The sequence below is a fragment of the Aplidium turbinatum genome, chromosome 18 (genome assembly GCF_918807975.1).
Source record: "Aplidium turbinatum chromosome 18, kaAplTurb1.1, whole genome shotgun sequence".
Classification (NCBI taxonomy): Eukaryota; Metazoa; Chordata; class Ascidiacea; order Aplousobranchia; family Polyclinidae; genus Aplidium; species Aplidium turbinatum.
In genome coordinates this window covers 14,862,563-15,006,741 of record NC_137489.1, presented here as the reverse complement: position 1 = coordinate 15,006,741, position 144,179 = coordinate 14,862,563, and the positions used below count along the sequence as shown (strand labels likewise).

Sequence of the window (144,179 nt, the reverse complement as noted above, 5' to 3'; positions counted from 1 at the left end):
TCTTCGTGAAAAAGCCGACCAGACCTCTCAATACCAAAAGGCTTTATCTGTTCAGGTTTGTCATTAGGATGCATACTGAACGCACTGTGCTTGATTTGTATTTTTAGCTTCAACTAAAACGTTGCTTAAATGTCTATCTGACAGCCTCATGCTTTAAGTGCTGAAAAATTAGCAATCGGAAAGTTTCTGAAAATTTTAAAAATTTTGGTTGGTAGATTGGAAGGTTGCTGGGGAAATTTTAGTCTAAAAGGTAAAAAGGATCAATATGTGGTTTTTTCGATTTAATCTTGACGCCCTTAAAGAAGCAAGTTATTAGAATAGTCAAGTTGAGTCAAACGGCCAGCAGACTCTGTAAAATCATCATTTGCTGCTTCTAAACCTGCGAGAATACACCAGTATTGTGACCTTGTGAGGAAATATGTTCCATCACAGATTGTGGTTACGGCTTTGTTACGTCCATGTGAAAGAAGAATGATCTGATAGTTTTTTTGCTGTAGCCTACAAGAGTTTCGTATCTACATTTCGGGCTCTTTATTTTTTGACTAGTTGAATTTACTGGAAAGAATCAGCACAGTGTGTATATATAACTAACCAGTGGCGTAACGTGACTCGTTTGATTGGGGGGTCTCCAGAAGTACAAATATTTAACTTGACATGAAAATTTAGCCACAGACAATTTTTGGTTTATAACATTCCAAATTCACCCATTATCGAATAAACTTAGCCATTTTCACTTTTCTAATTTTAATAAACATACAGTATTTGCAATAATAGCCTACTGGGCTATATCTAACTTTGCAACAATAATAAGATACGCATTACGCACATCATGAAAAAAGTCATAACAGACAAAAATAAAGACATGTGCGAAATTCCGCCAGGATTTCTTGATTTTCGTGAATTCGACAAATTGGTTTTGAAACGTGAATTGTTTTGAAGTTAGGCTACAGTTCCTGCTGTACAATAGATGGAGTTTTGAGCATGCTGCTCGCCAGTAGGTTTATCTAGGCTATGTCATAAACCTTGGAAAAAAACACTTTTTAAATTTATGGCGCAAGCTACACAGAACTTTGTAATGGTGAGGAGAGCTTTTACCACCTTTGTAACCACCACTTTTAACCACCTTTTACTCCGTAGCAGAAACAAATCTGCGCCTATGAAAGGTTAAAAAATGTAGGCTTGTAACTGTACTTATGATCAGAGCTGCCAGATTGTTCTGTGAATCTCACCAAAGTTACTTTTTGTTTAAGATATTTGTAAACTTTTTTGGTTTGGTGAGCAATGTATGAGCTGAGAATGCAATTCACTGTCAACAAATATATTATCGCACGCAGTATTTGGTTGGTCTTTCCTGCCGGGCAGTCTACAAAAAGAATTTTCTTGCCTTTTAGGATAAAATTCATATCATATTGTTAACCAACATAGTGAAATAATTTTTTCGACTATTACAAATTAAGCGTCAGTCATAGAGTCATTTGAACTAGCATCGTCATTGAAAACAAATCAACCGCAAACAAATCAACAAACAATCACGGAATACTGATTTAGGCCGCACTGAGCTGTACAAATTTACGATAAGTAAAGTTTGCTGAAAACAAAGTTTGATTGCTTTTGCTGAAACTATAAATAAAAGCTACAAAAAAAATTATAAACTATAATTATAATATAAATTATAATTATAAAAAAATTATAATTTATGATTATAAACTATAAATTAAGCAAAATCTAATCTCAATGAAAAGCCAAGTTTGTCACTAAATTAAAGCCAGTGTACCCAATATGGGCTACGTGAAAACTGCAGTCTACTAAAAATTAGATTAGCCCATGGATAGCCACTAGTGAAAAATAGACCATGTTAGCCTATTCAAGTCGGTGGTTTGCCTGCGTCTATGTTAGCCTAATTTTGCTTCATGCAGCCCAATTATGCTTAAAGTAGGCACAAAAGTAAGAAATTTTGATATCAGCTAGACATTTTTTGCTTAAATTCCGCCCCAGAAAACTTTTTGGTTACAGGTAATTGCTGTTACCATCAGAACAGAAATGTATGTCTTTCTTAACCTTAATGTAGGCAAAATGATTATCTTTAATAATTCACTGGTCAACAGCAAATTTTAATCGAGCTCGTGATTGATTGATTCTAGAAGCATTTTGTGCGCTGATTTCAAAAATGTCTTTACTTTTTTCCTAGCACATCATGTTTTCTAGATATTCCAATTTTAAAATTTTGAAGACATGCCACATTTACAGGCAAGTAAAGCAGTTTTTTTATTCGCAAATTAAGTGTGACGTCATAATAAAACAATGATATAAACAATAAAACAATGATACGTCATAATCAAGCAAAGGGACAAAATAACTTATCCAAACTTGGAATCTGCTCGCCGGCCGGTTCCTCATGATGAAACCATGTCGCCACCTTTACCTCCACATGGAGGCCTAGATTCCATTGAAAATGATGGTGATGACGTCGCTTTATTAAGCGAACTCTCATCAACAAGTTCTGAGTATCAAGAAGAAGAAGAAGGCAGGCCACAGTTATTTTCCCAGGAGCACCTCAATGATTTGATTAGAGACCTTGGCCTTTCAAAGCAAAAGTCAGAAATCCTTGCGTCAAGATTAAAAGAGCGAAATCTGGTTGAGGAAGGTGTTGCAGTGAGCCATTACAGAAAACGAAACAAAGACCTCGCTGCTTTGTTTAAAGTTGATGGCCCTTGTGCTTTTGTCATGATATTGAAGAACTTTTTCACAAATTGGGAGAAGTTCACAATCCTCATGAGTGGCGAGTTTTCATTGATTTCTCGAAAAGAAGCCTGAAAGCTGTTCTTTTACATAACGGAAATGAAAAGCCATCCATTCCCATAGCACACTCGGTGCACCTAAAGGAATCTTATGAAAACATCGAAATTCTTCTCAATGCTATTAATTACAGGGATTATGAGTGGAGTATTTGTGGAGACCTGAAAATGATTGGAATCTTAATGGGGATGCAAGGGGGATTTACAAAGTACTGTTGTTTCTTGTGTCTGTGGGATAGTCGCGCTACTACTGAGCACTACCAGAAAAAGGATTGGCCAACAAGAAGCTCCTACAATCCTGGATGAGAAAGTGTCCAAAATGTCCCGCTAGTTAATCCTGACAAAATTCTTTTGCCGCCATTACATATCAAACTCGGCTTGATGAAGAATTTTGTGAAAGCAATGGGCAAATTAAATTCAAACGGTTTTCTGTACCTCTGTAAGAAATTTCCAAAACTAAGTCATGCATAGCTTAAAGAAGGAATATTTGTTGGTCCACAGATTCGAGAAGTTTTAAAAGATACTGACTTTGAAAAATCACTCACTTCATCAGAATGTCGAGCATGGCAATCCTTTAAATGGTTATGCTTTGACTTTTTGGGAAATTTCAAGGCTGCTTCCTTCAGAAAAGGTCTTGAAAGGTTGCTCTCAACTTACAATGACATGGGCTGCCGCATGTCCCTCAAGATTCATTTTCTTCATTCCCACCTGGACTTTTTCCCTGAGAACCTTGGTGCAGTAAGTGATGAACAAGGTGAAAGGTTTCACCAAGATATCCAAAGCATGAAAGGATGATGGGTGATTACTGCTGGATGCTGCATCGCGATGATCCAACATGTACACCTATGCCCACCGATTTTAATGCAGCAATGTCTAAGTGTCATTGCAACATTTTAAACACTATCTTTGGTATCATGCTGAACGCTTTTCTTGTGTTTTTGTAATATAATACAGGGAGCTTAAAAACCTGACACTTCAGTATTGTGCTAGCTCAAGTATTTAGTACCTCAGACAAGGTTTAAGAGGCATTTTTTGCACTCTAGTGTCTAGTATGCATACATATGCAACTAAATAGTGTTGAATCTGTGAAAGCAATGCACAAATCTGAAACACTCTGCTCTCTGAAGCTAATCTAAATTTGAAAATTGTAGCGACAAAATCGGTATTTGAACGCAATATTGACGTTTCTGGTCAAAAATTTTCAGACCAATAACTTTAAAACCTGATGTGCTAGAGCGAAACTAGCGCCAGATTTGAAATCAGCAGCAAATTGTGGTCTAAGAAAAGTTACTCCCATTCTCGATTAAAAATTTTTTTCAAATTTTGTTAACCTGTGTTTTGCGCTGATGAGTGATAAAGAAGAACGTAAGGAAGTCGTCCTGGTAATAAAACGATTAAAAAGTGCAGATATCCTCTTTATTGGATGGGGTTTACCCTTTACCACGAAGATAAAGATTTTAGCAATGCAGAAACGCATAAAAATGCTTTTTTTCCTTAAAATAAGTTAAATCTGCACGTAACAAAACAGCAAATCCTTGCTTAGCTCACAACTAAAAGATGAAAAACGATTAATTCAAAACTCTAATATGACCATTGTGGTGGTCAGAAATAAAAACAAACTGAACTGACCGAAGACGATAATGATGTCATAAATGCGTTTGTTAATACTTGGTAACAATGTTTTAAAAAACACCAACTTCATTAATGACGTATTCGTGGATTATACTGCTAGTTTTGTTTTGCATTCTTGTTTTCGATGCAGAAAAGTATCAAGCGCATGAATTGCGCAATTTTAAATGATTGGTGACCCCCATACACCCTCCCCCCATACACCTGATACTTCATAATTCAGAAGAATTCAAACTAACCTTACGAAAACAATTTTTTTCAAAACATAGTAAAGAAACATTGTAACGTCAAAATGACTGGAGAGGCACTTGTCCCCCGTGCCCCTTAGACGCTACGCCACTGGAACTATCATAGCGTCAAGGTGTAGATTAGAAAAGACTTACAAGAAAGTAGCAGTTGAATACTTCTTGTACACCAGTGTAGACCTAGCAGAGCGTAGAGGTGTAGGTTAGATAAGACTTTCAGAAAAGCAGCAGTTGAATGCTTCTCATATATAACTGTCAGATCCAAGCGAGAAGAAAAAAGGAGCCAGACATCCATTGTGAAAGTCAAAAAAGGTGCAACGCACCTCAGAAGAAACTAAACCTAAAGCCGTTTGACATTAAAGAAAGCTTGAGACCACTTGGTTCCCGCTGTTTTAAGGTTTGGAGACTTCTTAAAACTTCTGTAAATAGTCAAATTTCTCATTTTATACCAAAAAACATAGAAGCAATTGAACTTTTCCTAGTTTTTATTTAATTACCGTGTATTACATGAAATTACAAGTTACCCTTACCCTATATTTTGAAGATCAGTTTGATTCATTAACTGCAACAGGTGCATGATTGGTAATAACGCCTTGTATTGGTAAGTCATGTCCATTGTACAAGTGCACACTATCTTAACACTGCTGTGAATTTACGGAACTTATATACCTGATTGATTTTACAAGACTGTGATTAACACGTAACAGTTATTGTAAATGGAGGGCAGTAGCGTTGACACGGAGTTCAGGGGATATGTTTAGACCCGGGCCCGAAAATATTTTAGGGGCTGAACCTAGGATCTTTTCGGCTTTTCAGATTATCTGCTCAACGGCGCTGATGGAAAGACATAAGATTTTGTGTTTTAGCAGTTGCTATCCAGTCTGTTTAGATGAGGCAACTTCCAGTGTTGTTGCTATTCTTTAAAAATAATTTTAATCGGGTATACATGCGTTGTTTTTATGTAGTTGCGACGTAGACCCCTTCCTCTGCCGAAGGCCGAACCTGACTCTGAGGAACCCATATTTGGGCGTCATGACGTCACAAACGAAAAACTTTTGGAGCAAAGAGAGCGGAACAAGGAACTGTTCAAGTGAGTGGATGTTCATCTGTTCCAAGCGCGATAGCGTAAAAATAATAATAATAATCAAGAAAAAAATACGAGAATAACCATACCTCAATGTTTATTTGAAATTAGATGTTTTGTTTATGCATCTAGAACAGCACTTTTCAACCTTTTTGTCATCGCAAAACCCCTGATTTACTTGTCACCGAACTTCCACTAACAAAAATTTAGATTAAAACAATAACATTCTTGTTAATAGCATAACAATGAACAAGTGACGCAACAACTATCTATGTTTCTTTATCGGCTACTGACTGCACTCAACTTCTTGTTTAACTACCTGGCCAACTTGGAGTGTGAATGTGTCATGACGATCTGAAACTTCAGAATGACGCATCAATATACAGAAACAAGAAGTCAACTCTCCTAAAAGACGGGGAACCCTTTAAACTCATAGAACACCTGTTGAAGAGCATTGATCTAAGATGATTACGACTCCATGCAATTGAAAAGCTTCCTTTAACCGTGGCGATCAGCAATGTTTAAATTGCAATGTTTTCTTACCCAGTCAGCAAATCAGTCCTTTTTAGCATTGATTGAAATCAATGCTAAAAAGGCTGATTGCTGGCTGGGTAGTAAAAAGCACCCCTCAATGATTCTCCGCGACAATGGCAGTGTGGTAATAAAAAAACGTTTCGTGTAGGAACCAGCTAGACGCGGTATCGGAGAAAAAGAAGAAGATTATCTTGCAGCAGCTCACAAGGCAGAAGGATGAAAGCGTGATGTTGCAACGGACGAAAAACGAGTATGACATCAAAGTTATGACTTTTTGTTTCATTCTTCCAAGTCTCAAAAGCAGGGCTATAGAGTCGGGCGTAAAATATACGACGCCTACTCCTGGGTTTACAGTATAACTGGCCGACTCCGGCTTCAGTGTTGCCAGATTTGTGAGGGTTGTCAATCTTTTTTAGTTTTGGATTATTTAAAAAGAATAGTCAGTAATTTTATGAAACATAGCGCATTAAAGTTGTGGTGTTGCAAGTAACTGAGTTTTGACTAAAGTAAACAAAGCATATAAGAAATATGTAATATTGGTCTTATTGTAAACAAAAATGTCATCGTTCATCATTTTGTATCAAGGCAGAGTCGGCCTTTTTAACGACTCCGAACACTTCAAAATCTCTCGACTCCACAGCCTTGCTCAAAAAACGCTTTATACTGTATGTTGTCCAATGTCACACATGGAATTGGAAGAGGAATGTGTTGTGAAAAGCCATAGCTGAGAGGGACCTGTTATTGTTTTCAGGTTGATAGCTGATTGCATTGGTTCCCACAAACGTGCTCACGATATGCGGTGTGATTTGGAAAAGAATTGGCGAGAACACCATCAGAAGAAGATTGACACAGAAATGGGAGAAAAGGCGCGCACAAGAACTCCTGGAATGCTATTGCTTGAGCAAACTGAAAAATATAGGTAAGTGTTAACATCAAATGAAAGTTGTATTATTTGGTTTTAAGATTACTGATTTGTTTGTGTTGGAATTAGCTGGGGTGCTGATGGTTTCTGGTTTACCTTCTCCATTTCTACTCCACCGTTTTAAAGCAGCGATTCCGTTGCACAGGTTGCACAACAATTAACATGTTTAGTTGTTGAATACCGTTTCTGTTTTTCCAGAGTAGCCTATTACTTATGCTAGATTGCTGATTAATTGCAAATATGAACTGCCATCATAACAGTATGTTGTAGATATTTTCTCTTGTTATTCAATGGATTTTGCCTGTGTCCATTCCGTTGGTTCACCAAGTTTACTTGGAACTTTGCTAGTGCTTCAGTAGTAATAGGCTATAATAATGATACTTTGCTATCGTGGCGTCTGTTGCAAGGTCCCATTTTTGAACTAGTAGGTCTATAGCCGAATTTGGCTATAGGCTACAGTGTCAGTAGTAACTTCGGCTATAACTTAGCCTAGTGACATTTCTGTATTGTGACATCTTTTCGAAGGACCCTTCAAGTTTCAGTATAGGCGAAATGTAGGCTACTGATTTCAAATCAGATAGGTTTGTAGATGATCACCTTCCATTGAAACCACGGGGTGGGCTAAAGAATCTGCCACCTTCGCCTAAGCAAATAAAAAAAATAGGCAGTAAGTCACGCCCGCCACCCCGATAGCGCAGCTGCTTAATCGCCCGAATTTGTGCACAAATAAACAAGATCAACTCACTATTTGGCTCTCGGGGTGTGCGCTTAAGCAACGGATTACTGAAATTGCTCTCCATTCAGCGGCTACTCTTGGATGGAATAATTTACAGACAACAACATGTCGACCATCGGAAACTTTACTCTGTCACTCTCGATAACTGGGCCTGCGATAGTGGTTCAAAGCCTCTACTGCAATAATAATAATCATGCTTTTATTTGAAAGCAAGTATGAACCAGCGCCGTGTGATCTTGAGCCGGGTGCGTAACCACTGAGCTAACGGGGCGGACAGGAATAACGGGGCGAATAGGAAAAGCCTTTCAGAACTTTTCTCAGTCTGAGAATAGATTCAAAACTAATCATTAACATAGTGCACTGACTAACTTACAACTTGTTGTTTCCAGGAGGTGTGGCCAGTGTCAACGCAAAAACTTAAATTGTGGCGAGTCAAATATTTGGAGCGAGTCGCGATACATTCCAGGCTCTCGTCTGATTATCTAATCACAGTCGTACTTTTTGTTTTTGTGCACTTTTATTTGGCTTTTACCAGTCCGCTGAAAAATCAAAATCCTACCAATAGATTTCAAACTCAAAGCTTTTGTGATCAAGAATTTTAACGATAGCATTCAGCACAATTACGGGCCTATACTTTTGAAATTTAATCATACAAAAATTACTTACCTTGGCTTATCAACACTAAAAGTTTTTTATCTTATATATTTTGCCTTACGGGGCAAGAGTTATTTATAGCCAATCACGATACACAAAGAGTTTGTCTTTCAAACAAATTACCTGAAAACAAAAATGTCTTAACTTATAACCTATTTACTTTAGCCTACCGTACCAATACTTTGGCTGAGATTTTGATTGTCCAGCTGACCTGCATTGGCTTAAATGTATTTTTGTCATCCAGTGTTATGTTATATTATTATGTATTTTGCCTTTAAGTGAAATTAGACGTTTTTTCAACACTGTCTCGCCTTCTGATCACTTCGTCACGTTCTTTTTACGTTTCAATGCGTCAGTTGTTAGTTTGAAAAATATCGTTTTGATGATTTTAATTCACATAACAGTTTATTTTTTTATATTTTCAAGACCAAACGTTTTTCCTATTAGGTATTTTTTTGCAAAACAATAGAGTTTTGAATTTAGGCTACTTAGCATATTAAGTAGCCTGCGGTAGTAGCCGTGTAGCCCACTTAACCCTATCTCAATCACAATAAGAAATTGATGTTATTGGCTTATAGTTTTACAGCCGAAGCCAATCTACATTTCCCCAACGCTCAGTCTAGCCTACGTAGCTCACGTGAGATTTTCTATCAATTTGTTCTTTATGGTGCTGTTCCCAAATGCACACTAGCTATGCGTTCTGCAAAGAGATTGTTTGCTTAATCGAAAAGAAAAACCATCCAAATTGTTCTGCGCCTTTTGTAGGTTAGGCTAGTTATATAGCCTAGGCCTGCTTTTTTATTTTTGCCATGAGAAACTTGCAGTCTACGGTAGGTTGTATGCTTGTCAAATCTTGGATAGCCTTGGCTAACACGAAATAAGCATGTGGTATGTTTATAATTTGGTGTCATGCCTTAGATCTACCATTAAATCCGACTAACTTACAGACCAGAAGCATGCAGCTCTGGTGTAGACTTTAGAGCAAGGGTCTCAAACTCAAATTGCTCTGAGGGCCCAATCAACACTTGTAAATCGGCTCGAGGGCCGCACCACACAATAAGAAGTCAATTGTCTCTCCGTTAGCTCAGTGGTTACGCGCTCCACTTAAGATCAAGCGGCGCTGGTTCGGCTCTCGGGGCGTGCACTTGAGCAACACATTTCAGAACTGCTCTCCATTCAGCGGCACCTAATGGATGGAATAATTCCCGACAACAACACTTCAACAATCGGAAAACTTCACTCTGCCAATCTCGGCAACCGGGCCTGCGTCAAAAGCCTTTACAAGTTTGCGAAACTATACCAGGAATAACCAATCAAGGCTTTGTCAGTCCGAAAATAAAGATTCAAAACCAACCAATAAACAAAATAACAGGGTGAAAACGCAATAAAAAAGATACTGTACAGTAGTAAGAACACACCAAAAACGTTAGATCGCAAGAAAAATTAGTAAGAACAAAGAAATGGAAAACACAGCACCAACGTAAAAAAAAGAAAAACAAAAAACACGTAGCCTAAACGAAACGACGAACTTGGAGAGCTAAAATCTTGCGATCAACATTCAAAATTACGGAAAAAACTAAACTGTTGAAGAATTGACTTCAGCAATAGTCCAGTCGCTGAACTTAAAAAAGTGGTCAAACCCGGAAAAAAATAATACCAAGCTGAAACTTTGCCAGGTGGTTCTATTGGTGATGTGGAGTCACCAAAAAAAAAGCCCCATGAATCCCCCTTGGGAATAGTGAGTTTTGGCCATTTCTCCGTAATGGCCACAGCTCCCATAGGCCAAAATTCGAAATCGTCTAAAATTGATGTTTTATACCTCATTCGAAAGATAATTTTATGCTGAATCACTTTTACAAAAGAACTGTGGTCCAAAAGTGCCCACTTTTAATGTTATGATTCATTGAAGTGTCATAAGGTAAGACTTAAATTTCTAACGAAAACGCAATGACATGATAGTGTGCGCCACTTAAGGGTTTTGGGTTTGAGCCACAGTTCCATTGTGCACTATTCAATGCTGATGCTTTCCGTAGGGGAAGGAGGGGCAAGAAGTCACAAAATTTACTAATTGAACCATCTACACGCCCTGGGTGGGAATTTCATAAACATTTACAAACTAAGGTTTACTGTCGCACTTCGAGTACTTGAAGTACATATAATATTCCACATAACTATATTCTTTATCAAAAATTTTCGACATTTTGAATGAGCACTGAGGTGAGACTTTTTCCCCCGCCTCCGGGTTAGTTGTCACAAACCTTGGGGTAAATTGTCACATGCAGTTTGTAACGCGTAAAGTTTATTTAGGATGCAGTACAATGGAATTAATAAGATAGTACAGATAGGCTACATTAAAAAGCCAATTATACATAGTATTCACTTTACAAGTATGGTATTTGTTGTTACTTTGAAAATTGGCTTTTGTGTGGAGTCCAAAACTACTGCACATTGTACTCAGATAATTGAGAGCAGTGAAAGCTAAACAAGTTTGCTCCTCGTTTTGTTTGTCCACAAAGTGGAATTGGAAGCTTGAAGACAACATCCTCTAGTGGATTTTCAGGAAAATGAAACTGCATGTTTCCAAATTTATCAAGGCATTTTTTCCGCATGAATTTTGATCTAATCTGATCTTCGGTGAATTCTAAACCTTTTCCAACGTAATATTGTGTGGCTCGATCACTTTCGAATTTCACAACAATGTGGTCGTCCATATCTATGTTATCAAGACTAAGTGGTGTCTGGACACAACTTTCATCATCTGAGTCTTCATCGGTGGTATCATCGCACAAGGTTGTTTCATCTAAGCTTTCATTGTTCTCACTTGATGATTCTGGTGCTGGAGTCTTGGTCTTCTTTTGAAATTTTATCACTCTTTTATAGGCTGTTTTCTTCCCTTTTCTTTTGCTGTTCTTTTCTTCTGCCATCCTTTTTATAACAGATGAGTCTGTGTATATCTCAGATTTTCTCTTCTTCCTCTTCCTGGAGCTCTTCTTCCTTGTTTTGAGGTGCCCAAATGGTCGTAGAGTTTGTGGAGGAATTAAGATTTGAGTAGATGAGGCGGAGCCTGAAGAAGGCACATGTGTGTCTTCAAACAAGGCTTGACTTGTGGTCTAGATTGGAATATAACGACTTAATGTTTTGTAGTTAACATCATTGTTGCTAGCGGATTTTTTCTGATGCTCAGGCCACCATTCACAACTGCTTCTGCAGCAGCCTCCATCGCGTCTTTCGAATACCGTCCACGTTCAGTTTTCCTATGGTAGTTCCGCATCTGCAAAAATATAAGCTACCGGTACTGGTTTTATATGAGAAAGAAACAAGAATTATTAGTAATACAGTAGGTTTAGCTTATTTATGACAGAATTTACAGAAATACACTCTGGTTGAAACAAGATGGTTAATGAAGTATTAGTATTGAACCTCGGGGTAAGTTGTCACACAATGTGACAACTTACCTCAAAGCATCTTTAGTTTTTAAGTTCCAAATTTTGGTCAACATGCTTCAGCATTTTATACGATAAGTTCATCCATATATTACTGACGTTAGTCACTACTAACAGAAACAAAAAGATTCCGCATATATTCAGAAACGTTTAAGTTGTATCAAAATACCTACCTTGGGCAATTCGTCTTCGCAAGAAGCAGAAAATCACTACAGGTTGTTGTCTAGATTTTGTTCACTTCTGTTGCTTAAACCAACATGGCCGATCTCAACGTGTAACCAGGGAAGTAGTACTCGCTTTTTATGACGCCAGAAAGAAGTTTATTACACTGGGTGCGCTAAACTCAGGCTTGTGACAACTTACCCGTGTGACTTTTAGCCCCTCTCTCCCCTACTACTGTAGATATAAAGTCAAATGAACAGCACATAGATATGGGCGACTCCAGACGCAAGCACGACTATGATGAACAACGCAATCCGTTTACTTTTGCTGATCTACACTCCTTGGCATCCGGCTGGGTTTCTATATCTGGAGAAGATTTGGTTAAGTGTGAGAGATCAGAGGAGATAGGAGCAATCATTCAAAAAACATTGGATGGTCAAAATTTAGCAACTGCAACTATTCAACGCAAAACCTGTATTAAACCACTTGAGTTGCTTGGAAATTTTGTAAAGATAGACAAGGAACACGTAAATGTCAATCCAATCATTCTTTTTACAAGACTGACCGCTATTGCAGAACGTGAAGACGATGTTGAGAAGTACTTTTCATTCGAAATGACACCATATCCTCCTTCACTGTTCAAGGATGGACTCATGAGAAAAGCTGATAAAGCTGCTTTGAGAACAGCACTAATGAATGATACAGAAGCTGTTGGTAAGGACCAGATTGATAAAAATTTATTGTATGTTGTTGATGGAGGTGCCCTACTTCACAGAGTGAGATGGTTGAAAGACTCAACATTCGCTGAATTGGCTCAACTCTACGCCTATGTAGGCTATCTTATGTTAGAAGACACTATGGTTCTGCTCATGTTATCTTTGATGGATATAAATACGCTTCTACAAAGTCAAATCAGCATATGCGACGAACTGCTAGTAAACAGTGTCCAAATGTTGAAGTGGCGTCCATCAATTCTGTACCAGCTACACAGGATCGTTTGCTTTCGAATGAACACAACAAAGCTTAATTTATTGATCTGATTTCTGAGAGTTTAAAGAAAGATGGACAGCAAGTAACTAACTGTGATGGTGATGCTGACACTGAAATTGTGGAAACAGCAATCAATCTTTCTGCAAGCAGACGAAATCCTATTGTTGTTGTAGCCGACGACACAGACATCATTGTTATGTTAGTTCATCATTGGAGGGAAGATATTTTCAAGATGTTGTATTTTTCCAAGAAAGGGCTCAGAAGGGATGGAGCATGAAAACTGTTTCACCACCACTGGAGACAATCAGAGAACATCTTCTGTTTATTCATGCATGGTCCGGCTGTGATACCGTTTCGGCTCCATTTGGAAAAGGAAAAGTAAGCTTTCTCAAGCTTGGAAAAAAAATCTGATGAACTGAAAGACTTATCCATAAAAATGAGCGATGTTTGGACAGACCAAGCTAAAATGGCAATGTTAGCAGAACCAATCTTTGTAGCAATGTACGGTGGAAAAAAAACTGAAACCTTAACGAAACTCAGGTTAGTTTTAAAAGTATTGGCTAAGTCGGTTATTGTACAGTGTGTATTTCGCACGGTTATAGGGAAATTGTTCGTAAGCAATTGTTCGTAAGCAATTGTTCGTAAAACAATTGTTCGTAAACTGTTTTTCGTAAAATGAAATCCGTAAAACAATTCTTCGTAAAGCATTTCTTCGTATAGGCTACATCAAATTTTAACTGCATGCACGAAAAAATGCTTTAAGAAGAATTGTTTTACGAAGAATTAATTTTACGAACAATTGTTTTACGAACAATTGCTTACGAACAATTGCTTTACGAACAATTGCTTACGAACAACTTGTCGGACACCATTTCTCACTGAAGATCACTTTATATTACTCTAGTACAGAAAATTAATGAACCACATAACAAATCGGCATTTTAGCACGAATCTGAAAGGCATTGCATGTGTGAATAAGAGTGTAACATTTTAACTAAATTAACGCAGAAGAGAGGCAATTTAAGATAATTTCCTTGATCTTTTAAACATCCCTGTAATAAGTTATTATTTCATATACCTTCCATTATTAATTTTACTTTAGACATAGAAAGTATATGGAGATGGCAACCCAGGGTGTGTTGGAACTAGAAAAAATGCCACCAACAAGCAGAGCAGCTTATTACCATGCTTTTCGTGCACATTATCAAGTAACCACATGGAAATTGTTAAGCAATAGGGAAATAGAGTCAAAGAAAGAGGACTGGGGCTGGAAACTTGAAGACAACAATTATTCTCCAATAATGACGGACAAAAAAGTTGCTTCAGAGTGTGTCCTGCAGGTTATAAGATGCAAATGCCAATCAACTAAGAATCAATGTGGTACAAAGAGATGCTCATGTAAGAAGTATGGCCTCAGTTGTGTAACAGCATGCAGTGGTTGTCGTGGTGAAGGATGTGAAAATAAAGAGGTGAAACAGTTCTTCAGTTCAATGTTTTCTAATTTCTTGGACAATCAAGCTTTTAGTTAATTATGATGAAAATAAGAATAAAACGCCATAATTCATTACAACAAAAGCAAGTCATGTGACCATCATTTTAGTTGCGTGGAGTGACTTTAACTATTTATATGTCAGGTGACATGCAGTCAGATAAGATATTTCATATCTTAAGATTAAGGTTATTAATTTTAGATACTCGAAGTTTATGAATCAAGTGATGATGATAACGACGATGACGATGGACGGAATATCTTTGATCTATTCTAATATAAAATATGGAAATGCCAGTACTTGGACAATGGACATTGGTTACAAGATTTAAAAAAATTTATGAACTGAAATTTGTTATAAAAGATCCTTTACTATTTAGGTCGGTGTTTTTTTTGTAGTGTCCCAAAATGTAAAATCTTGCATTTCACATTTTTTGACATAATTTCTACAATTTTTGTATTTACCGGTCAACATTTGTTCAGTGTGGTGTATTTTATTGTCAAAAATATGTCAATATTGGTATGGGCGTAATTCAGCATAAAATATTCCAAAAATTATATTCAGCAACTTTTGAATTTCTACACTATATACTATATAGGCTACAATTGGTTTTAATTTTCCACTTTTATGGAGACTTGTTGTTTATCTATTGAGTATTCTAAAATCAGTTTGAAGAGTAACTTCGGATGGGAAATTGTACACTTTTTCGTAAGCTCTGGTTTAACAATGGAGTAGCCTAATTCATTGCTTGTCACTCCTCCTTGTCACACCAGGCTAAAGCCTAATGGTGGATTCTGCCTTTTAGTCCGCATTTAATGGCGAATAACTTCAAATGTGTGTATTTTTTGACTGTAGTTCTTTTGTGAAAGTGATTCAGTATGAAATTATCTTTCAAATGAAGTATAAAACATCAATTTTAGACGATTTCGAGTCTTTGGCCTATGGGGGCTGCGGCCATTATGGAAAAATGGCCAAAACTCACTATTCCCAAGGGGGATCCATGGGGCTTTTTTTTTGGTGACTCCACATGACCAATCGAACCTCCTGACAAAGTTTCAGCTTGGTATTATTTTTTTCTGGGTCAAATCATTCAGCGACTGGACTACAAGTACCAAAGTTACAATTGCAATTATGACACAATGAGTGAATAAGCAATGCGATTGAGATGTAACAATACGAGTTTCCCGTACGCATGGCGCTACAGTAGTGTTAAAAAGTCGTCTGAAGTTTGATGGGTATTTTCAGGTTTTTTGAGCATTTTATCTTCCTATATAGAAAAATATGTAGGCTACTGTGATTATGAATTATTTCAAAGTTTAAAAGTGTATCGCGGGCCGCACCAAAAGTCCTCGAGGGCCGCATGCGGCCCGCGGGCCGCGTGTTTGAGACCCTTGCTTTAGAGCATTGCTCGGCACCCATTTTTGCACTGCAGATGAGTGGCAATTGCCATCATTGTTTTGGAACTTTGGAACGAAACATTGCATTGACAAGTTGTGGCATGGACAAAACCTACATTGAAGGAGAGAAGCTGCAGTTCTTTTATTGGTGTAAATTACCTGACAGGAGTTCATAAGCGTAAAAATCTCGGTGATGGGTGGTAGAGACCTATTTTTAGAGATCATTTGTAACTTAGCAGAAAACCACCAGACTTTCGAATTTTGGGTTTTTCATATTTCCTGGCTTGTTTTTACAAAGTAACCTGACAACGCTGAGAACAAGCAGTGCTACTAGTGTTCAGTTGAGGAGCGATTTTCGTGGCGTCAGCACACGGAATTAAGCCACTTTAACATAAAGAAGCTCTGCCAGACCCCAATGACACCACCAACCAATCAGAACATGTTATAAGAGGCTGCCGTCCAATTGCGACCCTTCTAGCACTCAGCCAGAGATTTAATCCTTGTTTTGAGGTTTATTTGGTAGGTAGGCCTACAGAAGAAAAAGGAGTAGCCTAATGGTAGGGGTGGTAATCGAACCCACCTCATGTAATGACTACTTTCTAGCCCTAAGCCAACCAGCTGACAGAAAATCTTGATTTTCTTTGTCATCTTCTTTTCGCCTTTTTTCAAGTCACGGAAAACCGCTTATGATTGGTTCGAGGTTTCAGATCCAGTGGCAGAATTTTTTCTTGTTCCACCATCTAAGTTATTGTTGCAAACTTTGAGGTTTTCTCACAAGTTTAAGGTTTTTTTGAGTTCGCGATTTTTTTTTCGGATTTACAAGTTGTTTGTTTTTACACCTCTTTGATAACGAAAAATTGTAGGCTACTGACAAGCCATGGAGTTGAAAAAACCTACCTGTACCCTGATAGCGAAGACATGCAGTTCTTTCATATGTGTAAGCCTATATTAGGGGAAGGTCGGGTTAGTTGAATCACTTTTGGCATTTTTGCAATTTTGTTTATACGAGTTGCTTTTATTTCTTCATTCACAGTGCTCTACCTTCTGGATATATTAAACAATATTTGTAGGAAGTACAAGCCTTATCGAACGACGACAACCGGGTCCACATGTGTTTAAAAACTAGGTAGTCAAATGGCTCAACTAACACCACGGAAAGGGTTAGTTGAGCCACAGACTGGGGTAGCCTACGGTAAGCTACATGAATTTAGCTTGATTTATTGACGACATTTTAATATTGATTGCTTTTATATTTGACATTCTTATGAAAAGTGTTCCGCTTTGTTTGACGCTAGGACTCTTTCCTGTTGGACCATTCCTAATTCAAACCTTGCTAAGATATTGCCTCCTCAAGTAATTTTCCACAGGATTTTCGGATAATTGTGAAGTTCACAATAAACCTTTTGTCACAGCCAGTTATGAAATGCAAGAAATTTGCTGATATTCAATAGCTTGATTGACAATTTACTATTAGCGTGCGGTTTCATTTTGTGTTTGTCGGCGGCGCTAAAATTCCATTCTGTACCCAAGCAGTGTGATAAAAGAGTGATAAACAAAAACATGTTTTTCTTCAAAATAACATCAAACGTTGTTATATAAATAAATAAAATGTAATTTCATTGTAATAAAATGTAAAAAAAATTGTTAATAATAATGTTTATTTGCATCAGACAAAGCTGTCCATATCCAAAACAATGTAATAATACACAAACTGCAAATGCACGAATAACGAACAACAACAACAAAATAACAATGAAAAACAACGAAATAATACACAAACTACTAATGCACAAAATCTCACTAAATAGGCTATCTACTATAAATATATGTACATTTTATTAGTTTTAATAGAAACAGCAACAGGTAACCTAAATATTCATTTGGTCTTTTTTAACTAATAATTTCCTTGTTTTGGCCTTTTTTTGTATAATTTTGGCTTTTTAAGACTTTTTCATAGTGTGGCAACTCTTCTCTGACAATCGCAAAAGGATTGCAAAAAGCTCTAAAATCCAGTACAGTGCTTCCACTTTGAAGGATTTTATCCCAAAATCGGGATTTTTCAACGCTTCGTAGGATAAAAAAAGGAAATGAAGATAGGAAGGATTTTTAACAATTTTACAAGGAAATTTTGTCTTAAAAAGGGAATTGTTGTTTTTAGTAATTTTAAAGAAAATTTTATTAATATTCCCTTTCAAAAATTCTAACAACGATTGGAATAACGATGATCAGCTAGTTTCTGTCGTCACTGGACATCCGGAACCCCTTTACTCTCTTTCCCATCCTCGCCTTTCTGTCGCTTGATTTCTTTTCTCGCCATTTTGGGAATTGGACGTGATTGCAGTATGCAGTGAGAGAGTTAGTTCTCAATTCTTTGAGTTAAAATTAGGTTATCCGTTGATTTACAGTTGAAGTTGAGTAGCAATGACAAAGTTCACTGAGGTTCGACGTACAGTTAGGTATGATAAGCTTAGGCTAGTGATATCCTTCCGGTTTAGAAAAAGTTAGTTTTTGCCTATGCTAACTGATTATGGTGTCATAATAAAAGAGGCTATGTAGTATGTATACAACATGTATAGTGTACACAGTCAGTATCATGAATAGGCCTAGTACCCTGGAGTTTTTTGTCAGTCTCAGATGATTGTGAAGACGTTACTGACAAGGAGAAAAAAGAGATAACCTAGCCAATAGTGTTAACTCAGCGGCTTAGCGCATCTAGGATAACTAAACTAAACACAAAAATAAATTAATTGTTAATGGATGGATATTTTGTTGAAACTGGACATTTACCACCTGTACAGTACATTTTCGCTGTTAGGGATAGGTTAGGGGTCCGGGTAGGAAAGATGAGAGTGGTAATTGGTAAATGATGTCCAGGACTCCAGGTGGTAAATGTCCCAGAACCGACTAACTGACAAGCAGTTTTTGGCTGGACAGTGAAAAAAAGAAGTAAATCATGTTATTGTAAAATATGGGCTGCTTTGTGCAGCCTACTGTTCTAATAAAACAACGTTGCTTCGACATACCGGTGCTACTGAATAAAATCGAGATTAAAATAGCTTTAACTGAGATTATAATAATAATAATAACAATATTTATATAGCGCCACATCCACAGTCAAACTATGCTCCTGGGCGCTGTACATGACAATGGTGATAATTAATACGGTAATTTCAGTCATAATGTTCATTGAAGTAGAACGTTTTCAAGCGAGTTTTGAATTCATTTAAATTTTCTGCTTCTTTCACACAAATAGGCAAACAGTTCCAGCAACTGGCAGCAACAACTGGGAAGGTACGATTTCCATATTGTGTCTTATATGAAGGATTGCACAAGAGCAATTGATGTTGAGAACGCAAAGTTCTGGCAGATTTATAATGAACAAGCAAAGTGTCCAGATAATTCGGAGCAAAACCATGGAAAACTTTATAAATTAATAGACATATTTTGAAGCGAATACGATACAATACTGGAAGCCAATGCAGGGATTTTAGTATAGGAGTGATATGCTCACGTTCAGGGATGCGATTTTTTCTTTCTTGTCGAACGACCAAAAATTCTGCGTTTGTTTGTCGAATAGTGGTATGACGTCACAAGAGTCAGATTATTATAAGCGTTTGGCCGCGAATTACTGCGTGATAGAGAATTGATAGGCGCATTTTACTAAGCATGCTTTTGCTTACCACTATTAAATTAAACATGTTCCAAATTGAGAATGCTTTCGACGTTAGGCTACTAATTACGCTATTAGCCGGAAGTTTACCTGAAGGATAAGTTCCAAACTGACGTGGCAATGCTTCTCTCGATAGCTCCTTCGAACAGATCCCGCACTTCACTCGCTGTTTACTGAACCTTAACCGCTTCTCTTTAAGACCGACCGAAGCTTTTGCCATCCGTGTTGTCGGAATATTCTTTCGTTTTTTAGTCATTATAGGATACTGACTATCCTATCTGTAAAGTTGGGCAAAGCTATGCTGTTCTTACAACTTGCCTATTATCTTGCCTTGTCTACTCCCAGTGACTACCTACTATTCTTCTAGAAGCGAACTCTTATATATGGCGACCTTTCTGATCTGTGTTTCTGATTCTGAACATCTGGTCGGAAACTAGGCTATTTTCTTGATGTAAAAAACTTGCGTAATAAGTAGGCTTTATTGTGTTCTTTTATTGTGTGCTTCTGCAATTATTTTCTTCTGTATCAATCACCTGCTTTAAGTTATATAACGGCAAGGAAATCTTAAATTTGTTTTCGTCATCATGCACTGGCTACATAAATCCATCATTGTTAAATCTTTCAAAGGATGGCATCTCGCCTGGTGCGAGACAAATTTTTTGCAGATGTCCAGACTTCCCAGCCAGCAAACTTGTTTATACATGTCATGCATTGTGATTCGCAGACGTTGAATCAATGTAAAAACGAAGGGTTTTGCTAGCTGGGTTGTGTGCTTTTGTGAATGCGCAAAATCGCCCATTACGTAATCAGAGAAGCTCTTTTAGTGAAGTCGAGTTGCAACCGTGTTTATCTGTCTACTATTCTTTATTCACATTGCAAAACATTTCTGCAATCTTGGAACAACAAGTGCATAAGTCAGACATAAATACAAACTTGCAAACACGTTGACAACTAAAAGTAGCCTACTTCGGTTATTTTATCTATAAAAGAAACCCGTTGTGTCGAATAACACGAAACGTGTGTGGCAAAATGTTTGATGGCAGGCGTTAGAACTTCAATCAAAGCATTTTCCCGCAGTGTTCAAAATGTTCTGGAAGAGAACTTCTTTCCATAAAAATAGCGGCTTTTTTCATCTGTATTTCTGAACATCTGGTCGGAAACTAGGCTGTTTTCTACATGTGAAAAACTTTCATAGCAAGTATCCAACAGTCATTTTACCAGAGCAATAAAGTTAATTGGCTCAAACGGCGAAATACAAACTGGCATAGACGTTGACAACTCAACGTAGCCTAGGTTATTTCATCTATAAAAGAAACCCGTTGTGTCGAATAGCACGAAACGTGTGTTGCAAAATGTTTGATGGCAGGCGTTGGAACTTCGATCAAAGCATTCTACGCAGTGTTCAAAATGGCGGCGCTGACGCCTTGGGAGTTTCTCGTGTGAAGAGTCGCTTTTAGACCTTGCTTTGAAGTACCTGGCGCAAGAAAGTTTACGTAAGTCAGCACTTTTATGATTGCACCACGTGATGCCCCCCCCCCCCCGATTGTTCCTCGACCTGACAACGTTTAGTCCTCTCTCAGTTTTTTTTCCTTTGTTTTTTCCTTTCTTTTCGTTTTTTTTTCCGTAAGGCACGGCGTTTGTCGAATAGTGATAGCGCGTGTCGAGTGACCTCGTCACCGAAAAAGGCAAAAATCGCAGCCCTGCTCACGTTGACGTGTTAAAGTAATTAGCCGAGCAGCAGCATTCTGAACTCTTTGAAGACGCAAAATAGTACAATATGGAATGTTATTTAACAATGAATTTGAATAATCAAGCCTGGACGTCACAAGTGCATGAGTTAAAGTTTTACAAGCATCAACATTAATAAACTGTCTGATGGAACCAATATTTCTAAGATGAAAAAAGCAAGATTTAACAGTGGAACTTACAAAGTTTTCTAAACACAAATGTTGATTTAATGTTACACCAAGCAATTTAATTGAGTTAGAAGAAGAAAGATTGATATTACTCAGGGTAAGGGTCATGTCATTAAACTTTGAAATACAACGTTTGGAGAAAATACAATAAACTCACATTTTTCTTGATTCAGTTTCAACATATTATAAGACATCCAATTTGAGATATCAATCATACATTTTTGGAATTTTGACTTAATACAACACAATGAATCTTCATCAGTAACACGCAAATACAATTGTATATCATCAGCATATGAGTGGTATGAAAGCCCATGTCGCTTTATGGTGTCAAACAGAGGTTTTATGTAGAGGCAAAAAAGGACAGGGCCGAGAACAGAACCCTGAGCAACTCCAGAAGAAAGGAATGTTGCAGAAGACATTGAGTTTTCAATTGCTACAGATTGAGTTCGATCATAAAGATAAGAAGAGAACCAGTCAAGTGCCATTCCTGTAATGCCAAAATCTGATTTGAGACGATTTAGAAGAATTTTGTGATCAATGGTATCAAAAGCAGCTGAAAGATCAAGAGAAAGTAGAACAACGCTGTGATTACAGTCAAGTACGATAGCAATATCATTATGGATTTTTAGTAAAGCTGTTTCTGTGGAGTGATGTTGACGATAAGCAGATTGATTGATATCAAATAAATTTTGCACGTTTAAGAAATCATTTAACTGTCTGCCAACTACTTTTTTCAATATTTTTGACACAAAAGATAGATTGGACACAGGGCGATAGTTCTTGAACTCTTCTTTGTCTAGACTAGGCTTTTTTAAGTGTGGACGAACAATGGCATGTTTAAGTTTTGGGGGAACAAGACCACTTGTCAAGGATTTGTTTACGATAGAGGTCAGAAAAGATGATGAATGCTTTTTGAGGAGCCATGAGGGTACTGGATCTAGTTCACAAAATGCAGATGATAATGCAGTTAAAATGTTAAGAATTTCAGTCTTGTCTGTTTCAAGAAAACTAGAAAATGAAAAATCAATGTGAATATGGTTACAAGGATCTGCTGACTGAGTTCCTCCAGTTATATGGTGAAGACATGGAAGAGTATTCCTAATTAAACTAAGGTTAAATGATTCAGCAATTTCTTGAGCAGACTTTTCAGTTGGATGAACACTTCTGTTATCTTTGCCCATCAATGTTTTAGAAAATTTGAAGAATTGTTTTGCAGTTTTGCTTTCACTGATTTGCTTAAGATAGTAATTTTTCTTGGCCTTAAGTACTAACATGTTCACATATTTGCATTGTTTTTTGTAAATATCTCGATGAATAGATAATTTAGTTTTTCTCCATTTGTGTTCAAGCTTTTTTCGAATTTGTTTTTCTTTCTTGAGTTCCATAGTAAACCAGAGAGAATTTGTTCTGAGTGTGAGCAATTGGGCGCAGATGGGAGCATGATCATTAGAAATAGATTTAAGAGTTGAATTATACAATTTTACAAGTTCTTCACAAGAACAGTTCAATTTTAAAGATTGAAAAGCAAGACAGACATCAGAAGCAAAATCTTTATCAATAATGTTCTTCCATTTGCGAAATTTTACTTCCTTTTTGGGACGAGGTGGTTTGTATAGATTTGTTTTTAATATTAATGCAAAATGGTCAGAAGAGAAAATACCCTGAACATTGGTCAGACATGGATCAATGACTAGTGGTTTATCAACAACAATGTTTGTATGACATCGCACTAACATGAAGTGACCTTTTGCATGAGTTGGATCATTGATCAATTGTTTCAAACCAAATGTAGATGAAATATTGTTAAATTGCACAACATCCACTGAACCAATATTATCAAGATGCAAATTTATATCTCCAGTAACAATAATTTCATTATTACATGAAGACAATTGTTCCAAATAGTTAAACCACTCATTAAAAAATATGCTTGTTTTAAATCCATTCTTTATGGAGGGAGGAGGTCGATAAATTACACAAATTAATACTGGAATATTACCATGCTTTGAAATACATTCCATATGTTCAAACTGAGAAAACTGATAGCTAGCAAAAATTTTACTCTTGTCAAGTTTGGCAGAGACATTGTATAAGAAACCTACACCACCACCACGCTTTCCTTGAGATCTGGGAACATGCAAAATGTCATAACCTTTAGCAGTGATGTTACTTAACACATGACCATCAATTGAACTTCCTAACCAAGTTTCAGTCAGGGCACACACATCAATTTTGGAGTCAAAAATAAAGTCAGTTAAGGAAAGTGATTTATTATTGATTGATCTTATATTTAAACATGCAATAATTAAGGGGGAGTGAAATTTACTAGAAGTGGGAAAACGTTGGACTGGAATTAGATTAGTTAAGTTCAAGTTACTTTGTTTTCGATGAAAAGTTATAGGCCTACCAGATGACTTTGTACATACAACTGAAATTGGTCTTCTGAAACACTTTTCTGCTTTCTTTCTTTCTCCTGGTTGGCTTAATCCTGTTGATTTTCAATTTTAATAACTCATTCCAAGCTGTTTTCTCTAAACTGTACCGGTACTTTCCACTTGACAGATTTTTTACTTGTAACAAACTGCATCCTGAATAAGTGTACTGCTGCTTTCTTGATGTTAATTTTCCAAGCTCAAGGTCTGCTGCAGCCATAAGATAGCGCAAAAACAGAAACCAAAAGTTAAGTCCAAGAAATCCATAGGATTTTTCAGAGCAGCTTCATAAACTTAAAAATTTTAAACCACACTACATTATATTATTTAATTCCTTAAACCTTATTCAAATAGAGTGTTAAGAATTATAAAAATAGAAATTCAAATAGAAATATAATAACTTCAAAGTTGAATTTGCACCTTTTTTAACCTAAATAATGTCAAAAATAACCTCGCCTATGAAGGAAATTTTGAAAGATTTCCGACTGAGAAAAAAAGGATTTTTCAGGACAAAAAAGGAAATTGAAGAGGATTTATCAATTGTCAGAAGTGGAAGCACTGCTAAAATCAGTACTGGTAAATCACACAGGCACAGTGTTGGTGATATATCGGTGAAAGACTGTTTGTGAATTTGCAAATTATAGACATGTAAAACCAAGGACTTGTTAATGTCATTTTTTTTGTGAGATATATGATATTGACTGGTATACCGAAGGCAATAACATTTCTGCTAGTACCGTATGCGATATTGTAAAGTTTACTAAGCACTGGACTAGACAATCGTGTGTTAAAAACTTTAAACAGTGGTTTTAAATTCCAGTTTATGATATAGCTTTTGCATATCTGTGGCTTTCAATAGTTTGTAACAGTTGTGTTTGAACAATTGCCATTATTCTGTTGTTTGATATCTCCACAATATGTCCAGCAAGTCTGAAAAGGGTGAGTATGCTGGAAAGGTTATGAAATGTAGTATATACTAGTAGTTTACTATTAATTTTAGTTGAAATTATTATCAGGCCTCGAAATTCGTTTTTGTTGACGGCGGACAAACGTGTCTGGTCTGAACAGCTATCTCGGCGGACAAATTAAGTCTCACGGCGGACATACCAGTTTTAGCGTCGTTCGTCATGCTTAATCACTTTATCTTGATAATTCTTCGCCATTTGAGAACTATAGCTACGGTTTAGAAAGCTTTTTAAAATTTCAGCAAAGTCACTGACTCTGAAAAGCTTTCATTAGACCAACGACGTGCGCTTGAAGAGCCGAAGCGCCGTGTAGCTGCTAATACGCCGCATAACTGATTAACTTCCACCGAACGAGGTCGTATGGCTTCTTGCGTCACAATGCTCTGGGCACGAGTCGGAAAACTTCTACACTAAAGCTACTATTAAACTTAACTCAACAAATTTTGTTGGATCTTGCTGTAATAGCCTACTCGTATTTTAATCTAATTTTGTAACCAACCTTGCCTTATCAATATTACTCGGAGATCAAATCCAGACATTGTAACGTAAGACTTGAATTAAGTTGCGTGTGATTATTGTAAAAGTACCGGTAACTCCCATCGGTTCTTAGCGAAGAATTCACCTTTGTTACGTTGATTCAATGTCACCAATCGTTGAAGCAACGTAAAAATCGAAACTTTTCCTGCTTGAATGGAAGCTAAGGGATACAGTATTCACATTTTCTAGATACGCGCTAGCATCCGCGGGAAATAATATATTCCCAAGTTGCAACAATTGTTCGTGCTATGCAATGACGATTTGTATCTCTATTTCTCGGCGGACAAATATGACCGATCTAGATGGTACTTCCCGCGGACATCACATGCTGTGACGGCGGACATGACCGCCGTGAATTTCGAGGCCTGTATTATCATATATCCACTAGGCTATCCAGTGGAAACTGTATACATACCTTGCCATAAATCAAAACATATTCAAATTTTTAGTAGCCTATATACATATTTTAGATTTGTGACCTGTTATTTTAACAGAAGTGGCTGCATTTACGGCACCGTAAATACAACCGTTCCATGCCTTTTTTTAATCTTTATGTTGCTTTTACTGCGCATGTGCGCTGTTGCTGGAAAAAAGTGAGTATATAACTTCTAAATTCAACTGTTTTTGCCAAGTGAATCAAAGGCACGTGCGATCTTTGTCTGGCTCGTACTCGCAAGGATATAATCAAGTGGGGTAGAAAAAAAAATTTTCAGAAAGGTTTTAGCTTATCAAGTACGGTATGACCACTAAAGTTGGTCACAATATACAGACCATGTATGTCTATCATCCCCCAAAGAAATTTTTTAAATCCATTAACTGGTTTGAAAATTATGCACAAAATACCTGAATTTTTTTTTACCCTAGCTTTGGGGTAAAAAAATTTTTCATGGGGTAAAAAAACACCTCAGGCCTCGAAATTCCGGCGGTCATGGCGGACATGACCTCCGGAATGACCTTGAATGTCTGCCGAAGCCGACTCATTGGTCGGTCATAAATGACCGCCGCAAAATTCTTGACAAAAATAGAGCTAATGCAGCAAAAATATATTTTAAATTTGAATTGTTACAATTGTTTGTTTAACGCGAACAAATACGGAGCTGAAACAATTAATAGTACAGGCAATTGCTTTAAAGATCACATTAGAGTAGCGTTGTTAACGAGCTGATGGCAAAAGTAGCCATTTTTACATCATTTCAACGCCTTGCAATGTTGCCTTGAAATAAAGTTGTCTGAAATTTCCGGCAGGATGTGTATTCTAATTTTAACAATTAGGATTATTGCGTTACATTGATCGTTTGTTAAAAAGAAACGTCACAGAGAAGCAAGTCTCAGCTGGGTTCCGCACGTGCACAGGCGAATGTGGCGACCTTATTCACGCTGATACTGATAGAAATTTAACACTAACACCATTGAGGGCTAACACTATTGGTCCTGAGCTGGAGATTTACGACCCCGCGCCAGCAGTAATCGCTTGGCACAACGATTTTATAACGCGAAAACCACGGAATAAGTGATCGTAGTTGCTTTTGTAATAAGGAAATTTGGATTGTTGTTTTCAATTGTGTTTATTGCGTCATTACACGACTGTCATTAACGCACTGATTTATTTGCAAGCAATCTGCTCCAGTATACTTCAGGGTCGGTTAATTAAGCCATCAACCATTGCAGAGTTATTCTGTTGTAGAAAATCTTCTACAAACACGACTACACAATACTGTAGTGTAATTTTGTGCAAAATCTACGTATGCAAAAAATATGTCCGGTTGAGATATTAAATGTCCGCTGAAAGGGCCAGTCCGGTAGGACATGCTTGACCGCCGGAAAAAAGTACAAATTTCGAGGCCTGCACCTGTTAGTATAGCAGCTTCTTCTTCTTTATTGTTATAATATTGATTTCATATGTTTTGCTATTGATTTCATATGTAGTGTAAATGATTCTCCATCAGAGGAAAGAAGTTTTGTGTAACTCATACATCAAAGACTGTGACTGTGAGAGTTGCTGAACCCATAGTCGAAACCGACCGGATGGGTCATAATGATAATGTAAACGATTTTGCCCACAATTTTGTATGCAATTTCTATTAAAATACACATTGTGAAATCGCAAAGTCTCATTTCTGTAATAAAAACAGCAGCAAGACAAAAAATTGTGTCTAGTATACTTATGCAGTATGCACGCCATCCTGAATTTTATATGCAGCTTTAGTTTGAACATGCGAGTGGGCAATTAAATTTCGCGGATCGTGAATCCTAAAAAATCAACCAGCAGTTTGTAAATAAACATACAACTAAAAAACACCAGACAGGAAATAAAACAACAGTTTGTGTATGTATGATTGTATGTATTGTGCACTATTGATCAATGGATCACTCTGTACTCTCAATCTGCGCTATTGATTGACTAACCCCCAACACTAACCTTAACCTCGGACCCCCAATTCCAACGAACATCAATTGATTGTGCATAACACATGCATACATTGGCACTGATGCATCCAGACGTTTGTGTTTGTATTTTTTGGTGATTTACTGCTTGGCAGTTGACATAACACCAATACAAAGCCAAAACATTCCATGAAATGCACTGTTTTTTTTTTACCCCAAATCAACAAATTTTATTGGGGTAAAAAAAAGCACCTCAATAATAATTTACACAAACATTTAGAGGCCCCAGTCTTTGTTGCATCTAGTAGCCTTACAACATAGTACTCACAATATAACATTAAAACATTCATACTACCTATCACTAAAATTTAACAAAAACGTTTAATAAACTCCTCCGAACCTTTTTTTGCACCCTTTGCTGGCCATATTTACTCCATTTAACATATCTCTTCTTTTTCAAATCCAATCTTTTTCCTCTACCCTTCAAAGTAATCACCAGAGACCACTTAAACAGACACTAAAAAATTTGAGTGAATATCTACTCATTTTAGATGTGAGATGGTGAGTGTTTTTTTTACCCCAATAACCCCACTATTTTTTTTTACCCCACTTGACTATTTGAGTTCGATTCCACCGAAAGGTCATCTTTTTTTTTTAACTCAATTCTAACCCGAAGTGACTCAATTGTAAGGCTACGCATTTTTGTGGCCGTTCAGTTTAGTTTGTTGTTAGTTCTGACCATCACAACAAAAAAACAGTATATGACAAACATAACAGAGGTATAGAAAAAGGTAGAAGCGACAAAACGCGGAGGTTATAGCGTGCATGATAGCAAAGCAGGACAATCAGTTTGAAATATGGCACGGTCGTAACCGTGGCGTCGTCGTAACACCTTAACAATTATTTTTAAATTTAAAACAAAGAGAAAAAAAAGGCTAGTGAGTTTTTTTTCTTTAACAATTAAAATGAGTAAAAAAAAAGATTCTAAACTTACCGTGCAACCGTGCCATATTTTAAACTGATTGTCCTGCTTTGCTATCATACACGCTATAACGTCCGTGTTTTGTCGCTTCTACCTTTTTCTATACCTCTGTTATGTTTGTCATATACTGTTTTTTCGTTGTGATGGTCAGAACTAAAAACAAATTAAACTGAACTGCCACAATAATACGTAGCCTAACGATTGAGTCACTTCGGGTTAGAATTAAGTTCAAAAAAAAAATTGCTTTTCGGTGGGATCGAACTCATATCCTTGCGAGTACGAGCCAGACAAAGATCGCGCGCGCCTCTGATTCACTTGGCAAAAACAGTTGAATTTAAAAGTTATATACGCACTTTTTTTCCAGCAACAGCGCGCATGCATAGTAAAAGCAACGTAAAGATTTAAAAGAAGGCATGGAACGGCTGTATTTACGGCGCCGTAAATGCAGCCACTTTCTATTTTAACAGGTTGCCACTGAATTTGTCCTTGCAAAAAAAAAGTTAATTGAAATATTTTCTTTAATAGTGTCAATATTTTTAATTCATTTACTACAGTAAATAGTTTGAATGATCAGCACCCAACAGTGTGTCCATGAAATGAATACCAGGTTTACAGCCATAGGCTATTGTATGTGTCATCCTTTCTTGTCAGTTTGTTTTTGCTCTGGCCTAACCAAAGCATAGGTGGCACAAAGCTTGTGTTTTGAAAGTTAATAATTTTTCAGTTTTCAACCAGCAAATATTGAAGTAGCGTAGTCACACTCATTTTTGTTCTAGAGATAAGTTTGCAATCACTCTTTATGAATCTTACTGAAATACTTTTATATGCTGATTAAACATTGAAAGGATACATACCATGAACGTTTTCTGTGTACCACTAGCCTCTAATATTATGTCAATGGTTGCATGGCATTTCATATCGCGTTATTTAGCACATTTTTATGGTAGACAGTTTTTTACGCGCTAGGCTCTGCCTCAACTCTTTCCTCTGTCAAAAGATCATCCAATCCAAAAGATGGTGAGGAGCCTGTAAAGAAAAAAATTACTCTCTCTTTTGGAAAAAATAATTTATCGAAAAAAACTGAAACTGTAAAGACGTCTTCCACAGGACAACTGTCAATTAAGTTGGCTTCGGTAAGATAATCAAGAATTTTTCTACCGGTACTGATTTTATTATTATGCATTTCATTTTATTACAGAAGCGAAGTTGATGATTAGAAGATATATAATTTTTTTGCTTGACAATGGATGCTTTTTGTGTTTGTTTTTTTTTAAGACCAAAGTTTAAAGTAAATTCTTGTATGATCAGCCATTATTTCTACTTTGTTATAATTGTTTGGATTATTCTCTTGTTCAAATTAGCATTTGAAGAGCTTAGTTCTAAAAGTACCTAAGTCACATTTTGCGAAAATCGAGTTGACTGTTGCTAAGATATGCTTGCAGTCGCGTAAGTCCACCCGAGCAAAGTTGCAACAAAAAAGCAACCTGGCGCACGGGCACTCAGTCACTTTTTCTAGCGCCAAGTTTGCTCGGGTGGACTTACGCGACTGCAAGCGTTTTTTAGCAATAGTCAACTTGATTTTCGCAAATGTGACTTAGGAATTTTTAGAACTAAGCTCTTCATTTGTTTCACTCTTCATTTTTCCTTCTTCGAAGCATTGTGTTTTTATTAAGGATAATAGAAGTTGGAGATTGTTTACTCAAAATGAAGGTAGACAACTGGAGGGTCATAGTGATTGTTATAACAAAAAGTAGTACAATCGTTGTAGCGTAAAATCTACCACCCTATGCCACCTAAGCAGGTGCGGCTTACATGATCTAAGTGAAGCAGCCTGCACTGGTACTGAGAGGTAGATCTCATACTACAATTACAGTGTAGTAAACCTTGCGCTATATTAGCGCTTAAAATTTTAAGCAAGGTCTAGCTCTAGCAATTTGTTGGCTGAGAATGTATTTTTGAAACAAAAGAAAATTTGTTGCACTTCTGACTATTTTTTACTTTCACGATAACCCTACAAATGTCCACATCACAAGAAAAGTTAAAGAATCATGTTGTCCCGATATTTTAGTGTTCCTATTTTTATCCAAGGCTCCTTATATTATCACCATGCAGTGCTGTAGAATGGTTTCACATGGTGTGTTACTACTTTTTAAGTTTTTATGCAACGCAAAATTTGTTTCAGAAACCAGAAAAGACGAAAGAAATCAAAGTAGTTGCCCCATCAAAAAAAGCAGCTGCTCTATTCAATGAAAGTAGCGATGTAAGTTTATGTGCAACAACCATTATTTGTTCTTTCAATTTCATAGAACTGACACAATTTCATACTGGCAACAATTTCAAACTGATACAATTTCATAGAACTGACACTCACCGAATAGAAGTAATTTTAGATCTTAAGTGAATTGCGCTTTGTTGTGCATAAAGAAGAATTAATATACTTGTTTTTAGTAAAAAACATAATTCAGTATAAAATTCCAATGAATAAATTTTTAAAAATATCATAAAAATTATCTGTTCTATACTTTTGTTGAGATCTTTACAGCATCTGTTGTGGAGAAAGTCCACAGACTTAACTAAGTTTCATGAAACTAGCTATCAATTTACAATGAATTTCCACATGATATGAAATTGCCTTAAACAGTTATAAAAATGCAACGATAACTATCTTTCCGTTGTGAGAACACACAGTGAAATTGCAGGAAATACACTATTCAATGTAGTACTGTAATACAGTAGCAGATGCAACACTACAGTATTTAGCAAAAGACTATGCAATGCTGCTCCGTCATTGACGGATTGACATTGTCTGACACAGTCGCATGCTTTTTATCATGGTCAAGCCTGCTTTCGATGAATGCAAAATAGCAGAACCATCAAACAATGTGATTTATTCAAAGTGCGTTTTTAAAACCCAAATTACTCCTGTACTGGTGTACTGCTACAGGGCATAACAGCTCACTTTTTCTCCGATATCTGTGAAATAATCTTTTAGCTCATGAATTATGCTTCTTCTGAGAAGAGATTTTCTTCTGTGAGATGACTTAATCATCCTTTGTTTCTTCCTTCAAGGCTATTAAATCATATATCAGTGACCTCTCAAGTACGTGAAGCTCCACACAAAGTAAAAATGATATGATTTTTACTCTTTTATTATTATTTTTTGAATTATACCTTTTAATTAGCGGGAAAATTATGTTTCACTAAAGTCCGAAATTAAATCAATTCTTACTGGGCTTATTAAAACTTAAAAACCATCATCTCATCCGAAACTTCAAGACAACTCTAGTCTCTACTTCCATTTCACTGCGTCGAAGGGATCCGCAAGATTGAAACATTGACCACTGTCCGCAGTTAGAAATGTTTTTTTGGACATTATCTTTAAAGAAATAAAAAAGAGTCAAAGTCATGTAATTTTTACTTTGTGTGGAGCTACAAGTACTTGAGAGATTACTGAATACTGATTTGCTTTTTTTTATTTACTTGTTGATTTATGGATACCAGTTTGTATCCTCTGTAGATCCTTCTCTTAAATCATAGGCCAATCCTATAGATGTCTGCTGGTACATCCCTTCATTTTCTATGGATGTTCTACCAGTTTGGCTTTTTAAATTTTGGATTATAGAAATCCACAAGTTACATTGTCATTGTTACAACCTTTTACTGTTATATGTCTTGTGCTTTTTTCTGGTTTATACCTTGTTGATCTTACACGTGCGTCGTGCGTACAGATCATGAGAGGCCGTGTCAATGAGGTTCCACTATCCAATATCTAGCCTTTTTAAGAGCTCCATATTGCGTGTCTTATTGTGTGTTTGTTGTTATCGGAATTGTTTGAGTTACTGATACCTTTCCGTTTTGCTCATTTGCTTTTTTTAGCTCTACATTTCAAATCTGTACAGCTGTGCATGTGAAATGAAGACATGGCGATAATTTAAGTCATTTTAAAAAAGTGAAACACAGTTTAAAATCTTTTTTTTTTACTTATGATTCGTGGAAGTTTTTTGAAATGTCTCCACAGTCCACACCTTGTCTGCGCTTCACCTAAACAAACAAGCCAACTTGTGCTTGTGAAATATTAATCGATCTGGGTATTTCTAATTGTTACAGAGTGAACCTGAGGAAATGCCAATGGAAGCGCGCATGCGAATGAAAAATATAGGAAGGTGATGATAAATAACTTGATTTTTACTGGTTGAAAGTAGATGTAGGCATTAATTTTTTGCTTTTACTATCTCTTGAAATTTGAATTTATACCCATTTCTTTGCATTTTTTAAGGTATGGAATCAAAACGTTTTGTACAAAATCGAAATAAAAGAATTATCGGTCTTAGCTGGTTTTAACTTGATTTGTTTGTTCAGAGATACTCCTACATCAGCTGGCCCGAACTCGTTCAACAAAGGAAAACTAGGGTTTGTTGACAACCAAAAGTCCTGGGAATTACAACAACAGAGTTTGCTTGGGAGGATTGATAGCAAAAAACCACAAGCTAAGGAATAAAACTTTTCTGCTCAATTACCGTACAAAGGACACTTATTGTTAAAGCATGGAAGTAACAGAACTGAAAGCTGTTTGCGGGGTTTTGGAAGCGTTGTCAAAACCCGAAGCCGACAATACGACTCGTTTTGAGGCCCTCAGACTGTATGAATCTTATAAATGTAACAAAAGATGTGCCGAGATTGGCTTTTACTTACTTAACACTCTTTCTTTACCTCCTAACGTACGACACTATGGATTGTTACTGATCAAGCACAGGGTTCGTTCGCACTGGTCAATTATGACCAATAAGGAACGATCTTCTGTCAAGTCTCAACTTTTGGCTACAATATCGTCTTGTTCTATTGACGAACATTTTTACATCAAAACAACACTTGCGAGCATTTTAAATGAACTTGTCAAACACGTTTGGCCTCAGGATTGGCCCAGCATGCTTGATGAGGTGACTAGCCATTACTGTGGTGAAGAAACATTAGGAACCACGGAGATAATGGTTTCCATGCTTCAAACCTTAGCCGAAGATGTTGTATTGTTTGATAGCATTGAAAACAAGTCAAGAGGAAGAGACTTGAGAAAGACTCTGTTATTGTTCTCACCGGATATTGTCAAGTTTTTGTTGAAAGTCTTGAGAGCACAAGCTGCTTTGGCTAATGTTGACCGCTCCGTTGGTCATGTGCGCTTTGTAGAACGTGCTGTCACAGCTGTGGAAGCCTATGCGGGTTGGATGAAACCACAATTCCTTTTTCTGGATAAGGGGGTGCTAGAAACACTGTTTTTCCTATGTGAATCGGAAATGTGCCAAGTAGCCGCGGCTGAGTGTTTGTTGATCATTGTCTCCCGGAAAGGAGGAGCTTATGAACGGAAGATGTTGCTTCAGCTTACCGATGATCTTTTTGTTGAAAGACTAGCTTCCGCTGTCAGACTCGCTTCAGGATTGGAGAGGTTCAACCAAGAAAGGCTTGTCCTCTTGCGTACTCTTGGAAATGTAGTTTCAGCTTTAAACTCTCTTCTTATCAGCATTTGGGATGATAAATCTTTTCAGGAATCCACAAACGAACTGAAAAGCAGAAAGCGTTTTCTAGAGCTCCTATTCTATCTAACTACTCACGAGAGTAAGTGTGTTTCGTATACGGTTTCCCATTGCTGGACCCGATTATTGCAACATAAACACATTCGCAATGACTATACATTGCGTCAAACTTTGCCTCTTCTTGTAGATTTTGCTGCTCAAAGCATCTGCAAGGACTTAGTGAAGAAAAACGTTTATTCCAGATTTGAAGAAAGAGATATAAATGACGATGAAGAATTGGGGTTATTATTGAAGAATTTCAGGGGAAACATGGTAGAATTACTGCGCTATTGTACATTAACTTTACCTATAGAGTCATTGAAAAAATGTTACCAATACACAGAAATTCAACTATACAGTAAATATGACAGCGAAGACGAAAAAAATGTACGATACGAAGGAGTGCTAAGTTTCTTAGAGACAGTTTTGGGATCTGTCGTTCTTGCTGCTGAAAATCACAGCCAAACTCATTTACTGCCCATCGAACACAGTGAAGTGATATTGAAGGCTTTTATATCTCATGAAACAGATCATCCAGTCACACTCTACACTTGCTTGTCATGTGCAACAGCCCTGTGCAAAGTGATTGTTTTCTCAAGTAATCCCACATATTACTTTAAGTTGCTTATTGACCATATTTTTGTCTTGCTGGACTTGACAACAGATTCAACAGATTCTAACAAACAATTTCAACCTTCGTTTCGCAAACTTCGAACTCATCTACGTGTGACTCTTGTGCACCTAGCCAAGTCGTTTTCAAACATACTTGTTCATCTTGCTGAATACTTCAATATCCTCGTTCAAGAAAGGCTTAACGAAGTTCCATGTAAATTGTCATCAATTGAAAGGGTCGCGTTGTTCGATGCTTTGCTTTCGATTTGCATGGAGTGGGATGATGTATCTCGGCAGAGTCTATTAATATCAGATATAATGAAGACAACTCTTCCCATCATTCAGTCTCCAGAGTTTCTGAACTGTTTAAACAGCGCAAAAGATTTTGCCAATGCAATCGGGATGGGAATAGTTCCTCTTAACGAAGCAAGCGCCAGACTACTTCCTAGTACAAAGCTAAGATATGATATATCTTACTACATCAGTATCACATTGATAGTCGTTCATCGATCACAGACTCGCAAGAACGGAAAAGAAGCACACTCATCTGTGGTGAATCCATGCATCGCACATTTAAACGGGGCTTTTGGTCATGTTGCTAACTTGATTCGCGCCTTAACAGCTATGTGGGCTCCCGAAGCTAAAGAATTTATACATCCCGAAAACCTTCGCGCTTTGGGCTTGAAAGATGATATGAAAATTGAATTACTCTCTCACTTGAAGGTGAGCTCGATGACGGAAAAGCATAAGACTGGGGAAAAGCCGTACATTTACTGGGAAAACCTTCAAACGTTTCTCGTTCGTAAATTAGATTGTTGCTATCAAATCCTTGGCTTGATTGCCGCCGTTTCGGGTCCACCGTTTTACCACACTGAGCGTTTAGAACAAGTAGTAGCTCTTAAAGTGCTTAGCAATATCGAGTTTTTATCTCCTTTGCGGTTGAAAGCCTTGGCGCGACAATTTATCACCCCATTTTTCAAATTTTGCCCTGAAGAACTTGTCACTAATGTGTGCAGTCCATTGCTTCAAAGATATTGTCAGTGTGTGATGGACAAACTTCAGCCAGCTTGGAAGGCCTACGACCAGAACGCTCCTAGTCGATTGCAAAGTGGTGCCGTAGGCAATGATGACGAGAAAGAAGAACAAGAAGTTGTGGAAGAGCAACTTCTTTTATCACTGACCCGGGAGTACTTTGATCTTCTAATATCACTCTGTATCGTAAAGCGTTCTTTTAAAAATTCACAAAATTGCGTTTCCGGCGACACAATGGACAGTACCTCCATGAAATCGTTTGATAATCATCGTCACGTTGCTGACTTATCGCCCCTGGGTATCGCTATTGCTGATAGCCCGTCGTGTGAAAACGTTTTAGTGAGTGCTTTGATATGTTTAGCCTGGCATGATCAAACGTCATGTTGCAAGGCGACACAGCTTCTATTTCCTCTTTTGCATCGGCTAACTCAATACCGATGTGCACTATTTAATGGAGAAATTGCCCGATTTGTTCTTAAAGCCATTATGTACGGGTTGAAAAGGCATGGTGATAATTCGGTTTATGAAGCTAGGCTGACATCTCTTGCCGTAAAGATGATTGTCGCACTGAAGCCTCAACAAGAGCAAACTATAGCATCAATCATTCAGTCTATATTGCAGAAAATTAATATGGAAGAAGTAAAACTTTTTCTGACTGAGTTTGACACATCCAATTACAAACAGAAAAGACTTTCCTTCAAGAAGCTTGTGAATGAAGGCATTGACCTCCGCGTTGTTCAACACTTTGAAGTTATTTCAAAAACGGAAGTTTTTGCGCCACTGTTTCCACGACGCAGGCACAGAATGCAGACTGAAGAAACCTGTGTGGGGAATACTTAAGTTTAAAGATGAAGAATTGCAGATTTTTTCCACACATTAGTTCTACACTTTCCATACAAAGAGCAGCAGCTGTTGTAGCGGTTTTCAAACTTTGTTTATCTACGGCACACCATAGAATTTTATAATTGGCGCATTGCTTCTCTACGTCATTGTTTTTTGAAATATATCCTTGGCTTTCACTAACGTTTTGGTCGAAGCTGTTACGTTGAACCCTTTTGGTTGAACAAATTATACATGATGATAAACGGTTGTTTAATCAGTGTCTGCCAGTAAAATCATATACTTTCACTGCAATGTGAGCGTGATAACAAGATGGAAACTCCTGTCTACTTGAATTCACATTGCAAATAATTGTCGCTATATTTATATACAGTATCTACTGTCGACTAACTGAAGTAACTGGCTTTAGAATTTTTTGAACGTATCTCTTTTTTGCAAACATCTGTATCTCTTTTTTGCAACAAGATTAACGCAGTTGATTGTTTGCAATTCATAGTGGCCTACTGTAACATAAAGCAAATGCTCCCTTAACAAATTTGACACTTTGCAGCCTTGCTGCGCTGCGACTGCAACATTTAAGTGATTAGACTTTCGCGGCACTCTTGCAACCTCATTGCGACACACGGTTTGGAAAGCTCTGAACCATTGCGTTGGCTTGGCATTTACTTTACGAAAATTATTTTTGTTTTGAAACTTGTCAAAGCGCAATTGCATAATTCCCACTGTTTGGTTGGGGAATTATATGTAGTCCTGCCTAGTGCCTACTGTGTTTGGCAACCAGTTCTGTTAATAAATTGAGTTGATTTAACAGGTTTAGTGGTAAACTACCACCTATAAATTTCTACTTCTACGACCAACCAAGTTCCACTGCTACCTCATACAAACTAAAGACGTGCTGATGCCTAATGTAGCAGAATTTATCATCTTAAGGAAACTGGCTGAAAGTGAAAAAAGACGAACTTACCGTTTATGCAAACGGGTAGAAATTACACCATAAATCTACATAACCACTTCAAATTTAAAGATTAATTATTTTCTCTTGGCTCATCCAATCGAATTGGTTTGTGTCAAAGATCTCCCTTTCTGTGAGTAATCTCTTGAACCGAAAATGACGTCAGATTAAATATAATTACGACATGAATTTAATCTCAAACCCAATACAAAGCTAATTGAGATAATCACGTATTAATTGAGACTTTGTTTACGCCATTTCAAAACCTTGATAGATGTTATCGGTGACCGGTTCTGTCGCAAAATTTTTTGTGCCGTATCTAGTCTGTATGTAAAATTTCAACGGAAAACGTTAAATATTAATTTTTTTATATTAGGGAACGTTCAAATATTACGTAACGCTTTTTTTCCCAATTTTTGACCCCCCCCTCCCCCATGTAACGCTTTTTCAGTACGAATTCAGCACAAAAAACTACCATTCCGTACTCGAAAGCGTTACGTAACGTTTTGCTTGAACCCCCCCCCCCAATTTGACGCTAACGTAACGCTTTGCATAACCCCCTCCCCCTCGAAGGCGTTACGTAATATTTGAACGTTCCCTTACAGCAATAACAGACTGGAAGTGATATCACGAGGGTTATGTAAGATATATGTATTTTCTCAAACTTGGCTCTGCCTTTTGCGTACCCTAATGGCCTAATATTTTGAATATGGTCGCGGAAAAAGTTTAGTCACCTCTCATCTGACGTTGAGTTGTAAGTGCTCTGACCAGCACAGCAGTGATTGGGCTACATGTGCACGTCATTTTCTTAGATTACGTCGTATTTTTAATTATCAGAACTTGTGAGTTAAAAAATGGCACTTTCATCTCATAGCTGACACTTGACTGTTCCATTCAAGTTTTCTTCCGCAAAACGCCATAGAAGTCTTGTCATTGAACTTGGTGAGAAAAACAGTTGGGGTAAAGGAAAGCTCATTAGGATGTTGCAATGCCCATCAGACATTCTGGTGTTGCAGCACACTGAGTATAGTTTGCCTCGATAGCCTAGTTAGAACTTGACTCTGTCCACGAAAAAACCGACGGTCAAGCAGCTCTGGTTCGGATATCAGGTCATGCGCTTGAGCAACGTATTTTTTGGGCCCGGTACCAATGGGATCTTTGGGTCCCAAATCAAGACACTTCTAAGAAAAACATAGGCTACTATGGGGTAATGTGGGTCTGTTAGTAGTATGGACCGCCATTGATTGGCGTACTTGAAATGGCTTGTGGTCATGGTTTCTAAACAACTTGACGACAAAGAAATAAATGCAAAATTTGATGGATCTTTTCTACTTGAATGCATTAGCGTAGCGATTGGGTTTTTATGAGGGTAAACAAAGTACCGGTACAGTGTTAGCCAGGGATATCTAGAGAAGGGGATATGAACGCTCACAGCGATTGCCTTATTCTCATGACACTACCAGGGTGGTAGTTTGTAGGCTAGTGCTTTAAACATGTGGTTCTTTTTAAAATCGTAGAAAGTTGTGTAGTGCAGCTAGTACAATGAGCTACAGAAGACAGTTAGCAAATGTTACGTAGAGTATGTTTAAAGAATACTTGTTTACAAGACAGTTGAAAAGTTACCAGTAAGCTGTTTTTAATAACAAAACCTTTGCAGGAGGCTAGATGAAAAGCAAGTATATGGGTAGTTGAATTAACAAGCAACCACGAGCATGCTGTGAATACCCAGGCCTGATGTTAATAGCGCAATGCAAGTTATCATAACAAGATTTAGTAAACTACTATCAGCCGGAAGCGGGGGGGCGAATGCCCCCCCTGCCCTCAATATTTCTCTGGATGGGGGGGCAATGGTGCCCTTTTAAGGCCATGTCAGCTACTACATATTTTGCAATATAAAAATTTCTGTTATTCGCTTTTAGTCTAATTACAATCTTTCATTTTTGCCTCAAAATAATATTCACGACACAAAATTCCGAATCATAGTAGGCTAGGTTACATAGGCCTACCATATTTTCATAGCCCAAAAAGAGGACACGTTTCGCCAGCAAGTAAAATTTTACGTTTGGACAATCTTTTACATCTTTTGGATAATTTTAAACTTATGCAGCAAAAGTTACAGCAAAAAAAACAAGATAAATTTATATGCCAGATTTGGTCTATGAATCTTTTGCAGCCCCCTTATATAGCCTGATTTGTTAGCCTACATTCTGCAACACGTTTCCAGATTTTTCCAACTTTTGGTTACTGTCTGAGTAATTGTAATTGCTGACTGAGTAGAATTTTAAAAATCATATTTTAACATCTTTTGCTCTCTTTCCCAAGTGACACAAGGAGTTTCAACATCACAAAGGTTGGAAAAACGAAGACAATTTGACCTATAAGATTTCACTCAGACTGGTAAAAGGGCTTGCATACAAAGACTTTTTAACAGCCTGCTTGAACGCTTTTTAATATTGTTTTTCTCATGTTTGACTGCTTTCTCAAGGCAACAAAAAGCTTTCATATTATTACAAGTCAGCTGATTTTTAGAAAATTTAAGTCAGACAGCAACGATCGCAAAAATTTACAAAATGTGACAAATCAGGCACCACCTCTAGATAACAATGCCTTAAATTTTTCAGTAAGAAAGGATCAGCTCTGAAATTACAAAATTGTTGGCATGAAATATGATTGAAATTGTATGCTACTCAATAGATGAGATTCTGAAAACGGACTGAGATAACTAAAAGGCTGTTTATCCCCATGCACCATTGAGGTTAAAACAAGATTCGTACATAAAATGCGTTCTATTTGCATCTGCATCAACTGAAAGTATCTATGCCACGATTTCTTTTTGCAGTAGCCTACCGTAAGCTATGTTATTCATGGTGCACTTTTGTAAATTCGTTCCTACTTGCTTCACTTGACCAACGAGCCAAACTCTTAAGTTGGTACGGTAATCATAACATCTACAAGCGTTGAATCAATTTAATAAAATCTGAGTAAAAAGATTATTTGTTTGTAAAAGTATGCAGCGGCGTTCCGGAAGCTCAAATATTTTATACTCTTATTATGCTTTGCCCTGTTCAGTAAAAGTATATCCATAATTCTTGATGAGTCGAACACGTTAAATCGGGTATTCACTCATGATAATATATCTTCGTAGCATACCAGTCTTGACGGAAGCGAACCTGTGAATGTATTTGTCTTGTTGAGCTAGCTATTCTTACGGCGAATGGCATCTTTGATTCCCTGGAGAGTGAAGAGCTGCCTAAAATCATATGGCATGTCTACAACATTTTTATCTTCTTGTTTGATTAGTGTTGTATGTGATGGCGCGGCTGTGATGATAGGTCGCAAAAATGGTGTAGCAAAATGGCTTCGTGATTAATTTCCAGACGTTGTGGTGTGGTATTGTGCAACCATAGATTGGAACTATCGGTTCGTCATCCTGTAAAATCAGTCAGTAATTTGAATCGATTTCGATCTTTTATGGACAAACGCTATAGCCTTTACCACGCTTCTTCTAACAATAGCAGAGAATTTGGTGAATGTGCAGCGGCTGTTGAAGTGCAATTGTTGAAAATCGGAAGGTTAGGCCTACTGGACACACGTTGGGTAGCCTCGAGTTTCCGCACAGTTAATGCCGTCTGGAATGATTTCCCAGCACTTTTCGAATTTTTCAAAAAGGGGGCTATTGGCGACACAAGAGATTCTTGGGAACGTGCGAAATATCAAGGACTCTTGTCGAAGATAACATCCACGGATTTCTTGTTGGACTTGGCTTTGATGTACGAATACTCGCAAGAATTATCCGAAATAGCCTAAACCTTTAACTGTAAAACAGAGCATGTAGGCTACTATTTGAGATGCAGATAACAAAATTAATAATCTTGCAAAATTATTTGAAACACGAAGGAACGAGCCCGGACGACATTATGACATTGTTAGGATGCTGAAGAAAACTTAAAGTTCAAAGGTGTAGAATTACATGTAAACAATTGCAGAAATAGCCCGCTAATCAATCCCCGCATCTTCTACACTGTAAATCAAAAATTGTAGTTTTAACCCTTTGAAGGTTGGGGGGGGGCTGTCAATTCAACTTTTTTGTATCAACATTTGTATCTCTAAAACCACTGAGGCTGCGACTATGAGACTTCTTGACTTTTCCTAACTTTTATTCACCTCTATTGAGCTGAAATTTTGAGCGAATAAAGGTTATAAATTGAGAGATATAAGGCATTTCTCAGCACATCCTCTGAAATATTTCTTATTCTATTGAACAAAATTTTCCCACCAGCTGGATGAAAGTAATTAATTTGGCCTCGTTAATCAAATGATTCGTTAATCAAATGATTCAAATTGAGATTATGTAAAAAAAATTTAATCACAACATTGCAATGCATGTTTTTCATTACTCTACCAAAAAATACCAAATAACCCAAACGTCATAAGTCACCTCAACATCTCAACGTATATGAGCAGTTCTAAAACTCACATAGTTTTAATTTTCGGATATGCTCAGCGTGAATAATTTTACAAAGTGAATTCCAAGTTTTGAAACCGTGCTTTAAAAAATAACAGAGATATCACTCCTAAAGCATAAGAAGAATCGACAGCCCCCCCCCAAACTGAGCAAGACTCCAGAGAGCCCAACCTTCTAAGGGTTAACCACTTCTAGGGGTGGTCTAAAAATTCCACTTCTACTTTTTCATTCCCACCCCATAGCCTATTGGGAAAGATGGTCATTTCCACCCTACCAAAGGGTGGTATTTTCCACCCAACAGAGAAGGGTGTATAGGCTAATCACTTAGGAAATTCCATCCAAGATCGTTTGTTGAATTCAACAGACTTGTCATTTATTAACAGCTGAAAAATACTTGATTCAACTATTTGGCCAGAGGACACAGTAATGACACACGGAAAAAACGAAATCATTGAAGTGGCAAAGAGATTGCGCTTAGATGAACGCGAAGCTGCTGTGAGAGGACTTCGTGAATATACAACTACGAAAAGAAGATCCCAGAGCCTTCAAAATTTGATAACGTCACTATAGGATAATCCCTTCCAATTTCATCGAGGGAGTGTGAGCGCGAATTTTCACAAATGAACCTCATACTGACATCTGACCGTGCTTCTCTACACACTGTAACTGTTTCAAGTTTACTCTTTATACGAATGATCCGTTTTCCACTGAGAAATTTTTAACCAGCGAAGTATGTTGGGTCCTGATTACGCAATGGACGTAACCCGGCAATTGAGACCCGAAGTCGCCAGAGGTTTTATGATTTTGAATACGATAAGTGTCTTAAAAATTGTAGGCTATAACTTGAAAAATCAAAAGTGGAAAAAAACTAAAAACAATTTTTTTTCTTTTTTTTCCTAGGCTATAACTTGTATTTTTTTGTATTATTATTTCACTAAAATATGAATATTTGCATTGAACAACGCTATACCATCTATAAACCATGATACTTACTTTAGCAACGTTTTAGGTACGTACATCAAGTGTGTTGTTTCAAAGTCTTATAGCTATAAAGACATATTTCTGAACTTCTTCTACGGCACCTAGCGCATTCGGAAAGTAAAAAACTAGCGCTCCGGAAGCTAATCTTTTGGAAATCCACCACTGGGTGTAGCCCTAGGTTTAATAAGGAAGAACACCTCACCTGTTGGAGTGGAACAATAAGACGTTTATAAAAATATCTTTCGCCTTTCAGCAAGCTTCTGGGTAGGGACAGTAAAGCGATCTTAAGCCCTGGTCCAAAGAGTAGGCTATTTACTGAACCACCCAGGGCCAAGCCTCATTGGAGTTATTATGCTTCCGCGTTCGACATGGTTCGGGTGGGAACATGGTGGAATTGTTATCGAAACAAAAGTAGCCTAAATTTTGTGATAAAACGAGTAGCCTATTGTGTAGGGCCTATATCGCCAAAGCATCTATCGCCTTCGATAGATTGAGGTCTAACATGTGGGAGAGGCGGGGAATCAAGCTGCCCACAAAGCTGTTATTCTGACGATCCTTCTGTATGTGTGTGAGGCCTCGACTCTTTATAGGAGACACGAAAGGCAAGTGAACTATTTCCACCTTTCCTGCCTCCGAAAGCTTCTCAAGATTCGATGGCAGGACAATGTCCCAGACACCGAAGTTCTCAGTGAAGCGAACATGCCCAGCACTCTAACCCTCATAAAAAAGGCACAAATAAGATGGGCTGACCACATCCACCGGATGCCGAACCATCGCATTCCTAAACAACTGCTCTATGGAGAACTGACTAACAGCAAACGTCATGTAGGTGGTCAAAGAAAACGCTTTAAAGACACTATAAAAGCTTCCGAAAAATAGGGCTACCACATGTACTCTTTTAACCGTAGGGGAAGGGAAGGTAATTTGATACGGAAGGTAATTTGATACACCCCCCCTACAGAAATGTACAAAAAATATTGGTCAAAAATATTGTCATTAGGTGGAAGATCTGTGAAAATAATGCCTACAAAAATTGCACCATGCAGCTAACTCGTGCTTTTATGGCATAAAATTGTGAAAGTGTGTTTTTTGAGTATTTTCGTAAAAATTTTAACTCATGATTATTTTCGTCTGGAAAGTTAAAGAAAAGTTCCTGAAAGATGAAACCAAACTCATTTGACAGTTCATTGATAAGGCTTCAAGGGCATGTCACGTTTTTTCTGCAATGTGCATCCAAGCATACAAAAATCAGTATTTTATAACTTTTTTTGAAAAAGGTAAATTGATACATGTGGAGAAGGTAAATTGATACAGTATATTACATTCTTTTTTGTGACTGTAATAAATGTTGACATTGATCTACTTGATTTAAATAAGTTATTCTTTATTAATAAGACCTGCTACTTTGGGAAACAACTATTATATAGGCTTTCGTAGGCCTACACGCTATCTGCTGTCAAAATATGAGAACAGCGCAAAGCACCCCCCTTGAATAAGAACTCCAGCCAATGATCCTTCCCATGATCATTCCGCTGCAGAAACTTCGCCGCACACATGGGCCTCAACAGTCATCTTTGCACCCAATCACGCCAACCACATATTAAATTTTCATTTATTGCTTTGCTGTCAAAGGGGATTTCTGTATTAGTTTTACTGTATCAAATTACCTTCCGGGTGTATCAATTTACCTTCCGTGGAAGGTAATTTGATACATTTGAGTGACGTTTTTAAAATTTCAATTAAAAAAAAAGTAACAAAAATAAAAAAGTGAAAATGTTTTTAAAAAGTGTGTAAGGGATCAGACTTTCATTTCAGCTTAAAATCAATAGTTTGTGTCAGATAATTTTCAGTTAACAGGCAAAAATGTTAAAAGTGTATCAAATTACCTTCCCTCCCCCTACCTGTTACTAGCGTAGGCCCTATGGTCTCGCCCTCTGCTAATTCAGCAATTTCACATCGAAGCAGTGACGCTAGAAACCTGAGATTTCTTGACTTTTACTTTTTTTTCTTGCTCCAACTTTTAATCCCGATTATGTTGGTATCGGATAATTGTAAAGTTCACAATAAAACTTTTGTCACAGCCAGTTACGAAATGCAAGAAATTTGCTGATATTCAATAGCTTGATTGACAGTTTACTATTACCGTGCGGTTTCATTTTGTGTTTGTCGGCGGCGCTAAAATTCCATTTTGTGCCCAGGCAGCAAAATCCGCCTTTTTTACATTGATTCAATGTCGATTTTGCTGTCTGGGTAGGGAGTCGCAATCTGACACGTTATGAGTCATTCTTTGCTGGCAGACAAAACTTAGGAAGGTAATTTGTTATTTGCGAAAATTGTTTTGTAGTGCAAAAAGTGCATGGAATGCTGTTTGCACAGAAATGGAAATACAAAATTGATGAAATTCTGTGTTCAACGCAAGAAGATTTTCAAAATAAAATGTGAACTGAAAATTTTGACCAAGAAATGGCGAAAATAGATCAAAAACCGAGTCTTTATCACCTTTTCTACCTAAAATACACAATCACGAATACATTTTGCGAAATAAATTGATTGAAGTGATAGATAAGGCTTTTGACCAATGGCATACTTTTTCCCGTTGTTATTTGATATAAGCCGACGGAGTAGGCTAATTAGCAATAAGAGAGACGTAGACCTGATGGTCTCGGCCAGTAACTTTTGCCGCCAAAAGGAAGCAGCTAACAGATACGGTTAAGAGGATTTGTCCTCTTTTTTAAAGAAAAATAAATTGTCCTCCGAGGACACCCAAACATGCTCAAATGTCCTCTTTTTTACATTTTCAGTTTTCTTGCTCATATTTTCAACAGGATTTCATTGTTATGTGACTTTTTCGCAATTCCCAACCATTTCTGTACCAATGCAACATGCTGATTTATAGATTTTCAAAAAAGCATTGATGTAGCCTATTATTCGATCTGCTGTTCTAAACAATCTTAGACGTTCATTGAAACATACCAGGCCTACATTGGTTTGCGATTGTCTTTAGTAGCCAAACAGTGGTCAGCGATGAGTGCGAGTGAAACTATAAATCCACTTTTGAAGAAATTTCCTCATTTGAGGAGATCTGATCAACAAATTTATGAAAATGAAAAATTGGGACAAAAAAAATGGAGTAAATCGCAAAGAAATTAGACATTAAAAAACGCAAAAAAATTTGACATATCTAGGCTACATTTTAAGCTTCTCACACTTTTACAATAAATTATTATTTTACCCAGATCTATTTTGTATTGACTCAGGACTCAGCGCTTGTAGACGTTATTTTCAGTTTGCTCTTTTCAGAATGCAATGATCAAGGATTCACATCCACTACAGCAGGGTTACTCAACTAATGTTAACAAAGGTCCAGTTTGCATAGTTAAATATTTTTAGCGGTCTGGTGAATAAGTTATTTCATACGCAACCACGAAAGTTAAATTTTCTGTACCACACCACTTTTTTAGGTAACATGTAACCCGACTTAGATTTCTGAGAAAGTGTTAGGATTAAGGCTTATGAGAGGGGGGTACGGAGGGTACGGCGTACCCTTGAGGGCCCAGGCCTGTGTTTGTTGAGGGGGGGGCGAAATTGTGGTTTTATAGTTTACGCTCAAAAATGTTTGGTTACAACCATCATAAACGATCGACTGATTTCAAACATAAAAGTTGTTATTCTTTAGTCCTGGGAGGCCCGTAATCTAGCAAAAAGGCCCAGAAAGGTAATCGAGTGCTTTGCGAGCAAATTAGGGGCCCAAAGTGGTAATTTAATGCTTTACGTGCAAAAATGTTCTGTTAAAAGCACCTTAAATGAAATCATAAAAGTTAGTTATTCTCCTGTCCGGGGAGGGGTATAGTGTAGCAAAAGCAGGTTTGAGAAGAACCCGGGCAAAAAGCCCGGGTGTTTTTGTCTTTTTGTGTTTTTTAAAAACTATTTGGCAAAGGTAGTTCCACGCTTATTTCACTTCAAAATGAATTTAGGAGTTAGAGCAGGAACCGAAGAATACTTTCGGAGCAGGACCGGAGCCGAAGTCAAAAAAAGTGACTTCTCTCGTTCACCACTGCTAGTGCTGGGCATGTGGTGAATGCAAAAGTTAATGAAGAAAGGTTAGGATTGGTCAGATGATTAACTTGATTATGTTTTAACAAGATGTTATGTTTGAGCTTTGGTAGAGAGCTTGGCTTGTACCAGATACATATAACACTCAATAACGTTAACGAATTTAACATTAAACACACACAAAACACATGAAAAAACTACTAAATCCAACGTTTTCGACACCACATAGTGTCCTCTTCATAAATAATTATAAGATACATCTAACAGAAATAAAAAAAGAAATTTAAAAATTTTACATTAAAGATGTGTGGCACGAAGCAGCTAAATCCGTTTTCGGGATATTGCTTTACTTCGTTACGTACCACAAACCTAAGTTGTTTCTGATAAATAACAAGGGTCGACTTGCCTTTGCTTAGCACCCCAACATTGAGAGTTCCCACTCTCGCATGTAAGGCAATGGAGGGGATTAGCGGCCCTCCCCCGCACTGATGACCCCCGACGTTCAGAACAACGCAGGGCACTCTACCTTTGTGTAGGGTTGGCCTGTTTGGGGCCAACTTTTAGAAATCTGGCTCTTTTTGAAGCTGTTTGGCCCCCAAATTTTTGGTTGGCCCGTTGGCTCTTTTTGAGCAGGCTGAGAACTCTTACCTAGATTTTTTTGTAAAGCTTCAGCAATATGGAAATCAAAACGTAGGCTATTGTTTTGGCAACTCTTGACTTTCTGATTTTTCATCCTGTTTTCTTTTCATACGCGGCTCTGACCGAGTCTGACATCAGCATGACCTTTTTCTAGTGAGTTGAAAGATTGCCAGGTTGGCCTTTTTGGGGCCAATTTCAGAAATTTGGCCTTTTAAAAGCCAGTTAGCTCTCCAATTTTGGGTTGGCTTATTGGCCCTTTTTGAAAACCAGTTGGTTCCTTAAATTTTAGTTTAGCCCTTTAGTTTTTTTTGGACCTTGTTTGGCCGTTTTCAAAGTGTTACTATTATTGCGTTTGGTGGACTTGATCCAGGAAGACTAGGATGCCAAAGAAGTAGAAAGCAGGATATGAGAGCGGTAGGAAATACAATAGTAGCCTATGGTAATTGGGGAAAAACTTACCACAGACATTGTGTATGCTGTGAACTCGAATGGGAGGATGATGGTGAGTTGAATGAGGAAATATTTATTTAACTGCTAGATAACTTGCTCGGTGGAATTTATTGGGATCACATTCTCTGCATGCCTTTTTGTAAATTGTTTATTTGTTATTGTTGTGTCTCTCCAGAAGCATGCTGTTGTTGTGTCTCTCCAGAAGCATGTCTCTCCAGAAGCATGCTGATCTTACATGCTGTATGGTATGTTATGTTTCAGTGCTGCAACGTCTGTGCTACTTCTGGAAATAACGTTAAACTAGTTGATTGATTCCTATTTCAAACAATAATGTTTGTCGATTTTCCTTATTTTTGTATACACAGTAGCTATTTACTAAGGTATTACTCTAATTATTTTGTTTACAGGTGAAATATGTGGCTATATTGCTAAAAATGTGTTGCTAATTCATTGAAATTGCTTCTTAGTACTTGAAAATTGAGTTGGTCCTATTTTTGGCCCCTTGTTTTAGAATTTGGCTCTTTTTTGGCCCTTTTTGAACGTGCAGTTGGCCCCTTGCCAAATTTACATATGGTAACCCTGCCTTTGCGCGTCTCGGGCAAACCCAGCCCTCAGACACTGGTGGGGTGTTAGGCCTATGTGGCACGAAGCAGCTAAATCTGTTTTCGGGATTTTGCTTTACTTCGTTGCGTACGGTACCACAAACCTAAGTTGTTTCTGATAGAACACAAGGGTCGACTTGCCTTCGCTGAGCACCCCAACATCGGAAGCTCTCGCATGTAAGGCAACGTCGACCAACGGGTGTGAGGACTAGCGACACGTCTCAACAACACCATCAGTAATTAACACACGAATTCAATGCAAGATACACAAATTGGCGAGGAACAGATCACATGATAAGCACAACACAAAATAATAGTTTTATTGCAGCCTGATGCTATTGCGCACAGATGTCCAATTCTGCAGTAAAATGTTGTGTGGTGTGCAATACGCCTAAGCAAACATCACACTTTTTTTCCAAGACAAAGGGGGCCCGAAATAACTCTTCGTACCCCTAGTGAAAATTTTTCTCAGAGGCCCTGGTTAGGACTCTGGGGGTCGAAGCCCTAACATTAAGGGCGATTAACATGAAGGGGCGAAGCCACCAGCAACTAGGATAATCACAGTAAAAATTGCTTCCTTCCAGTAGAAATCTGTTTAAAGAAGCCCTGAAACATGGCAATGCGGTAATTCTTTCAAAAGCTCAAGGTCCACCATCAACACCCAGAAGGTCCGGATTCGAACCGCGGTCTGCCAGTTGAGTAGCCCTGCACTACAGCAATAAATGCTGAGAATGGTGGTTATGGTGGGCAATAGCAGAAGTATTGAAGGACCATCGAGTTATCTTTCGTTATACTTCTTTTCTAACTCGAGCTCTACGATTGTATGCAGCCGAAACAAGTTTTGCATCCCGGAATCTAGATATCTCTGATAAAAATATTTCAATCATTCAAAATTATTTTGCAATTTTTAAATAGGCTATCAACTTCAAAATCTTTTCCCAAAAAATGTTTTATCTTTTTGGTTACAGCAGTAAACCATAATCTCTTCGTGGGAAAATTGTAAGATAAGATTCTCGGATCCGTTCGTCTGTATGTAATGACCGAAAAAAACACTCTTCTGAAACGTCTATTCAAGAATTGTATTTCTGTAAAAAATAGCCCACTGGCCGTCGAAACTGAAGTGCAACGCGATACACCACTAAACTTGTCACTACAAAACAAATTACTTAGATAAAGACGGAAATTTGTCCAGCTGGCAAGCACTAAGCAAACAGTTAAATATTCGACCACTCTTCAAGCAACAATTTTAAAAATGACGAGAATAAATTACGATATTTCAAACGCACGTAAGCAGTTACTGTGACGTAATAATGATAAGCTATTCAAGCACCTGTTCAAGTTTGGCTCACACCTGCTCAAGTTTGGCTTACACCTGTTCAAGTAATTAAAGATTTAACGATGATGTAATGTTATGCTGCAGCTGCAAACGGTTGTGCAATTCAAGATTTAACGATGATGTAATTTTTGCTATTTTCTAGCAACAGTCCATGACGTAAGACGTCAGGTTCAATCAATCAATCAATGTTTTATTTGTCAGTAACAGGAACATAGGTAGGCCTACATGTTTGAAATATACAATATACACAATACAAAAGTTACACAAGTTCCCATACCGACAGGGAGACAACGAGACGACCATACGGTCTACTAGTCAATTGCCACCGTACGGAAATTACGATTTTGCCATTTAAAATAAGCTTAGCCTACAAGAGAAAAAATAAAATAAAATGTTGAAACGTTCCCGCGCTTCAACCAGAGTGCTTCAACAACAACATACGCACAAAAAAAAGCAACATATTGATGATAACATAGGCCTAAACACAAATTCCATGAAGCAAGCAGAGAATAATCAAGTTTCCGAAGAAACTGACAAGTTGGTGTACATAACATATCACTTACGATGCACTGTAGCTTTGTAAAATTAACGTTTTGAACTTTTTTTTGAAACAATGAAATGATAAGGTTTTTAGCCAACTTGGAACCTTTGACCAGAGCATTGGTCCCAATACCTGCATGGACTTTTTGCCAAATTCTGTGTTTGATCTATTTATAAAATAGTTGTTGCTTGTTTGATATCTTGTGTTATGCTGATGAATAGATGAAGCATTTGTAAATAAATCACAATACGTAGACGGATACTGATTCATATGAACTTTGTAGGCTACATATGTTTTTTTATTTCAATGTTATGTATGTCTTTTAGTTTCAAGATGTTCATTTTGAAAAATAAAAAAATTAGTGTGAGCATAGTAATTTTGTTTCGTAATTATTCTTACAACCTTTTTTTGTAATTTTATTAAAGGATCCAATGCACTGTCACAGGCCTTTCCCCAGCTTGAAATACAATATTGCAAATGAGAGTAAATCAAAGCGTGATAGGCCTACACATCTTTTAAAGTGTCTGTGTTGACATAATATCTGAGTTTAAGCAACGCCCATGAACCTTTTGCTACTTTTCCGCAAATTTTATCTATGTGATATTTCCATGTTAATTTGTTATCTATGTAAACGCCAAGGTATTTTATTTGATCCTTTTGTTGATTTCGGTCATTTTCATTTCGCCTATCATTTGATCTTTTTGTTGAATGCTTGTGTTACCAATGTCAATGTTAAAATTTTTTACTTGTTTTCTATTTGTTATTAGCATGTATTCAGTTTTTGATAAATTTAACGATATAATCTATTAAGCTTCAACCAGTTGTAGGCTAAACTTTTTGCATTTTGGCATTCACATTGTTCTGCAAATTTATTTCACATTTGTCGCTCATCGTAAGATTGGTGTCGTCAGCAAATAGTTTAACATTCATGTTTGTTGAATTTGGTAAGTCATTTATATACAGTAAGAAAAGAAGGGGTCCCAATGTCGATCTTTGGGGCACACCGCAGATAACTTGTCTTGAGTTTGAAGAGATTCCATTGACGACCGTGTGCTATAGACGATTGTCGATTGCTGATATAGCTTTTTAACAACTGGAATGGAAGACCCCGAAAACAATATGTTTGCAGTTTTTGTATGAGAATAGTGGGATCAACTGTGTGGAAGGCTTTAGCTAAATCAAGAAATACAGAGCAAGTTGTATTTTTATTATCTAGGTTAGTTAAGATGTTATCACAAACGTTTGACGCAGCTAACAAAGTGGAATATTGTGGTCAAAATCCATACTGATGTGGTGTGATCAGGTCTTTTTTTGTTAGATAATTGTACATTTGTTCATACAGGCATTTTTCGAATATTTTAGTGAAGGGAGGCAATAGTGATATAGGCCTATAGTTGGAACAATTTTTCTGGAGCCACTTTTGAAGATTGGGGTAACTTGAGCGACCTTTAGTACATCAGGATATACACGTTTATCGATACACTCATTGAATAAGTTGGTGCGGAAAGGTGCTTAGTAGACAACGGTTCTATGTGACGTTTGATATGAAAATTGTCCGTAACACTTTTTGAGCGTTAAACTTGAAGCAAGTGAAGGATGTCTGGTCTTCTGCAGAAATTCCCATCAATTTATTTGCCCCTGTTTGCAGCATTGTCTACCTACTACAAAGCGGCAACACGAGGTTTTTGTCATGCTCTGGTAAACTTGATCTTTCTGAGTTTCTGTCCCAAATGTTGAATTTTGCAAAAGATGCTGATTGCTGAAAAAAGTGTTTTCTTTAATTTTGTGGATCCTGTAAATGTTAGGCACAGAAAGCAGTGAACAGTTTTTTCAGCTGAATGGTTTTTTAAAGCATAGAAGTGTGGGATACAGTTGCAATAAGGCCATGTAAACAATCAAAACATTTGACACACTGGTGCATGTTGATTTGAATTGAATGATATAACATGTTGGTACTTCATTCTTTAAATCACTTCAATGTTATTTTTTCAAACTGTAAGGTCTTGTTTTCTCACCAGATTGCAGCTCAGGAAAACAACTGAGTCTCACATGATAAAAGCTCACTCAAAATGACTTGTGACTGAGTAAAACAATGACTTTTCCCTTAATTTCAGAAACTAAAAAACCGAACCTGGTACAACTTTCTTTCATTTGGCTAAATAACTAATAAAATGACTGATTGCAATGGTGATTCTACAATGCCACCAATAATAGATGCTGGTGATCAAGATGAACATTCGTCAGGTTATCAACAATTATTAGAATGGGGTCTGTCCACTAGTGTTACAGATGCTTTGGACAATATATTTAAACAAGGTAAGCAAATTTTTAAGCTAAGTGCATATTTTGCATGTTTTTGACATTCGCTGAATTTTTATTTTAAGTTTGTTCATTTGCATATTCGTACTACTAGGTACCATTGCACATCAAACTTGGACTAATGAAGCAGTTTTTTAGAGCACTTAATTGTTTTGGGGACTGTTTTGGCTATAGATGCTGAAAATTTCCTGGCCTTAGCTACATGACAAGAAAAAAGCAGGGATATTTGATGGGCTGCAGGTTAGAACGTTGCTTAAGGACTACCGGTAGCATTTCGTGACTACAATGGCCACCATCGAGGCTCGGGTTACTAGCTGGGAATGCATTTGCTGATGTGGTTCATAACTCCCTTGCGAGGAGGAAAGCTGACAATTACATAGAGATGGTTCAGAAGATTGTCATCAGCCTGCATAGCCTTGTCAGTAGGATGATCATTAGAATTTCCTACTTGCCTAACCGTCTGAGCGAGTTTTCAGAGAACCTTGGCAACGTAAATGAGGAGCAGGGCGAGTGTTTCCATCAGGATGTTGAAGTGAACTTTGAAGAACGTTACCAAGGTCGATGAAACTGCAACATGATGCCGGATTAGTGCTGGGGTTTGATGATAGATGTCCCCACGGCCTACTAGAACACAGCCAAATATGTTGCTATTTTGGAAATTGTCTAAGAGTCCTTATTATTACAATCATAGCCATGACAAACCTGTTATTTTCCTACTTACAGAAGTTTGAAAAATAAGCAATATTTGCATCTAGACATATTTTTGGCTTGCTATGCCTCAAATTAGATATGTATGTTAAAGACATACTAAAGGAAAATTTCAAACCGGAATTAAGCATTAAAATGAGTAAACTGAACATTCACGAATACATTTCAAAAACAATTACCGAAAAAAATTTGTTTTCAATGGCGCTGGCAAGGCCCAAAGTCCAGAGTTTCATTTATTTTCATTTTTTTCAAAATGACCAAAACGTGCAAACACTGCTCGAGAATACGTCATAAAGGCCAGCAATAACAAAAGCCACGTTACCAATCTGATGTTTTGAGCAAACTGTCTGCTGTTTTGATGTTAAAATGTGCTGTTTTGATGTACAGTGGGTTCACCAGCATGCGGACACTTTTTTTAAAATTGCTATAACTTTTGACTGGGTGACGCTAGAACGCCAATTTTTTTTTTGTAAGATTGGAAATTTCCTGTTCTACTTACGTCTACGATATGGTCACTTGCCTTGGTTTAGTTAATACCATTTCTTTCATTTTCTTTACCCTACTCTGAGCACCAAGCTGCGGACAAAGCACCAGGCTGCGGACAACCTAGAATCACCAAGTTGCGGACAGAGAACCAAGCTGCGGACATAAATATGACGTCATTATTCTTAAAAGTCTTCGATAAAGTAAAAGGACTCTTGGCCCTGGACTTTGCTAAAGCAAAATAATATCTTCCGTAATGGAAAAAGATTGAGTTTTTGTATGAAAAAAAATGTGTAGATTTTGCGTTAGACTACAAGCTAGAGTTTCTGATAGCATTATATTTTTGAGCTGTTTTAGATTTTCTACTTCTGGTCTTGTCAGAATTAATTTTGTTGATTAATTTTTATCTTTGTTCTCAAGCATTAAATCATTGTTACGTTACTATACAAAGACATCATTTTTGTGTTGGTTTTAACGTTTCTCCCAGTCAGTCTTTATGTGTTGTTGTTTAGCAGACTAACACGGCTGTTTCTTCACTAACAATTTATTATGTACTGCTACTGGAACTGACGATTTGTCAGTAAATATTAAATATCGTGACGTCGATATCCTAAATGTTAAAATAAAACAAACTAATATTTCTTACAAAAAAGTGTGTTACTTCGAATTCATTGATTGCTATTTCATTAGCATCTTTTGAAATGAGAAGTAGGCTACGTCACTAAAGCGTTACATTTCGCCGCCCCTATAGCTCAATTGGTTAGCGCGTGAACGAAGAAGACTCTCGGGGTGTGCGCTTGAGCAACGCATGTTAAGCATTGCACTCAATTCAGTGGCACCTAATAGATGGAATAATTCCCCGACAACAACACTTCAACAATCGGAAATTTCACTCTTTCAATCTCGGTGACCGGCCCTGCGTCAAAAGCCTCTAGAAGTATGCGAAACTACCAGGAATAACCTATCAAGGCTTTGTTAGTCCTATCCAATTCTGTATAGCTTATAAGAGCAGCTGCTCACAAAGACATTTTTTGTTGTGCAGCTTTCAGGGCGGTATCCAGACCTTCTTGCGTAAACGAACATTTTTTTACAGCTTTTCTGACCTGGCATGCTTGTAGGCCTACTGCAGTTATTAGTAAATTTTAAGTATCCTACCAACGTGTACCTTTTGAAAATGCAGTAAAAATGCTATAATATCTCACCAATAACTTAATACATAACCTTGGAGTATAAGTCGCTAAAATCTTTAATTGAGTTACTGCATAAACTAACCCTTTCTCGATGTTAGGCTAGGCTACTGTAGGCCTACAACATCAACATAGAGTAACTATATACCGGTACAGTGTAGCCTACGGCAGATTATTGTTACCTCACCAGATGATGTAGCTTATTGGCAGCCAAACTGAAGTGTCCGTAGCCTGGTGCGCCGCCTTATTTCAGATAGTCGTAACAAAAACTTGATTTTCTAATAGAAAACTGTCAGTTGGAAACCTCGTTTTCACGCATCAGTGATAAGAAGCATTGAAGAGTTTTATGTGCAAAAATCATGTTGCTTCGCCTAGAGGATTTTGTATAATGTTTGTATATGCGAAAATGAGTAAAAACTGATTTCAAGAAAAAAGGATGCATGCTTTATCAGAAAATTTGGTTAAGTCGTCTTAGAATGATTGCTTTTTAACCAAAACTTTTCATTTTTTTTTTTGTGTGTGACTGAAGCACCGCTGAGTGTACTTGCAAAAAATGAGATGGAAACATGAAGAATAAAAGCAGTTATTAATGAAAAACCGTCGGTGTCCGCAGGTTGGTGACTGTCCGCAGGCTGGTGAACCCACTGTAAATACATACATAGCCTACAGTCAAATCGCCCGCAGCAACAATTATTGCGTGATCGGTTGATTGCTAGCCTTTATGACGTAGACTGCACAGTCGCACGCTTCGTTGCTCAGGCTCAATCTCATTTTGAAAGCTCTGACAAAAGCACGCCCACAATGGTGGTCAGACCGCAATGGGGCAAAATTTTATTGAAAATCGTTTTATGGTAGCATGTTAAACACAAAGAACGTGGAAAATCGCCAAGTCAGGTTTTTCCTTTAGTACCCCTTTAAGCACAATTTAGGCAGTGGCTATTTGACCGGCTCCGGTCTTTGAATCTGAAACACTATTTGACCGGTCATGACGTCACTACATAAGCACTTTTTTCTTTCAAAGCAAAAGACGATAAGCGCGTTAAGTTTTAAATTCAACACGTTTTCTTCAACTGAGTCCGTGGCGCATACGTAACGCCTCGGGCTGCCACTCTAGAGGGAATGAGTTCGATACTATCTAGAAGCGTTCTTTGTTTGTTTTTTTTTTAACTACAAAAGGATACAAACTGATATGAATGAATCAACAAGTGAATAAAAAAGTTTCAAAACGAATTAAAAAAGTTTTTTCTAGTCTTTGTTTTTAACAAATTCCTTTCATTTCTTAGCACAAATTCTCTGAAAAAATCACACCTTCTAATACGCTGTAAGATTACGTTTCACTGAAGTCCGAAGTTAAAAATTAAATCCAGTCTCATTGTCGCACAACAATCAGTCAAGTTTCAAATCATCATCTCAACCAACCCTTCAAGACAACTTTCCACTTTCACTTTACTACGCTACGCTGAAGAGGTCGGGAGATCGAAACACTGGCCTTTGTCCGTAGTTGCTTTTCATAATGTCTTTTTAGATATTACTTTTAAAGAAATAAAAAGGAGTCAAAAGGCATGTAAATTTCACTCTGTGTGGAGCTACATGTACTTGAGAGGTTAACTGTTATTCTTTTATTCACAAATTAAAAAAACTTAACTTTATTACTCACATTTGGAAAGATTTAAAAAAATGGGCTGTGGGCTACTCAAATTAAAAATTAACGACAAAAATGCACTTTGGGTCAAAATTTAGTTAAAAAAAAAAAAAAAAGAGCGCTTCCAGATAGTATCGAACTCATTGCCTCTAGAATGGCAGCCTGAGACGGTACGTATGCGCCACGGACTGAGTTGAAGGAAACGTTTTTAAGGCGCTTATCGTCTTTTGCTTTGAAAGAGAAAAAGAAAAAAATGCTTATGTAGTGACGTCATGACCGGTCAAATAGTGTTTCAGATTCAAAGACCGGAGCCGGTCAAATAGCCACTGCCCACAATTTATGCAATAATAATGTAAAATATGTGAGACTTTCCAACTGCATGCTGGAGGTAGTCTTATCATACAGCCTTAGGTTTTTTGTATAGCAAGATCTTTTGCCAATAGCCATATTTTACTTGCAAAATTAAACTTGGTGAACAACGAAACAAAACTAAAATTTAAATTGACACATCAGATGAACAGCTTATAACATACAATCCACAAACAACCTTTGATGTTTTAAATGGAATATGCAATTCCACCAAAAGTGATAGACCAAACGATGACACTACTTCCAGGGTGCATTGGGAAAGTTTTACATATTACATTATTATTGTGTAAACTGTGCTCAACGTACATACCTAATCTTCGGTTAAATAAGCCAAAAATATGTCTAGGTGCAAATATTACTTAATTTACTTACTTCTGGAAATGGGAAGATGACAGGTATATATGTGATAGCTATGATTGTAACAATTCAGACTCCGAGAAATTTTTCCAAATAGCAACATATTCGGCCGTGTTCTAAAAGGTCATGATGTCCCTTATGCAGTTCATAAAACATCAGCTATTTAAAAGAAATTTTTTTTTATCCTAACGCAGCGGCGCAACTAGAAGAAATCAAAGGGGGTCGGCAACGAGAGAGAAAACTAACAATTATTTGTAGAAGTGGATACATCACAGTTAGATTGTTAGAATATTAGCCTAGTGTAATTTGACAGCCCAATTCTGTGACGTGCGAAGCGACCGTTTTCGCTCTGTTCGCGGTTGCTACTCTCTCAAAAAAGTTTCCTGCACTTTCGAAAGTAGGCAGCAAATTGTTTGCTTTCCAAGCCCACATTTTAAAAAGTAGTCCACGCAAGCTTAGGGCCTGGATACACGTCAAGATTGTAAAGAAAATTTAATTGCCGTCTTTTTGATACCAAAATTATAAAGTTGGTTTAAGAATGTGTGAAGTTGCGACCATACGAAGATTACAAATCAGACTAGCCTAAAGCCAGCTGCAGTTTCGTTTTGTGGGTTAATAAGGTTGCATCCTAAGTAGGGATGCCCAAAGTAGAATTTCAAATCCTTAAGATTCGAATCCATCCAGAATCAAATCTAAAAACCGCTTTTTATCAGGTAATTGGATTCGGAAATAATACGGAGAAAGGAAAAAAATTGAAAAAATGCTCCGCCGTTCGCAAAACGCCTGCAAGTCACGAGCGTCGTGCATGCCAATCCGTTTCTGCATGTGATTAACAGAGGTCTCTTACGCGTGTGTTGTTTTGAGAGAACAAAGGCAAGAAGAAAAAAACGATTGAACCTGAGAATGAGAACTTGTTAAAATGATGGCTTTGCAAAGCTTCTTTTTCATGCCGTTGTAAGCGTAAAGCTAAGCCGGTTTCCCAAGCCATTTTGTTTTTATGACATCATATTGCGTGAATAAATGACGGTCTCTTAATATTTTGTATTGCGGTTTATGCGACTTGAGCGTGAAACAAGTTTGGTATGCATAGGACGTAGCTTGAACGGACACACGTTAAGTAGTACGTACTACGTAAGTCTCAGTCTAGTTAGTTGTCCCTTTTCTTGAAGTTGCAAATCTTAAAGGGGGCTGTCATGCCGACTAGACAGCCCCCCTAGTTGCGCCCCTGTCCTAACGTGACTGCGTTTTTTTGTAGGCTACCAAGATAATGCTTTGTATTTTTACAGCACTTTACAAATTGTATTACCTTTTCTTGCATATGTTTACCGTATTTATCCGTGTATGAGTCGCATTCCTGTATAAGTCGCACCCCAAAATTTGGCTCAAATATTGGTACACAATTTTTTTTAGCAAATTTTATTGAAAAGCAACAATCATCAATTCGCAATTAAGCAATTGTTTCGAAATAAGAAAATGCCGTACTTTCATGTCGCCACGTGTTTGCTTGCCGAGACGTGCCTATATAATTTATTATTATAATTTAAATCGGTAAAAAAATATTAATTTAAAAAAAAGTTTTTATATCTCGAAAACGTGATAAGCAAAAACTAACACCAGATTTGGATTCAGCACCCCCAAATTACACTAAATCCATGAAACTAAATCAATATTTTTCACTAGTTGCATACTTTCTAGACCTATTGATTGAATACATGAGAAGTACAGGAGAGACGTTTCCAACCATTGGGCGGATTGCTTAAAACCTACAAGCATTAATGATAATCTTACATGTATATTAGGGTGCGGCTGATGCCCCGACCTGAAGCAAAACACCCTAACTTTTTTTTATAGGTGACACTTGGTACAAAAACAATATTTATGAAGTTTAAGACCAATCTATAAATGTTTAGGGGGTCCAGATTTGAATTGAAAATTGAGAAATTTGGTACTTAATTGCCATAATCGTGTAGTTTTACAGTGCTACATAGTCCTTCATTTATCAGGGTAAATGCTGTATTTAAGGTGATTTATGCTCCACAGTTGCAATGTTTCACACAGTAGGCTATTATTATGTTCCATACTATTTTTTAACAAGTAAGGTTTTACAAGCAGACAGCCAAACACTAATTTGAGAAGTTACGTGACAACCTATTGCAAAATATGCTTGATATGTAATTGCTGGAGAATGCAAGTATTAAGTAGTAGAACAACATAGTCTGTGTATTACTATTAGCCAGTACAATACACAACTTTTATTAAATGTGAGTGACTGAAATCTTCCTGGTCACTATTGTCAGCTTTCCCTTGAGAATCGCTAAAAGTGAAAACATGCCTATGTGATGTCATAATACCTTCAAAATGACTTACCACTGTTTAGCTCAGTCAAATACCTCCAGTTTCAGTCTAGTAAGTGCAGATCATTTCTAAGGCATTGTTCCCAGGTTCAGAATAAGGTTAAATGTAAGGAGTCGTTACAGAGCACTTCTCCTATATCAAGACAAGGCTCCTAACCATTTTAATTGTGACAACTTAGGAATGGTGAATTACCTTAGACATTTAGTATGCTTTGTGGTGAAACATGCATAGAATCATATTTATCAATTGCAGAATGCAGTCCAGAATCAATACGTGTAGTTTGTATTCAGTTGGAAGGCTATTTAATCGAAAAAAAGTTTGCTAGACTATGTCTTCTTATGCACAACATGACCCTCGGTATGTTGTACTCGCTACGGTTACCACAAAAGCAGATCAAGGTATCAAACGTAGCAAGTTACCAACCTACAAGCAAGTGATTTTCAAATTAATTCAAACAATTTAATCAGGAAGGCAGGTAATTACAGTACAGTTGAGCAAGTTTTTACGTTTTACTTGTGAGCTAACATTTCTACAGTTGCAAAGCAAAAAATGTCAGAAAAAAATAATTTCTTTTTACAAGCAAGAATTTCAAATGAAGATTAAGAGAGACAAAGGCAAACCACTAAAAATATATATACAAGAATTTCAGAAAAAGCTTGGCAAAACCTTTCCTTTCTGGCCACGCAATGTAATGAAAAAAATAGCAATGAAGAAGACATGCTATTCCTTATCAGTATACAAGGCAACCGGGAAGCAAGTATGGCTGGAAAAGATAAAGTGTTAGAAGCAAAAGTTAAAAAGATCAGTACCAGGCCACAACAACAAGATAGACGAGTAGCAAAGCCGCCAAAGGAGGAGACCCGAGTTAATGGCATAAATAATGCTATTCATTTAGAAGCTGAGGATGAGGATGACGTGGACAACGAGCCATGCACATATTCAATGATTTGTGAGGTAGAGGAAAAACACTCTCATGATAGAAGATCAAAAACAGGAACAGCCATGTTCATTTCTCATGACATAATGAAATCTCCAGGATTAGTCTCTGCAGCAATCAGAAACAGCATTACACCAACTGCCTTATCTCTTACTCTCCATTCTATGGTTCAAGCCTGTTCTGGAGATGCTTTGAAGCTACATCTCCATCCATCTCAGTCACACAGACACAGAGTTGAAACAGCGCAACATATCTCATAAAAAATGCTCTCCGCATGGTCACCACCTGCTGTTGGTGCTGTACATTGGGATGGAAAGCTTCTGGAGACTTTAACCAGCAAGTAGAAGCAAGATGAAAATCTCCGAGTTTTGATATCTGGCATCGGTGGCATTAAATTGTTGGGTGTTCCAATAATTCCAACCCATTCAACAGAAACAGCTGGAGCACTTGTGTCCAAAGTTACTATGCAGTTGCTTGAAGATTGGAATTGCAAAGATTTTGTTACATCTCTTGATTTTGACACAACAAGCTGTAATACAGGGCATTAAAACTGGTGCTTGTATACAACTTCAAGAAGATATAGGTCGCCCCTTACTTTAGGCTGCGTGTAGGCACCATGTGGGTGAAGTAATTCTTTTTAAGGTGAAAACCTGTGGTGAAATGATATGCTTTTATGTATTATAGAGTACTGAAATACAAATGTTAGAATGTCACTTCGTAATATCTAAAGTTTAACTCAAAAGCAATAAAGGAGTGTTTATATTAAATTTATTATGGTTAAAGCCTACACAGCGCTGTGGTAAACGGCATTAAAAGTATAAAACACTGATTTTCTAGTGTCAGTTATGGTATGTTCTGAACAGGGTATTCATTCAAAGAATTTGCAATCCAAAGACACCATTTTTGAAACTTTTTGCAAAGTATGTTTCACAGATTTTGCCTAAACTTAGAACGGTTGCCATAATTCTGCAAAAATTTCAGAAATTCCATTGCACAAAGTATGCAAAGTTACCCCTAAATTGACACACTTGTTCTAAGTGAAACCTAAGCTTCTGTTCACAGCATAAAAACTATAATTTGCAATAATTTACAAAAAATTAGCTGGTATCACATGAGCAATGAATATACAAAAATCACTCAAATTTTTTTTTTAAACATAAATCACTCAATTTAATGTCAAAATTGAAATTTGGGAAAATCGATAATCCTATAAAAGTTTGATTGCAATCTGGACCCCCTAGACCTTATTCAATTTTGCTGAAACTTCATATTTAAGCTTTGTAGACCAAGCCTCACTTCCAAAAAAAAGTTAGGGTTGCTACAATCAAGTTTTAAATTTTACGGGGCATCAGCCGCACCCTAATGTATATATTATTTATAAATAACCAAAAGAAAGTTGTTAGCCTACTAGTCTGGCCCATTGTGTTACCAGTGACATTTCTCATTGAGAAAACCATAAAGTGACTTGCATCAATGTGTACTTACCATTACAACTTGAGGAGTCATTAGCTATTCCAAATAATAGAACAGCTTGTAAAACTGTGTAATGTCAATTTATATGTATTTTGTCTTAACATCAATTTTGTGTTTTTGCGGGTACCGTACCATATTATATTATTGCACATTCTTGTCTGATGCAAATAAGTACGGTATGCTATTGTTTTATTTTTGCTTATGCTAAATGTCTTCAAACAAAGTAAAAAAATACAAGCATGTAAAACAAATGATTCAAAAGCGGACAAAATGTCAACTGTTTTAATTTTGTTAGATTTAGTGAAGTTTTCTGACCTTGATGAAAGAGCGATAGAAGCGTTAAAAGAACTAGATGACGAAGGTGCTCTTGCTGTTATAAAACAATTTACTTGTTCAAATTTACAGGTAAGAAAAATATCAATATTCAATTGTTGTAGGACGAAGACTTTTTATGTTGTGTTTGTAACCTCATGCACATAATACCTAGATAACGTTATAATGTGTTGCAGCATGTGCAAAACAAAAGCGCTTTTTTATGTGGTGTTATGAAAATCCATCGACAAAAGGCCAAACAAGAAAGAGATGGTCACATTAACACTGAAGTCAAGAGAACTGTTCCTTCTGATGATAAAATAAAGGTATATATAATTTATACTTTAGATTTTACTAAATTGATTGAGAGATGCTGAAAAAGTGCATTGTGAATACAATTTATTAATGTATCAGAGGCAACATTTTGGCCTAAGGCCGGATGTTCTGACTAGAGTATTGCAACTCCGGCTGGAGCTTCCGGCCTTGGTGATAGACAAGTTATCACACAAGTTAATTAAGTCATGAACAACTAAAAATCGGTTTCAATCTGCTGGCAGCTAGATCATCTTCAGTTAAGCTTTAATTCAAATAGGTCTGCTACTATTCGGTGAGTCCGATTCGGTGAGTTTCTAACCTCTAACCCTAAAACGGCAATGATAATTAGGCTACGGTACTTAATAATTAAAAAAATTACTGAATAGGGATCGGACTCACCAAACGGGCCATTCTGTATTCAAATAGCTTATAGTTGTATTTTATTCCTCTATTTGAATGAGCTTACTTAAGATATTCCAGCTGCCAGCAGATTGAAATCGATTGTTTGTGATTGAACTGACTCAGAATTTAAAAGTAAATTTGTTTGTATTACAAGACATGAAATTAAATCATTATTGATGTAGTCCACATCCCTCTCCACCTAGCAATAAAGCTGTAACCCAGCACTTAAGAAGGTGCTTTAATGCTATATGGCAATGTTTAATTGTTTATAGTCCATTTATGAGTAAACTTTTTGGGTAGATTTCAAATTTGACAATGTTTTCTATCCACCCAATGTAGTACCGGTATTGTTTTTAAGGTATGTTTGAAGATTTTTAATTTATTTTGTTGATTTCATTTTCACTTTTACATGTACAGTTAAGACCAATGTTACAGGCAACATAAGTCTTTTTCATTTCTACAATACAACAATGATTCAAAAGATTAGATTTATCTAAGGTCATGAACTTGACCACGGCTTGCTGCACACATACCTCTGGACTGGAGTTTAAAAAATGACTATAGCCAGACTCTGCCAGAGGTTCCATCACTACAATACGGTACATGCAGTTTTGAAATTTAGAAGTGGTTTGGCTTCATGATTTTCTATGCATTCAAATTCAAGTCTCGTTTTTTTTTGTAGGAATTATTGGATAGAACGAAATATTCCTTAGATGTAACCACAGGCCAGCGAAGGTATGGTGGTCCACCCCCAAAAGATGTGTATGATGGTGAAGAGCCAGGTCCTGGTTGTCAGGTGGGATACATATAGGGATGGGTAAAATAGAAGAATAAACTATTCTAGAATTATTCTAGAATAATTTTTCGAATTTAGGATTTCGAATACCTATTCTAGAATAATCTTTTTTAATTTCAGAAAATGTCATAAAGCTTTGTTTTTATCGTGGTTTTATTGAAGACGCATAATTGAAAAGTGGCAACGAAACGAAAAACAACAGTAACTGCCTAGGAGAGCAAGTCTTTGTTGCGATGCAGGAGTGGCTGAATAGTAAATACTTCCTGGCAAGATCAAACCACAGCAGGAACTTTTCTTTATTTTTGTTTCACCATTCACTTGCAGTCTTGCATCGCTGTTTGGCACTTTTGCCTTAAGGTACGATCGGATAGCCGTTTTCGCTAGAGCGAAGAGCTATCGCTGAGCCGAATGTAATTGATCAGCAAAAAATCGATAAAAAAATTTGGTAGTCGGAAAAGGGGATTTATTAAATTCGGTTTGGAAAATTCGATTCGAAATGTCATTTCAATTCGAATAATTAGATATTCGGATTGCAACTATTCGAAATTCTATGTTGCCCATCCCTAGATACATATCAGTATATTGTCACAAGTTTATCTGCATGACAGTGTTAATCACATATCTGCATGATGCTCAAGAGCAGTGGTTCTTAAACTGGGGAACGTGAAGATTCTCTAAGAGGGTGTGAATGTGATAGGATGTTGCAGTAGTATGCACTGCATTGTACAAGTCGTGAACAAACATATTGGCAAGACCTCACCTGGTATCACAATTATAAAAATGCTGGCTTCGAAAAAGCAGTTACATCTCCTTTTCATTCATGCAAGGAAAAGTAGATTTTGACCCACTTAATGTTTTGATTTATGTATGACGAAAAATAGAAAACAATTTAAATCCAAAATACGTAAAATTTTGTAGTTTATATACTTTGATTTATAACAAACTAGAAAAGGGGGCATAAAGTTTTACAGGTGATGTCAATGGGGGGGCAGTCTAAAAAGTTTAGTATGTACGGTATGTAATTCAAAAAGTCAATGAAAAGTATAACACTAAAGCTGTTATCATTGTACCTTGTGAGTCTGTGATAGTTAACTGTATGAAAATGATTCCTACTTAACATAGCCTTTCTGAAAGACAAAGTGTAGGTAATGATTTGTTCATTTTTGCTGAATACTTATTTATAATTAGGTGTTTATTGGTCGCATTCCTAGAAACGTTTTTGAAGATGAACTAGTTCCCTTATTGGAGCAAGCTGGTACGATCTGGGATTTTCGCTTAATGATGGATCCACTTTCAGGTCAAAACCGAGGTTTCGGTTTTGCAACATACATAAGCAAAGACTGTGCCCTACAGTGTGTCAAGAAGGTCTGTTTAATTTTTAATCATTAACTCATTATCTTTGCTAAAAGCACTGTGATATACAGTACAATGAAAGAATTTTGCTTGTCAAGTAAAACAAGCACTAAAAGATGTTGTTGGTTCAAAAAATTTTTACAAGTTGTTATATTTTTATGACATTTAAATAACCTTTGCAGTGGGACAATTATGAAATAAGGCCGAACAAATGCCTTGGAGTTTGTGTGTCACAGTCAAACTGCAGGCTTTTTGTTGGCTCCATACCAAAAACCAAAACAAAAGATGAAATTTTCAATGAGTTTGATGAACTAACAAGTAAGCATGTTAATTTGTAATTTCATCATAACCAATAATCTTGTTCACATTTTATTTTCTAAAATAAACTAGGCCTACCATACTAAAATCATCGCAAATGTTTCAATAAAAAAAATTTAATGTTTTTACTTCAGAGGGTCTAAAAGACGTCATCATATATTTACAAACTGAAGATAAGATGAAGAATCGTGGTTTTTGCTTTCTAGAATACTCTGACCACAAAGCTGCGTCACAGGTATTGTGGATGCAAGAATGCTTTGTTCGGTAAAAATTTTAAATGTTGCATTTGACTAAAACAGTTTAAAGTGCACTTCTCAATTTATACTTACTGTCTCCAGATGAGCAATTGATTAAACGGGTACACAATTATGCCATCCTGCATAATATTGTCTATAAGACGCTTAATTGAACCAAGCAAAGTATGAAAAAATGATATGCCAAATGTATTGTATTATACATGTATTCTTGTAGTTGTAATGCGGCATCACTTTCCTCAGTTCCTGGTATCAAAAGATTTCTGTACCAAGCAACCGTTCAAACAAATAGGTGAACACAACGGTAATGTACTTATAAATGTAATTATACTTGTAGCAATTGTTAGTAATTCTTGCTAAAGAAAACCCGTCAAAAGATTTTATGTAAGCTTTTTACTTGGCAGGCAAGAAGAAAGCTGAGCTCTCCCAAAGTAAAGGCATTCAATAATACCATATCTGTAGATTGGGCAGATCCAATTGATGAGCCTTCTGATGAGATTATGTCTAAGGTAAAGAAAGGTGCAGTTAAATGGATTGGTTATTAGTACAATTCATTGATAATTCAACATTTTCTTGTAATTGTACCCAACAATTTCTCAATGCAGTCTTTGCGTGAACAATAAAATTAAAAACTTCAAGCTAGTTCATTGCCTATCTGAAGTCTTGTTCACGTCAAGGTATTACACTGGTCAACACAATTTTTGGTGCAACGAAAAGGGATTTTGGGGGGGTTTCGACTTTCGAGGGAGGGGAATATGAAAATGAAATCTGTTTTTCTGTATCAAATCTGGTATTTTTTAAATGCAGCCACCACACGTTAACGTGATAAACCAGATTTGCAGGTACTTCATTTTCGTATTCCCCTCCCTCGAAACCCCCAAAAATCCCTCTTTGTTGCACCTAAAATTGTGTTGACCAGTGTAATACCTTGACGTGAACAAGACTTCAGATTGGCAATCAACTAGCTTGTACTTTTTTAACAATATCATTCACATAAATACAAGACTACAGTGGGAAAAATAAACAGATTTGATCTGGGGAACGGACTTAACTTTCTAACTCAGCGACCCAAATTTATCTTAAAAACCATCTTTTTGTTCATACACCAGAAAGTTGGTTTCAAATTGATGACGATTTATGTTGTTGTTATCAGGTCAAAGTTTTATACATAAAAAATTTGTCGATGCAAGCCACTGAGGAAATTGTTATGACCGCCTTCAGTGCATACGGTGATGTTGAGCGAGTGAAAAAAATCAAAGATTATGCTTTTGTTCACTTTAAAGACAGAGACAATGCAATTAAGGTATGTAATTATCTGCCATGTAAACTCCCGTATAGTATAAAGAATACAGATATTTGATGGGAAGTTTGAAGGAAAACGAGCTTGTGGAAAACTCTCTTCAATAGGTTTAAAGATCACCTTCATGTTACAACCACAGCAGGTTTTAATACAAATGCTGGATAAGTGGAAAAAACTATGAATGAACGCCTAAGCCTGAAACAGGCAAGAAGATAATATGAACAGTAATTTTCCTTTTTACGAATGTTGACTGTTCGTTTTGATTAGGCTTTGGAAGAACTGAATGGACTTAATTTAGAAGGCGAGCCCATTGAGATCAGTCTTGCTAAACCTGTGGACAAGAAGAAGAAAGAACGCCAAATGGAACGTAAAATGATGAACAACTCGTTGTAAGAACTCGATTGCATTTTTTCGACTGTTTATTTCACATGCTAAGTTGTCTGTGTTCGTCATGCTGATTGCTTTTAAAAACCGACTTGGTTGCTTCGTGGTTAGAATGTATGCTTCCATAAATGGGTAGGCAAAGGTTAGGTAATGGATACCCTTTATGCCACAGACTTTTAAATGGTAGTACTGAATCTTATTTCTGCTTAGTGCTCAACAAAGGAATGGTTTTAGGCTGTTAATGTACTCAGCTGCGCTGACACTGTCTTTGCCAAACGCTGATAGTAACGCAAATTCATGATGTATACTATGTATCACAACGTTGGAACACATTATAACCACCCTATATAATTGCTTGAACACTGAACAGCGTCATTAATTGCAATATTTGCAGTGGCATGGGTGGAATGGGCAACTATGTTCAAAACAACGGTTACATGAACCGCGGTGGTGGCCGTGGGGGTAGAGGCGGAATGGGAGGATACAGAGGCCCACCGATGATGGGAGGCTATGGAGGAGGTTATGCTGAGGATTTCTATGGAGGTGACTACATGAGTTACAGCTATGGAGGTTATGATGATCACTTTTATGGCGCACCAATGCGTGGGGGATACCAACGACCCCAAGGGATGATGCCACGAAACAGAGGGTAAGTGTTCATTAAAAGAATTTTTTGACTATATATTAATATTCCTAATTTTTGTCATGTGTGTGACATCGAGGAGCAACGCATTCATATTGCTGTCATATGTGCTAGTAGCATGTATGGCGTATAGCATTGTCTTTTAAATTACCACATTTGTTGCCTTGTTTGCAGTATGTACGGAAGTGGATTTGCAAGAGGACGGGGAGCAGGAAACCGAGGAAGATCTCGTGGAGGCAGAGGTGGAGGTAATACAATATAACAAGCTTCGTATTTCTGTGCAGTTTTTACTTTGACTGGTCCGGGTTTGTTTTATTTTTTAGGTTGTGATGTGTACGGATAACCGTGTAAACATGTAGTTTTCAATAATTTTTATGATAGATTTAAGATGGCACATCACATGTAGAAGTAGACGCTTAGTTTAACACTTCGTGCAATGCACATTTGCACTACCGAGTTTTCCACTTAACTGGAAGTAGGAAAGTTGCATCGAAAGTTCAGTTTAGATCTGGTATGTTAATTGAAATCAGGGATTTGGTCGAAGCTGGTGTCGATAACAGCTTTTTTTTTTTTGTAATAAATTGTTGTGTTTTATAGATGACTACGTCATGGTTCTGTCGTAATCCTCGATGATTTTTCTACCAAGACTGTCTCACTATGAAGCTCAGACTGAAGCGCTTGCACTGCCACACCTACACACCAGCTAATGGTCATTAAAAATGTATTGCACAGTTCTTTGCCGGAGCGCCCGATTTTCGCAGGCAAAGATTTTCTCAGTCTGTCCAGTCACCCTAGGAAAGTGCACCGGATTTGCTTCGCAACCGGATCGACAAAGCATCACCGTCAATTCACAATTACTTCAATTCAACCGTTAGTTGCGACTCTGTCCAGCCTGTCAATCAATCATGAGTCTTCTTTTTATTTTGTCGTACGCTGCTAGTGCTTTGTTTTCTTGCGCCATTTGTTCGCCAATGTTGGGTCCAAGGCAGTGAATCAACTTGTTTTTTCCCAGCCAAGTTGAACATCGCGGGAAAAGAAGTTCTTTTTAAGGTGACGCTAAATGGTGCTGCCAATCTTGAGTGGCCACATCTTCAGCTTGGATGTGTGGCTGCAGCAGCGTGTCTATTTTTACACTTTTTTATTTTAACTGTGATATTCTCGAATCTTGCTCATTGCAACCACAACTCCCGGTCAAAGAGGCCGATCTCTAAAATAACTCAAACAGAGTGATGTGTTCACATCCTTAGTTGAGGGTTAATTTTACTGATTCGGGAGCGAGATTTTTGTATGTTTTTGTTGGATACCAAGGCTTACACCGATAAGGTAAAAACTCAAACCATCTCAAGAAAGGCCATAATTTTTTGCCTATTTGGGCAATTTTACTTTCAGCTCAATAAGCACCGATTGTCGCCACTGAAAGTTTAGTCAAATTGAACGATGCAATGAATTTAAAGAACTGTGCTTTCATTTTTTGTCTGTTTAAAATGCATTTGCATCGTCTTGAAACGTCAGCCGCTACCATGGAAAAATGTAACCACACCAACAAGCAAAGAACTTACCAGGACATCCGATGTGCAAGTAGCGGCCTCTGTAAAATCATTTCAGTCGTAAGCTCGACAGTCGTTGGTATTGCTATATGTTTTCGACTTGCTGTCTGTTTTACTTAATGTTTGTGTGAAGTAAACTTCTGTTTTCATGCAGAATCCCGTTGTGTTCAAACAAGTAGTATTGTCACAGATTGCTTCATATGTGTTCAGCAGCCACATAAGTGAGCGTTTTTCCAAAGTAAGCAAATAATTAATTCCAAACGAATTAAACACAAAAAAAAATTGAGCATCAGTTAAGATTTTTTTAAATTAGCTGCATGTAAACTAATAAATTGGTAAACTTGAAGTTCAGGCTGTTGTGAGGATAATTTAGGCCCAGTATCCAATGAGATTCTCACGTCCCAGATCAGACAATTCAAAAAAAAGAGCTGTACCGTATCCTAAAAATACGCGGTGATTTTTAGTTTCGTGGTTCAAAAGTGCCTCCTGTCAACGCTACTGGTCTAGTTTGCAAGACAATTTGTTTACATGTGGGTTTCATTATTTCCAACAGATAAGTCGAACACTTCCCCGGATTCTATATTAAAATTGCTTGAAAACAAGATCTTTCGCAAACCCGTGGTTCGAAACTACTGCTTTATAGTGATTGTAAGCGCTAAAGAGAAACCATCATTCAGCTCCATCGCGCTGGGGAAACCAACTGAGATCATTAAGCTCTTAATAGTTGCCTAATCCACCATTTACCATGTGAATAGATTTAACCGTATCTGTTACTGGCGTAGACCCTATGATCTCGCCCTCTGCTAATTCAGCAATTTCACATAGTAGTCCAGTCGTTGAAGCGAAAAAAAGGGCCGAACCTTGACTTAATTGGTGTAAAGCTGAAACTTTGCACATTGTTTCTGTTGGTTACGTACATTGACCAAAAAAAAAATTCCCATGAAAATCTTTTGGTGAAAAAGTGTTATCCGCCATTTTTTTTCTCAAATTGGCGGATAAACAAAATTTGAATATTTTTCCGAAGTATCGTCATACTACGGCTTCTTTAAAATATGATATTATCATTGTCACAATTAATTAGCAAGTAGGTACTCAATAACAACTATATTTTGACTTTAAACGAAGTGACATTAACAAAATATTATATAATAGCCTACGCTAATGTATAATAAGCTTACAGTAGTTCCAAAAACGATAAATTTGTTCACTTATAGTCAGGACAATATATGGTTTGGTAGCCACTTTAACAAGTCCAAATTCTGCCACTGAAATTGACTAGAATGCAACCGCCAACCAATCATGAGCTACGGTTTAAGTGACGTAAAAAATGGCGAAAAGAAGATCATAGAAAGCAAATCAAGTGATGGATTTTTTGTCAGCTGGTTGGCTTAGGGTTAGGGCTAGAAAGTAGTCATTTCATTGACGCGTGTTCGATTCTCACCACTGCTATTGCTCTTTTTCTTCTGTAATTACCAAATAAAGTTCAAAACAAGCATTAACTCTCTGGATGAGTGCTAGAAGGGTCACAATTGGACGGCAGCCTCTTATAACACGTTCTGATTGGTTGGCGGTTGCATTGTAGTCAATTTCAGTGGCAGAATTTCGACTTGTTAAAGTGGCTACCATATGGTTTGACCCCAAAAAATTCCTACAAAAGGTTTTCCAACGGTTTTTTCTAGTATTTATCATCAAGAATAATATATTAAAAATCTAGGAGAATCAGAGCACCGGAAAGTTGTCATTTTCAAGTTGGCCGCCAAAACAGTATAATGACAATAATTCACTTAATATTCATGCTAGAGCTCTAATTCTGGAGTATATCCCTAGGTTTAACGTGGTGCAGGGGTTCTCGGTTCTTTATTGAATTGAATGTTTATTAACCCCTGATGACAGCAGAACCGCTGCTGGCGTAACAAAGCTTCGATGGCGTAGAGATAACGCAATGAGTCTCAAGTTTTTTTATTCGTGAGTTCGAATTGAATTTAGATTTTAAATTTGAAAAGTTATCTTATGAGTCTGAGTTAATTTTCAGTAATATTATGAGTCTCTGTTAAAATTGTTTTGTGCAGAGGTATATAAACCACTTTCAGAAAAAGGAAAAAGCAAACAGTTACGTAATTTAAAATTGGCAAATTCCAACAATATGTTTACGAACTAGGGTGAACTCCTGCTAGTGAGATTCCATTACAGAGGTGAACTGCGGGTATACTGAATAAGGTTGAAAGCAATAAATGGCCATTTTTGTTTGTTTGTTTGTTTGTTTATCTTTATCCTGCATTGCGGGAAAGCGGACTTGAGCGCTATGCATCGGTGTACGCCTTCCGACGTACACCTGACCCACGCTGCAGCCGACTGCAATGTCTGTTTCCGGTTGTCTACTATACTTATGACTTAAATTTGGTACTACCCATTACTCGAAATCGATCACTGGGTAGAGGCAATTATCGTAAAGTTTCTTGCCTAGAGAAACAACAGCAAGTGCGGGTGGCTGGAGTCGAACATGCAGGCTTTCGACTGTGAGCCCAACGCGCTAACCACTCGCCATTGCTGCCGACATTTTAACAGCCTCACTTGGGAAAGCTGCGGGTGGTAGGTTATTTGAGTAAAAAATGATCCATCAAAATTATCCCGGTGCACAACAAGTGAGTTTTCTTAAGAAACGCAACTATTTATTCTCACTGTTGGGTTCCTGGGTGGAAAATTATTTATCAAACTATATTTGTGCACAACAAGTGAGTTTTTAAGAAACGTAAATGTTATGTGAGAATTACATTTTGCACAAGGTTGAAAGCAGTAGATATTCATCATGGGTCCCTACAGTGGTAAGGAATTCATTAAAACAATTCAAAATGAAATTAACTAATTAGTTTAATGGAAAGACTTAGGAAACGTTTAAATATTACGTAACGCCTTCGAGGGGGGGGGGGGGGTTTATGCAAAGCGTTACGTTAGCGTCACATCGGGGGGGGGGAGGAGGTTCAAGCAAAACGTTACGTAACGCTTTCGAGTACGGAATGGTAGTTTTTTGTGCTGAATTCGTAGTGAAAAAGCGTTACATGGGGAAGGGGCGGATTGAAAAAAGCGTTACATGGGGGAGGGGGGTCAAAAATTCGGAAAAAAAGCGTTACGTAATATTTGAACGTTCCCTTATATGAAACAAAACCAATAGTGAAAGACTGGCAGTACAAGAATTGCAGACCACTTATTAAGTTATTTACATTCAGTTGCTTAATAAGTCCTGGTCAGCATCTTCATCCAGTAATGACTGATTGTACGTATTGTCACAGGCATCAAGTTGCACTGTCTACATGTTGAGGTACAGGGTAGATTATTGTGCCTACACCTGGCAGTGCTACAGGCAGTTGTGCAGTTGCAGTGGATATAATCTATAAGAGGGAATCTGGGTCCGCATTCATGTCCGACTCTGTTGTCACAAACTGACTGCCTTCCAGTTTCCAACCCCACCCGCAAGTTTCCATATCACTCTCCTGTCCTAGCCAGACCATTATTTGGTAGTAAACCCTCAGACAGTGAAATTTTGTTGATGACTCAGTAGGTGGTAGGCGTTCTGGTGTCACAAATGATTGGAAAGAGACTACTTTTTTTAGTAGCCTACTCTGTAGTGCAATGACGAGAGGGAATCTGTCCGCGTGCCCCCAAAAATCACAGCCATCGCTTGACAATCTTTGTTCACAATGGATGCTGTTGTCTACTTTGGAAGAAGGAGGTAATTGGCACAGTCTTTCAGAATGGCATCACCCTTTACCAGCTTGTGAAAGACAGATTTTCTTACCCACGCCAAAGATTCTTGATGTTGTATCACATCCAGTGTAGTCATGTAGAAAAAGTAAATGGGAACATAATTCTTCACTCATCACCATTTTCAGTTCGTTTATATGATACACTTTGTCAGCATTTTCCTTGTCGGAACGGAAATATAGATCTCTGTTTACTTATTGCGCATAATGAAGAAGCAGGACCAACAGATCTGTGTCTTCTCCAATCAACGTTGTCGAGTGTGACACTGCACTAAGAACAGTAGCCTTCACAATCGGAACATCAGCATCCCCCTGGGGCATTGATCACTTCGCAGCCTTTAGGCTACCCCGAAGTGTTTTACTGATCAAATAGGTCGATCATTTTTTTTTTTGTTCATGTTCATGTACATTAACGTTATCCTCGGCCACAACACCATTTACAATATTTTTCAGGGTTTGATCTTGAGAAAAAGGTACATTACCAGCCAGTGATGTCTTCTGCGCTTCATTGGCAAAGCGGAGTTGCATGATTTCAATCCTAGTCTTCTCTGTGATGTTGAGTTGTGATATGCTGTGCCTTAGAATCATGCGGTTTGCTTTCTGACCCGGTATCAAGGCAGCAATCATTCCCATCCCGTGGAAAGTCCCCTTCCCATCCAGGGTGATAATATTATGCTCAACTTTGTCAGCTGCAAATAACATTGTACTTTCGAGTAGGTCTATGTTCTGTAGAACAATGGATTCTGACACTACACAATCAGCTGCATTCTTTTCAAACCTCAGGACTTCTGCGTAAGAAGAACAATATCCCATATTGTGTAAACTGTAAAGTATCAACAAAAAATCTCGACCTGTAGGCCTACAAATGATGTCCTTGAACAGCAAGACCAATTTGCAATGGTGCAGTCACCGCTTGTGGTCTGACGATCTGGTCGGTCGAGTGGTGAGAACGACAGCTTGGCCAATACTTGCAACCTTTTGCTTTGTGTCTTTTCCTACAAATAAAGAACCCAAAAGTGTTCGCAAAGTTTCAGGCAAGTGGGCTACATTAGAGCAGGACCGAGATTGAGTGTCGGTTGCGTAGCGAGTGGTGAGAACGTCTGCGCGACGTTCGAAAGGACGTGTTTTCGACATCGCTCCAGAGCACGCGGCTGTGTGTCTGCAAAGACACTTAATGGCAAGCCAAAATAAGGGGAGCAGCTGACTCGAAGACTATATGTCACTTCACTGCTTCCTATCGTCTGTTGTATCGCATCTGTGATCGCAGTATTACTGTATGTTATGTATAGCAATGGGCGCAAATAAAACACGAATCGCGATTATTATTATTCAGACGATTTCGGATGTTATCTCTCTCATAGTGACAATGTCATGAATGCCCTGACTTTCAGTTATATAAATAGATTCACCGTACTGTTTCTATAATTGGGTTTTCAGATATTTTGATCCATAAGGAAGGCAGTCATCATTTGCTAAAAAATTCTTCATTTTATATCTGAGGTCTGATATCGTTAACTGTTCTTCATCATTTTGATCAAGATGTGAACACATCTTTAGAGATGCCTGGTCCTGTTCCTCATCCTTCGGTCGCCCAGATTTTCGACGTTTTGCCTCAATACTCTGCTACATTACAAGGTTACGTTAAATTCATATATAAAATAACACTACAAGAATGATGGTATAAACAGTGCAGCATGCAAATCGCCACCGTAATATTCAATACGACCTTTCACGGCGAATGACCAATCGTCAGAACGTCTCTCACAACACTCTAATATAGTTCTTGCAAAAACATCTGTTTTATCAAAACTAAAGCCGGGTCTGTCCGCGAGATCTCGAGTCCCACAAAACAAACAATGAGTCTTACTGCCGAAATTGCCATCAAGAATTTGAACACTTCGTTTCCTCGTGACGCAGGACCCACTTTCCTCTCTGTTCTTCTTAACCTGTATATCGATTGGGTTGGTGTAACGTTTAGGCCTACAACAGTCTATGTGTACTTATCGAACAGCTGTCGAAACAGACAACAGTGTTGTCCCCTCTATTAGTACTGGCAGCATTAATCCCATCAGCACCCTTTTGACGTAGTATACTGGAGGATTCAGAAGCTTGAATTTCCTTGTCACAGATCGTAATTTCTTTGCAGGCATTTTCCCTGAACCCTTTTCCGTGTATCCGTAAACTTTCTCCGGCAATCACGGTGGACCAAAACTTTGCCAATGTGAAATAATTGCAGTATGAAATTTACTTTTAAATGAGCACCAACACTAACAATAATTTCATAAAAATTGAATATTTCAGTATTTGTATTTCAGTATTTATATTTCAGAATTTCGAAAATAGCGGATAACTTTTTTTCACCAAACAATTTTCACGGGGATTTTGTTTTGGTCATTGTACACAATGAACAGAACCAATGTGCAAAATTTCAGCTTTACACCAATTAAGTCAAGGTAAAACCCTTCAACGACTGGACTATAGAAGCAGTGACACTTGAAACCTGAGATTTCTTGACTTTTACGGTATTTTTTTTTCTTGCCCCAACTTTTAATCCCGATTATGTTGGTATCGGATAATTGTGAAGTTTACAATAAACCTTTTGTCACAGCCAGTTATAAAATGCAAGAACTTTGCTGATATTCACTAGCTTGATTGACAGTTTACTATTAGCGTGCGGTTTCATTTTGTGTTCGTCGGCGGCGATAAAATTCCATTCTTTACCCAGGCAGCAAAATCCGTCATTTTTACATTGATTCAATGTCGATTTTGCTGTCTGGGTAGGGAGTCGCGATCTGACGCGATATGAGTCATTCTTTGCTGGCAGACAATAATTAGGAAGGTAGTAATTTGTTATTTGCGAAAATTGCTTTGTAGTGCAAAAAGTGCATGGAATAGGCTACTGTTTGCACAGAAACGGAAAAAAAATGATGAAATTCTGTGTTCAACGCAAGAAGACTTTCAAAATAAAATGTGAACTGAGGAATTTGACCAAGAAATGGCGAAAATAGATCAAAAACCGAGTCTTTATCACCTTTTTTACCTAAAATACACAATCACGAATATATTTTGCAAAATAAATTGATTGAAGTGATAGATAAGGCTTTTGACCAACGGCATACTTTTTCCCGTTGTTATTTGATATAAGCCGACGGAGTAACTAGCAATAAGAGAGACGTAGACCTGATGGTCTTGGCCAGTAACTCTTGCTGCCAAAAAGAAGCAGTAACAGATACGGTTAAGAAACTTGGTCTATCTGAAAATCGTCCTACTGTATGAGCGGAAGACCTCGCACTGCTCCAACAAAGAAAGGGTGAGGAGAAACTCAAACATATCCATACGTCAAATGACCAAAGGCATGAGTGTGAGCAGCACTTCAAAGAGAACCATTGTGGAAAAGTTGTCTCCTCATAAGATGAAAACACGGCAGTTAACCCTTTAATGCTCGGACTACTTTCTACAAACGAAAAAAATTTTGTTTTTGTTTTTTTGGTGACATTTGTGACCCAAAAAATCCATTTTTATCAAAATTTTTATTTTTTGTGTTTTAAATAAAAAATTAAAAAATGTTGCCAAATGGCTACATTGGGCATACAGTAGACCTCCCCAATCCCCGGACTTTCTTCTGTTTTCTTCTATATTGTGACTTTTCTGCATGGGTTTTCAATGCTGATTTCAAAAATATGCATAAAATTTTTTTTCGATCAACTTCTTGGAAGTTATTCGCTGTTGCTTAGCAACAACTTTTCATAAAAACTACAAAATTCCCCTTTAAAACCCCTTTACTTTTAACCTAGTATGCTGATATCTAAATTATCTGAAAGCACTTCTTCAGCTGAAAAAGTAAAAAAAAAATTATTAAAATTGGACAATCGGTACCAGAGTTATGACCGTTTAAGTAAACAGATTACGCAGTCACGCATGACTGATTTTTGTTAATTTATTGCCAAATGATACTAGAAAAATGGTGAAAGTTGCTGTCAAGAGGTTTTTGGGGGTAAGGAGTTCAAAAAATATATTAAAAAGTGTCTCAGAACAACAGAAAAAAAGCTATTAAAAAATTGATACGAACAGTCATGCATGAATGATTTTGTCGCAGTCGCTTCATTCCTACAATGAGATGTATTCCTTAGGCACCACAAACGTTAAATGCCTGGAGTCATATAGAGTGTAACGTGGAACCGATCATCTCAATGTAGCTAACATCTGGGTACCCATTGCACTTGATGTTAGAATACACGCTTCATTGCTCGGAAAGAGCTCTGATCAAGTGCAAGATGGCCACAGTCTGCCACAATTTCAATAACATCTCTCACCTAGCATAATGTAGTCTATGTATCTAAATCATGTGGAAAAAAATGGATTATGTCAGCTGAACTTAACCTTAACTATCTGTGATGCATTTCAGGTTCCACTACTGCTCAGTTAGCATTTTCTACTTGTATCTTGTATGATTATATTACGTATTGTATACACTTCTGTCTAATATTCCGTGTGTATTCATTTATCCATCATGGAGCTGAGGAAGAGTAAAATGAACAATGGTGGTATTGCTTGGTAATTTGCAGCCTTTAAAACATTTTAAGGAAGGACAATTTGGACCAACTACTGGAGATGTTCTTCAGAAATACATATATCATCTTCAATTAAATCCTCGTAACCACCAGAGTGGGAAGTTCGCAGCTTGGGATACAGCAGTAGGGGGAGACCGGGGCAATATGAACCACAAAAATTCGGGATGCTCTCATTCCCCCCCTAATTGATGTAGAATTATGAAATTTTCAGGTAGCATAGTCTTTAACATTATCTATAACATATCACAAGCACAATTCACTAACTTCCCCAAAATTTGAATTATTACAGTTTTTCATGAAAAAATGGCCTGGGGTATTATGAACTTTTCCGGGGCATTATGCACCAATATAAACAACTTTCCATAAAATGCTTCAAAGCAGTGATTGTCAACCCGGAAATTAGTAGAGTGGGGTTAAGAAGATTTTTAGGAAGTTTTTGCCTTTCAGGTCTGACTATTTGCATTATTTGAATAGGAAAAGCTGAAGTTATGAGGTTCCAATGCAGTCAGCAAGTCTTCACTTGCATAGTAATCTACACAACTGGTCTCTTAACAACAATGGTTGTGTGGTTGCATGCAAAAACTTAGCAATGGATTCAGACAAAAAACTCATGACCAACCACTGGTAAAGAAAGCTAGCACACAAAATTTATTTTTACATTTTTTGAAGACATGCAGATTATGAAATCACAACAGTTCACTTAGTCACATAGGTTAATGTTTGGTTTACTTAATCAGTTAACTTCATGTTCAGTGTTGAAGTGGCATTCAAATCGGATTGAGCCAAATGTTCTGGTTGTCTGCTCTGTGTAGGTGGGATAAGGGAGAACCTGCTTAATTTGGCTAGTTTCTACATATTTCACATCACCAGATGGGGGCTTTTTGAAAGTGAATTTTCACTTTTGCGGTAGAAACCATCTGGTTCATAATACCCCGGCTAGAGTGTTCTTATTCAAGCTATTGCCTAACAAAACGAAATCAACATAAAGCTTAAAATCAGTTTGCATCAGTATTTCATACATATAACCTATCCCTGAACAAAAATCTAGATTTCTAGAGTCCCTGTACTAACCATGCCAGGCCTACCAAAATGGAAAACTGAATTTACTTTTGACCTCTAAAACTACATTTTTCCAGTTCTACTGAGAACAAAGAAGTGCTGACCAAAAATGGTGGTACCAAAAAAAGCATGGTAATCCTGTGACTAAAATATGCAAATGAGATCTTAGGATTTCCAACAGTTTTCCAGAAAATGGCCTGGTTCATAATACCCCGTGGTTCGTAATACCCCGGTCTCCCCAGCAAAAGTATGGCAGCCTGCTTGCATTCCACTGATGGCAAAACAAAATATCCAAAACAAAATTATTCATTTGGTTGATGAATACAAGAAATACAAACATGCCAAAAAGGAATCTGCTGCCTTAATTAAATTTCGAGAAACACTGATAACACAATAAACTTGAATCTGCTACTACCATAAAAGACCAATTTATCTTCTCTGAACATCTGGTAGTCCACTTCAATGGGAAGCGAAGAAAACAAAGGGGACAAATGCATGAGTTTTTAGCTGTCTGTGTCACAGGATATGGCATAAATAGGGAGAGGTTGCTAGGTGACATTCCAATTTCAGAAGGCACTGGAAAACATATAGCACAAAGCGTTTTATTGCTCTTGCAAGAGTGGAAGATCGAAGAGAATGTTGTTGGTCTCTCTTTTGATACAACAAGTGCTAATATCTATTTGGAGATCTTTATAGAAAACCACTGTTTTGGTTTGCGTGTCAGCACTACATCCTTGAACTCATCTTGTCAGCAGCAGTAAGGTGTAAATTGGGTCCAACTTCTGGTTCAAATGATCCATTCTTTTCAAACTTAGAGATTGTTTTAATGGATTGAGTGAAAGTGACATGGAAATGGAATCAATAGTTCAAAGTGCTGCTGAGAAGATAAAAATTATTGAAAAATTTAAGAAACTGTATATCTTCTGCCTTATCTTCTGGTAGCAGTGTTTTGTTTTTTTGATAATAAGATTTTCGGCATTCTTAGCAGATATCTTAAATCGTGTTGTCAGTGTTTCTCGAAATTTAATTAAGGCAGCAGATTCCTTTTTGGCATGTTTGTATTTCTTGTATTCATCAACCAAACGAATAATTTTGTTTTGGATATTGTGTTTTGTCATCAGTGGAATGCAAGCAGGCTGCCATACTTTTGCTAGACATACTGCTGTATCCCAAGCCGCGAACTTCCCACTCTGATGGTTACGAGGATTTAATTGAAGATGATATATGTATTTCTGAAGAACATCTCCAATAGTTGGTCCAAATTGTCCTTCCTTAAAATGTTTTAAAGGCTGCAAATTACCAAGCAAACCACCATTGTTCATTTTACTCTTCCTCAGCTCCATGATGGATAAATGAATACACACGGAATATTAAACAGAAGTGTATACAATACGTAATATAATCATGCAAGATACAAGTAGAAAATGCTAACTGAGCAATAGTGAAACGTGAAATGCATCACAGATAGTTAAGGTTAAGTTCAGCTAACTTAATCCATTTTTTTCCACATGATTTAGATACATAGACTACAGTATGCTGGGTGAGAGATGTTATTGAAATTGTGGCGGACCGTGACCATCTTGCACTTGATTAGAGCTCTTTCCGAGCAATGAAGCGTGTATTCTAACATCAAGTGCAATGGGTACCCACATGTTAGCTATATTGAGATGATCGGTTCCACGTTTTACTGTATATGACTCCAGGCATTTAACATTTGTGGTGCCTAAGGAATACATCTCATTGTAGGAATAAAGCGACTGCGACAAAATCATTCATGCATGACTGTTCGTATCAATTTTTTAATAACTTTTTTTCTGTTGTTCTGAGACACTTTTTAATATATTTTTTGAACTCCTTACCCTCAAAAACCTCTTGACAGCAACTTTCACCATTTTTCTAGTATCATTTGGCAATAAATTAACAAAAATCAGTCATGCGTAACTATGAAATCTGGGTATTTAAACGGTCATAACTCTGGTACCGATTGTCCAATTTTAATAATTTTTTTTTTACTTTTTTAGCTGAAGAAGTGCTTTCAGATAATCTAGATATCAGCATACTAGGTTAAAAGTAAAGGGGTTTTAAAGGGGAATTTTGTAGTTTTTATGAAAAGTTGTTGCTAAGCAACAGCGAATAACTTCCAAGAAGTTGACCGAAAAAAATTTTTATGCATATTTTTGAAATCAGCATTGAAAACCCATGCAGAAAAGTCACAATATAGAAGAAAACAGAAAAAAGTCCGGGGATTGGGGAGGTCTAGCATACAGAATGCACAAATATGAAAATTCTTAGATACAAATTGTCCTGTAACTTACTGTTGTTTCTCTGGGCAAGAAACTTTACGATAATTGCCTCTACCCAGTGATCGATTTCGAGTAATGGGTAATAGGCTACCAAATTGGAGTAGACAACCGGAAACAGACATTGCCGTCGGCTGCAGCGTGGGTCAGGTGTATGTCGGAAGGCGTACACCGATTCATAGCGCTCAAGTCCGCTTTCCCGCTATGCAGGATAAAGGTAAACAAACAAACAAACTTGTGCCTGCTTGGATAAACAAAGAGCTGATATCCTGGCAGGAATTGAAGAAAGACACACAGGAAGCTCTTCCTCAACAGCTTTCAGCCACTCTCTGTTTTTAGTTTTGATGGCAGTCAGGCTCGAGAAGCTCACCTCACACAGACATGTCGTGGAAAATGGGAGCAATGTCACAATAGCTTTGCCAGAATGGGGAACTCTTTGGCAGCAGTCAACCAAAAACTGTCCAAAGGTAGATCAGCAAAGCTCAGCTTCAGACCACGATTTTGTCTCAGTTCACGCTATCAGTCACTACCGCAGCACGTAGGCTATACTCGACATTCGACAATGGTATATTATTTGCAGATAATAATTAATTTGTTTTCCAAATTTTTTTTAGACCAATTAGATGGATAATTTCACACGGCACATCTGACGATCTCACACGGCACACTAGTGTGCCGCGGCACAGTGGTTTAAAAACACTGGACTAGATGACCACTTTTGGTCTTTCGCTATGTTGGTTGGTTGGTTGGTTTTGAATCTTTATCCTCCGACTGACAAAGCCTTGATATTCGGTTATTCCTAGTAGTTTTCGCATAGCCTACTTTTAGAAGCTCTTGACCCAGGGCCGGTTACCGAGATTGGCAGAGTGAAGTTTTCCGATTGTTGAAGTCTTGTTGCCTCAAGAAAATTTCAACAATGCAAAATCGAATCACTCGCACAATAACCTTTAGCAACAGAAGAGCAAAACTTTCACCACTGTATCAAGATCTTGACATACTTGCTATCAGTAATTTGCATAAACTAGAGATTTCTAAATTTGTCTTTAAATTTAAAAATAGGCTATTACCTGGCTACTTTGAACCTTACTTTCAGGAAATTACTGAGGTGCATTGCCATGGCACGAGAGCTTCTCAAAAAAATAACTTTCACTTACGTAGTGTCAGCTCAAGAAAGGGTCAAGGCAGTTTGAAATTCTTAGGTCCAAAAATATGGAATGATTTACCTTCAGAAATAGCTGGGGCTACGAGTATTAAAACTTTCACGAAAAAACTAAAAATTTATTATATGAATGAACTTGGTCCGTAACTGTTTTTATTGTCACAACATTGACGATTATTTCGGATTGAACATTGTTAGTACCGGTACTATACTTATAGGTTTACTACTCACGAACTTGTGCCACGTAGCCTACTACTTATTAACGACTGCAATCTTATTAACTGTACTCAAGTCGGCCTATACACTGACGGATTTTGTTGAAGTATGAATTTATAAAGATATAGGCCTACTTTTAGTGTTTTTGCTTCGTCCTTTATGCTAGCAGTTAAACAGTTGTTGTTTTTGCATAGGTGTTTTTTTTCTCATACTAACTTACTTTTGTAGGGCATGATATTCTTTGATGTTACAATAAAACCACAGGAATCCACTTTTTTGTTTAGGCTACATTTTTGCGGAACTTATGCCTATCTTGTTTGCAACGTAATGCCGATGCTTTACATTTGTCACATTAAAAACACGGGAAGCAGCTGACTCGATGACTAATATAGTCTTTCGCTGCTTCCTGTCTGTTGTTGAATATATTTGTACCGTATACTATTTTTCGCAGCAGACAAAATAAAAGATCTCTCTCTCTCATTAGGTGCCGCTGAATGTAGAGCAGTCCTGAAATGCGTTGCTTAAGCGCACACCCCGAGAGCCGAACAAGCGTCGGTTGATCTTGAGTCGGGCGCTCTGTCGCTAAAGCTAACGGGGTGGACAGTTTGAGTTGGTTTGGGGGTTCTCCAAACTAACGATAGTGATTCTAAAAAGAAGATGTTGTCAATGCATATTTTTAGCTTTTTGGTTATTCCTTTTTGTTGTTGCACGACCTTTTCGCAAAAAGATACGCTTGAGCGCATGGTGTTATGCTCGAGTGAGGTACAGTGCAACAGGGTTGTCAGATTGGAATAATTGATTCCAGATCTGGAATCAAAACGAACTGTCTAGTAGGGAAAAAAAATGTCTGGAATCTGGAATAATTTTTAGAAGCAAATTGGGATTGTTTAGACAAGTCTAGATTGTTTCGGTAATTGTCTTTTTTTCATTGCATTTGGTAGCTGCAACGCGTGCGCGTACCAACTTTCTGCCGTAGTTCCGTCTCTTTGATTGAAACTTTGTTGCTGAATTGCACGCTCTCTGCACTCTGGCACGAAAGCCTGTCTGTGAGAAGTGTGACGCAACCTAGTTAGCTGACAGGACTTTCCGCACACTTAACACATTTTTAACATATTTTGTTGCATCGAAGCAGTTAGATAAGAAGTTCAAAAATCCAAGCGTATGTGAAGTTTATTGTAGGAAGAATATGGCTCTACGCAGTGGCGTATCCTGGTGGGTTGAGCAAGGGATTGAAGGGAAGCAATAAAACTCGTGGGGGGTAAGAACGTTCCGAAGGCACGCGTATTCTAGGGGGTCCGAGGGCATGCCCCCTGGAAAAATTTTGCAAAATTACACTCAAATAATGGATTATATGTAGTGCTTTCTGGAAACACTTTTGGGGTAGGCCAATATTTGTATGTACGTACGGTATGAAATTTTTTAGCAGATATACAGCGATTAACTTATTAAAGGTAGCTCTTACACAAACGGGCAAAAGCTGGGCAAGGCTTCTCAGCAGGAGGCAACCCTACGTACATTTTTCAAGAATTCTAATGATATAAAGAAAAAAACAGTTGCTCTTTCGCTTGTTGTGTTCATTTGTTAGCATACATCGTTTACCCTGCCAACCATTTGACAAACTTTTTCAACAAGCACGCAGGCACAGACATAAAATTGGGGTGAACAAAGGCTACAAAACTTGATAAAAAATATGCTGGCATCACCTTATCGTAGGGATATTTTCATTTCAACATGAAGATTCTCACCACTACTTATTGTAAGTTATATCATATTTACAATATACACTGCGTATTTAATGGTATTTTGTTTTAGACTTGAAATGAAATGTCTAGAATAAATTTAGAATAATTTAGAATCAAACTGGCATGCAATCTGGAAGGGAAGGCTACAACTAATCTGACAACCCTGCAGTGCAAGGAAAAACTGAAGTCCTACCATCCACTCTACATTTAGTCTATAGTATAGTAGATTAATTTATTGTTAATTGGGAAGGTGAATTGAACAGGTGTGCTAGCCGATGTGTTTTCATTGACTAGGACTAGGGGAGTCAGCTGTATTCTGTGGAGCTCAGCCAACAACTGCATCAAGAGATGCTTCACCAAGTTTTGTTTGTTTGTTTTTCATATCTTTATCCTGCATTGCGGGAAAGCGGACTTGAGCGCTATGCATCGATGTACGCCTTCCGACATACACCTGACCCACGCTGCAGCCGACGGCAATGTCTGTTTCCGGTTGTCTACTCTGCTTATGACTTAAATTTGGTAGCCTGCTACCCATTACTCGAATTCGATCGGATGCAACCTAGTTCGTACCATGAACAGTTCGGACCGTCAATTCGTACCTTGAAAAGATCGAGAGAAAAAATTAAAAAAAGCCGAAGTCGTTGATCGCAGGTTCCGCAATCATTTTAAGATTTTCCTCCTGAAAAGATCGAGATAAAAAAGAAGAAGTCCGCTGATCGCAGTTTCCGCAAACATTTTTCTGCAGCTTCCGCTAACCCTATAACCATAGAGTAATCTATGTTTTAACCCTAACCCTCGCTGATCGCAGTTTTCCGCAAAAAATTCTCCGCAGTTTCCGATAACCCTTACCCTAATTCTAACCATAGAGTAATCTGTGCTCTAACCCTAACCCTCGCTGATCGCAGTTTCCGCAAACATTTTTCCGCAGTTTCTGGTAACTTTTACCCTCACCAATAGAGTAATCTATGCTCTAACCCTCGCTGATCGCAGTTTCCGCAAACATTTTTTCGCAGTTTTTGCTAACCGCAGTTTCCGCTTACCCTAACTCTAACCATAGAGTAATCCATGCTCTAACCCTTGCTGATTGCAGTTTCCGCAAACATTTTTCCGCACTTTCGCAGTTTCCGCTAACCGCAGTTTCCGCTAACCCTAACCCTCGAGTTTGTTTCAAATTGTTTGGGGAAACTCCGATCAGCGACTTCCGCTTTTTTTAATTTTTTCTTTCGATCTTTTCAGGGTACGAACTGACTGTACGAATGGTTCAAGGTACGAACTGGGTTGCACCATAGATATCTTAGATATCTATGGTTGCACCCAATTCGATCACTGGGTGGAGGCAATTATCGTAAAGTTTCTTGTCCAGAGAAACAACAGCAAGTGCGCGTGGCTGGAGTCAAACATGCAGGCTCTCGACTGCGAGCCCAACGCACTAACCACTTGGCCACTGCTGCCGATAGTTCGTTTATTTGCATTACTTCTTTTATGAAGTTTAGTATAACGTATCTCTGGGCTATAGTATAACGAGCCCAACGCACTAACCACTCGGCCACTGCTGCCGATAGTTCGTTTATTTGCATTATTTCTTTTATGAAGTTTAGTATAACGTATCCATCCAAGCATGCTTAAAATTTTGTGTTTTGTTGGTTCTACCTTTGCAACTCTTGCAATGGCAAGTACGGTACGGTAATATTTTTGACTTGATCAAAAGTGTGGTAAAACATGAAGCTGAGCATCTTGAATAGCAACAGTCTAAACCAAAAGGTGTAGATGTGTGGTTTATAGAATATTATCATATCACAATAATTTAATTTAATACAGTTATCTGCCTGTGCATAATTCAGCTTGGTATAATAATTTAGTAGCAATACTGGTAACGCTGAAAGTAAATAGGTAGTAACTTTGTTGGAACATGGCTGCTGTGGGTGCTCGACTTCATCGGACTGGATCTGTGTATTCTAGGTAAGTTACGGTAACAATGTTTTTGGTTGATATGCTTGTACTCAAATGGTCCTATCTGTTTTGATAGCCTACGGAATTGTAAAAACTCATTAAAAACAATTCTCATCTCCAAACATAGTTTCCGAAACAGAAACATTTTTATTTTAAAAAAGAATATAATTTAAAAAGTAAGTTCTGCCCACTAGACAGTGCACTAACGTTTGCCTCATAGGCACGTGTTCCCAGTATGCACTAATGCAGGCGTTGATGCAACTAGACTGGGCAGATTGAGCACAAAAACTGTCCAGTAAATGGTGTTGTATTAAATATTAATAAACATGTATTATTAACAATGCTCTATTTGTAGTTGGGTCATTTCATTATAATTTTAAGAGAATTCATGATTTTTTCCACAGGGTTCTTTAATATTCATCATTTTTTTATATGTTAATCAGTGTAAAAAATGATGAACAATAAAAAAAAAATTTTTGAAATTTGTTGAGTGGTTTTCGAGATATAGCCGTTGGAAGTTTTCACCACTAAGTGGGATTTTACGCCCGAGCAAGTTGGTCCAGAAAGTCTTTTTGTTAATATATGATATGTTAGTGACATTTTGAAGTGTAAATATATGTATCACTATCCCCCTATTTTTGGGGTCAAGGAATCCAATTCTGAGGTCTAAAATGCATTTAGATCAATCCAAGTGGGTCTAAATAGCATTTCAAAATCAATTTCCAGACTTTGCATATGCCGAACTTCTGGAGCCCTTTTTGGCATGTTTGGAAAAGTTTGGGAATTTTTTTTTTTTTTAATCATGATCTATTAATCCTATTCTACTAGGAAATACATGATTTATAATTTAGTATTGACCATAGAGAAAGTTAAAAGTCTTACAAGTAATCTTGTAAATTTCATGCAAAATTTATACAAGTATCATATAATTAACAGATGGACTACTTTTTAACATTGTTAAGAAATAATTTTTTTTTTTATTAACTCATCAAATTTATAGGCTATTGCATGAATGATGTACCTGATGCCTTATTCACTATTTAATCATTAATTAAATTATTGTGACAGTATAATTTATATAATATTGTATTTTTCTAGAATTTAAGTCTTACATGATACATGAATTAATTTATATATAATATTCTGTATTAAATTGTGTTGCAAACGTCAGTTTGAGGAAGATGGAATCCTGCAGTCTTGGTCTCTTGGAGTTATATTGGACGATGAAAATTGTCACAAAATGAGCTATGTGAGGAAAATGGAATTAAAAGCATTTGCCGAGTATGGGGATAGTGACAAAAAATTAATTTTGTGGAGATCTGAACTCAGATACACTCACAAAGAGTCAGACCTATCAACAATTTGTCTCCATCATGAAAAATTATTTCTTGGAATTGTCTTCGAAAGAAAGTTTTCTAAATGTTGTAATATACTTAATGCACACAAAAACAAAGCAAAAGGAACCCATAAAATATCAATAAAAATTGCTGAAAAAATGGAACAGAAAAACTTATTTGTCATACCAGGATGGAGAATGTGTGCGTCTTGTTACAAGACCATTTCAGCACTGAAAATACCACGTGTAGCTTCATCAGATGATGAGAAGAGCATAACCTCAGACGATTCAGTGGATGCTGAATACTCCAGTGAATTGAAAAAGATAGTCAGTAAGGCTAAGGTTAACAATACGGTGGATGCACTTGACTTATCACCAATGCATAGCTCACATGGTCTCTCAAAACGCCGTAGAACAGATCAAGGGATAGAAAAAATAAACACCAGGGGTCGATCTTAACCTTTTTTTTTCACTAGCCCACCGGACTAGTTGCTCCCCGTTTTCACTAGCCCGCACGATTTTTCACTAATCCGACCAATTTACTGACTTTTCACTTGTCTGATGACGTATTAAGATAAGTGTTTTGGCTTAGACTGAAACTAACTAAAGGCTTTCAGATTTCAGTACGCACAAGAGAGCAACAATATGCACAAAAACACCTAGGTCATGGAGGCACACGAGCTCTTCAACTACGACAAGGTAGCAATCCAAAGAAGAGGTAAAAAACGAAATAAAAGTCAAATAAATTATTGTTTGTAAAAATGTTCAAGCTTGGGGACGTATTAATATTACACAGTAACGTTGTATCAGCATTTGATCATGATATATCAACAAAAAAAACGTTAATTTCGCTAACTGCTGCTTGTTGGGATGCTGACTTCTCCGTGCTGGCGTGCTCACTACTACCACGTGTCGTGTCTAGCGAAAATGCGAGAAAAAAAGTAGTCACGTCAGTCCTCGAAATTAGGGCGGCACTCGGCAATTGCCGTGGTAAATGCCGCCGTAAACGTCATAATGGCCATTCTGCTACGGCAATAAAAATGCCGCCGCAAAATGAGCACTTAATTAGGACAAAAATTGTTCAAAATTTCTTCCTGTGTTATTTACTCGCAGCGGGAGTTTAATCAGCAGAAACATCGTACCAAGACCTCACCACGGACCACTTTACTTGCTGTGAACACTCACGCAGTCTTCGAAAATATTACATTTTATAGCATATATATATAAAATGTAATATAGCATATTTTTACTAGGCAAAAACTTTGCCGAGGCCAAACGGCAAAAGTTGAAATTGCGTCGGCAATTGCTGTGAACGTTTATTACGACAAAATTATACCAAAACATGTAAAATGAAAAAGGAAAAATATACTAGAGTAGTCGATCACGACCGCATCGTTTGATTTGTTGTGATGTAATAATACTAAAAGTAGCGATAAAGCGAGCAACGCAATACGCACGCTGTTACGTTAATTCACGTCAAATAACTCAGGGGGAAAGTAAGTTAATTTTGGGTTGATTCAACGTTCGAGTTAGCACAAATCGATATAATTTTCCCGGCGGGTTATATTGCGCACCCAGACAGCAAAACCATCATTTCTACATCGATTCAATGTCTACAGACGCAAAATCAATGCAAAAATAACGAATTTTGCTGCCTGGGTAACAACAATGCCCAAGAAGAAATTGACGTTTGTTTTTCGACATCTAGCGACGTTGAACCATCATAAAATAACGTTAATGGCTCAAACAGGTACCGGTAACAAATTATTAGCTCCCTGCGAGAAGATTGGCTCGATTTACGTATACACTAACATAATTTCGGCACAATTGGGATACTGCGTGCGAGCAACACCACGTTTGTTGGATAAAGAACTAGTCAGAATCGGAATCATCAGATGCTATATCGGAGGATGAGGTTGTCGCGTCGTCACTGGAATAATTGAATACGCAAAACTGCCCGTTCGTGAACGCGCGATGCCATATAATCGGAAGCATTATTTTACTGCCGAAGAACCATTTATCCAATTTTGTTCTACTTTTTTGACTTGACCCCGTAGCTTTTCTAATTCCGATTTGTTTCCGTCATAAAATTCTTTATAAATTTTGCAAAATACCACACTAACTATTCCTTCTGTTTCCTCTGTTTGATAACCTATAGCAAGTAAATTCCACTTTTTAACTGTATCTCCTTTCACGATGGTTCATATTTGCAACGACACCGGTAAACAATAAGCATTCGATGAAAGAATAACTTTTTCGTAACAATTAAGCCAGTATTTACAAGGTTGCAAACTTTTTACAGTTCACAAGAGCATTGTCAGCGCATAAAATAGCTTGCGCGATGCTCTTCGCTACCGCCGTATGAAGCACGAAGAATAAGCGCATACAATTTCGTTTGTTTAAACTTTAAAGCATACGGCAATTGCCGCCGCAATCCAAAGGTTTGCTGATTTGGCGACGGCAATGTTTTTGCCGTCGTAGATGGAAGCTAATTTCCAGGGCTGCACGTGCTCAGTTGACCGACTTTGCCGCCTTTTTCGTGCAATTTCGTCTCTGGCAAGCAAATTTTTGCAGTATTTCAGAGTGACATCGCCGATCGCCATTTTGTGAACCAAAACTTTTCACCGGCAAATATTTTCACTAGCCAATCGGACTAGTACTGCAACATTTCTACTAGTCCGCGCAAATTTTCACTAGCCATTGGCTAGCGGACTACCGCTAAGATCGAACCCTGAACACAGTTAAGAAGAAGCTAGGGGATTTGTACAGTGGATTGCTTGAGGTAGAAAATATTTCAATGGAGGAAGATAGTGTCATTAACATGAAAGAACTTGCCCTGTTGAAGAAAAAGGCTGCTGCACATGATAGATTAAATGAACTGATAAGAGATAAATTACAAGCCACCAAATCTTACAATGAGCAAAAACACATTTTCACAATAATACCGGAAAACTGGACAATTTCTGAAGCTGCAATTTATTTTAAAGTTTCTGAATATCTAATCAGAGAAGCAAATTTATTATGAAAAGAGCATGGCATACTGGGACATCCAACACGCAAAACAAGGTTTGGAATTGATGATGAAACGGTGAAAGCTGTATTGAAGTTTTACCAAGATGATGAGAATAGCAGGATAGTGCCTGGAAAAAAAGACTGTGTTAGCATTGGTAAAAATATCTATGAACAAATACGTTTGCTTCTTTGCAATGTGAAGGAACTGCATGCCAAATTTTTGGAAAAGCATCCCTTCAAACAAATAGGAATTACCAAATTTTTTTCCCTGAGACCAATGTGGTGTGTTAATGTTTCGTCCAGTGGAACGCATTCAGTATGTGTATGTGTACATCATCAGAATGCTTTGCTATTAGCTAATGCTGCACACACATCAGGTAACGATGACTACAAGTTCTTAATGGCAAAGATAGTGTGTAATGTTGATAATAGAGTTTGCATGATGCATCGGTGTGACAACTGCCCTGGAAAGGAATGTCTTCGAGAATATTTGGAACAGGTCACACCACTTGCCAAAGATTCTGATGAAGAACAAGAGATTAAGTTCCAAAGGTGGCAATCAACAGACAGATGTAGCCTTGATACACTAATTCTGCCTCGTTCTAACTTCCTTGATTCATTGGTGACTGCAATAGATGACTTAACTTCCCATTCGTTTCTGGCAAAATGCCAAGCAAGATTTCTCAAAAAACAGAAGGAGGAACTTGATGACAAATCTGCAATTCTTTTGTTAGATTTTGCTGAAAATTATCAATTTGTGGTACAAGATGAAATACAATCGTATTACTGGAATCAAAGTCAGTGTACACTACATCCGGTGGCTATGTATTATTTGGAAAATGGTGAGATTAAACAACAATCCCTGTGTATTATATCTGATGATTTGGATCATGATGTCATATTTGTGTATCAATTGATGGAGAAATTGTCAACTTATGTTGCCACGCAATTTCATAACAAGGTCAAAGTTCTGAAATATTTCTCTGATGGATGTGGTGGGCAGTACAAAAACTTTAAAAATATGATGAATCTCTGTTTTGACAAATTTTCAAAGTTTTTTTTTTTTTTTTTTTTTTTCAAAAAATTTTCAAAGATTTCAAAGTTGAGGCAACTTGGAGCTTTTTTGCCACAAGTCACGGCAAATCTTCTTGTGATGGGATAGGAGGTACTGTTAAGCGTACGGCCGCCAGAGCAAGTTTACAACGTCCATGTCATAACCAAATTTTAACTGCAGAATCATTGTTTAAATACTGCAAATCACACAAGACAGGAATAACTTTCTTTTTCTTTGAGCATTTTACTTTGAAAAAACAACGTGTTGTAATGGCCAAGCGTTTTGAACTTGGATCAACAATTCCTGGTACCCGTTCCTTTTATCATTTTCAACCCCTTTCTTGTTCTTCTATTGGATACAAGAGAACAAGTGAGGATGAACATTTTGCTGGAGTGCACACATTTAATGCTGTACCAAATGTTATTAATATATTGGATACAAATGTCAATGATTATGTTGCTTGTAAGTTTGATGGTCAATGGTGGATAGGTCTTGTTGACAAAATTAATCAAGAAGAAATGGATGCACACGTTACCTATGTTCTATTGTTAATGCTTCCACCTGGACCAAGTTTAGATTTCAAATGGCCGACTGATAAAGACCAATGTTGGGTTCCATTTACAGAAATTATCTGCATAATTTCAATACCATTTGCAGCAACTTCAACAAGACTTACCTTTCGAATCAGTGACAGTGACCGGAGTAACATTGTTGCTAATTTTGATTAATTTGCACCTTGTCAAAATAATAGCAATTTCTTTATTTGTCTGCTTGAACCGGGACCTTGTATTAGTTATTTGTTTCAAGATCATTGATTTACAGTGGCTTACAGCTACAGGTATGAAACTCATTATGACAATAGTAAAATGTTTTAAACATTTCATATTCAGCTGTGTGCTTTTTAAGATAGCAGAAATGAAAATAAGACATTATTTGTACTTTCGGTTAGTATTTGATGACCGCTATTTGCACAAAACCTTGGTACTATCACAATAATTTAATTAATGATTAAATAGTGAATAAGGCATATAGTGCATACATAAGGCATATAAGGCATTAAATAGTGAATATATACTGTCACAATAATTTAATTAATGATTAAATAGTGAATAAGGCATCAGGTACATCATTCATGCAATAGCCTATAAATTTGATGAGTTAATAAAAAAAAAAATTATTTCTTAACAATGTTAAAAAGTAATCCATCTGTTAATTATATGATACTTGTATAAATTTTGCATGAAATTTACAAGATTACTTGTAAGACTTTTAACTTTCTCTATGGTCAATATTAAATTATAAATCATGTGTTTCCTAGTAGAATAGGATTAATAGATCATGATTTAAAAAAAAAATAAATTCCCAACCTTTTCCAAACATGCCAAAAAGGGCTCCAGAAGTTCGGCATATGCAAAGTCTGGAAATTGATTTTGAAATGCTATTTAGACCCACTTGGGTTGATCTAAATGCATTTTAGACCTCAGAATTGGATTCCTTGACCCCAAAAATAGGGGGATACATATATTTACACTTCAAAATGTCACTAACATATCATATATTAACAAAAAGACTTTCTGAACCACCTTGCTCGGTCATAAAATTGACACCTAGTGGTGAAAACTTCCAACGGCTATATTTCGAAAACCACTCAACAAATTTCAAAAATTTTTTTTTTATTGTTCATCATTTTTCACACTGATTAGCATATATAAAAAAGAGAAATTTTTGGGGACCCTGTATTTTCTCTCTTAAAATTATAATGAAATGACCCAGTTGCTATGTTTACAAGTGATGGACTAGTAATAAAGCAATTACTACTTTTGGAATCTACCATAAAGCTGGATCTTGTTGGAAGATGTAACATTTCTACAGCTGAATGCAAATTGTTGTGGTCATTAATACTTTTTGTACTTTCTTTTGCGCTATTGTAGAAAGGGAATTATAATTAAGCTATAATTAACCTGCCACTATTATGTTTGTTTCAATGAAACATTTGCTAAGTTTTAATGCTCATTGTTTTAAACGGATGCAACCTAGTTCGTACCCTGAAAAGCTCGTACCCTGAAGAGAAAAAATTCAAAAAAGCCAAAGTTGCTGTTCGGAGTTTCCGCAAACAAACAAACTGAAAAGATCGATAGAAAAAAATAGAACAAAGCCGAAGTCGCTGATCGCAGTTTCCGTTTTTCTGCAGTTTCCGTTTTTCTGCAGTTTCCGCAAACATTTTAAAATTTTCGGGAATGATCCTAAAAGTTTGCAGTTTTTGCAAACATTTCAAAAGGGCTAGGGTTGAGATCGGTGTTTCTGCAAACATTTTAAAATTTCCGGTAATGATCCTGAGAGTTTTTGTTTGTTTGCGGAAAGTACGATCAGCGACTTCAGCTTTGTGCTATTTTTTCTCTCGATCTTTTCAGAGGGAAAACTTTAAAATGCATAAGGGAAAACTTTAAAATGCATAAGGGAAATGCAGAGGGAAAACTTTAAAATGTTTGCAGAAACTGCGATCAGCGGCTTCGGCTTTTTTAATTTTTTCTCTTGATCTGTTTATGGAACGAACTGAGGGTACGAACTGTTCAGGATACAAACTAGGTTGCATCTGTTTTAAACTACTTTCTGTTTTACACAGAATTAGACATTTGGTGAAGTCTGGAGTTTTACCTTATGATGACAGACCAATTTGGTATGATGTTTATAAAGCATTTCCACCAATCAGAGAGCCAAAATACATAAAAGATCCAGAACCTGATGAACTTGGTCTTGTGAATGTAGAAGATAATGTTCGACCAATATTTTATCCTGAAGACTGGGCACGAGCGTAAGTGTAGATTAGTTATTGATTTGCCAAGTGGTGAGAGCCCTGGAACAACACTCGAAAGGGTGCCAGTTTAACACCACTCAAGAGCATGTTGCTGTGTCTTTGGCAGGACTCTTAAAGGCATGCCTGAAGGTGGTCATTAGGATTGGCTTCCTTGCCTTCCCGTCCACCTTAAATCTTCAATCACCGGGCATAAGCCTGGTTACAACAAACAAAAGTTAATGAAGAGTTGACCACTTTCATATAGCCAATGGCATTGGACAATGGACAAAGATATAGCCTAACAACTTAAAAAGACATGGCTAAAGTTCGCAAAAAGCAGATGACCTGGTACTCTACAAACCAATTTGTTCAAAGGTCATTTCTGGCATTTTTTTGTGTTTGGTTTTCGTTTGGCCGATTTTTTCCTTGCAGTGATCATTTTCACTCTTTTTCTCCATCTTATTCTCACATCTTCCTCATTTAATTTGACCTTGTCTGCCTCATTCTTCACCTTTTGTTTCCACGTTCTGTTTGGACTTTCCCGTTTCCTCTTCCCAGCTACTTTCGAAGTCCAGAATGGTCTGTTTCGAAGAATCTGATTCGGAGAAGACAGTTCAGAGGCAGCCTTTTTCAGAGAAAACCGATTTGGTGATTTCTTGAAAATACAGCATTGACTTCTGTTTTTGTAGAGAATTTATTGGGATTATTTAGGTAGGTTATTGTTTTAATGAGGTAGATGTAAGAAAATAGACTGATATTTTGCTGATATAGGCTATAGCGATATCTACCAACAATTATTTTATAAGTTAGGCAATTAACCTTAACTATAATTTATAATGTTACTGTGGTGGATCATGCTAGTAACTTTGAGGGATTAACGATTTCATAACATCTGACAAAGAAAAGTAGTTGTTTACTTAAAAAAAGGTTTAGTGACCTACAGGTTTGTAAAGTTAATGTATTACATTTTAAGGTTCAAGTGATTGCCCGATTCGCCACTAATGTGTTGTGCAGGGCTGTGATTTTTTTCTTTCTTGTCGAACGACCAAAAATTCTGCGTTTGCGTATCGAATAGTAATATGACGTCACAAGAGTCAGATAAGCGTTTGGCTGCGAATTACCGCACAAGTTGTGTGGATGTACGTCAGAGTCACGTAAGTTTTTACTCGCATACTGATAGAGTGATTGCAAAGGAGTATCAAGCGCTAAGTTGTCTACGTACCGGACGTGTATATATATTATTTGTTTTGCTCCGGGAACTGTTTTAAACGCAAAACTGAGGATCGTAAAAGAAAAAATCCGTTAGGCTATACCGCTAGCATAACCTACTGCGTGATAGAGATTTTTTCTTGGCATCTTTTTAGTCTTGCAGTCTCGCTTAGTACGTACGGTACCATAAATAGTTATGTACATACCCGGGCCAGCACGCAAACACAGTTAGGAGTAAAATATGCAAGTTACCAAGAAACACAGCGAAGATAAAGCGAAAAATGAACTACAGATAAAAGAAAACAGAACAATACTCTGATAATAAGAAACAACGGCGTAATGTTACAGAACTACAGATAAAAGAAAACAGAACAATACAACGATAATAAGAAACAACGGCGTAATGTTACAGCGTTTAAGGTGTGCCGAGATGGCAAACAAGCCTCTTCGTACAACATTGCAACAAACCAGGCTTCGAAATTCACGGTGGACATGTCCGCCGTCACAGCATGTGATGTCCGCGGGAAGTACCATCTAGATCGGTCATATTTGTCCACCGAGAAATAACACAGGAACTAGCGATACAAATCGTCATTGCATAGCACAAACAATTGTTGCGAGAATATAATTTCCCGCGCATCTAGAAAATGTGAATACGGTATCCCTTAGCTTCCATTCAAGCAAGAAAGTTTTCGATTTTAACGTTGCTTCAACGATTGTTGACATTGAATCAGCGTAACAAAGGTGAATTCTTCGCTAAGAATCGATTGGACTACCGTACCGGTACTTCTACACTAATTACACATTAACTTAGTTCAAGTTTTAGGTCACAATGTCTGGCTTTGATCTCCGAGTAATATTGATAAGGCAAGGTTGGTTACAAAATTTGTTAAGTATTGGTATTACAGGAAGAAAGAAAATGCCCAGGGAAAATTCACTTTCGGTTACATGACACGCAAACATAAACCAAAGAAAAAAGCCTAGTGACACTTTGCACAGCAGAAAATAGTAGCGTCAGTGTAGAACTTTCCCGACTGGTACCCAGAGCATTGTGACACAAGAAGCCACACGACCTCGTTCGGTGGAAGTTAATCAGTTATGCGACTTATTAATCAGCTATACAGCACTTTGACTCTTCAAGCGCACGTCGTTGGTCGGATGAAAGCCTTCAGACTCAGAGTGAACTTTTCAGAATGAATTATCAAGATAAAGTGATAAAACAAAAACGTGACGATCGACGCTAAAACTGGTGTGTCCGCCGTGAGACTTAATTTGTCCGCCGAGATAGCTGCTCAGACCGGACCCGTTTGTCCGCCGTCAACAAAAACAAATTTTGAGGCCTGCAAACTAAATGGAATCACATACGAATCACGAAAATAAGTGCACACAAGAACAAATTAATTAATAACAGTGAAAGGAACGAACATTAGTAACAAGACAAACATTAATGCCAGGGCATGCTTGCTACTAGATCTTGATTTTGCTGCCTCTGCATGACTTTAGACCGGAGATTTGTGTTACTTCTTTTTTTTTAAGATAAAAAAATTTTTTTAAGATAAAATCTCCAAAGAAGGCTGTCTCCGAATTGGGATTTCTCCGAATAGTCGCAGACCGTTCAAAGTCAGTGCCTATAGAAACTGAAGAGAACTTCTTTTGCTCTCATACCCTTAGCAAATGTGTTTTTAGTACATTGCATGATGAAAAAGCCATTTTTTAATCAAGCATTCATTAGCTTACGTTTCTTGTGGAAACAGCCATGCGTTTTTAGCAGGTGTTAAGCTGACCCCCTTTTCAGTGTAAAATCTCTTTCATAGGCTATTGACTAATGAAAGAATTGTGAAGAAACATGTTTGCCTGTTTTTTCCAGTTAAGTTATTATATTGACTCAAATTTTTTTCTATTTTGTTACAGAACTTTTAATATGCACTTCCAGAAAAACTTGCGATCTAAACCAGTGTGTTTGTTAACAGCTTCTGATGGGTTTGTTTCGCAAAAACCGACTACAAGCATGAAGTGAGTTTAAGAAATAACCCATATAAAAACATTCACCTGTGTTGGTTTCAATTGCCAAATTCTGATTTCAATTGCCGCATTCTTGCTTTGATAACTATAATTAGTTTAGACATTTAATATGGAACGATTTGTGGTGCAAGGTGGGATGCTGATAAGCCTAAGCCTAATAGGCAAGACATGTGTCTATTGCTGCTAATTCTTGCCACACACTGCTGCTGTGATATATGTTAACGGCACTTAGGCTACTAGATAGCAGCTGTGGGAAGGCGGTGACATCTTTTCACTACTCTCCCATCTGAACAAAGTGTTGTAAGCTAGGGTCAAGCGGGTCAAATTGGACACGGGGGCAAACGGGCCATTCTGTTACTCTGTTTACTTCTGACATTTTTTCCCTACTTTTTCTTTTCTAAAATTGGAAGTTAATAGCTCATTTTAAAGCTGTTTTTCCATAGATTTGCATCATGTAAAACAAACACAGATCTACATTTGGAAAATATACTTCACATGATGCAAAAACTTGCCAAAAAATGTAAAAATATTAAAATTTGAAAATTTCCCAAAAAAATTTGGTATACCTCAAAAACTAATTAAGCTGGAATGAAAATTTACTGAACAGCATACATCCCAGAATGCTGAATTAGTATGCTGAAAATATTAATAGTCCCACTTTTTTACTTTTTGTATTTTTTCTGTTTAAATAAAATGGGGTCAAATGGGCCACATTGGCTTTTTGACAAGTTTTAGCTCACTTGCATAACTAATTAATTCTATTTAATCTATATTATATATGGTATTTATTAGGTAAACAGGCCTATTATTACAGTACTATTAGACATAACTGTTGGTTGCATGATTAGCTCTAGACATGCCTAGAAAGAGAACCGATATGATGTCCCTTTTCTCTTTGAGCAAAAAGAAAATGATAAGCATAAAACTGAAAGTGGTAAAGGCTTTGAAAAATCCAAGATTTGAGAACCCTTCTAAACGTGCCATTGTGGACTAGATGACTGTCAATAGGAAAGAACTGCAGGACTTCACCACAGCAAACACAACACGCTTTTTAAAAATTACTGAACTGCATTTTGACTTTTTGAGTCAAGGCCCACCTCTTTAGGAACCCAATGACACCTACACAACAACAAAATCAATTCTACTTGGCTTGAGAGTTGTAAATGACATAACTGAATGTGGTGTGGCGAATACAAATTTGAGCGTGATGAGCAAATACAATTTTCTGCACACCAATGACAAACAGCAAAAGTAGTTCCTCCTAATGACAGGCTAAACCTTCAAACAGCTGTGTCCAGATAGGAATAAGTCTACATTGATGCAATAACTATAACTAATAACATTCTGGACATCCGTCAACACTGAACTAATTAATTTTGAGTAATTTTGTCATTATATTCCTATCATGTAATTCCGTATTGCTATTAGTGTATTCCATGAAGCTTTCAAAGTAGGTAGCAACTATAAAAATGTTTCAATTGCCCCAAAAATTTGACAGGATTATTTTTTCAGGTATTGACACGATGCGAGAAGGTGCCCGACTTGAATTTTAATATTTTTCCCAATTTATGAATCATTCTATTGTATAGTATCCTATTTCAATTGTCAACTGTAGACCCTGCTGTTTGATTTTACCCCTTCTACTCTGTTTATGACTGCCAGTTTAAAATTGAACATTTATAAAATTTGTCCTTATTCATATTCATATTGTTCAATTTTAGTTGCAAAAAAGAGCAGTGCAAATTATTTGTTCTCCCTTTATCTGAAAAGGGCGAAGAAGGCCCGTTGGCTAAAATTGTTGAGCATCACTTTTACAAAATACATGCCACCCAACAGGTCTGTGATAGAATAGCAAAAATGAAGTTCCTTCCTTACCATTTTGACGTATAGAAATTGTGGCCCACTTGACCCCACAGCTGATGGGGTCAAATGGGCCACACGTACCCTAGCTTAGCAAATCTTTTGTGTTGTTGCAAGTTTTTAATTTTTCTGAAAAATGTCTTATTTAATTGCTGAAAGGTGTAATGCTCTGTGGTAATTTTTTTTTAAAATTTCATATAGGTTTTATGTGGCATTGAAAAAGCTGAAAAAGTGTCCCGTTTGACCCCGCATGACCCTACACCTTTTATGTTAACTCTTCTTTGCTCAATCTTAGAAGCGCTGAATCAGATTTGAGTTGTTTGATTGATTTGGGAATCTTTATTTTCGGACAGAAAGCTTCTTTGAGAGTTTAATCCTGGTAGTTTTGCATACTTGTAGAAGCTTTAAACCATTGACCCAGGCTCGCTCACCGAGATTGACAGAGTAACGTTTCGTCTTGTTAAAGTGTCTTGTTCCATCCCCTAGGTGCCGTAAATGGAGCGCAGTGCTTAAAATGCGTTGTTCAAGTGAATACCCTGAGTGTTGAACCAGCGCCACATGATCTTAAAGTTTTTTAGTTAAGCGCTTTATAAAAAGCTGAGCTAACTAACCATATATAATATATATACTTTTTTATGGTTATAAGGAATCCATCCTGTGATGTTTTAGCAGTTTGACGATTTTTGTGCTGTTTTTTTTTGCTGGCTAACTACTAATTCATTTAAGAACATTCAACTGCAGTTTACAGCTTAGGCTAACCACTTATTTATTTTTAGATTTGTGGAAACTTTTCAGCAGCTACAGCATGAACATCAGAATTTATCTAAAGAAGAAATTTTTGATAAAGCATTAGAAACTATGAACATTTCCATATAGCCTATGTCATTGTCATATCATTTTCTTTTAATAAATTGTATTTATAAAAATGATTTGTACATTTAGGCTATGAACTCGATCATTTTACTCAAACTTGGCGATTGAACTCTGTTTCCTGAAAATACTTGGCCTGTTGAAACGCATGTAACTTACAAATTTAACTGCTATAAGGTACCGGTATGGTTACAAAAACAATGCGTCTTATAGGCCTATGTCATGTAATTTCTGAAGAGTAGCTATAATAGCTATACTGTAACAATACTGTACAGTATTGTTCGAATTAATTGAAACTGTCAAGAAAACAGGCTGAATTTGTGTGTATTTGGTTTATTGCGATAATTTAACAGATGTGTATGGTTTAATACCTAATGTGGCCTCCACCTTCTTTCATTATTGCATGAATACGGTTTGGCATGGATTCGATTTTTTTTGCAATTTTTGGCTTCCATGAGCTTCCTTATGGTGGGTGCAGTCCTTCTTGCGTAATCATGCCTTGATTATGCGTCACAAATTTTTGATAGGATTTAAATCCGGAGAATTGCCAGGCCAATCTAACACGGTAATCTTGTTTTTCTTCAAAAACATTAGTGGTTTTTTAGAAGAACGGGATAATGCGAGGTCTTACTGAAAAATGACCCCATCTGCTGGAAATGCTCTTCGCAGGTCTGGGATAACTTTTCTTGTGATCACATCGATATATTGTTCAAAAATCATCATTCCTTCCACTGGAAACAGTGATCCAACACCGCTGTGGTTAAAACTTTCCCAGAACATCTTTTTGAGGAGATGTTTTACCCATTGATTACCCATCATATCTTTGATAAGATTTCAGCATCACAGCATCTTTCTGATACATTGCACAAGTCAAAGTGCAGTTTTAGTTCATCCCATTGCCCCAGACTCCTAGAGCACGCTCATAGCATTTGTGTATTGCAAGCCACCGGGTACTTCAAAGATGGACTAGTTTACGAGGATCTTGTCCATCATTTATGGTTCGGTATATGTTCTTGTAATTTCTTTGTCTTTGTGCACTGTGTGAAAACCAAGAATAGGACTGACCAACCAAAAATTCCAAACTGCAAGGTAAAGATTGAACTCTTGAACAGCCTTGCTTGCACCTAACTGCAGTGAATGGCATCGCACTTCACCAACTGCAAATCAGGATTGACCTGTTTAAGTTTGGTACAAACTGAATTGTGTTTTCCAACCATGACATTGCAACCATCCGTTCCAATTCCAATACAGTTTTTGAAATCAATTTTTAGAAGCTTTAAAACATCCAATAGAGAAGATGAAATAGCATCAGCTGTTTCTCCCTGAAGATTTATCAAACCAAGAAATGTGTAGATGATCCGAATAAAATGTTGACGGAAATATCTTACCATGATACATAATTGCTTTGTACGGGTGATGTCTGTGGTCTCATCAATGAGCAAGAAACTTTTAATTGCCTTTTCGAAAGCAATACTATAATGTTTGCTGATGATACAACAATTATTACCTGTAACAAAAATGAAGTAAAGTTATTTGATACAGTAAATAAGGAGTTAGTAGTAAGTGAGTTAGTAGGCTGATGGATGGTTACACTGGATCTTTTTCAAAACATTGAAAAAGAGTAGCTATCGAGGCTACACCCACATAGACATGATCAAGTGGGACTCGGTTATTGGGAATATAAACGTCAACCTCAAATGGACCAGTTTGCCCCACAATTTCCACACACAAGAAATCACAAAGTGTTTCCTTCAATTGTTTAGATACTTCGGTTCTCAATAGGGAAGCATTGGGGATTGTGTTTGGAAGAGGGTATTAAAGGCATTAATTCTCTTCAACTGAAAGTTTAAGAATTTCAACACAGCTTTGTGGAATTTGTTATCTTATGCCAGAAGTGTAGTTTTTACTTTGTTCTTTGGTTTGAACGACTGAAATGAGCATAAGTGTTCCTCAACATGTCTTCCAAATTGGCAGTTTTGCACAGGCACAGGAAGCACAAAGATGAATCATGTGACAGCTGCATCTCACTGATATAATATCAGGATAATCTCTTATTAGAAAGGCAAATACGCTACAGTTACTTCCAAACATGACATTAGTTGTATCTGATGAGTAGCCAATCACATTACTCATAGATATGCCTTTATCACTAAGACATTGTCTAATAGCATCATGTATTCCCTTACCTGTGCTGTCAGAGGTACCGTATTAGATCAAGAAACTGGGTTACAATACTTAGAGTTTCATCATCATAATACGTTACAACAATGCCAAGTTGTTTTTCAGTTCCTAGGTCAGTGGTTTCGTCTGGTATTATACTGAATTTTGTTTTCTTGAGTTTCATTTCCAGCTCCATTGCAAAGTAACAGCCTGTCCCTTGCCTCATAATATTAGTGCACTTTGTAGTGTCCAGGTGTACATTTGACATTTGAAGCGCTCTAGATTGGCTAATCTTTTGTTGTCATTAAATTAATTCAATGTAAAAGGTAAGTAGTTGTGCTGAGCTATGAGAGCAGCAATCTGTACTTCTGTAGTTTCTTTACATATGGGCAGTTCCATGATAAGGACAACCAACCCATCAAAACATATTTTTTATCTGATAACAATAAAAATGGTATCCCTGGAAAGCTTATTCTTTCTAGTTTTCAGAAAATAAAAATATTTGGCCCCCACACAAAATGGGTGGAAGTTATGCTTCAGTAAGCGAACATCATTTCAAATGTCAAAAAAATCATGAAAAATACTCATATACTGAATTCTGAAGTTTCTGATTGATATTTCAAGTAACTTTGTCAATACTGCTGTTGTACAATCAGAAATGAGTGTAAGATTAATCTCTAAAAAAAATTTTTTTGAACAAGGTGTCACACTGGACTTATAGCATGTAGGACTTCAACCTGGGGGTCCTGTACGTCCGTCACAAAATTTTTCCTTTATTTTATTTTATTAAATTATTAGATGAATTAAATTTTTGAAACTTCATTTTTTCTTTTAGTTCCTACATACCAACCTACATCCCAAATGGTTTTCAAAATTTTTTTGTTTAACTAAGTAAAAATGCGTGACGGATGTACACCGTAGTGGAACGTCCATCACGTACGTCCGTCACATACGTCCATTACCGATACTAATACTGTTTAACTAACTTTAACTTAGTCATTTTGTGGTGCTTATTAATGCAGGGATCATGCTCATATTTAATTGTTTATATTGTCACTGATTTAAAAAGTTATTATCCCAGGTACCACAAATCTTAGTTATTATAACCCCATAGTTTTCAATTACACTTTCTACATCTTATGAGCTCATAAGTGTAACCTATTACCTACTGATTACTGAACTCTTGTTACAACAATGGTCCACAAGAGGGCCGTGAAGTCTTCAGAAGAAAAAGAATAGGATGAGCACAACAATAGGAGAACAGAAGCACAAGGGTAGGATTATCTTTGAGGAAGAAGAGAAGTGAATATCTACATAGTATGATAGGAGTTGAAGGATGTGATAGCAAAAAATTAAAGTTTTAAGCAAATGATACCTTTGTAAGTTAGATAGAAACATGGCTTGTAACTTTCAGTGTAGAACATAATTATAAATTATGTTACTGGTTTTGTACTCTTTCCAGCACTTGATGCCAGCAAGTCATAGGAATTGCGTTCACTACAGTAGCTGAATTGATATTTCTTCATCTTTGGTGATTAGCAATGGCTAAAACTGATAGGTTAAGCAGCGGCAAGAATAGAGAAATAAGAAATTGAAGGAAAATCCACAGCTATACTTGAACCATTTAAACAAGGATCGTCTCAGAAAAGAGAAAGAAAGAAAAACCATGAAAGAACCAATAACACAGCAAGAAATTGAAGAACACAGAATTAAGGAAAGAAATCGCATCTAAAAATATCGAGAAGAAAAAAAAACAAAGTTGCTTCTGCTGAACCTAGTACATTGCGAGTTCTGTCTTCATATGGGTCAAATTAAGCAACTGGAAAGGCTTGGCGCAAAATGTCCAGGTGTTTGCCACATTCACCAAGGAAACAAAAGATTCTTAATTTTAAAAGCTGCTCAAGCAGAAGGATTAAATCTTCCTGTCGACACTAGGAAAAAACGCAAAGGCTTGTCGCTGGACACCATCATGAAAGTTCAAGAGTTTTATGACAAAAATGATAGATCATGGCAAGCTCCTGGAAGAAAAGATAGGATCATTATTAGAAAGAAAGGAGATGATGGAAATACGATGGAAAAGCAAACACAACAAATACGGTATATGACCAATGACCATGTCTCTGAAGGAAGCATATCAATTGTTTTTGACAGAAAATGAAATGCATCTTGAGAAAGTTGGTTTATCCAAGTTTTGCCAGCTGCGACCTCAAGACATCAAAACTTTTGATAATATGCCACATAATGTTTCAGTTATAGACAGCAACATCATCGCTGTGGCTTACACATCCGATGATAAGCAGCACACTGTTGTTATTATATCTTTTAACTATGGAGAAACTAATGAAGACATGAACGTCTGAAATAGAAGAAAGTGCTTGCTATCAAAAAAGTGATTGGGTACTTGTTGAATATGATAGTGAATTTTACCCTGGTGGAGTTCAACAAGTAGCGAGCACAAACTACGAAATTTCAGTGATGCACAAAAGTGGCAGTGTGTGGCGATGGCTTATAACTATGTGTGTACATGACTTATAACTAGTATACTTATAAGATACATGACTTATAACTATGTGTGTACGGCACTACAGCAACTACACAAGTGATTCTACTGGTAATGAACAATAAACTTTTATATTAAATTAGTTCATTTTAATATTGGACGAAAGAGTTCACTTTTCAACTATACCGTAATTGTAATTATTTGTATAGGCTGGTCTCAATTAAAACATATATATTGGAAATTTTAACCCATCCATTAAGTTTTGTTTGTATTATGTATGCGATTTTTCACTACTTTTATAGTAGATTTCTTACACCATTCCTGCTTAAATTCAGAGCCGTACGTCCGTCACGAAAGTTTTGTACGTCCGTCACGTTACATTCTGGGGCACAGTGTATTCAATTCACACAATAAATTTGTGCAACAACTTTTGTGAGTTAGTTTATTCATTCATTAAACTGATCAAGTTAAAAAATTGCAGTTACCTATGTACAAATCAGAGCGTTTCGTATCTTACGAAAGTTACTCATGATTTCTTGTTTCTCTGCGTACGTCCGTCACGCATGATAAACGAGCTATACCTATATTATAGGAAGCAGCTAAAAAAAAAATTTTGGGGTGATTTCATAGTGGTAGGGTACCCTTTCATGCTATGTAGTAAAATTGCCAAGATTTCTATTTCATCAACAATTACGGACTGCTATAACTCTCTGAATGTTACGTCCGTCACGATGGAACTGCCCATATGCTTTGATTTGCAATTTTTTCAAAAGCAGAACTTATTGATAAGACACCTTGTTTACTTGACATATTTTTTATATGCAATTGAGTGTTCGAATGTTTCATTACTGGAGATCGATGACACGGTACATCTTTGTTCCACAAGCAACATCTTGCTTCCCTGTGAGTTTTTGTTGGGTCCACCAACCAGTCTTTAAACTCTTTTTACTGCAACCATTCAGCACGAAACTTTTGATCATATTTTATTCTTTAGCTTTTCTACTCAGCTTCTGCCATAATTAAACCTATAGCTTATTAAAAACAAAGATTTCAGAGGCTATTCCTATATGGAAAACACTGTTGCCATTTAATGATGTAAGACATTTTGATACTGGCTCTAACACAAAATTAAGCCGAGCTTTCTCTCCTCACCTCAAGCAAAACACAAGCAGGGTTGCCACATTTTAAAGCCCTAAATATGCCGAATTTTTCTGAAAAATATGCCAAAATTATGCCAAATTAGAAACGCAAGAATTCAAGGTCAAAATTAGATAAACACAATTGAAAATTCATACAAAATATTTACAACTATCAAGAATTCAAGGTCAAAATTAGATAGAAAAAATTGAAAATTCAACCGAAATATTTACACCTATCAAAAAATTGTGTTAACTGCACCAACTACAAATAATTAACTTCAAAAAAGAGCACAAATTTATTTACGTAATGTGTGATACATTTCAGCATTAAATTTCATCAAACTTTCTTTTGTTATAGAAGTCTTTGCAGCAGGTATCATTACCCATCAAAGTCGTTCGCACTCTTGATACAGCTTCAAGCATTTTATGCCCATTCTACTTCTTGTGTCTGTTTTGATGGCGTTAACATGGAAAAAATGCGTTTTACAAATGCATTAGACACTGGTGCAGTTAGGCAGCTTAAAGCACATCTTGCCAGATTTTGATATGAATGGTAGCCACTGCTGTCACTGAAATCAGAAACACCAGCCCAATACTTTACGGCATCATTTGGAATAGTATTGTCTTCTTTATATCCTCATCAGCCCAAGACTGGAGAAGAATTTTTCGATACTGCTCTTCTACTTCGTCTTCATTGCCATCACTAAGTAAACGCTGCATTGGAAGTTGATCAAAAGATGGCCGGCCAACATGTGACAAAACTTGGCGTGGCTTCAGTAAAGACAAGCCAAAGAAAACTTCTTTGTTAGCTGGCAGTCGAGTTTCCACTTGCCTGACAGCATTTACTAGAAACAATTTACATCTTTCTTTAACTTTTTGAAGTTTCACACTAAACTCCAAGCCATTTTTGTTTTGACAACACATTGACGCACTATGAAACTTAGACCCAAAGTCACCTCTACTTACAGCAGTGTTTCTCAACCCTTTGTGGTTCACGACCCTATTTAGGTGTTTAATACAGCCTGCGACCCCTTTCATGCTCTCTTTTCTATAGATAAGCTGTAAAAATTAGCACAAAAATACATTTCAATAACATTAAATTTCAAAAAACTGCTGAATGTCACAACTTTTAATTCACAGCGTAGATTCTAACGATCTGTATTAGCCTGATGCTGCGGGTTTGTGGTGGCAATATCGAATTACACGAGCTTTCGGAACACAGTTCCCTAGTCATGACGAATCGTCATAGCACACGTAGACTTTTCGCTGAAGGGAATAATAACATTTGCAACTGCTGAGCCATATATTCTGGATCAGCATTGGTGGCTTGAAAAAGCGTATTAACACGATCAAACTCCTTCACAATACCGGTAGGTGTAACAAAACATATCTACAAGTAATTAATATCATCGTTGAGCATGTCAGATATGCCTTTGTGACTATCAAATTTGGCATTTGTAAAGTAAGCTTTCAGCTCTTTCCAGTTTGATATGATTCTCTGCAACACTTCTCCCCTTACAAGCCATCAAGTTGTGCATAAAGTTGAAATGATAGTGATGCTGTAATGTTATCACATTCATCATCTGTATTATCATTGGCTGCCATGTTTTCAAATATTGGTTGATACTCCTCACGTCTTAATGAGCTCCGACGAAACCACACAGCAACTCCTGCTAGAAGATAACCTAAGTTTGAAGGTAAATCTTCAAAAGCTCTTTCGATACATAGTGCCAAGATGTGACACACACATTTAAACAGTATACAGCCTGGTGATGCCAATTTAAATCTCGACCACACAGAATTTTGTACTCCGACCATGTTGGAAGCTCCATCTGTGCCCAGACCTTCACAGTCAGACAAGCAAGCGTAAATCAAAGTCATCTAAGCAACTTTTTAAAGCAGTGTAAAGTGCTTCTCCTGTTGTACTTACAACAGGGATTAAACTTAGAAGTGATGTTGTATTATTCTTCTTTGATTCACAGAAGTAGCGTACACATACACAGAAGAGTTTGTTTGTTGAAACATCAGTGGATAAGTGAGAATTTTTTACCTTTTATGTTTTCCTTTAGGTTAGCTCTTCCTTTTGGCAAATGGCAAGGTGCAACTACAGCATCTATCAAACGGGAACACTTTGTTTGATGCAAACTTATTGCTCCAATACTGCTTTGTTTTTCATGTTTGGCAACTACTTTGCCCATATGGTCAATTGAAGAAATGCTGCAATGGCAGCAAAAACAAATCGCTAATTGCAATTCTGCCACACGAACTGATTCCGTAATAGCTGATCTGATCAAGTGTGATAAACTTTGAGAATGTTGCAGAATAGCAGATTTTCGAGGTAGCGGAAGGTCTAGTTAGATCAAAAGAGAGCTCAATCTGCATCAAACACAATAAACTCTCCTCTTGAACAACTTGCAAATGAACAATCAAAAAATGTATGAACTGTGTATTGTGACTTAAAATGAAATAACAGTGAATACTGAATGAACAGAAATTTATACTACTGAAAACAGTGAGAATCATTGAATAGGAAACTTTGCAGGAAGGTGCTTTTACCTTTCTGAAACGATTTCGCGAGGTTTGTGAAGAAAATGAACATTAGCAACCAGTGGTGTTACAAATTACCCTCAAACTGGCTTATTACAGAAAGAATTATTTTTATGGAAGTTTAAGGGGAGCAGTGGACCGCCCTCCGACCACGCCACCAGCTATACAGTACGGTACAACAAAATTAGGGCAGTACATAAGGACTCTCGGCTCATAAACTACAGTCCTTATGATAAACACATTGAAACATTTGGTCATGTCACACTACTGTGCACATTCTGTACAAATAAATGTTGTCAGACTGGTATCTGTACAAGCTTCGTGTGCCCAGTTTTGACAATTGACAAGTTGCCGTGTGGAGCACATTTCTGACATCCGGAGCACCGACATTGCATCCAGTCTTCCCCAGGCTTGTTATTTATCCATGAATCGGAGCAAATGCAACATTGACAGTTAATATTTTGTTGAGCTTTATCCGGTTCCTCATCACTTTCGTCATGTAGCGAAATTTTTGTATCATTATTAAACGACACGTGATGGTAGCCTATAGGCTACATCAGTGATTCTCAAACTGTGTGCCGCGGCACACTAGTGTGCCGCCACAGATTCTCAAGTGTGCCGCGAATCTTTTTGAAATTTTGGAAAAGAACTGTATAAATATTTAAAATAAGCCATTCAGATAAGCATGCGACTTAAAAGCGCTTTAACTCCTTCAATAGATGATAAATAAGCACATGTGACGATGAAACCAATTATGGCATTGCCGATACAGCAGGGTAATTGCCACGTCACTATTGGGCTGCTATGTTAGCTATTGCTATTGCTAACATTACTTCCCATCATATGGAAGCAATGAATCAAGCAATCTTTCTGCAGAAGAAGAACAGCTCATTGATTTACGAAACGATCCATTTTTTCAAACGCTGTTTCCACAAAAAAACTTGGATGCGTTTTGGCTGTCTGCTTCCAAATTCTATTTCATGATCCGTACAAAAGCAATCAAAATTATATTGCCATTTGCATCTTCATGGCTACTGTGTGTGAACATGGCTTTTCTGTTTTGACTAAAATTAAAAGCTGTAAACGAGAGAGACTGCTTGGAATTGACGATGAAATTCGGGTATATGTTTGTCAACAGTGCAACCTCGTTTCAGTCGAAGCTTATATTGGTATAAACAAGCACATCCATCGCATTGACACGTGAAAATAATTTTTTTTAAAGTGCAACTTTTCTTCTTTTGTAAGTGTGCCGTGTGCGTTTTATATTTTTTCTAATGTGCCACAAGCTGAAAAAGTTTGAGAACCACTGGGCTACATTGATGGAAGGTTTTTCTATAAGCTTTTATAAGCTGTTGCTACTCAATAAGTAGTTGTTAGTTGGGCCACCTGGCTCAACCATGAACATTGCGAGTGGCTCAATTGTTAACATCGCCGCCATTTTCAAAATTCATGAAAAATTTCCAAGAACCAACTGGCTAATCAAGCAACGAGATCTACTAAAACAAAGAGTAAGTTACCAATCCCAGAATTTCGATTAAGACAACGATGAAACATCGTAGGAAAAAATAACACATTTTTTCTCTCAAAACTACTATACCATTTTACATTTAACTGCTTCACAATTTTTCTGCTGGTAGAAAATCCCTAAAACTACACGTGCTGATGGACTTAAAGTTTTTCTTTATTTTTGTTATGAAACGGTTGACTGATCAATGATCATGCATGACGTTGCGATAAAACCAGATGGATCAACCGTTCCCCGGTTCAACTAACCAAACCTTCCTATTGGTCACGCATTGAGAAAAAGATGAAATTTAACTGGTCTTTGATATGAGATCAGTGGTCAGAGAGCAAACAGCTCAAAATTATTTATCTTTATTCAAATCATTACCTTCACTCAAAATATGCAAAATTTACATAAATATACCAAACATAAAATTTACATGCGAAACAACAAAAAATTATGCCAAGTTGGCAACCCTGCGAAGTCACTTGTTGTGAGTAGGGTTGAACTGATAGTTGTAAAAGCTTGGTATCCGGATAACGGATATATACGGATATTTGACAATTTTGATATCCGGTTAACCGGATGTTGGAAGGAACACTGAAAGCTACCCTGTCGCAGCATATCTAGTCTTTTAACCACTAAAATACACATGTTATCTTACAAGCAACTCAGTTAGGGGAAATGTTGGACCTATGAGCCACTTTTTGATTTTTTTTGCCATATTTTCTTTATCTTTGAAACGTCAACGCTCTAAACTTGCAGGAACATTTCGTGATCATTGAGGTCTACAAAGATTAAGTTTAAAGTGTAGCTGAATTCTGACTAAGAAACTGTTGCGTTGTAAATGAACCTTTCTGAAGTAGTTCATAGGTCAAACAGTGTGTGGTCCTATGAACCACCATGACAAGACCTGCGAGACACCCTGCTGACCTATGAACCACTATACAAGAAACAAGCAGAAACCACATATAAGAAAACATTTAAACACAGCACGAAATGAAGGCGTTTGAAAAAAGAAAAAAATACGGAACACAGCAAAACGTTTTACCGTAAAACCAGATGAATAAGTTCATTAATCTTGTTTTTTTTCGTTCGGTTTAAAATGTCACTCAAATTTGTAACTGCTCAAATCAGCAGCAAATTGTTTAATTTCTTGTGTTCTCTTAGTGGAACCACAAGCGTTGGGAGGAGGAAGCCCAATCACGATCGACGATGCTGGCACAGAATGAATGTCCTCGACGATGGGTTGCACAAATCCATTTCCCTTATGGTGCTTTTTAAGAAAGGAAATTTCCACATTACCTTCATCTTTTTCCTTTGTAATCTCTCCTACAAAATGCACATGTTTTTTTTCTTGAAATTTCACAACAAAGTCTCCAACTGTGTAGCCATTTTGCTCGTCATTGTTTTCTGAATCTTCACTGCCATCAGAATTGTCATCTAAACACAACTGTTCCGATTCGCTGTCCGTATCACTACTGATGTTTGCTGTAAAAAGCTTTTTCTTCTTTGTGGCTCCTGAGTTGTTGTGTTTAAATCATGAGACTTTTTCATAATATCAGGAGAGTCTGTAATGATTGCCGATTTTGTTTTCTTGCGCTGGGACACCTTTTTTTTGGTTTGTGCTTTTGGGTATGGCCAAATTTATTCCGGTGTTAATGCTTGTGGGACTTTTGTCGTTACTTGAACAGAACTTGCTGTGGTTGATGTTGGTGAGCCGTGGGCAGCGTGAGACAATTCAACTTCTGCTGCTTGCAGAAAATCAGCCTATGCAGATCCTCTATGTTGTCCAGAGTGAAGAACTTCCTCTGTAAAATTTATTGTAGAAGAGTCCGCATCATTGCCGTGGCATACATCTTCAATTACTTGATTGACGTTTGGGTCTGCTCTATCAGTGACATAGCTGGATAGAAATGCATCAGCAGGAAAAATATGTCTGTCAAGAGGATATATTCCCGTAGCTTTGAAGCCAGACACAATATTTGAAGGCGAGAAAGCCTTATAAAAAGGCATTTCCACTCAAAGATGCAAGCTGATAAATAGTTAATGCACAGCCTGGATTTGACAACATCCAGCTATCACATGCAGAGTTGTAAAAAGACTTGAACGGTCCATAAACAGAAACGTCAAGGAGCTGCATGCGATGACTACACTGCGGTGGAAAAGTAACGATTGTCAAGCCATAATTTCGTGCTAGATTGACAACATCTATGGACAAATGGTTTTTATGGTTATCCATAACCAAAATGGCAGGGTTTTCTTTTGACACGTTCATGTGACTCACAAAATGCTCCTGAGTTTTGACAAATAACTCCGTGTTCATCCATCCTGATGGTGCAGCTAATCCAAGGCTACTATTGGGAGCTCCATTCAACATGTAGTCTTTGAAGTTTACACGCGGAAATATGAAGACCGGTTGTAGAGCTTGACCTGTAGCATTGACGCAGCAACACATGGTCACCAAAACACCTCTTTCGCCCGATGATATTTGGCCTACCTGTTTTAAACCTTTTTGAGAAAGTACTTTCTTTGGTTTTTGTACCGTTGTGATTCCAGTTTCGTCAAGGTTCCAGATTCTGTGAGGTTCAACTTGATGTCTTGCCAAAAATGCTTCAAAGTTATCAAAAAATATATCAAGATTATGCCGATTAAATGACGTAGCTCTTGCCAAACTAGTTGCTTCAGGCAATCTCAGTGATAGTCTCTCTTGCCTTTTTACAAAGCCAGAAAACATTGCTTGACCAGCCTTTTCATTTTTACTCCAAGAATCTGGAAATTTCTTGTGATTCAATCGTGCTAACTGAAACGCCAGCTTCCGGCAGCTCATGGTTGTCAAGCCATGAAACATTTTGGAGCAACGGATTATGTAATCGCCCAACTCTTTTTCTTCATCATCTGTGAAGACCTGTTGAAATGTATTTACGAGATTAATTATAGACATAAAAAACACTACAAAGTGCTGCTTTTACTGTTAGCTACCACTAGGCTACTAAACGAGTTAAATGGAATATTAAATAATACTTTAAACACCACGAGCTAAAATCCAAACACTGAAGAAGCCACTGCAAGTGCAACTTGCGTCAAATTGTAAACCTCGGCTATTTAGCCTACTGTCCTATTAGGCCTGCTGATATTTCTTCGTTCAAGTTTCAATAAATCCAACCCACCTGTGTCGTAACAAAACTCTTTTTAAAATTGATTGTTTCCAAGCTTATCCGCTTAGCTTCTTTTACATATCTTGACAAAGTTGTTCTGTCCACATTGTTTTGTTTGGCTGCAGTGCGAACAGATAAATTGTATTGCGATGTGTCAAACATTTCCTTGTTTACTTAAACTGTTAATGGCAAGATATTTTTTTTGAAGCGAAGTAACAACACTACTCTTTGCTTGGCGATGAATATTCTCATGAAACCGCTCGCCTCGCTATACGTGTGCAAAACAGGTGGCCTCGTTTATTAGGCAATGTTGAAGAAGTCAAAAGTGTTGTTAAAGGAGCTTGGCCTGGCAGTAGCGTTGTTCGACTAATTTTGTTGCTGCGGTATTCTAAGTTTTAAGAACATGTAACGCTGGATACTGGGTGCGAAATGCGTTCTTTTCTAGCATAAAAGTCAACCTAACCAAAATTTTATTAGTGCGGCCCGCCACAGCTTTCGTAAGTGCCAAAGTGGCCCGCATGCAAAAAAGGTTGGTGACCCCTGATCTAGAATGTTGAATGATTGCTGTAATATACTTGTCCTGCCTAGCACTAGACGAGACGCGTGCTACTTTCAACTGATCACAATTGTAATGAAAGGAAGCGCGGCAACAATACAGATAGAGCGAGTCAACGAGTCACGTGATTACGCCAGGACGTAATAGCATTCCAACACCTCCCCCTTAAGTTCTCAACTTCTGTACATGCAATTTACAAAGCGCACAAGCATATTTGGCCCAGGAAATCACAAACACGCAAAATATACACCAGTAATCAAGGCAACTACGGCCAGTCGGGGTCTTCCACTAAGCGATTGGGTTTTGTACGGTGACGACGTGTCCGGCGTGGAGCCGGTCCACCAGTATCAAGGTCATAGCTTTGTTGTTTTTCAATTGGTGTGTGCTCAGCGGGAGTTATTGGAACTCTTTTGCGCAAAAAGCGTCGATTACGATCCAGGAAGCGACCGCTGTCAGTTTTCACCAAATATTTTCGAAATTGATATGCTTTCACAACAACGCCATAACTATCCCATTTTCCAGAGCGTACATTTTGGATGGCTACGTGTGTGCCAACCGGGAGGTCTGGTAATTCATGGGCATGGATGTCGTAATATCGCTTACTGGTTTCAACGGATATGGCTCGTTTGTTGTCGATGCTCTCCAACTTTTTCTGCCATTCAGGGGCAAAAGCACGTCTGTGCACTGGGATAGTGTCTTGCACGGGATGTCCAAATAATTTTTGAGCAGGGGAAGCACCATCTCTTTGGGTCGGGGTATTTCTATATTGCAATAGTGCACGGGCCAATTTTTCTTCATCTAGGGAACGGGCATTCCACGACCTGCGAATGAGCTTTTTCATGGATTTAACGGCCGCTTCGGCTTTGCCATTCGACTGTGCAAAATGTGGCGATGATATTACGTGTTTCACTCCCCAATCACGTACGAACATAGTAAAAGCATGCGCAGTAAACTGTGGGCCACCATCTGAATATAACACATCGGGCACAGCAGTGCGCGAAAAATACTCGCGTAGCGCATTAATGACAGTAAACGAAGTCATATTTTTGCGAAACACATAAATCGACGGCCAATCAGTAAAGCAATCTATCATTATGAGATAGTTGTGGCCGTTGACAAAAGCCATATCTACAGCCAGTTCCTGGAATGGTCGAGTCGCCGGAGAGCGAATCAACATTGGCTCCTTACTCAATGACGGTAAATCCTTCTGACATTCTCTGCAGGATGATACCACAGTTTCTATGTCAGAGTCGATACCTGGCCAGTATACAGCAAGTCTAGCTCGCTCTTTAGTGCGAGTAATGCCCTGGTGAGAGTCATGCAATTTGGCCAGAATATGCGAACGGAGTTTCTTAGGAATGAACAATCGGCAACCATACACGATTAACTCATCATCTACAGCTAAATCGTGACGAACGTTCCAAAACGGTTTCAATTTATCAACTAATTCAGCTTTAGAGTGAGGAAAACCACTTAAAATTACTGATTTCAGCTCCTGATATATTTGGTCGTCGAGTGCCATTTCTAACACTTCACGAAGTTTGACATTCAACTTCTCATATTGCGACATCGCAGCTATTTTGTACGGTGACAGTAGGGGAGTTTCAGCCATTTCGTCACCTTCTACAGGGTCACTCACAGGGTTACGTGACAATGCATCTGGAGCATGATTTAGAGTGCCCTTTTGCCATCGCGCGGTGAAATGATAAGCCATGAGTTTCGTCCTCATGCGCTGAAGACGGGGGTTTTCTATTTCATCTAGTCGCCGGTGATTCAAAATGGCTAGTAAGGGACTGTGGTCAAGCACGACTTCAAAGTGTGGAAGTCCAGCTAAAAATTTGTGGCATTTTTTAATTGCCCATGTCACCCCAAGCATCTCTTTTTCTACAGTGGCATATCTGGTCTCTGTGTCAGTCAGGAAACGAGATCCTGCTTGGATCGTGTGCCAGCTTTCTCCATTTTTCTGTTGCAATACAAATCCTACTCCCGTATTGCAAGCATCGGTCATGATCCTGGTAAGCTTCGTGGCGTCATAAAATGCCAGGATGGGGACAGTAGACAACGTTCTCCTGGCTTCTTCAAAAGCGTCTGTGTGGTGGGCACACCACACAAACTCATTTTTAGAGCTCAAGAGAGGTCTCAAAGGTTGCAAAGTTCGTGACACTTGGTCCGTGTTCACGGAGAGTTGGTTAGCTAAACCAAAAAATGACCGTAAATCGGTGATAGTGCTGGGCAGGGGAAACTCACTGATAGCTGTTAGCAGCGTGCAGTCAGGCTTGTAGCCATGCTGCGACAAGTGATAACCAGCAAAGGTGACATCTGTTTGTCCAAATTTAAACTTATCTCGGTGTAGGGAAATCCCCTTTTCAGCACATCTAGTGAGAAATTGTCGTACATGAGCAGCATGATCACTCAAATTATCATCGTAAATCACAATATCATCAACAATTTTTCTATAATTGCTTAAACCATGCAATGCCTCGTCCATGCGTCTGTTATAATGCTCTGATATGGAACAAATGCCAAAAGGGGCGCGTAAAAACTGGTACCGACCAAACGGGGTCATAAATGTAGTTAAAAGCTGACTTTTACTATCTAAAGGGCACTGGTGGTAGCCTTTTAGGGCATCAATGACAGTGAAATACTTTGCCTGTCGTTCCCTTATGTCAGCAATGGCTTCAATAGGCGTGGGCGACGAATAATATTCACGTTTTACAAACTTATTTAACATCGAAAAATCCACACATAAACGAATATCATCGGAATTCTTTTTTGGTGCAATAACAATTGGGGCACACCATTCAGTCGGGTGCGTAATTGGTTCGATAATTCCTTGCGATTGCAAAGAATCTAATTCCTTTCGAACCTTATCCCTGTAAGCATATGGAATCGAACGTGGTGCACTCACACTGAATGGTTTGGCCTCGTCTTTTAAGTTTATTGTAAACAGTTCACCTTCCATTACGCGTACTTGTCCATCGAATACAGTTGGAAATTCTCGTTTTAAATCATCCGCTGTTATTTCATTTTGTACTTCTGGCTGTGCCTTTTTCACTGTATTCACTTGAGACGGATAGTCCGGAGGAATAATCTTGAGATTTTGAGCAGTCTTCCATGATATCAGCATGTCTCCTTGAATAGAGGGGAACACGTACACAGTATCATCAACTGTGACATCTCCCAGGGAAATTGAAATGGTCATTTGACCTAATGCGGTTAAGGGCGAGCCATCCACAGAGCTTGTTGAGCTTTCGGGTGATGGTAGAAGATTTTCTACATCCTCGTTTAATAGATGCAAAATTTTTACATCTGCTGCGGTGATATCAGCACCAGTATCTGGAAGTACTGTCGTTTTGGCTGATCCATTTGGACCCTTAATGACTACCGGTATAGTAGGGGCTCTCCCAACACCATTCACGTTGTTGATGGCAAATAAGCTGTGTTCATCGTCTTCAAACTGCAGTTCTCGTAAGCCTATAGCAGAAGTTCTGCATTGTGAAGCAAAGTGTCCCAGCCTTTTGCATTTGTTGCAGGTCCTACCGATAGCGGGACAATTTTCGAATTGTTTATGTGTCGCTTTTCCACAACGCCCACACGTGCGCGAATTGATTTCACGGCGTGGCGGTCGATCATGTGATTTTTTCGCTTTGTACGCTGACGTAACGTGGATACTATTGTTCATTTGACCGCATTTAATTTCTTCGCGTTGTTTCTTTGCTGCCTCGTGAGCGCGACATATTTGCAATGTCTGCTCAAGCGTTAAATCCTTTTTTCTCAGCAGCTCTTCAACCGTGTCGCCTTCTATCAAACCTTCTATTACTTGGTCACGCAAAGCTTTGCTCGTACATTCTTCCTTGCAGAAATTACACGTTTTCGCCAACTCACGAATGGCGATCACATAATCATCCACTGATTCGTGTGGGTGTTGCTTGCGCCTACGAAAATTTCTTCGTTCAACGGTTTCGTTTACTGATCCTGCAACATGTGCTTTTAAAGCTGTGATAATTTTGTCAACCTTCTGTCGGTCTTCTTCTGGTAAACCCAGATTAGCAACGACATTTGCCGTATCTCTTGACAGGGCTAGCCGCAATACATTGTACTTTGTCGCTTCGTTTTCTTGGTCTAAACCAGATAGAGCAGCATAAGCTGACCACTCTTCCAGCCAAGCTGTAAAACTAACGCCTCTGTCGATTTCCAAATCTAAATTGGGAATGTCTCCTCGTCTAAATGTGAAAGGCATTTCTTTCGTTCGTTTATACTCGCAGCGCCATGTAATATACTTGTCCTGCCTAGCACTAGACGAGACGCGTGCTACTTTCAACTGATCACAATTGGGACATCTGATTCTAAAGTGGCCCAAGTTAATTTGGGCCACTTATGAGGTTTTGATGGAATCTTGCACAAAACGATATAAGGTTGTTGCTGACAAAATTTGGAGTCTTTAGACCAAAAAAATTTTTTTTTATTAAGTGTCCAAAAGTAAACCAAGTTAACTTGGTCTCTTGGATAAAAAAAAATGTTATTGCAAGAAAGGCCCAAGCTCACTTGGGCCATTCTTGCATTTACGATACTGCAATTTTCACCAAATCAATAGAACCAAGTTATAGCTTGTAATGATAAATTGATTGGTTGGTAATACTGTACTGCGTATTTTTTTAGTCTCTACTCCTTTGTTAACGAATAAGCTAACATTAAACTTAAACAATGCTGAAGAATAGTTTCATTGTTACCTAGAATTGTCTTTTAATTTGCTTTTGCAGCTGTAGCCTGCTTTATAGTAGGGTCATTTTCAGAGGATCCTTGGCCGTGTTTAGCATACCAAAGTTTCTCAGTGGATTTAACAAGGGCAACTGATACTAAAAAAATAAGCTCCCATATACCTCACAAAAATGGCGGGAAAGTTGTTATTTTAGACGTTTTTCAAAATGGCTGCCACCGCCATCTTTGAAAACTAATAAAGTTCTATTTCTTGACGTGGATGGCCAAAAATGACAATTTAGGTGTCAATTCCCACTAATTTTGGTGTCAGAAACACAATGGGATGACATATTTCATGATTCAGAGTCCCCTTAACCTCAAAATCCAAGATGGCAGACGTATGTGGTCGCCTACTGTATTAGATTCACTATCACTGCAGGACAAATATGATGCACAGCTGTCAGAATCACTTCTGCTGTCATCATCACTGTTCCCTATATATAGATGACTTGGAGTTGTTGGAAGTTCCAGGGATCGTGGAAGTGCAGGTTGGGTATAGCGTACTGGGAGGCATATGCCATTTGCAAGGTGCAATCCATGGCCAATTGGTGACGGATGATTCTGAAGCTGGAAGTTCTTCTGCCGATATGTGAGGTAATTGGTGCGCTATAAGTGTGGTCGTAGACTGTCAGAGTCAGGTAAGCCTACCAGTCTGATGACCGTCTTTTTCTTGAGTACTGACCACTTTGCTGCTCTCACCTCTCACCGACATCAGCTACGATTTGCGTTTCAAGCACAAGAGTCCTGATATTTGCCGAGCCTTGCAAACATGCCACTCTCCATGAATTGTGCTTGGATATGGGAAAGACTTTCCAGGACTGCAATGAAATCTGGAAGACATATTTGCCGATCTGTGCAAACATGCCACTCTCCATGAATTGTGCTTGGATATGGGGAAGACTTTCCAGGACTGCAATGAAATCTGGAAGATGACGTCCATATCTATCATCATAGATACGCATCCAAGAAAGCATCAACTTCAGTGAGGACTTGAACTCCATCCAGTTTCTTGTCCTTATAGCATGGATGTTTTGAGAAAGTATCTCTACCATCTCCAAGAATGAAATCCAGAAATCTGCTTGTGGAGCACCATCTAAGTTCTCGAATAGAGAGTCAACAAGCACCTTGAGATAGGCATTTGCATCATTAAGTTCTTGTTGGTCTACTGAACAGCGTTACTTACTGAGAGATTCCTGGATCTTTTCAGACAGAGTGGAACCTTCCAAAGGTTTGTCTAGTGCATGGTGGACTAAAGCTTCGTAGAAGAGTCGAAGGCAACGCACACTGCGTTTGAAGTGTTTTCCACGCAGAGCTGGATCTATGGATCCATTTGCAATGACACCTGCAGCCACCAGTACATCTGAAATGCTTGAGCCTTTGAACCTCTTGTAGACCGCATTGATGAAAGGCATCTGAATATGAAAGGGTCCCATGCATGGCAATATGTCAGCAGTCATGTCTGGATTCTCACTTTTCAATTCTAGCAGTAATGCGTAGACAGGATGATCACCGACAATAACTGCAAATGGCATCTTCTTGTCATCACTTGCCTTTGCAAGCTTGCGCAGGACTTCATACAGAATGATCTTTCTTGGTGGATCAGGATAAGTCATGTGATAAATTGCTTGACTTTTCCGGGTTTCTGGTGATAGCTTGGCCTGGAAGCCAGAAAAGGCTGGTATGGTCTGGTCTTCTGGCTTTGGTCTTGTTGGGTCTGCCTTAGCTCGGGCATGGCCACCTGGAGATGCGGCCTGATTTGTCACATTTTGCAGATTTTGATTACAGCTACTGCCAGTGCTTGGCTGATATTTTTTGAGATGTTTTTACTTTTTGCGGTTTTCTAATGACATAAAACTTTTTTGTTGTCTTGGGGAAGCAGTAGCAAATGAGAAAAAGTACGTTGAAAAACGCAAAATCAGACTGTTATTGAAAATTAACAGTCTGACTAAAATCTTCGAAATCAAATTTTCTTTGTTTTTCAACATGTGAGGATGTTAAAACCTATTGTGTCATCTGGGGAAAAGAATAAAGAAAGCGTAAAAATCTAATTTTTAGAAAAATTTATTTAAGCGTTTGCCCAAAGTTAGAAAAACCTGGAAATTTCTGCAAAATGTGACAAATCAGGCCGTATCTTTAGGTGGCCATGGCTCGGGCCAATGCATGGATGACACCTCTCATTCTTTGAGGAGCTGTGTCCAGATGTTCATCCGTTACCCTTGGTCTGATAGGTGGTTCACCACGCTTGACTGTTTTGTATGGTTCAACTCTTTGCATCTGGCTCCCAAGTTCTTTGAGACTAGCAGAGAAGTGGGAAGTCAAGGTGGTATTTACAACTGGTCTATCCTCAATTAGGGTAGGTAGATTTAACTCAGGCAGATCTGGCTGAACAAATATGACATTTGTACGATGTGATTGGCCACTTCCAGTCAAATTATCACTTTTAAAATCATCGTTGTCGACTTGACTATACATATTGCGGGTGTTCTTTCAGAAAGTTCAAATGGACACTCAGTTGAATGCTTAAGGTCAGTGACTGACCTGAAATCTCTAAGCATAAGTACATCGTTGTAACTGATTCCCAGGCCATCCTTATGTAATATGTCTACCATTTCTCTGCTCTTTGCCATACCATGTACCAGTACAGCTAGGTTTGTCTCAAATGCAGTACGTCTTCCAGTGATATAGCTGGTCAAAATAGATGCAATTGATCTGACTGGGGGGGTGTCATCGACTTCAGACTTAGTAGGGTGCTTTAACCAAGTGATGAGCTTCAAGAGGAGATCATGTAAGTCTCCATTTTCTAACTCATGTATGTATGGAGGCCAAGGAATAGTTTTTGTTTTGATCGGATCTCTGAGTCTCCCAGCTACATTCTTCACCAGATTATCGTCACTTACACCTAGAGAGGATATTGCAGCCTCAAGATATGAGCCTGCAGCTCTCGTATCATATAGGCTACCAGTTCACTCACATTCTTCTGACCTCTTTCATGAAATGCTATGTCATTTCCGAATTCCTTGATCAGAATTTCCTTCAAGAAACTGGACTTTGCTGTGGAATAGTAACCACAATTTGAAGTAATGCGTTTGTAATCCATTAGTACCCCTTGCAGTGTATGGATTTCATGACTTTCAAAGATAACTTGACGGACATGATGAAAGAAGATTGCTTGAGCCTCTCGAAGATTAACCTGTTGCAGATGCTCTGTACTTTCATCAGACAAAGATTTCTTCAGAGGGTTGCTGACATAATTGCGCCAACATCCACGATGATAACGAATTTCCAATCCAAACGCCATTCGACTGTCAGGGATAGATGCGAGTAGGGTATTCAATCTTTCTCTTATAAGCTCATCTGACAGACAAAATGTATGCAATTGGATTCGGCTTCATGCGTCTTCTGTTGACAGCAGCAAAAGTTTGGATTTCCCAGATTTACTGTTTTTTATGGTCCCTTCATACATCACAAGACGCTAAACCACTAACCACAAGAAGCTTGATGCAAGACGATAAACAATAAAATTTTTGTTTGCATTTTTTTTCAAAATATTGTTTCTTGTTTTCTGTATTAACTTTACCGACAAATAGAAGTGTTTGTTCTTGTTAGTACGTGAAAGTTGCCATTTCGATCGCAATTTAAGTTAAATTAAATGAAAAAAAATCTGGCAACACTGAAGTCGGAATCAGCCAGCAGCTATAAATCGAGTGGGAATCGCATATTTTTTGCACGCTTCTACAGCCTTGGTTTTAAAGTTACGTTTCTTTTATAGCCCGTATTGTTGTTAACCGTTTGTTCTTTCAGTATTTTGTTGTTTGCTGTTTTTTCCTTATTTTAATAAAAAGGTATTAAAAGCTCTGTTTTTCGTGTAACATAAAAACAGGCAAAAAATATTTTTTTTAAACGCAAAATTTTTGACTTGGGCCACTTTTCTGTTATAAGAAAAGCTTTTATTATCTGTACCAAGTTAACTTGGGTCGCTAGTTTTGACTTATCTAATCATAGAAAAGTGGCCCAAGTTAAAACCTACGTAATAAACGAAGATGACGTCATCACTCAGTTAAACCAAGCATCACAAACAGTTTCTTGCTCACTCAAGTTTTCTCACATGCAAGATGAAGATTGCAAACCTTCAGTGACAATTTTTATCACAGCATGAATCTTTAAACTCGATTATCTCAAAACCACTTTTTTTGACTTGGGCCACTTTAGAATCAGACGTCCCAATTGTAATGAAAGGAAGCGCGGCAACAATACAGATAGAGCGAGTCAACGAGTCACGTGATTACGCCAGGACGTAATAGCATTCCAACAATTGCATCCAGATGTAAAAACCGAGGTGTTATTTTGTAAAATCTAACTTACCGGCACTATAGATGTTGGGTGTATTAGGAAACATAGCAAAAACATCCCAGTTTCAATTAATTCGAACAATACTGTAGGTCGGGCAGACTTTGGAGAAGTTTGATAAATTTTTAATTGACCTGTTGTAGCCCAATTGGCTGGACTACGCATTTTCCAAATAATAGTCTATCACTTGATTTTGACTATTGTGGGCGCAATGGTGTCGTTTCAAATGAGTAGCCTGTTTGTATTTTACGTTAGGAATTATCTTCTGGTATCTATAGGTAACAAATGTATTCGTCACCTTCAATAAAAAAAGCAGCAACAGAAAACGTCAGCTTGTAACTTACGAAAAAAGAATATGGTGTGGTATTCTGCAATATCGACTTAAATCTGAGAATTATTTCATCATATCACAAATAAAACTAGTGAAGGACAATTAGGAATGTTCTAGTCTCAACTGTTCCTCCACTACAGTCTTAAGTTCACTGCATAACATTCCCTAGTTGAAAATTGATGTTAAGGTGGATAGATCAGTTCAACTTCAAAAAGAATTAAAAAAATTAAGTGCATTGCAACTTAGCGAATTTTAGCCAGGGTTATCTAAAGAAGGGGATATGAAGGCTTTTATTACGTCTGACAATAGAAGGGCTTTTGTTTATTGTAAATAATCTGTGTTTATCGTAAAATGACAATTGGCACCGATAGTAGTTTAATAAATCTTGTTATAATAACTTGCATTGCGCTATTAGCATCAGGCCTGGATAGTGGATAATCACAGCATGCTCATTGCTCATGGTTACTTGTTAATTCAACTACCCATATAGGCTACTTGCTTTACATCTAGCCTACAGTATCAGGGATTGTGAAAAAAAACAGCTTACTGGTAACTTTTCAACTGTCTTTGTAAACAAGTAGGCTATTCTTTAAATATGCTCTACGTAACATTTGCTAACTGTCTTCTGTAGCTCATTGTACCAGCTGCACTATAAAACTTTCTATGATTTTAAAAAGAAACACATGTTTAAAGCTCTACAAACTACCGCCCTGGTAGTGTCATGAGAATAAGGCAATCGCTTCGAGCCTTCATATCCCCTTCTCTAGATATCCCTGATTTTAGCACAAACTAGGCCTACACTATGTTCAATTACTGCAGCAAGTGAACCAAGCCAAGAAATTTCTCCAAATTGCTCATTTCCCTAACTTGGGCCATTCGAATTTTGGCCTACGGGCCATTCGAATTTTTTTTTTTTCGAATCAAAAACAAATTGAAAATACAACCATTTGCCAATAATAACCGCCAAGTCATATTGTGTAAGATTAGCCTACCATAGGCTACTCAGCTTGCATTGACGATAATTTTTTTAGTTTGCAGCAACTAAGTTAGTTTAGCCTACTCAATTGGATAAATTTTGTATTGAAAACAAAATGTGATGTGACAAATAATCAGTTCAGTTTGTTTGTATTTTTCACCATCGCAACGAAGAAACAAACATAGGCTAGCAGAGGTGTAGAAGCGACAAAACGCGAATGTTATAACGTGCATGATACCAAAGCAGGACAATCAGTTTAAAATATGGCACGGTTGCAACACCTCAATAAAAATTTTAGAAATAAGAGAAAAAAATTGGCAAGTGAATTTTTTTAACAATTTTTATGAGTAAAAAAATAAACTATAAAAAACAAGACAAAAAGACAGTTATGTTGATTAGCCTAACCTTGTTGGTGGGTTATCAAAAGTGTTGATGGTCTTGAGAGGAACGCTCTTGATGCGTTAGCTCATCACATAAATTGCAATAACATGCAGTAGCCTAAGCTACCGTACGGTAGCCTACATTACGATCGCAGGTGCGATACGACAGGAAGCAGCGAAGTGACTTACAGTCTTCGAGTCGAGCGAATTATTATTTGTGCGACTCGTGCGAATTATTTGTGTTTATATATATATATATAAAAAAACAATGAAAACTATTAATACTACAAAAAGTGCTCAATGCCAAGCAAAAAAGCAAAGCAGAGCGAATTAAATCAAATATAGTTATTACTATCTGAAGCCTTTACAAATTGTTTCACCTAACGGATCATCAGAAGGTCTGAAAAAAACATGCAAACAGTAAAGAATCGATAATTCCGAAAAGATATTAAATATTACAACTGTAATTTAATCTGCCAAAAAAAATCTCTAAACCTGTACTTCCTGAGAAGATATTAAATATTGCAACTGTAATTTAATCTGCAAAAAAACCCTCTAAACCTGAATTCCTGAAAAGATATTAAATATTATAACCGTAATCCAATCTGCAGAAAAAAACCTCAGAATCACTAAGGACAACATCCATCCGCCACGACAAAGCTTCAATCAATTTGTCCCAATGGAAACCAAACAACATGATGGCAACATCTATGACATCACAAAGAAGCAAAATGCATATGTGATGATCAGCGCAATCTGTAGTAATCTGAACAAAATGAATAAAAATTGTTTTTAAACCTGTAAAAATTAAATGAGATTTATAACCTGTAAAAATCAAATGAAATTTAATTTTTTCAAAATTATAACCTGTGAAAATCCCAAGGAATTGTGATGATGTAACCTGTAGTAATCCGAACAAATGAAATAAAATCTGTTTATAAACCTGTAAAAATTAAATGAGATTTATAGCCTGCAAAAATCAAATGAAATTTTTTTAAAAAAACCTGTGAAAATCAAAAGAAATTTATTTTATTTTGAAGTACTTGAGTTTAAATTTGTTTCTATGACGACATTTGCCGACCAGTTCCGAACGCTTGTTCAAAAGGTGGCCACTATCAGCCTTCAGAATGGCCAGCTTTTCAGCCAAACATAGGCCACAATTGTTACGACCACCTCCACTATAAGGCCGAGCACAGCTGTGGATGGACCAAGTTATTTTAGGGTCAACACCCTTATCCTTAAGGTCCCAAACCGCCTTAGATAGCTCGGTGCTGTTTCGTTTAGACCTATCCATGAAGGTACATTTATGGTTGGAAAAACGTTTTTTAAAAGTAGTTTCACAACAACCAATGTAATTAAGAACCTTCGGGCTGTTATCAATAGTAGCTTTGTAAACAACGGCCTTCTGCAAGCATTGCCCATTCAAAGGACAATCTGGCCTCACCCTACAATTGCAACCAGGCTGCGATGGTACATGTACCATGTACCATGATGTACATGTACCATGTACCATGATGTACATGTACCAGCATGTTTTTTTCAGACCTTCTGATGATCCGTTAGGTGAAACAATTTGTGAAGGCTTCAGATAGTAATAACTATATTTGATTTATATATATATATATAGGCTATATATTTTTTTTGCCAACAAAACAAAAGTAAACTGAACTGAGTCAGCTGCTCCCCTTATTTTAGTTTGCCATTAAGTATTTTGCCGACACAGCTGCGTTCTGGAGCGGTGTCGAACCCACGTCCTTTCAAACGTCGCGCAGACGTAAATGGCCCTCCTTACGCATGCCATAAGTATCACGTAGAGAGTTGTTTGTTTTTTTGATACTTGCAGAGAAATTGTCAACAAGTTTTTGCAGGTTGAGGTAGCATGGGAGTGGTTGCTTATTTTATGCTGTGATTAGGCTACTGTTAAATTTGATTACCGTAATTGATTTATTTTTACTATCACAGTTTGCGTTTTAGCTTTCAAAGCGCTTTGCATGCTGCCACATAATATCATTGTTTTCCACTCTTAGATTGATTGTTCAAGTATTCACAGAAACAGGATCATTCTAGAATCTGGAGCGAGGTTCTTCGATGTAGTTGTAGTGCATTTGAATGTCTAAACTTTTGGAAGTAGGCTATGCCATTGTCAAGTTGTCATAGCCTACGCTACTCACAAGGTGTGAACATTGTCGACTTCACTTTTTTGAACAATCGTCAGCCAACAGCTGCGCTGGTTCAACACAAAAAAATCGACATATTTCTGTTTAAACAACGTAATAAAACGGAAGCTTTTACTCAATTTATTTTACAACTTTTGTATGTCTTGATATGGGAGTGCAAACTTAATGATGGAATTGAAATAGAATGATGGAAGGTTGTCGTCCATCCTTGTTACGGACAATTTTCATATCAAACGTCATATAGAACCGTTATCTACTAAACCTGACGTCTTACGTCATGGACTGTTGCTAGAAAATAGCAGATTACATCATATCGTTAAATCTTGAATTGCACAACCGTTTGCAGCTGCAGCATAACATTACATCATCGTTAAATCTTTAATTACTTGAACAAGTGTAAGCCAAACTTGAGCAGGTGTGAGCCAGGCTTGAACAGGTGTGAGCCAAACTTGATCAGGTGCTTGAATAACTTATCATTGCTTATCATTATTAAGTCACAGTCAGGGCCTCCAAGAGCCCTCCCAGGCCCCGGTGCAGATGTTGCTGCTGGGCCCCCCAGCGCGACATGTCGCGTGATATCTCACCAATCACAAGCAAAATTTGCGGTGCGCGTTCTTACAAAGGATAAAATAGGTTAAAGTATTAACACTCCATTATTTCACAAACAATGCACTATTGTAAATGTAACTTTAAATTCACAGATACACACTAGTTATACACAAAGATAAAATGCTGTAAAATGCTAAAACACCACATAGTGTAAATATAGCCTCAATAGCGTTGTCAGATATGGAATTCTGCCCTAATTTGAGGAAAAGTTTATAGCTGTTGAAAACAAAAACTTGTAGCCTATTTTGGATATTTTTTTTTAGTCCTGGGCAAAGATCAAAACCCTAATCTTTCCTAACTCTAACCCTTCCGAACTCTGGCAACACCTGATTGTAACCATGGCAACAAGTGGGTAAAATCAGCCATTTCGAAGACAAAATTTGCAATACAATCCGACATGGCTGACATAGCATTGCATATGTGTGCTCACAGCTTTACATTAACATACAATACCATTTCTGACCTTGAAATCTGCAGAGACTAGGACAGCAAACTTAGGATGAATGCATTGCTGTTGTTCATGACATTAAGAAATACCAACTTCAATATAAGAAATACCAACTTCATATAAGAAATACCAACTTCAAAATATTAAATTTTTTTTTTGCAAAATTGACCTTAACAGGCAAATTTAAACATTTTATTGGCCCCCTGAACGCAAAAAATAAAAATATTGTTCAAAAAAGGCATAGGCTTACCTATGAGGGGGCCCATTCAAAATACAAAACTAATATTCATATAAAAAACAATATTTTATGCAAAATCGACCTGAGCACGCAAATTTAAACATTTTGTCGGACCCCCTTAAACTCAAAAAATTGAAAATTCTGTAATTTTAAAAAAGGGCTTAGCCTAGGCTACCCATAAGGGGGCCCCATTTGACATACGGAACTAATATAAAAACAATATTTTATGCAAAATCGTTGAAATCAATCTTTTTATCGCGTGAATTTAGACATTTTGTCGGGCCCCCTTGAACTCACCGAGCCCCGGTGCAATGCACCGGTTGTCCCCCCCTCTTGTGGGCCCTGGTCACAGTAACTGCTTACGTGCGTTTGAAATATCGTAATTTATTCTCGTCATTTTTAAAATTGTTGCTTGAAGAGTGGTCGAATATTTAACTGTTTACTTATAGTGTAGTTATACCTATTTTACGCGTGAGAATGTTAATCCAAGTAATTTGTTTTGTAGTGACAAGTTTAGTGGTGTATCGCGTTTCACTCCGGTTTCGACGGCCAGTGGGCTATTTTTTACAGAAATACAATTCTTGAATAGACGTTTCAGAAGAGTGTTTCTTTTCGGTCATTGCATGCAGACGAACGGATCCGAGAATCTTATGTTACAATTTTCCCACGAAGAGATTATGGTTTACCGTTGTGACCAATCCTATCATCCTAATTTTCCATCTTTGACATCTTCCACCCCAAAATGTGTCTTCCATTCCATCTCCCATCCCCAAATTTAGGTTAAAGTAAAAGAAACTTATATGACGAAATAATGGATCACTACACCCTTCCCTCATGAGAGCACTGCCGAACATCAGTAGGCTGATGCCGGGTTACTTTTGAAATCAAACCAGTGAATTTGAAAAAACATAACCAAAACAGGCAAATCATTACAAAAACAAGCCCAATAATTTGTAACCAATACCAATCAATATCAAGTAGGCCTCCGCAATTGAATACAGTAGTTTAAAATTTTAAATACAACTTTTATAGTCCATACATCGAGTTTATTTCAAGAATGACATTTATTGACTCCATTTATTTATTTTCTTCAGATATGCACACATTGATTGATGCACACATTGATTGATGCACACATTGATTGATTGAATCTATATCCTTGGACTGGGAAAGCTTCTTGCAGAGCTTAATCCTGGCAGTTTCGTATACTTGTAGAGGCTTTGAATCACTGACGCAGGCCGGTCACCGAGATTGACAGTGAAGTTTCCGATTGTTGATTTGTTGAAGTCTTGTTGCCGGTGTAACGGTCCAGGAGTTACTGCGGTCTGAAAGTTACCGTAACTTCTGGACCGCGTATACGCGGTCTGAAAGTTACTGCCAGTCCAGTAGTTACTAAAACAGGGTTTTCAGATTTGGCGCTGCAGCAGATTTGTATAAATGATTTCAACATTGGAAACATGTTGAACTTGAAGACTTATCCACCATTGCATCTTAACAACATGATTTACAGCAGAAACGTAATTGGGAATGAAGCGAAAATAAGATGAAAGTTAAAAGATGAGTTTTGTACTAGAAATTGTTGCTGTATTGGAATGAAATTTGAATTTGTAACCTAACAATTTAGGGGAAAGGAAGGTGATTTGATACACTTTTGACCTTATGAACTTTCAGTTGCAAACCGCCTGGCCGAGAAATCTACTTTAAGGCTTCCTGAAAGAAGTAGGCTTTTTGGCAACTTTATGAATAAATTTCAACGCTCTATCTCAATTACTTTTTCTCATATTGATAATTAAAATATCTCACATACATGTATCAAATCACCTTCCTAAGAAGGTGATATGATACACTCAAAAGGTGATTTGATACAGTTGCAGTCAAAGTTTAATTTTTGCTGTTACGTCACGCTTAGGCACCTGATTAATGCGCACTAAGGATTTTGAAAGGTCACACACGCTTACAATACACTTACGTAGCTAGATAGACAATTTAGGGGGGGGAATCAACTGTTAAGGAGGGGGGGGGGGGGGGTATTTTACTTAATATTGGAAATAAAAAGTTTGTGTAAACATAAATATCGATATAGGCCGAATGCAGCCAAACAACAATGAAACGTCATTCAACATGTTGAATCATATCCAAAAGCACGGTTTGGATCAGTTTGGTTTTTCTTCATGTAGCGAAGCAAAGTCATTCTATCCACACCAAACATATCGGCAGACTTTCGATAAGGCAGGCTATTCTCACGGACTTGCTTCGCAGCCTTTTCAAAAACATCTAGTCTTGAAGAAACACAACGCTTTGTTTTTCTGACATAAGTAGAAGGCATGGTAATTTTTAACAATGTATTATTTAGACCCTACAACAACAAAATGAAGCAGATATCATATGCTGTCCGTAATATCGCAGTAAACAAAGAACATGAGGAGTTCCAACGTTTATTGACAATGTAGCTTGCTATAAATAACAATATTTACATATACGAAAGTTATCTAACTACCACACACTTAATGATTTATCTTCTGGCTAAGGAAGGTGATTTGATACAGTGTATCAAATCACCTTCTCTGAAATTTTTATAGAAAATTGATGTTTCTGAGCTAAGACACACATTTTCAAAAAGTTAACCTATATGACTTTGCAGCACCAACTAAACACTAACAACAGACCACACTTCCATCTTTCTTTAACTTCTCATGGTTTGTCTGGACGACGACAAAAAACTCTAGGAAATTTATAAAAATCTCTGAAAACTGAGCTTCCGCCATTTTCAAAGTTTTGGGAAAGACACGAGGTTCCAAAGGTAACCAGGATGTAATTATTTTGATTTGTCTGTCAGTTGATGGCGGTAGTTATCTTGTGTTGGTTTCGGTGAATACCCCAGAAGGACTGTATCAAATCACCTTCCGTATCAAATCACCTTCCTTTCCCCTACGTAGGCTATCATTTTAGCCTGATTTGTTTGTATTATACCATTTGAAGTTGTGTCCGTGCCTTTCGTGCGTTGGCAAATACATTTGCATGGGGAGTAGGGTGCAGTGAAAACACTTTTTACCTTATTTTGCTTAGCTTGGGGTTGGAAAACTTGCCAATTACTACTAAAAACAGTTGTGAAAAATTAGAATGTAATCTGACAACATATTGATCTGCCACCAGCCACTTGAAAATTTACTATTTCTTTCTACATTAGGGTGGATCAATTTAGGGGGGTGTAAAACTTTTTTTCTCATTTTGCTTAGCTTGGGTAGCCAAAACTTACCATTGGGCATATAGAACACTGTGCTAAAAGTAAATTTTGATCGAACAAAGTTTTGATCTGCAACCAGGCCATTACTTATCGACTAAAAACGCAAAAATACATGCAAATGTATTTGAATTTGACGTTAGCATAGAGATTTATTGCAATGCAATTGAATTGGTAATATGTATCAAACCAACGCCACCTAGAGGAAGAAGGCCCTTTCATTGCTTATTGACGTCATCACTGGTAGATCGTTACGCCTCACTAAGCAGGCTTTCTTTTCCTAACCACATGGCAAAACCAGCAATGCAGTGCTCCTGTGTCATGTGTTGATCAGTGTATGAGGTCTGAGAAGTTTATGTCTAGCAGAAATTATAGCAGCATTTATTTAGCAGGTTAATAATTCTGAAAACTAAACGATTAGGTTATTTCACACATTTATCAGGCTCTTTTTGTTACCTTATTGCAAGGTAGGATATTGTGAATGCTAGATAACTTAGTTATAAATGCAAACTGAATGGAATTGTAAAATTGTGTAGTTGCTAGAATTTATCTTTAAATAATATCTACAAATTTATCTTTAAATAAATTCTGTAAGTTTGGTGAGAAAACAAGAAAAAGTTTGCAATGCCTTATATGTGCTGTGTTCCCAACTGCAATGGAAATTATCATGGTGGATTAAAAGTGCAAGTTTTCAGTTTTCCAAAAGACGAGGAATTAAAAAAGAAGTGGCTCCATGCTATCAAACGTAAAGATTTTGTTCCAACAAAGTCCAGTCGAGTATGTACTTTCAACTTATTTTGTCGACTTGTTTCAACCCTAACAGAAAATCAGTCCGTTTATGAAATGTCTGCAGACGTTGAATCAATGTGAAAAAACGATCGATTTGCTGTCTGGGAAGTAATGTCTGACTGCTGAACCGTTTAGTTTTACTGTTTCAAATAAATTTTATTCAGGCATTGCTTTCTCTGCTCTGATTGAGATATTACGAAATTTTCTTGTAATCCTGTCTAGATTCCAACGTGTCTTCGATGTATTGATATGTTCCCTGTAGGCCAGCACAGAAATAGCGTTTCAAAAGGGCGAATTGGCAAAAGAAACAATCCCTTTTAAATTTACGCTTGAATAGAGTTGTTCTGCTTGTTTGTGTGCCTTTTCGAGCCAGCAAATGTTTCCCTTTTTGCAGCGTTTTTACATTGTCAGATGCTTGTTAGCTGTTTAGTGTTTACTCTTAGCAGACTTCTGAGCTGTCAGCTGGATTACAGCTTTCACGAATGCTTGAACTGCAAAATGAGAAATGCCGTATATGTACAAAGCAAGTAAATACAAATTAATGAGTCTGGATGCAATGTCGGTTTTGTTTGAAAATATTTGTAATTTTTAGGTATGTGAACTTCACTTTCACAAACATGAAATCAGCAAAACTGTTTCTGCATTTGATGAGAGAACAGGAAAACAGCTGTCCTATGATTTGAAAGTTTCGAAATTAGTACCTGGCGCCATACCATCTCAATTACCAAATTGTGCATCATATTTGAGCAAACCTTCGACATCCAAAAGAGCAAGTCGTCATTACAAACTTGAGACAATTGAAAACGCTCAGCTCTCTCAAGCAATCGCAAACAGCAAAGAAGAGTTTGCACTTGCTCTGGAAAAAGACAGTTTGACTTCAATTGAAGATGTGAGGAAAAAGTTCAAATTCGATTCTTCATGGCAGATTGTAGACAAACGTGATAAAATATTGATTTGTGAAATAAAGAGCCATGATATAACTGGGCCTGCTGTTACATGTGCAGCAGTTTTAGATGAGCACTTAAACATGACCGTATATAAAAGCTCAGTGAATTTGCCAAAAATTGATGATTACGTTTTTCCATTGCATGTAAATTCCATATCCACATTGGAGAGTGTATTAAAATTGTTGTTATTGTCTTCTGAAAATTGTACCTTTCCAAGTGAAAGTGATTTTATTTTAAAGTGCAAGCTTGTCATTAGTATTTTAATGTCTATTAAAGGTTGTTTAAATTATGAAAATGTTATTTGGTTTATTTGTCAACAGTTAACTTTAATGACACAAAAGCGACCGGTTTATTCACCAGACTTTTTAATATTTTCGTCATTATTTCATAATGTTTCACCACGAGCTTACAGATTTATTCGCGAACAAGGAAGTTGCCTTTTGCCAAGTTATTCAACAATTCGAAGATTAACTCTATCCTGTGCTATGTGTCCTTCTCTTGAGCAAGAAGAAAACTTATTTCTTTCGTATACCAAGTTAAAATACAAAACACTTGACTCTCGTTCAAAAACTGTAATGCTGCTTGTGGACGAAATTCACATAAAACCCTTTTATGATTACAAAGGGGGTAACATTGTAGGTGCAGCTTTTAACAGCACTGATGCTGCAAGAACAGCTTTTGCTTTCATGATCTCTGGTATGTTTTCTAAATTTAAAGATGTTGTTCATATTTTGCCAACTAACAAAATGTCGCACTGTTTATTGTTTGACTTATTGAAAAAAATTATTGTCGGGCTTGAAAAAATCGGATTCATGGTAATCACTGTTATAACAGATAACAATTCCATTAATGGAAAAGCGATGTCGTTATTTGCTGACCCGCCTGCTCTTTCTGTTGTGTATCCGCACCCAGCTAATTCTGAACGTCCTTTATTTTTTATTTTCGACACTGTACACCTTTTGAAATGCGTTCGAAATAACTGGTTAAATCAGAAATGCAAATCAAGAAGTTTCATTATTCCTGATTTCAAGTTCGAGACAATGGTTACGTCCAATTCTCATGAGCATGTTGCCAGTTTTGATACTATCAAACAAACGTATTATTCCGAACATACTTCACTTCTTAAGTACACATACACCTTATCTATGAAAGCTTTAAATCCTTCTACATTTGAAAGGCAAAATGTTAAACTGGCATTGCAAATTTTTAATGATTATGTTGCCCAAGGTGTATCGCAGTTAGGTGAAAAGTGTGTTATTCCGTATCATCAAGATACAAGTGTATTTATTCAAATCATTACAACCTGGTGGAAAATAGTTAATGTTAAAGCTCCTATGAAAGGTCGTCGCCTAAAAAGTGAATTCGAAAAGCCTTTAATTTGTGAAAAAAGTGTATCAAAGGAGTTTTTAGAATATTTTTATGACTGGTTAAAGAAATGGGATCGCATGAATGGTGCACTTGGGAAGCTCACCAAACCAACTTTCAAAGCACTGTTGCATACCACCAATGCCTTACTCGAAATAACTGATTATTGTATAAACGAACTTGGAGCAAAATATGTGTTACTAGGAAAACTGCAAACGGATTGTTTGGAAGATCGTTTTGGTCAATATCGACAACTAGCTGGTGGCAATTATGATGTGTCTCTTCGCCAAGTGTATGAATGTGAAAAAAAAAATTCGAATGCTATCGGCTTTAGAAATTACGTTAAATAATGAGAAGATTGTGTTAAAGGATTTTTTCATTGATTGGACCAATTTGTCTGATACTGTTGAACCTTCATTATCGTTTGAGTCCATTACTGCAGAAGATTTTGCTAAATGTGAAACTGTGTTGCCTGTCATTACCTACCTTGCTGGATATTGTTGTTATACCGTTAGTAAAAAAATGAAATGTGAGGAATGCAAAGAACGCATGACTTGTGCCATGTCGGATGTAAATCGTATAAGTAATAGCTACATTAGTGCAATCACCAGAGGAGGATTATTATACCCTGATGATAAGATTATAAAGATTGTTCAAATAAATTATCTTATTGTGGACCAATTATCTGCTACCAAACAATTTCTACTCTCAAAGAACCAACGGCAGCTGGTTTTACAAACAACGTTGTGTGCTATTTTGGATTGCGATGTTGATTACTTGTCCACAAATACTAGTGAAAATGGTCACAGCATGTCAACAATAACAAAAATGACTTGCTGGGCATCCACAAATGCTTTACTCAATAATTTTTGTCGCAAGGAAAATGATGTAATTGTTCAACAAAGACTGACCAAGAAACGTAAATTGCAAACTGTTAATTCGTAATCTGCTGTCATTTATATGGTATTTACAGTATATGTTGCTGTACGAATTTAAGAATCTCTTACAATAGCAATCTAATGATGTGTGTGATGTTGATCGCCAACTGTGATAGAATTGTATATCCGTACAACATTTAATGTGTGATAATGCTCTTTTCGCAAATAGTAGTTTACAAAAAAATTGTATTGTTTATCAATCGTGCGTATCAAGTTTTAAAATAGTATTGTGACATTTTGTGATTACATACAACAATTATTTGTTTATTGTTACATGATTTTTGACAACACGTCGATTAAATTTTAAATGAGATCTGATTTTCATTTGTAATCGTGATTCAAGTTCCAATACAATAGCATTATGTGAGCTATCACTTGATCTAGTGTATTTGTTTGCGTGCGTGGATCTATGGTCTTGGAATGTTTAAATTAAAAAAAAAAACGTTGATTTGTGGTACTTACAGTTGCTTACAAGCACAGGGGTCACAATGATATCTTACATGTGTGTGACATTAGGACGCAGATTGCTGGTTTACTACAACAAAACACAAGAACCGATTGAAACAAGCTTAAAAGCCATTGCAGAACTCTAGCCACAATATACGCGTTTCGCTGAAATTCTGAACTACTCGTGATGACGTCACAAGGTTTGCCTTTTTCATGAAATGGCCTTCTTACTCGAGAAGGTATTGATCAAACTTCCTCATTTTCGATGAAATAGTCACGTTTCGATTCGAACTTGGGCATTTCTTGTCGTGATTCAATGCGTGAGCGTATAAATCCATCTCGCGAATTAACCCCGCACACCGCCGCTGAAGCTTCCGTCACCAACTTGACGCACCTTTCCACCACCTGTGTGAGACATGGAAATCGAGGGATAAAAAGTTTTGGAGTGTCCTTAGCTGCAATCATGTTTCGCAATTCTTTGTCCCCCATGTTTCTTGTCACAGTAGGCTCGGTGAGACTGAGAGCCTGCCAGTCAACCATATCGTAGTATTCGTTGGCGTCAAACTTTAAGGGCGGAATACAAAATCGTCGCATTGTTCTCTATTCGTGATGGCTTGATCGAGCTTTTTGAGTCCAAGCTCACGGATATCACTACCAATGGCAAATTTAAAGTGGTAAATAAGAAGCATGCCCATGCGGTGAAGCAGGAATGCAGGTGGCTCTGGAACGCCCCAAGCGTAGATAGTCATTTGTTAGCCCCCTTCAGCAACAGAGAACTTGCATTTGTCATTAAACAAGTTAAAAGTGGGAAAGCACAAGGGCCCGATAATATCCCTCCAGATTTCTTAAGGCACTGTAATATCAAATATTCGGCATGGTTGAAAAGCTTCTATTCTACTTGCCTGACGCTCCAGGCCATAGCTACCTAAAATCTGGCGAAAAGCAACTGTTGTAGCACTAGCCTACTTAAACCAAACAAGCCAGCTGATAATCCTAAGAGCTATCGTCCAATTTCACTACTCTGCGTTCCATATAAGATCCTGGTACGGCTCGTGCTGACTAGACTCGAGCCAGTTGTTGATTCCCAGCTACCAAAAGAACAAGCTGGATTTCGGCACGGACACTGTACGACTCATCAAGCAGTCAAGCTGACCGAGGATATTGAGGAAAGTTTCGAGAAGAGCAACGAAGCAGTAGTTATCTTGGTAGACCTCACTGCTTCCTATGATACTGTGTGGCATCAAGGGCTAACCCTAACGCTTCTCCGCATGATCCCAGACAAAAAAAAAGTGCGATTTCTCGCCAACATTCTGGCAAATCGGACCTTTTTGGTGAAGACAAGTGATGGGAAGTGCAGCCGGCCCAGCCGCTTAAGAAATGGTGTTCCGCAAGGATATCATGCTTATCACTTTTACTATTTAACATCTACATCAGTGACATGCTAGAGACTATGTCACGTCAGTACGGCTATGCCGATGATCTGGCACTATTCCATTCTGACAAGTATACTGGCATGTGGTAGAGGAAGCACTTACAGATGACATGGCCCAAATCGCAGACTACCTGAAGCTTTGGATGCTAAAACTGAGCCTGGCAAAGATCACTGTCACATCTTTTCACCTTTGCAACATGGAATCTATTCGCCAATTGTCAGTCTCTTTCAACGGAAACCCACTTCAACACAACCCATGCCACACAGACCAAGAAGTGAATCTCGACCGACAATTAATCTACAAAAACCATGCTGAAGCCCTCCATGCTAAGCTATCAGCACGCAACAACTGGCTGAGATGCTTAGCTGGGACATCTTGGGGCTCTAGTACATCTGCACTCGGTACAACTGCTTTTGCACTTGCTTACAGCACCTCGGAATATGCTTCCCCCACTTGGTGCCGCAGCGCACACACTAGCAAAATTGACACTGCCCTTAACGCCACCATGAGAATAATCACTGGTTGCCTGCTTCCAACTTCCACCGACTTTTTGCCGGTGTTATCCGGCATCGCCCCAGGTAGACTGAGTATACAGTATCTGCAAGTCTAACTTCCACTTTACCGAAGTTTGGAACAGTGAATGGAGAGAAGTTGCGAGACCAACCCAATTCCAGTGGTGGGCACTAGTTACTTTTAAAGTAACTGAGTTACAGTTACAGTTACTTCGCTCAAAAAGTAACTAGTTTCAGTTACAGTTACCGTTTTTTAAAAAGTAACTAGTTACAGTTACAGTTACTAGTTACAGTTACTTTTCAAAGAAAATGGATGCATATGAGTACTGATCTACAACTATTCTTCTTTCTATAAAGTACAAGTTGAAAAATACATGATAAAGGGCAAGATGATACTTTGTTCGTAGCTGTTGCCTAACTACAAAACAGCGACTACTCTGCTAGCTGTCCACATACTATAATGCTTCTAAGAATCCATAATCTAACCCCAAAACCAAAACGTCCGCCTACCGAATATAAAACAATAAAAAATCGAAAAAACGACATGCACAGGACACTCCGTGATAAGCAGTAGGGCGTGTCAATATTTTTATACGGGTATCTACAGTAAAATGAACGAAGAGTCACAACATCAATTTCCTTTCAGAAACATCAATATTTCAAAATTTTGATCGCGAAGTCCAGCTTGCTTTGGCTCCAAAATATCCTTTCCAAGGGAGAGCACTAGAGCAGTCTTGCAACAGCAGCACTGGATGGGATAGGATTTATTGTATCGCAAGAACAAACGCCTCATGGCTTCATTGGGGAATGCATCAGACGCAACTGCCTTTGTTGGGTTACGTTCGAAAAATTCATTTAAATTTTTTGCGGCACTCGCTTCCTTTTTTTTTGTGTGTTTTCAAATAATAGAGCAAAAAAGTCATCTGTTGCATGCCTGTCAACGTCAGTGTCGCTGTTGCTTGTTGCATCGTCGATGTTGAAATTGCTGTGGTTCTGTAATAGGTTAATAATTTTGAGATGTAGAGCCGTCTTAATTTCTTCACTCTTGTAAAGCCAAGAAAGTCGGAATTGTGGGTGAAAAGCAGCAGCTAACTGGCAGTCACTATCATCAAAAACATGGCCAAATCTGTTTTCCAAAAATTTCAACAATCGGGTAGTAATGGCAGGCAGACAGCCACCTTGTCGCTGTTTCGAAGTTCTTGTAGTGTTTTCCTCGTCATGCCCATATCGACGGTCGAAAGCAAAAAAGTCGTAAGTGCATTTTTACACTTTGGAGTAAAGGGCCAAAAAAACACCTTTATTTTCTTTTTATGAATTTTGTTAATGCATTTACTTTGAGCATTAATATCTGTAATTATAGTAGTAGATAGCCGTAAGTGCATAGGTTTTGAAAATGCAAAAAAGAGAATTTCTCAAAATGTCACTTACGACTTTTTTGTTTTCGACCGTCGATATATGCCTTCTTTTCTGATTGCAGAATGTCCAGAGATTGGCATATTGGTCGCATTACCAGTGGGGTTTGTTTCAGTCTCTGATACTTTAGACAAAACCTTATCCATTTTGACTTTCGACTACTGACTACCTCGTCTACCTGTGTTCAAAGCTATATAATCACAATCTACAAAAAAAGAATCGCTTTACAAAAAAGGAGAAGCTGAAATTTCTAAAAACAGACAGCTTAGTGGGGGAACAAACAACGGATTGTGGCGTCACAGACATCAATCCGTATAGAACACTGCGAAATCCTACCTCGCAGTTTACGCGACCTTCTTTTTGTCGCTGGTACACCGCAAAATCCTATCTCGCAGTTTACACAGCTCCTTTCTGTACACAACCTCACTTCTTGTCGCCGAATGCCTATAATCTCTCCCAAACAAATAATTTAACCACTACAAAAAAACTGCCATAAACTGAAAAACAAACGACCAACTTTTGTTTGGGAAATCAAGTAACTGTAACTAGTAACTGTTGAAAAACGATAAAATAGTAGCTAGTTACCGCTTATCGTTACTTTTTCAAAAAAGTAACGAAGTTACAGTTACAGTTACTCAAAAAGTAACTAGTTATGTAACTAGTTACTTTTTTAACTAGTTACTGCCCACCTCTGCCCAATTCACAGGCCCTCCCAATACTAACACACTACCTGGAGCAGAACTACCTCGGAAGGAATGGGTGAAACTCAATCGCTTGCTGACTGGGGTGGGCCATTTCAACAGCAACATGTTTTAATGGGGCCTCACCGACTCACCATTTTGTGCATGTGCCTCAGAATCTCAGACTGCAAAACGCATTATCTCACAATGTCCTGTATATCGACCCCAGGACAGATAATATATTATACGGAATATGGACCTCACAACGCCCGATGAACACACAACCCAATGGCTGCTGTGCCTAAATGTAACAACATAATGTGCGGCGGTCTCAAACGCAAGGAGAAGTATCTTCTCGAATTTTTTGGGAAGATGCTCCATACACGAAGCAAGAGATTTTCCAAGAGGAGCCAAAAATTCACGCGGTCCGGTTGTTAGTCCATCCAGATATGCTAATACATGTCTCATGAGAAACGTGTTCTCCAGAGAAATGGATGCTTCGCGCACTCAAAAAACATTACGTTGGCCATGATCACAGATGAGAGGCAAATAATCCGTGAGCTTGGACTTAAGTGAATTCAGAAAAACCGATCAAGACATCGCGAACAGAAAGCAATGCGACGATTCTGCATTACGCCCTTAAAGTTTGACGCCAACGAATACTACGATATGGTTGACTGGCAGGCTCTCAATCTCACCGAGCCTACTGTGACAAGACATATGAGGGACCAAAACTTACAAGACATGATTGCAGCTATGGACACTCCAAAACTTTTATTCCTTCGCTTTCCATGTCACACACAGGTGGTGGAAAGGTGCGTCAAGTTGGTGACGGAAGCTTCAGCGGCGGTGTGCGGGGTTAATTCGCGAGATGGATTTATACGCTCACGCATTGAATCACGACAAGAAATGCCCAAGTTCGAATCGAAACATGACTATTTTATCGAAAATGAGGAAGTTTGATGCATATTATCATTTCCATTGCATTACAATAAATCTCTATGCTAACGTCAAATTCAAATACATTTGCATGTATTTTTGCGTTTTTAGTCGATAAGTAATGGCCTGGTTGCAGATCAAAAATTTGTTCGATCAAAATTTACTTTTAGCACAGTGTTCTATATACCCTATGGTAAGTTTTGGCTACCCAAGCTAAGCAAAATGAGAAAAAAAGTTTTACACCCCCCTAAATTGATCCACCCTAATGTAGAAGGAAATAGTAAATTTTCAAGTGGCTGGTGGCAGATCAAGATGTCGTCAGATTACATTCTAATTTTGCACAACTGTTTTTAGTAGTAATTGGCAAGTTTTCCAACCCCAAGCTAAGCAAAATGAGAAAAAAAGTGTTTTACCCACCTAAATCGATCCACCCTAATGGGGAGGTGATTGACTAACTTAGATCACGGGTCGGCAACCTTTAGCATTGAAAGAGCCATTTGATCTCGTCTCCATTAAACTATAACCTGCTCGGAGCCGCGCCATCTAACTGACTGCTTATAGCAAAAACCTAACGCTTACAGGAAAGCCTTTTATTCGAGTTATTCGGCCGCACCCTGTAGAACTGATTTGTAGTTACCATTCCAACAGCTGTCAACTTTTAACATGGCTGGGAAACACAAGTAATCGGTTCATGGTCAGATATAAACATAGGCTACACATATTTTTTTAATGATTTTTTCGAGCAGTTAATGTGATTTCTGCTCCTGAACCTCATTGCATAGCGCATCCGCGTGAGCCAGAGATAAAAGAGCCGCAGGTTGCCGACCGCTGGACTAGATCATCTAGATGACCACTTAGCCTATAGTCTTTTGCTGTCATCCTGATTGTGCTATAATGCAACCTACGATTTACAATGTAGTACCATATTATGAGTGTTTTATTGACTCATTGTAGGCTATATGGCGCTGTTGAAACAATTAATTTAATTGATCATCGCTCCAATCCAAACATTTCAAAGTTTAAATCGTGGTTATACGTGAATCGGTGGCATTTAATAAGCTACAGGTCTTAATATATCGTGCAAAGTTTGCTTTTGAAGGCTGACTTGTTAGCCGCTGGTGTTGAGTTGCAGTTGACGAACATACTCTTTGACTATATTTTATGTAGGCCTATTTCATGAAAGTTAAAACCAAAGTTTTCTCGTGAATGAAGCACTGAGCCTATTTTTGGTCTGGTTTTTCATAATTACCGTTTTGAAGAAATATAAAGTAACTTAGGCTGCATGTAGGCCAACCGGTAGTCAAAACGCCATCAACCTTCAGTGAGTAGGCGATCACAGTCTCACACGCGGGGAAGGCTTTAGCTTTTACGAAAGTGTTGAACACTTTGAAATTCCAATGAATTTCCGTTGGACTCCCAATCTCCCATCGAAAACACGTGGCACGAAACTTAAAGTCTAGAATTATGGTTTCGTGGTGAGAATATTTATCCTTGGGATTCATCTTTCGCATATACTTGCAGAGGGTTTAATCTACTGACCAAGTGAAGTTTCAGTCCATTTACAAGTTTTCCCGAAAGAATTTCGAAAAAGCACACCCACTTACAATAGCAGTAACTTTTGGACTGCTTCTGCGGCGTTGCAGTCTGGAAGTTACTGTCAGTCCAAAAGTTACCAGCGGTGCCCGGCGTTTTCGTAATCGATAGAAAAGCGAAAATTGTTTTAACTAAGTGTAATGAATTCATTGCTCTAAAACTAATGCAAACTTTTCAGTTAACATTACAAAATACTTATAATTATTAATCTGACCTTTTGAGAAGTTAAATATTTAATTATTTTTCAAAACAAAATTAAATAAAATTTAAATGAAATATTTGGCAACACTTGTAACTTTTGGCATGCAGTAACTCTTGGACTGCTACACCGGGAACTATCAACGCCACCTAGAGGAAGAAGGCCCTTTCATTGCTTATTGACGTCATCACTGGTAGATCGTTACGCCTCACTAAGCAGGCTTTCTTTTCCTAACCACATGGCCAAACCAGCAATGCAGTGCTCCTGTGTCATGTGTTGATCAGTGTATGAGGTCTGAGAAGTTTATGTCTAGCAGAAATTATAGCAGTATTTATTTAGCAGGTTAATAATTCTGAAAACTAAACGATTAGGTTATTTCACACATTTATCAGGCTCTTTTTGTTACCTTATTGCAAGGTAGGCTATTGTGAATGCTAGATAACTTAGTTAT

The 144,179-nt window shown here is 37.6% G+C and overlaps 5 protein-coding genes across 8 annotated transcripts in view; all 5 read left to right on the top strand.

Moving 5' to 3' along the window:
• Window positions 1–8,904, top strand: part of LOC145787329 (coiled-coil domain-containing protein 81-like) — a 20,974-nt gene extending 12,070 nt beyond the window's left edge. For 2 of the 4 annotated variants that reach the window (XM_082599053.1, XM_082599052.1), the window contains 6 exons: window positions 1–55; window positions 4,929–5,066; window positions 5,635–5,759; window positions 6,436–6,537; window positions 7,039–7,206; window positions 8,335–8,904. The exon at window positions 1–55 is cut by the window's left edge and continues 24 nt beyond it. In XM_082599053.1, coding sequence (XP_082455179.1) covers window positions 1–55; window positions 4,929–5,066; window positions 5,635–5,759; window positions 6,436–6,537; window positions 7,039–7,206; window positions 8,335–8,431 — 685 coding nt within the window. In that variant the 3' untranslated portion in view covers window positions 8,432–8,904. The remainder of the gene's footprint in view (window positions 56–4,928; window positions 5,067–5,634; window positions 5,760–6,435; window positions 6,538–7,038; window positions 7,207–8,334) is intronic. The other 2 variants (XM_082599056.1, XM_082599055.1) reach the window with 1 other exon arrangement.
• Window positions 8,905–24,921: 16,017 nt separating this feature from the next.
• On the top strand, window positions 24,922–33,469 carry LOC145787441 (PEST proteolytic signal-containing nuclear protein-like). Its single transcript, XM_082599186.1, has 5 exons — window positions 24,922–25,041; window positions 29,938–30,104; window positions 31,154–31,231; window positions 33,079–33,134; window positions 33,331–33,469. Exons 1-5 carry the CDS (start codon window positions 25,020–25,022, stop codon window positions 33,467–33,469), a joined length of 462 nt encoding a protein of 153 aa, XP_082455312.1. The 5' UTR covers window positions 24,922–25,019.
• On the top strand, window positions 33,379–38,528 carry LOC145787440 (exportin-5-like). The gene has a single exon (XM_082599185.1). The coding sequence runs from the start codon at window positions 33,516–33,518 to the stop codon at window positions 37,017–37,019; it is 3,504 nt and encodes a 1,167-aa protein (XP_082455311.1). The 5' UTR covers window positions 33,379–33,515; the 3' UTR covers window positions 37,020–38,528.
• Window positions 38,529–53,156: 14,628 nt separating this feature from the next.
• Window positions 53,157–70,843, top strand: LOC145787066 (heterogeneous nuclear ribonucleoprotein Q-like). The gene is made up of 13 exons (XM_082598778.1): window positions 53,157–53,354; window positions 63,164–63,273; window positions 63,378–63,506; window positions 64,580–64,693; window positions 65,882–66,058; window positions 66,229–66,364; window positions 66,499–66,599; window positions 67,023–67,127; window positions 67,772–67,921; window positions 68,186–68,307; window positions 68,697–68,951; window positions 69,120–69,193; window positions 69,543–70,843. Exons 1-13 carry the CDS (start codon window positions 53,210–53,212, stop codon window positions 69,566–69,568), a joined length of 1,644 nt encoding a protein of 547 aa, XP_082454904.1. The 5' UTR covers window positions 53,157–53,209; the 3' UTR covers window positions 69,569–70,843.
• Window positions 70,844–87,116: 16,273 nt separating this feature from the next.
• Window positions 87,117–103,946, top strand: LOC145787598 (small ribosomal subunit protein mS23-like). Its single transcript, XM_082599369.1, has 4 exons — window positions 87,117–87,256; window positions 95,273–95,461; window positions 98,564–98,665; window positions 101,311–103,946. The coding sequence occupies exons 1-4, from the start codon at window positions 87,207–87,209 to the stop codon at window positions 101,408–101,410; spliced, it is 441 nt and encodes a 146-aa protein (XP_082455495.1). The 5' UTR covers window positions 87,117–87,206; the 3' UTR covers window positions 101,411–103,946.
• The last annotated feature ends 40,233 nt before the right edge of the window (window positions 103,947–144,179 follow it).

Bases quoted from the DNA above. Each gene is read 5' to 3' on its own strand.
- LOC145787441 (XM_082599186.1), top strand. From the start codon at position 25,020: ATGTCCAGCAAGTCTGAAAAGG. The intron at 25,042-29,937 runs GTGAGTATGCTG...TTTACGCGCTAG, and splicing joins GTCCAGCAAGTCTGAAAAGG to GCTCTGCCTCAACTCTTTCC. The intron at 31,232-33,078 runs GTAAGTTTATGT...TAATTGTTACAG, and splicing joins TATTCAATGAAAGTAGCGAT to AGTGAACCTGAGGAAATGCC.
- LOC145787440 (XM_082599185.1), top strand. From the start codon at position 33,516: ATGGAAGTAACAGAACTGAAAGCTGTTTGCGGGGTTTTGGAAGCGTTG.
- LOC145787066 (XM_082598778.1), top strand. From the start codon at position 53,210: ATGACTGATTGCAATGGTGATTCTACAATGCCACCAATAATAGATGCT. The intron at 63,507-64,579 runs GTATATATAATT...TTTTTTTTGTAG, and splicing joins CTTCTGATGATAAAATAAAG to GAATTATTGGATAGAACGAA. The intron at 64,694-65,881 runs GTGGGATACATA...ATTTATAATTAG, and splicing joins AGCCAGGTCCTGGTTGTCAG to GTGTTTATTGGTCGCATTCC.
- LOC145787598 (XM_082599369.1), top strand. From the start codon at position 87,207: ATGGCTGCTGTGGGTGCTCGACTTCATCGGACTGGATCTGTGTATTCT. The intron at 95,462-98,563 runs GTAAGTGTAGAT...ATTTTGTTACAG, and splicing joins CCTGAAGACTGGGCACGAGC to AACTTTTAATATGCACTTCC. The intron at 98,666-101,310 runs GTGAGTTTAAGA...ATTTATTTTTAG, and splicing joins AAACCGACTACAAGCATGAA to ATTTGTGGAAACTTTTCAGC.